The sequence below is a fragment of the Limanda limanda genome, chromosome 19, assembly GCF_963576545.1.
Source record: "Limanda limanda chromosome 19, fLimLim1.1, whole genome shotgun sequence".
In the NCBI taxonomy this organism is placed as follows: Eukaryota; Metazoa; Chordata; class Actinopteri; order Pleuronectiformes; family Pleuronectidae; genus Limanda; species Limanda limanda.
In genome coordinates, this window is record NC_083654.1 from 9,316,761 (window position 1) to 9,422,866 (window position 106,106).

At 42.4% G+C, this 106,106-nt stretch overlaps 7 protein-coding genes and 1 long non-coding RNA gene across 10 annotated transcripts; 2 read left to right on the plus strand and 6 right to left on the minus strand.

The window, feature by feature from the left end:
* Positions 1-22,552: 22,552 nt before the first annotated feature.
* On the minus strand, positions 22,553-23,515 carry LOC133026303 (serine/threonine-protein phosphatase 2A activator-like). The gene has a single exon (XM_061093179.1). The coding sequence runs from the start codon at positions 23,513-23,515 to the stop codon at positions 22,553-22,555; it is 963 nt and encodes a 320-aa protein (XP_060949162.1).
* A 5,181-nt stretch (positions 23,516-28,696) lies between these two features.
* On the minus strand, positions 28,697-30,266 carry LOC133026433 (nucleoporin NUP42-like). Its single transcript, XM_061093326.1, has 4 exons — positions 30,175-30,266; positions 28,976-29,064; positions 28,778-28,854; positions 28,697-28,729 (listed from the first exon to the last, which is right to left on the minus strand). The coding sequence occupies exons 1-4, from the start codon at positions 30,264-30,266 to the stop codon at positions 28,697-28,699; spliced, it is 291 nt and encodes a 96-aa protein (XP_060949309.1).
* Positions 30,267-30,481: 215 nt separating this feature from the next.
* On the plus strand, positions 30,482-33,395 carry LOC133025897 (uncharacterized). 2 transcript variants are annotated; one of them, XR_009683168.1, is made up of 4 exons: positions 30,482-30,841; positions 31,680-31,826; positions 32,576-32,893; positions 33,009-33,395. It is a non-coding gene; the product is annotated as an uncharacterized LOC133025897 (long non-coding RNA). The 2 variants fall into 2 exon arrangements; XR_009683167.1 differs by having other exon boundaries at positions 31,680-31,781.
* Positions 33,396-36,440: 3,045 nt separating this feature from the next.
* Positions 36,441-39,968, minus strand: nup42 (nucleoporin 42). Its single transcript, XM_061092688.1, has 8 exons — positions 39,680-39,968; positions 38,603-38,761; positions 38,296-38,476; positions 38,126-38,214; positions 37,928-38,004; positions 37,373-37,459; positions 37,172-37,274; positions 36,441-36,983 (listed from the first exon to the last, which is right to left on the minus strand). The coding sequence occupies exons 1-8, from the start codon at positions 39,867-39,869 to the stop codon at positions 36,466-36,468; spliced, it is 1,404 nt and encodes a 467-aa protein (XP_060948671.1). The 5' UTR covers positions 39,870-39,968; the 3' UTR covers positions 36,441-36,465.
* A 1,413-nt stretch (positions 39,969-41,381) lies between these two features.
* Positions 41,382-47,485, minus strand: LOC133026355 (gasdermin-E-like). Its single transcript, XM_061093244.1, has 10 exons — positions 47,331-47,485; positions 45,664-45,903; positions 45,349-45,541; positions 44,953-45,130; positions 44,440-44,557; positions 44,207-44,344; positions 43,360-43,481; positions 43,016-43,199; positions 42,828-42,898; positions 41,382-41,718 (listed from the first exon to the last, which is right to left on the minus strand). Exons 2-10 carry the CDS (start codon positions 45,872-45,874, stop codon positions 41,485-41,487), a joined length of 1,449 nt encoding a protein of 482 aa, XP_060949227.1. The 5' UTR covers positions 45,875-45,903; positions 47,331-47,485; the 3' UTR covers positions 41,382-41,484.
* A 3,900-nt stretch (positions 47,486-51,385) lies between these two features.
* LOC133025823 (oxysterol-binding protein-related protein 3-like) lies at positions 51,386-69,864 on the minus strand. The gene is made up of 22 exons (XM_061092583.1): positions 69,768-69,864; positions 63,737-63,928; positions 62,744-62,860; positions 61,985-62,038; positions 61,378-61,491; positions 61,081-61,233; positions 60,876-60,966; positions 60,218-60,321; positions 59,893-59,982; positions 59,284-59,443; positions 59,009-59,133; positions 58,781-58,912; positions 58,361-58,454; positions 57,217-57,452; positions 56,399-56,536; positions 55,384-55,447; positions 54,791-54,869; positions 54,476-54,620; positions 53,866-54,010; positions 53,620-53,746; positions 52,984-53,106; positions 51,386-52,073 (listed from the first exon to the last, which is right to left on the minus strand). Exons 2-22 carry the CDS (start codon positions 63,797-63,799, stop codon positions 51,977-51,979), a joined length of 2,451 nt encoding a protein of 816 aa, XP_060948566.1. The 5' UTR covers positions 63,800-63,928; positions 69,768-69,864; the 3' UTR covers positions 51,386-51,976.
* Positions 69,865-80,509: 10,645 nt separating this feature from the next.
* On the plus strand, positions 80,510-83,086 carry tril (TLR4 interactor with leucine-rich repeats). Its single transcript, XM_061093198.1, has one exon. The coding sequence runs from the start codon at positions 80,510-80,512 to the stop codon at positions 82,976-82,978; it is 2,469 nt and encodes an 822-aa protein (XP_060949181.1). The 3' UTR covers positions 82,979-83,086.
* Positions 83,087-84,409: 1,323 nt separating this feature from the next.
* creb5a (cAMP responsive element binding protein 5a) lies at positions 84,410-101,689 on the minus strand. Of its 2 annotated transcripts, none has more exons than XM_061093203.1 (11): positions 101,642-101,689; positions 99,375-99,441; positions 98,296-98,389; positions 96,360-96,469; positions 95,718-95,977; positions 92,119-92,245; positions 91,764-91,835; positions 87,021-87,368; positions 86,671-86,934; positions 86,472-86,580; positions 84,410-85,706 (listed from the first exon to the last, which is right to left on the minus strand). In XM_061093203.1, exons 2-11 carry the CDS (start codon positions 99,426-99,428, stop codon positions 85,579-85,581), a joined length of 1,566 nt encoding a protein of 521 aa, XP_060949186.1. In that variant the 5' UTR covers positions 99,429-99,441; positions 101,642-101,689; the 3' UTR covers positions 84,410-85,578. The 2 variants fall into 2 exon arrangements, with proteins under 2 accessions (XP_060949186.1, XP_060949185.1); XM_061093202.1 differs by lacking the exon at positions 101,642-101,689 and adding an exon at positions 101,266-101,324.
* Between the last annotated feature and the right edge of the window lie 4,417 nt (positions 101,690-106,106).

The following is a 106,106-nucleotide window of genomic DNA, read 5'->3' on the forward strand; positions in this document are numbered from 1 at the left end:
GACCATGTCAAAATCAATATCCATTGAAAAAGGAAGCAGTGGAAGGTATTAAACCAGTCTTTGAATCTCTTTTAAGGGCTGGGGTGATAGTTCCATGTGAAAAATCTCCTGTTCGAACACCTATTTTTCCTGTTAGGAAAATGAAGGAATCTGGACAACCACAAGGATGGAGATTTGTACAGGACTTGCAAGCAGTTAATGCTGCAGTACAGGCTCGTGCACCAAATGTTCCGAATCCTCATACTATTCTTTCACAGGTTCCATCTGAGAGTAAATGGTTTTCTGTGGTTGATCTGCAAACGCATTTTTCAGTATTCCCATTCACCCCGACAGTCAGTTCTGGTTTGCATTTTCTTTTGAAGGAAAAATGTACACATTTACACGCCTTTGTCAGGGGTATTGTGAGTCACCCACAATCTTTAATGCAGCATTAAGGGACAATCTGGAATCACTGGAACTACCAGCAGGTAGTGCCCTTTTGCAGTATGTGGATGATTTAATGATCTGTTCCCCCTCAAAGGAGACATGTATACAGGACACAGTGGCGTTACTCAAACATTTAGCGACAAATGGTCATAAAGTTAGTTTGTCTAAAATGCAATTTGTTTCGGAAAAAGTTACCTTTCTGGGTCATATAATCACATCAGAGGGTAAAACCCTCTCATCCAAACGAATTGAAGCTATTCAAACTATCCCAAAGCCAGAAACAAGTCATGAGTTTTTTAGGGATGACTTCGTATTGTCGGCAATGGATTCCACATTATGCTGAAATAGAGGCACCACTATCAGCAATTGTGTATGGAAAAGGTCTCACTGCAAATAACAGAGTCACCTGGACAACTGAAGCTGAGAAAGCTTTTGTTGATTTGAAGTTAGCTATGCAATCTCCTCCGACATTAGGACTACCAGACTGCACCAGGCGCTTTACACAGACTGTGGATGAAAGAGGCGGGTATATGACATCTGTGCTGCTGCAGGACCATGGGGGACGACTGAGACCGGTAGCTTATTTTTCCTCACGACTTGACTCTGTGGCAGCAGGACTCCCAACTTGTCTTAGGGCTGTAGCAGCTGCTGAGAAAGCTGTGATTGCATCACGTGATGTTGTGGGTTATGCTGATTTGACGTTACTGGTGCCACATGCTGTTTCAATGATTTTGCTTGAACAAAAAACTTCTCACCTTTCAACAGCTAGATGGCTCAGATATAATACAGTGTTACTTGAAATGCCAAACATCACTATTAAGAGGTGCACTGTTCTTAACCCCGCTACTCTCCTCCCTACACCAGGTGATGGAGAGCCACATGATTGTGTTGCAGTAATAACTGAAATTTGTTCTCCCAGACCAGATTTACAGGATGTACCGCTGGTGAATGCAGACATGGAGCTGTTTGTGGACGGCTCAGCATCAAGGGATCCAGCAACTAGTAGAAACCAAGTGGGTTTTGCAGTAACAACTTTGTATGATACAATCATAGCTGAACCACTCCCATCACAGTATTCTGCACAGGCTGCAGAATTAGTTGCATTGACTGAAGCATGCAAATATGCAAGAGACAAGAGTGTCAACATCTTCACTGATAGTAGATACGCATGGGGTGTGGCACATGATTTTGGCAGACTTTGGGCTAATAGAAAGTTTTTTAACCTCTACAGGTAAACCCATTACACACCATACCCTGGTTGCTGCTCTTCTTGATGCTGTGTTGCTACCTAAACTGATTGCAATCTGTAAATGTGAAGCGCATACTAGGGAACTTGACTCAGTTTCACGGGGAAATGCAAGTGCAGATATTGCTGCAAAGGCTGCAGCGAAACGTAGCCTGCCAGTTAATGATGCTTTTGTTTTGGATGTGCCCGTGACACCTAATGCTGATTTACAGGAGCTGCAAGCGAGGGCAACACCAGAGGAGAAGGTTGTTTGGAAGAAAGCAGGCTGTTCTGTTACTGACGGAATTTGGTGTGGGCCAGATGGAAAGCCTTGTTTACCTAAATATCTGTTTCCTTATTATGCTAAGTTGATACACGGTAAAGACCATGTGTCAAAGGGGGAAATGCAAGCAGATATACAGAAGTATTGGTTTACAAAAGGATTTTCAAACTACTCAAAAAAATTCTGTCAGAAATGTGTTATTTGTGCTACGAATAATATTGGTAGGGGTATTCAGACTGCACAAAGTGCACATCCAGCACCAAACGAACCATTTGATCATTTACAGATGGATTTTATTGAACTAACACCAAGCGAGGGAAAGAAGTACTGTCTTGTTGTGGTTGACATGTTTTCCAAATGGGTAGAGGCCTTTCCCTCATCGAAACAGGATTCTTCAGCAGTGGCAAAGGCACTTCTGGGGGAATTCATTCCTCGGTGGGGAATCCCAAGAAAGATATCCAGTGATAATGGTACTCCATTTGTAAGCGCAGCTTTAAAGAGTGTTGGTGAGTATTTGGGTATCGATATGCGACAACATTGTGCTTACCATCCTGCTAGTGGAGGAGCAGTGGAAAGAGAAAACGGCACATTGAAAAACAAACTGGTCAAATGCTGTGAGGAAACAGGGCTGACTTGGACAAAGGCATTACCTATTGTTTTAATGTACATGAGATCTAGAGTGAGAAGTAAGAATGGTTTGAGTCCTTATGAGATTCTCTTTTCACGTCCAATGGAGACAGGAATCGGTCCTGTTAAAAGGCAGCTTCCTCAGACCAGTCAATGTGAAGATGAAATGTTGCGATATTGTGTAAATCTTTCCTCTGTTCTCTTTGATATCCACAGGCAGGTGAAAGACGCCCTATCAAAATCCATAGACGGTGAACTGCATGATTTGAAACCAAGAGACTGGATTGTGGTGAAGGACCTGAGGAGGAAAAGCTGGAGAGCACGCCGGTGGAACGGGCCCTATCAAGTTCTTCTCACCACGCAGACGGCAGTGAAGGTCGCAGAGAGGGCAACCTGGGTACATGCAAGCCATTGCAAGAGGGTACCTGAGCCAGGAGAGGATTCTTCAGGACAGAACGTGCGTTGATGTCAGCAGGTGGTGTTTCCAGCCTTCGATTGTTTCATGCCCGCAAGGAAAGGGGTGTGGAAACCATTAGAGTTACAAGTCTCTAAAATTCAGTGACACACTGATTAAGAGGGTTGCAAGAGGAACACTGCTGATACTCAATGGCGCCGACGGACAAACAGTGGCATCTGATGGGGCGGGCTGTGCGCAGTTGGAAGGAAGGGAAGTGCTCCCTGTTCTTGCTGACTGTCATCTTCGTCCTACCACTGCTGCTGTGGAAAACAAGCCAAAACAACTCGAGCATAAAAGAAATAACCAAAAGAGAACTTTCGTTTGACCCCTATGATGAACAGATAAAACCTGAAAATAATGCATGGTATGAGACCATGAAGGTAATCGCTAGAAAAATCACTAATGAGAGCTGTTATGTCTGTGCACAACTTCCTCATGGTGTGGGTACTACTCTCCCACTTAAGACCATCCCACTAAACACCTCAGAGACATTAGGAGTACTGATAGCTTTCACTCAGGGGCTTTCACTAAAGAACAGGACTGTGCGAGACATGAATAGTAAACTTAAACTACTGAATATCAGTGTAGTTAATTATGGGGGTTCCACAGCTCGATTCTGGGACATGTCTTTGGTGGCAGATCAGGAAATTCACCAACCTGTGATGACAATAAACCCCACCGGACAGTTAGGCACTGTTTGTTTTACTAGACAATGTTTTATGGCTGAGGATCACTATCTGGGAACTTCACCATGTAAGCAAAAAGTTATAGCTACTTGTGGTTTGAGATGGGATCGGGAACCATCAGAAACATGTAGAGGTAACGTGCCATTTGTTGCTCAGTTAAATTTAACTAATACCATCAGTTTAAATAGACCAGGTCATGACAACCCGGTTGTTAGTATGCCTTCTAGTGATGGGTATGGGTCTCTGAGGGAACATGTGTGGGTGTGTGGGAAATATGTTTACCAGTCACTCCGACCGGGGTGGTGTGGGACTTGTTATATTGCCAGACTAGTACCTTCTGTTACCTTGTCACCTAACCTCACCCACTTCCATACAGATTATCCTCACTATTATGTGCCATCCAGACATAAGCGTTCCACAGTAAGAGTGTCTCCAGGAGGGTTCGGAGGGTTCTTACCTTGGTGGGGAACTGTGAACAACGCACACAAGATAGATGAGATTGCTATGGAACTGGAGAATCTAACAGCCCTAGTGGGGGAAGGTTTCTTATCTCTTTCTCCCAGTATTCAGGGTATCAGGAATGTGGCTTTGCAGAACAGAGTGGCTTTGGATTTAATGCTCGCAAGTCAAGGGGGTGTTTGCCACATAATCGGGACCGATTGCTGCACATACATACCTGACATTTCTGATAATATGACGCATATAGTTTCCCATTTGAATGATCTATTGTTCGAGGAGAAAAGCAAAGACTCTCAAATTCCTGAAGGATGGAATTGGGGAACATGGTTTACTCTAGAGGGTTGGAAAAATGTATTGTTGAAATTTTTGACGCCTATTCTGATTTCATTTTGTGTATTAGTGTTGTTTGCCTGTTTTATTGTTCCTTGTGTTAAGACTATGGTAACTTCCATCATTAAGTCTACGATTGGGCAATATGTTCAACTTCCTGAAACTAATCAATCCTGGACGCTTCCCTTTCAGGATGATGAGATGATTTAAAATTGTATAGAGGATGTTGAGCCTTAAGGTCTCAAAGGGGGGAGATTGTGGTGGGAATTTTAACATTTGGGCATTGATTGATGGAAGGAACTACTTTGATGTATAGAAAGATGAGCAAATGGATTCTCTTAGGTATCAGGGTGTTTCTCATGCAACTAATGTTATATGACTTCCTCACTTACAGGGTCACCTAACCATGACCTCACAGGAAAGGGGATGTGAGTGGGTTGTAAAACACTGATAACAGATTCTTGAAAACAGATGGTTCACTCAAGGAGCTTAAGACCGAGTAGAAGACAGGATACTAATCACCTATTTCTTAAGATCAAAGTGGTTAATTGATAACATGTGTTCCTCTCACAGGAGGAGCTTGTGAAGGTTTAAAACTGCTGTGTCTTCTGTATGTCATTGCTCAGTGTATGAAATCCTTGCCATGGTCTTGTACGTTGATGCCCATCTGTTGATGTAGAATTAAAACTCCAGAAAGAACAGTTTGCTGACTTGTGCTTGATTATTGGTAAAATTCCACGACAGATGTTAGTACCATATCAACCTACTAGAGCACTCCGATCCCAGAACTCAGGTTTACTTGTTGTCCCTAAAGTCTATAAAAGTTGAGTAGGAGCCAGAGCTTTTAGCCATCAAGCCCCACTCCTGTGGAATAATCTCTCACTTTCAGTTCGGGAAGCAGACACGCTCTGTTTGTTTAAGAGTAGACTCAAAGGGACTTCCGGTGGCCCGGCAACTAGAATGGCAGCATAGAAAGGAGCTCCTGCATCGACATAAATAATACCCCGTAATTCAAATTCTTAACACGGCTAAAGTGAGTTAAACTCAAAGAATGATGGATGGGGGTAAAAAGAAAAAGGAGGGAGCCAGGTATCAGAATCGAACTGACCGAGAAACCCGAAACAACGGCAATGCTAGCAGTAGCGAAACTCGCAGTGAAAATGGCGACGACACGGAGGATGGGACTGCACCTGCCACACTCAGCTCCCTGAGGAGAGTGGTGAGTGAGGTGGTAGCCGCCGGAATGCAGGATCTTAAATCAGAAATGAAAAAAGAACTGTCGCAAGTAAGAACAAGTCTTAAAGAAGACATGAAAATGCAACTGGACGAGCTGACCACCGAAATCAACCAACAAGTGAGTGCCGCTACTGGCAAAATAGAGGAGGTGGCGGAACGACTGGGAGAAATTGAGAAGAACTTGACAGGGAAGGAGAAATGGGACATTGGCGTTAAAGACACTCTTATCCAACTGCTTGACAATCAAAAGTCTCTCCAGGAGAAGATAACGGACTTGGAAGGGCGCACATGGCGTAACAACATAAGGATTTATGGCATCCCCGAAAACGCAGAGGGCTCTTCTATGCTACGGTATGTGGAACATATGATTCTGACTGAACTGGGGGACAACGTGGGCCTCCGCGGAGAGGGGAGTCTGGGAATCGAGAGAGCGCACAGGTCGCTCGGCCCACAGCCACCTGCGGGCGCGCCCCCGCGCTCTACAGTGCTACGGTTCCTACAGTTTAATATTAAGGAGAAAATCCTCCATGCTGCGTGGAAGAAACCCATCTGTGTTCAAGAAAAGCGAGTGTACTTTGACCACGATTACGCCGAGAATGTACAGCAGAGGAGGAAAGAGTACACTCCCATCAAAAAAGCGCTCAAAGAAAAAAGGATCCGCTTCCAAACTCCGCTGACGAGGATGCGCGTGCACTTCGATTCAGGCACGGTGACGTACAGCAACGCCGAGGATGCCGCGGAGGATTTAAAGAGACGTGGATTCACAGTGGGTCCGCTATCGTTAAGAAGATCCAAAGACATCACCGTGGAGTCCATCAACAAACTTCTACCGTGGAGTACGGCAGGGACTCAGCGAGCAGGGGACGCGCATAACCGTCAGGAGAGCGCACGCGAGAAGTTGAAGGTGTTTCGGAGGCCAGCCAGCCAGGATGCCATAATAATGGATGAGTAACTTTCTCCGCCCCTCCCTCATAGAGATATGTTAATCTATCTCCACCTGTAAGTTAATGGTTCTTAAGCAATCGATACCTTCATTTAATGTTACAATAAGCTAAAGAAGCTATAAACATAAAGCCACAGTAAAGACTCATGTGGAACCTGTGACCTCCCTTAAATATAAGTTAGTATAGCAATGGTTCGATGCAGCTGACCTTCATAATAGGCCACCACTTTTTTTCAGTGTTTCTATTTTCTCATATTTTATTTCCTAAGTACTGCTGAGGGGCCCCACTTAGTGGCATTCCCCCCTCAACCTAAAGAGGTTTCAAGAGAACCTCCGAACTGGAAGACCTGTTCTGTAAGTTTATCACATGTTCAGTGAATGTTATATCTTGTGTTGTTTGTGTTGTGAGGGCTTTGACTGAATTCCTAAAGGTACAAGAAAATATATTTATGGTGACTAATGTGAATGCAGTATTATAATATACAGTCTTGGAATGTGAATGGCATAAACAATCCCATCAAAAGGAGCAAAATAGTTGCAAAGTTGAAACGAGAAAAAATTAATATAGTTTTTCTGCAGGAAACGCATCTCTCTGCTATAGAACATGAGAAATTTAAGAAAATTGGATATAGAAATACCTTTTTCTCCTCACACAGGACAGGAAAGAAAAGGGGAGTAGCAATTCTTATTCCAAATTCTGTTTGTTTTGAATTGATCGCAGAACATAAAGACAAAGAGGGTAGATTTGTCCTAGTCAAGGGAAAAATAGAGCAGGAAGAAGTTACTTTGTGTAACGTGTATGCACCCCCTGGTAGCAACATCTCTTTCTTCAGGGAGGTATTTAACCTCATTGCTGCAGAAACATGTGGCACATGTATATGTGCAGGGGACTTTAATTTACTTCTTAATCCTAAATTGGACACAACAAATCGAGTGAGAAGAAAGAATCTCTTAGAAAAACAAATAAATAAAATTCTTCAAGATCTTGGACTAATCGATATTTGGAGACATTTACACAAACACGATAGTGATTTTACCTTTTACTCTGCAAGGCATAATATATACTCTAGAATCGATTATATCTTCATGTTTAGCAGAGATTTCCATAAGGTGAAATATTGCACAATTGGACAGAGAGATATTTCTGATCACTCAGGCTTAACTTTGAAACTTACTTTAGATAGAAATCCTAAAACTACTTTATGGAGGCTGAATTCTGGTTTATTAAATAGTAATTCATTTAAAACCGAAATGGCCAAGGAAGTAGAAACTTATTTAGAATATAATGATAATGGAGAAGTCAGTCCTGCAATTCTATGGGATGCAGCAAAAGCATTTCCTAGAGGAAAAATCATAGCTAAGTGTGCTAGGCTAAAAAAGATCAGAGATAAAAAGCTGTCAGACTTGCAGAAGAAATTAAAAAATCTTGAGCTACTTCATACTACTAACAACGACCCCTCTTTACGTGAGCAAATGAGGCCTGTTAAGCAGGAGATAGACAAAATTCTTAGTGAGGAAATTGAAAAAAAAATGAAATTCCTAAGACAGCGATATTATGAGGCAGGGCCTAAAGCGTCTAAAATACTTGCATGGAGAATTAGAAAACAGCAAGCAGAAAACTCAATTCACAAAATTAGGGATCCTATCACAAATAAGGTAGCTACTAAATTAGAGGAAATTCAGAGTGCATTCGAAAAATATTACAGATTACTATATACACAGCCAGACAAATCAGACAGACCTACAATTCAAACATTTCTCTCTTCTTTAGATCTCCCCTCAATAGGTAAAAATCAAAACGAGGAGTTAATTCGTGAAATCTCAACCGAGGAAATAGATAATGGAATCTCAAATCTTAGAGCCAATAAATCACCAGGCTGTGACGGATTTCCTCCGGAATGGTATAAGTGCATGAAAGAATTCTTGGTTCCTTTATTGAAGGCTTCCTTCAACTACACTCTCAGGGGTGGGGCTCTCCCGCCATCATGGAGCGAGGCATTTATTTCAGTAATACCAAAGGAGGGAAAAGACAAAATGGACTGCAAAGGGTATAGACCAATAAGTGTCTTAAACATAGACTATAAACTGTATGCAGCTATATTGGCTAAAAGATTAAACACAATAATGCCTTCCTTGATAGATGAGGACCAAACAGGTTTTATAAGTAATAGGCAAACACACGATAATATTAGAAGAGCCATAAACATTATTAATCAAATTTCAAAAGGAACATCAAGCGCAGTCCTTCTCAGCCTAGACGCCGAGAAGGCATTTGATTCGGTAGGATGGGATTTCTTATTTCAAGTTATGGAAAGATTTGGTTTTAGTGATTCATTTATACAATGCATAGGAATGCTGTACTCCTCCCCAACAGCGAGGATAAAAATTAATGGGAGCCTTTCGAATCAAATAATGCTACAACGAGGATGTAGGCAAGGTTGCCCATTAAGTCCACTACTTTTTAATTTTTTTATCGAGCCCCTTGCCCAGGTTATCAGAGAGGAGACCGCTCTGGTGGGTATAGATGTGGGAAGTGTAGAGAACAAAATTTTTCTATATGCGGACGACGTCCTTGTCACAATTAAAAATCCTGAATCTGGTATCCCATTGCTTATGAACATCCTGGGAACGTATGGGCAATACTCTGGTTATACACTGAACGTACAAAAAACCCAAGTCTTGACCTTCCGTTTTACGCCCTCAAAGCAATTGATGGGCAGGCACCAATTTAATTGGCACCAATCACAACTTAAATATCTTGGTGTCTCATTGACAAAAGACCTTTCACAACTATATGATGTTAATTATAGACAGATAAATAAGAAAATATATGATGATCTGGGCAGGTGGAGCTTGCTCCCCCTCGACCTCGGCAGTAGGATTCGGACAATCAAAATGAATATTCTCCCAAGACTATTATACTTATTTTCAGCACTTCCAATAGAGGTTCCTGCAAAACAATTCAGAGAGTGGGATAAACATTTTTCAAGATTTATTTGGAACAACAAACGACCAAGGGTGAGATACTCAACTTTACAACAGCCGGGGGAGAGGGGTAGCATGGCCCTCCCTTGTCTTAAAGATTACTATCTGTCAGCTCAGCTGAGGTATCTTGTATGTTGGTGTAACCCATCTTATGAGGCTAGGTGGAAAGATATTGAGCTATCTTTAATTGAAATACCTATCCAGTCAGTTCTGGGTTGCCCTGGCAGGTTTAAGGATGTTCACCAGCTACATAATCATTGTACTAGTTTCTCTCTGAAGATGTGGTCAGATGTAGTAAAGAAATATCAGCTCTGTAGAGAGATTGGAGTGTTGAGCTGGCCTGCGTTCCATCCACACTTCCCTCCAGCTTTACAGGACCATAGGTACAAACAATGGACTAAGCGAGGAATCACCTCCTTCTGTAGGATAATAAAGAACGGAAACCTAAAATCTTTTGAGGATTTGCGTAAATCTTATGAGTTGGGTGGAGAAGATTTTTATCGTTACTTACAGATCCGCCACTTTTTTCTGGAAACAATAAAGACCCCTAATTTAACTGAACCCTCGAAAATAATTCAAATTTTTATAGATGCTTATGATTCCAAAAGTATTAAAGGTATCACTGGAAAACTATACAAAAGCTTTACTTTATTGAATAAAAACTCAACAGATTATATTAGACAACGCTGGGAAAAAGAAGCTAATATAGTAATTCCAGAAGAAACGTGGCTTCAAATTTGGAAAAATCAATCCACTTCCACAAACTCTTATTTCTGGCGAGATTTCTGTTGGAAGAATTTGATGAGATTTTTTATTACCCCTAACCAGACATCAAAATTCAGCGGTACGCAGGTCTCCTGCTGGAGGGAGTGTGGTGGGATTTCTGCAGATTGTGTTCATGTCTTTTGGTCTTGTCCTGGTATTCTGCCTTTTTGGAGGGGAGTGAGAGAGTTAATTGTGGAAACTCTGGACATAATATTTGACTTTTCTTTTAGCTGTTTATATCTTGGAGAACTCCCTGAAGGTCTCAGTAAAGGAGACACATACCTAATGAAGATTTTCATGGTTGCAAGTAAAAAAGCAATTACTAAATGCTGGCTCCAGAAGAATCCTCCTACCATGAGACTCTTAACAAACATTATAAACTCCATCCAGGCGATGGAGAATTTGACTTTTGTGCTGCGGCTTCAAAAGGATAAAGGAGAGGAATACTGGAAAAAATGGGATCGCTACAAACATAAAGACTCCTGATTCTATCTCACTCCATTCCAATCAAAAGTGAGAAATATCTGTATTTTGTACTGCACCTATGCTTAACTTCTTTATACCTGCTTCCAAATGTGTGTACTGTCGTGTCCTAGCCCTCTTTTGTTTACTTGTTTGTTGTTTTATGCTCATATGTAAAACGAAAAATAAAGTATAAAAAAAAAAGAGTAGACTCAAAACCTTCCTTTTTGATAAAGCTTATAGTTAGAGCTAATTAGTGCGATGTTCCAAAATTGATAAAAAGGCAAAAACCCCTGATGATGCTAAGACGCACAGGGAATTTATGACACAAGACACACGGAGCTTCTCTTTCCTGCTTCTCCTTCCTTTTCTCCATACTTATCACATCAAGGTAATTCTTATCTGATCAGTACATGTTACTAACTTGACCCCTTTCCCGGAGTTTCTGTGCCTTAGCGCCCGCGGATGCAGGGCCACAGCTGTGGCCGCACCATGGATTATGATTGTGGATCGCGCGTCAGAGGTCGCAATGGTTGATCCAGTTCGGTGGATTCTGTATCGTGCCAGGTGATCGTAGTGATAATGGAGGATCCTTTGTCGCGTTGGCATCGGATGATGAGAGACCACGACCGAGGCGGCAGCTGACAATGGATTCTAACTGGCGGCGGTGGACAATGACTGTGGACTATAGTGGATCCCATCCTGATGCTGGATCGTGGTCTTGCTGGCTGCTGGCCAGAGACTGTGATTGCAGCGGGACTGCTTGACACATAGTATTGAAAAATGTTTACCCTCATGGATGCTGCTAAAAATCCTGATGATGTTTTCTTACACTTGACATCTATTGCACTTCTGTCCGTCCTGAGAGAGGGATCCCTCACATGTGGCTCTCTCTGAGGTTTCTACATATTTTTTACCTGTGAAAAGGGTTTTAGTAGTTTTTCCTTACTCTTGCTGAGGGTTAAGGACAGAGGATTTCACACAATGTTAAAGCCCTATGAGACGAATTGTTATTTGTGAATATGGGCTATACAAATAAAACTTGATTGATGATTGATTGATAAAGGGGAATAAGAGAGAGTCTGGAGGGATTTCAAACTTTTAACTATAGTCTGTGTCTGATTGAACTCTTAAGCAATAAAGATATGAACAGTTTTAGCTAGATATTATACTTCATACAAATGATTTCAATAACTGTTGCTGCTTAGTGTTAATAATGAATCTTTCACCTGTTCTCACTTCTCGTTCTGTATTAAAGCATAATTTCCTTAGCTGCGTTAGACATCAAACAGAGTTCCAGAAGCTGTCTCTTCTGCGTCAGGTTTGTTTTTAGATTTTTGTATGGCTTGCTGCAGCCGTGGTTTGACGTTTTTATATTAGTTGGATTATTTGTTTTGAGATTTTTGTATTGCGGTGATTCTTTTAATCACAGCTATGTTTGACGTTTTATTTTGTGTTAACACTGAGTATAGATATCTTTTTGATTTTAACTATTTGTAGTCTAGTTGGGTTTGTTTTTCTGCCTTGCCCTTTCTGCCCTTTGCCTTCCCCGTGTTGTCCACACCTATTAGGTGTGGAAAGAGGGATTTATTGATAATACACCACTATTCCCATAAATACACACACACTTTAATGTGTGGTCAGCTACACATCATGTCCTTTGAGCGTAAACGCACACACATTCACACGTAACAGTACGTCATACTTCTTTTCAATTTCAGATGATTCATGCTTAAGCTCTGATACAGGCTTCTCTGCTCCTCAACTTCAGATACACACACACATCTCCCGCTAGTTGATTGAACATTCTCATACTCCGTATCAAACAGGGAGTCTAATACACAGCAGATTAGAGGTAGGGGAGGCTTTCTCTCACAGTGCTTTCATGAATAACTTCATTATATTAAATTCTGAGATGTCTTCTCTCCTGTGAAATTATCAGTCTTAGTATGCTTTGAGGCCGGCACACTATGACCTCACTTCACTTCATTTCACACATATACTGAGCACACACACTCAGGCAACATGCTTATGACCTCTGGTAACCATAGCAATGGCGTGCACGTACAACGTCATCACGCAACGCCAGGAGGAGGACCCAACGCCAGGAAGGCAGGACCGTCTAGTCTCGACCAATCCCAATCCAAGAAGAACCTCTGTCATGCCCAGTATCGATATATAAGCTTTGTGCGCACTCTGACTAAGCGCCATTTTTCCTGTACAGGATCAGTGGACCATGCATGATCATTTGCTAGACACCGCAGTTTCCTGACCTGTGACCTCTGAATAAACCTGCTTAATTTTAACTTGAGAACAACGCCTCCTGCCTTTGATTTCCACCCGCAACACATGTCAAGGGGCAGGCCCACTCAACATTAGCCATCTTATAAAAAAAAAGGATTGCCCTTTCCCTGTCCTCTGCACTGTCTCCAAGATCCATAGTGAGACTCAGTGCTTTCCTGGTTGCATGCTGGCTCAAAATGTCTTCTTTAAATGTCCTTGCTGCTTCTTTGTAATTTGGTGGCAATTTTCCAATCGAAATATTTCATGTAATCTTCAAAATATGTAACCAACCAGAGATGCTTCTCTCCCCAAAGGGATCCAGATAAATTATCTCTGGAGCAGGCACATCTCCATGAGGTGGCATGGTATAGAGCTGCTGGCCCTTGCTGGCTCACTCTCCTGTCATCTCCTCAATGTACGCACAAACATATCTTGACTTCAGGAGGAGCTGGCCCTTTCTGTGCCTACCTCAGTCTCTCCCTCACCACTGCTCTGTGGTGGTTTTGGGTAAAAATAGGTAATTTTTGTTGTTAGGGTTAGTATGTTTTATATTGTGTAACATAATTACAAAAACACTGCAAAATGGTGGAAAATATTAAAATCAAATTTTTCCTTAAGATCAGTTTCCACCACATTTGTTTGTCTTATTGAAGACAGTATACTATAGATAGACACAAACAGGATGGTTGGTATAGAAAGAGCTCCTGTATTGTGTTCTTATACATTTATAGCATAATTGTTTATCCTACATACACACACAACACAGGGAAGTCAGGATGCTTTATACTTGTTAGACGACTCACACAGCCAAATGGGTCATGTAAAATATATAACTCCACATGCAATGTGCTTGCCAAAAGATATGTTTTAGTTCTGTAGGGCAGTACCTCATGCTTTCATCACTATGATCTTTATTTCTGAAAAAGGAAACTCCTCTCCACAAGTGATGCATTTCGCAGGTGGTCCAACCATGCCATTGCTGCATTCTGGTTGACATGCCTGTAAAAAACAGATAATTGTAAGACTCAATACAAGAAATATTTTACAGTCTGCATTTTAGGGAAGAACAGCAGTATTAAAGGGAGGAACTTACAGGGTCGAGATCCAGGTTCCTTTGGAGTGGTCGAATGAAAAGAACAGCATGACCAATCTGGTTTTGTGGATCTTTTAAATGTCTAACATGGTAGCCCTCATTGGGACAAGGGATGAGGATCAGATGGCGACTCCTTGTTGTTCCTGCAATCCGGAGCAACTCAAATCCACCCCCTTGTCTGAGTTTTGGATAGGCCGTTAAAATAATCTCTCTAAAATCATTTGGATTTGTTTGACTACCTGAAATGGTAACATAACGCAAATCACTCGTGTAACATAAAAGATCCTTCATGTTTTTAAGGTTATTGCATTTTATTTATTGTATAAAAAATTCACATACAGCGTCAAAATATACTGACAGCTAAAAGGGGTCGCCACCTTGTCGAGCTTCTCTCTCCATGTGTGTATGGAGCAAACAGTCTTGACACCTCGGCTAGGATCAAAAGAAGTGACAAGTCTTACAAATATAAGCTAACTAACAGTGTGGGATGGATTAAGCTCATAATGTGTTCGCTGCAGGAACTTACCGTCCAATGGGTGTCTTGGTGTCACAATACGGGACGGCGTGGATGCATTTGGCACGCTACCGGTACCCGCCGCTGCACAAAAAATACCAAAGCGACGATCATCACATGGATGGCTAATTAAGTGTCATACAATACATTGGCAAAAGTTGGATATAACTGTTAAACTGTTTACAGAAATAAACAAAAAAACTCACATTTCTCAAGCTGGTTAGCCACATCCCGCAGCAGGTCTGCATCAGGGGTATTCAACTAAACTTTAACGGGGTCCAGTTTGAGAATATTTCAAACAAATAGAAGAATATCCAAAACTGCTTACCACCACATACTGATCAAATAACACTTGTAATTATTAGAATTAATAACTTCTTATATTTCCAGTACTGTACTTTATTGTGCTATATATGCACTCTGGACTGCTTGAAAAAACAAGTTGTAGTGAAATGTCTGTAACATATTTTGGTCAAAATACCAAAAGGATCATTTAAAACAGCACCTTTTTACCCTGTCTAAAACAGCCCTCCTCAGATTGACCTGTTTTAAGTGCCAATAGTTACTCCCGCTTACCCGCGCTTCATTGAATTTCCTCACTTTGACGCGAACGGAGGCGTAGCTGAGGTGATCTGCGAGAAGGGCCCGACACAAGTCCAGAGTATATCGGGGGGAAAAAAAAAGAATGACGGGTAGGGCTGCAACTAACGACTATTCTGATAGTCGATTAGTCACCGATTATTGAAACGATTAATCGACTAATTGGATTATGAATGACACAAATTCTCAATTGCTATTATTTAGCAAGCAGCTTTTAAGTTTAGCTTGAGGTTGTTCAAGGCATGTGATGACTGAAAATAAAGACAATTAGATTGATACTTCATTAACAAAAATGTCTTTTAATAAACTTTGCTGCATATAAGGGTACTGTTGACACAAAAGCAAAGACAAATCAAGTTTTTGTCCATTTAAAACCAAGGACAGGCAAAGTGCTAATAAAAAATATTAATTTAAATTTAAGTTTCCCTTTTTACTGTGAACCAAGAACAGGCCAAGTGCTGGTACTAAAAATAAATTAAAAATCAAGTATCCATTTTTCATGTTAACAAAAAAGGACAGGGAAAATAACATTAATAAAAACATCAACAAACGAAACTACAGTCTTCTTCAGACTAAATCATTTTGATTAAAACAAGACGTTTGTCAGGCAATAGGATAATATTTCGCTTTTAAACTCGTTAAAAAAAAGTTTAAACCATATTTTTGTAATGGATGCTAGAATCCTGCGCGCAGGTATATACGTGTATATATAACATCTGACAGAGGCGAGTCCGCATCGTCTCCGTTACGAAGTCACACGTGACTCCTCCTCACATGCTTCCATGGAGAGCAGGTCCGCTGTACAGATATTGCAGGTAGTTTGTTCTGGGTTGTTACGGGTGAAGTTCTCCCGAACTCTTTACTTCCTGGTGCGCGACTGCGCGCGGAAGCCGACATTGGTCCATGTTTTGACGCTATTGCACATGCGCGACTTTCAGAGATAGGAAAGGAGCGAGATGGCTCACTCCTCAGCTGCTTCCATCAGCACCTCCGGTAAAACGCCGTTTAGTTCCGCTGCGCGGCACGAGAAACACGCGCTATGACGTCACCAACGAATCATCGACTAGTAAATTCGTCGGCGACTATTTTGGTCATCGATTTTTGTCGACGACGTCGACTAATCGTTGCACCCCTAATGACGGGTGTCCAAAGGTTGCGTCTTCGTCTTCTGTCTCTGAGAGGTTGCATAGTTGGCGGACAACTTCTTAAAGACTGGCCAACACTGCTGGGGGGACTTCCACTTCCATTTCAGCGCTGAGCTGAGCTAAGTTGTTCACCATCCATCCAGACGAAACTGAATATAGTCCTTGTGTGCATGGTTCTCTACATCGTTCGTTAATGACATTAAACCATTTGCGATGCCTCGTAAAAAAGACGACATTTATAAACCACTGGTGGATAGAATACATACCTAAAATGTAACTGGTTAAGTGGGCTGATATCAAACAGCTGCTGGACACCAGTCAGCATTGAAAGGCAGAAGTAGTTGAACTGGATTATCACTCTCCTGTGACCAATCCTGCATGAGGCTGAGGTTAGGCCCGGCCTTCTCATTAGCATAAGGACACTGAAATGTTGAAATAAATAAATAAATGTGGAAATATATTTAAGACATTTATTTAGACACTTCTGTTGTTATTAACATATTTATTTAATTCTGTATTAATTTATGTATTTCCTTTTTTTAAATGTATTTATTTATTTATGTATACATTTCTGTATTTATACTTAAGTCACGTATGGTCCTCCATACACCACGACTGAACTGATAGTTTTGGGGACTGTAGACATGCCAGATACCCATATGTAGTAGAAAATTAACTAAGCAAGGTTGAAAAAGTATTTTGTATTTGGACAGTAAGTGTTTGAAGCTTCTCAACAGACTTTTATGACTTGTATTTACATACAACAGATGTTTGATGACTTGAGCTGTTTTCTGGTGGGAACTGTTTATGACGTCAATACAGTGAGACCTTTTGCGACTTAATTACCCATCAAAGGAAGGAGTGTATGTCTTCTTATCACCTAAGGAAACACATGTGAATCAGCTGTTGTATTTAGATTCCTCTCCTTCCTCCACCTATGGGAACCTGTCTGGATTGGTTCAAAGAGACAGCCCTCAGCCCTCCTATATAAGACCCTTGTATTTGACTGTTCTTCATCTTCACTCTGAGACCCTTGCGGTTTCCCTGTGTTGATCCTTTCTGCAGAAAGCCCCTTATTGAATACACGTAGATAACTTTGTTGTTTCCAGCCTCTTGTATCTCCAGAATTCTACCACACATATTAACGTGCAGAAGCACTACAAAAGTGGAATTTTCATTGTATGTCCCCTTTAACTTAAGGCCGGCGCATGCTTCTGCAACGTGTGTAGCACGAAGAAGAGCCGTTTATTTTAGGGCTGTCAATAGATTAAAAAAAATTAACTAATTAATCTCACATTTTGAAATGCATTAATCTAGTTTAAGCGCGATTAAAAGTTTGTTTTTCTTCTAAAGACTAAATCTTATAAATTAACGAGTAATCACTTCAGACAGCCTGTATTTTACACAATGTTGAGTTTTCAAAGAGGCTCAGGCCTATAACACCTACCTATAAAGTGGCAGCCAGGTCGTTAAATATCATGTATGATAAATTGTGTAAAAAAAAAAAATTTAAAAACCAGCTGAAAATATTCCCAATGTCCTTGGAAACAATAACACTGCTTCTTTCTTCATTGAAACATCCGGATTAGTAAAAGGTAAAAAAAGAGGTGTATTTGAGACACCATTGGTACTGTCATTTTTAACATTGAACAATACACACAACAGCATAACAAGCGGCCTTGGTAAACTGAACTGACATTCAAATCTGTCATGTTAAAGTGCAAAAACTTAAAGTGCAAACAAACATGAAAATGAAAACAGGAAGATCTCTGCTACTTCAAAGGTCCCACCGTATGCACATTTTACCACAGTTGATAGGAATCCTTGGGGTCTTAATGAAATGTCTGTAACATATTTTGGTCAAACTACCACAAGTATCATTTAAAACAGCACCATTTTTACCCTGTCTAAAACAGCCCTCCTCAGATTGACCTGTTTTGAGTGTTGGAGACGAAGATACAATATTGCAACCATATTGTTTTGAACCAAAGTCAGGTGGACCTAAGCCTGGCTGCTAGAGCCCCAGCGCAGGCCCGCAGTGGGAGCAGTGGGGGCTAGAGCAGTTAGCTCCAGCTCCCACTGCCCATAGCCCATAACTCCGGTTAGCAGCCCGCAGACAAACATGCGCACACACACACACACACACAGTTCGAGGAAGATAAAAAAAAGTGCACATGAGAGGACGGAAAGAGTGGAGTTGCCTGCCTAGTTCAAGTAGCTTCTGCAACTTCTCCAGTTCAGCCAGCTCCGGTGAAAACAACATGAGATGTTGGTCTTGTGCTGAGCCAGAGTGGCAGCGAGCGGACCCTTGTTTCGCTGGATCCGTTTGATAACCTCCAAGGCAGAATTCCACTGGGTGGTAACATCTTGAAGTAGCGACTCTTCCTGCTGTCCTTGTTTGCTGTGCTTTCATTCAGACGGGAGTTATCATTTGACGGGCTGTGTTTGAAGTGTGTCGAGGAATTCCTCCGTACAGTTCTCCGCTGTATATCGCTGTACTTCCAACGCAAAATATCTAGTTTTCCATACATTGTCAATAAAATGAGCTGTGACACCCAGGTGATTGTCATTGCTGAGTGCTGACTGACGTCCAGTGGTCACCGGTGAGGGCGACGCTGGCAGCTTGCTCGAGGAGCTGAATTTTCTTCCGCACACCGGAAGTAAACAAAGTTACGTTAAAATATTTTATTGCATTAATCTCGGGCACAATAATCTCATAGATTAACGCGTTAATTTTGACAGCCCTAGTTTATTTACATCGCCACGGCGGCTCCTCATAGCCTTTTTCTGGCGGACAAATCCGCCAGTCAGTGACGGGTTATACTAGTGGTCATAGTTTTGGATCTCTTCTGCCAAGTGCTCTTCTATTTAATCCATATTCGTTCTTCTAAATCTTCCATGGTTTCCGCCGGTATTATCGGGCATGAACCGGAAATGCGACTCCGGAAATGATGTACTTAGCAGACCAATCACAGCCTTGCCGGCTACGTGACGCTTGCGGAGCTTTGCCGTCTAGTTAGAAAAATTGGGTGACGCACGTAAGAAGGGATACGTAAGCACGTAAGGGGCCCGGAAAGGCTCTTACGCTTGCGGGCCCCTGATAACACAGAAGCATGCGCCGGCCTTCTCAACCTCGACTCGTCAACAACAGGCCCGCGGCTCTGCTTTCCCACGCACTCATCTTCTCCTCCAGGGAAACAGCGTTGTGTCGACTTCAGCAAGTTATTTACCCCAAAAACAAAGTTACTCGTTCCGTCCAGGAAAACAAGTAACGGTTCATGTCTGCGGGACACAGACGCTTCATTCACGAGGCTGTGATTGGACGAGCCCATCAGGTGATGACGCGAGCTAGTGAAGTGAGGTTTTTCACAGTAAAACTTCACAACTGTCCTTTTCATCTTAAAGCAGCGGCTAAAACAGCTTTTAAATTGCACCTTTATATGGGATGAGTATGTGACCGAGGCCCAGTTTATACTTTCTGGTGTTACGTATAAGGACATACATGATTCTCGCTGTTCTGTGTTTGTACCCTCATAGTTGAATGCACTTGTTGTAAGTCGCTTTGGATAAAAGTGTTGAGTGTTTTAATGGAATACTGAGAAAGTTGAATAATAACAATAAGACAATTGAAGTTCAAATTATGAAGGAATTTCGGCTCTATATTGTGTCTTTTTTATATTTAAAATAATAATCCAACTGAGTAGAGATGTATGTTGTAGCCAAACAGGCAGCTGGCGTGTTTTGTCACTGTGCAGTCCATGGGGGATTAAATATTAAACTGAAACAGGAAATCAGTAAATCAATGAATGTTTCGTAGCAATTTTTAAAGTAGTGGTGAAAACAAAGCATTTATAATTCATGGCAAACAACTTAGTTTGCCATGGACATGTGAATATGGTGCTATATTTGCCAGTATTTTGGGAGGACAGATATTTTTATGGAAAGTCAGTAGAAGTTTGGAGCTTACAGGGCACAGACATATCATCCCCAGCATCATTTTTTCCTGTTGAGGGGATTGTTGGTAGATGTGCACTGTGCATTTAACCAACACAAGTGAAAAAGTAACTGTAATCATGCCACGCTGCACAGTGGTTGAGATTTAGGTTAGTGTTCGTAGGCAATTAGGATTGAAGAGGTGGTTTGTCATGTAAGGATTTCAATATTTTAACTATAGTCTGTTGCTGACAGAATTTTAACCAAATAAAGATAGGAGTAGTTTTAGCTAGATATTATGCCTTCATACAAATGATTTCAATAAACAGTTGCTGCGTGGTGTTAATAACAAATATTTTAATTGTTCTAAATTCTAACTTCTGATATTAAAGGCTTATTCCCTTGGATTCATTCAACATCACATACATTTTGAGCTGCTGTCTGATAAGTTCTGGAGGTCGGACATAGTATGTGCGTCACATTTTTGTTGCCTTGTTTTGGTTGAGTTGCTCCAAATGTCTGTACAACCAGAACGTACAGCCGATATAGCAGGAACATAATATATTTTCTCCAACAACCACTGTTTGGCCATCATGGGCTCAGCTGTGTCAAGGCCTGGGGAGTGGCTCCTTGTCACTTCCGTATTCCAAATGCCAGGAGGATGGCTTACGCCTGCGCACTTTTGAGGAGGAGGAACGAAGATCTACTGTTATAAAATGGACAGGCGCCGGATGTTTGTGGCTCTGATACAACTAGTGTGTTGGAAGCCTATTGTTTTTCTGATGATTAACCTGTTCATTGCTTCATAAATAAAGTATTGATTGAACAAACCGAGTTCGGCTCATCTTCTCTGAAAGGATAAACGAACACGCTTGACAGTCACTCCTGTCCAAGGAGTGACTGTGAGCCTCATTGTTTTGGATTAAAATAAAATGTTGAAATAAAAAATTATAGCATTGACCTTTGCTCATGGTATACAATGTAATACATTATAGCACACTAACTTACTTAAGGGAAACAATTAACAATTTCAGGTTTTATATTTATTTTTAATTGGTACCTCTTAAGGCTCTAGTATGCTTCTCCGTGTCCGGGACGCGGAGAGGGAACACTGCTACCATGGACTCTTTTGATTTATGCTTCTTGGACAACTTTTCACCGCCAGAACATTAGGTGGCGCAACGGAAGACGAGCTTAGAGAAGCCTACCTCTAGGTGCAAAGAAGAAGTCCACGGATGTTTACCTCCTCCGGTCTTCCCGGATTTCCTCACACAGTGAACCATGGCAACTAACAGAACTAAATAAGGTGACACCCAGCGGGTCAAAATGCTGATGTTATCGTTTCTTAGCGCAGCGGTTCCCTGGTCTTGTTTCTGAACTGCGTTGCTAATCCCACAGCTTGAAGCTACACGGAGGCAGCCTCTAGCTTCCCCCCAGCTTCCACACGCGGTCAGCAGGGACTCCCGATACTAACTACTACCCAGTGTTTGCTTCTAATCTGACGGTATTATAGAAACAGTGTCATTATAGAAGTGGAATTAAAGTCGTGACAGCGGGTTTGTGCGCTTTTACCACCGCAGATAGCATGGTGGCTAGCACGCCGTATATTATTACACGCCGTTTTAACCGTATGTGACCATACACACATGCCGTCAGTAAGCTAACGGACAACTCTGTTGGCTTAACACACACGTCACATTCATCGTAGAATTGAAGTTGTGTTTGGGATTATTGTGACATGGGGATGAAACAGGAAGTTTGAGGTCCGGAAATGATGTTGTTCCGAAATGCTGCCGTTAGCGGACCAATCACAGCAAAGGGCTGTCCCTCGGCTCTCCGAAATATCCACCGATAGTTAGAAAAATCAGAGGTTCACAAAAAGCTCTCCGAGGTACTCGGAGTGGACATTTCTCTGTCCATTTCTGTCCGTGTCAGTAAAAACGGAGAAGCTTATATCAGCCTTTAGGAGTACTGAAATGGCAGGCAGCAGCGTTTCCTATGCTGCCTGCAGATTCCTGTGAACAGCCTTTAACCGAAAATTTGCCCATAATGTCCTGCGACACGTACTGACACAAATCTCTTCTTTTCATGCAGTGTCAGTCATGGGTTCACCGGCTGGATGGAGAGCAGGGATCCGAACTTAAAGTGTTGGATCACAGGGAACTTCTCTAAACACTCAGCCTTGTACATTCTGATCAGACCCTGGTTGACTGTGGACCAGGTAGGAACAGCGCTGATGTTCCACAGCTGGTTGGAGTGTTCAGCAAATGGACCCGTCTTCATCTCGTTAATGAACTTGATACAGTCCAGAAAAATATATTCTTGCTGATGCTCGTTCACAACCCGCTCGTCGATGAAGTGACGGGGCTCCAGTGTCAAGTGATCAACGAACTGGGAGCTGCCCCATATGAAGGGCAGAAACTGGAAGTCATCCAGTCCCCACACACCTTGGCTTCCAGCTGGCTCCATTCTGTACGTCCTCTGCAGCTTCCTCATCACTGACAGGTACCTGTTAAAAACTCTAAAAACAATAGCGAGGCGATCATCCGCTCCGAGAGCTCCGACCTTAGAGAGGCAGCAGAGGAACGCAGCAAAAGCAGCTTCATGACCTGTTCCATAGTCTATCCTGGTGGGGTTCCCCACAGACTCTTTCAGATAGACGGCTATCTCTGGGGCTGCTGCACATTTGTCAGCGGGGATCAATGCTGACACCAAGGCCTCTGCTTCCTGGTCTAGTTTGCTGTACCAGATTCTGTAGGCCTTGTTACCAAAGCGGGACGGCTGATCAACAGGAGGGGTCTCGTTGATCCATCGGTCCAGAGTCTCCAAAAGATCTAATAACTTCTCCACCGTCTCAGACACTGTATATTCAGTTGTGAGCTTCTTTCCTTTCACACCTTCATTCAATGCCAAAACGAATCCCATATAATCAGCATATGCTTGTGATCGTTTCCATTTACTCATGTCAGGCACCACGCTGATTTCTTTCTTGGGCACCATAAAGGTGACTTCAGGTGCTTCATCCTCAGGTATGGATCCTTTTTGTTGCTCTGTTTCCGCCATGGCACCGCTTCTCACTCTTGTCTTTGTGGCAACTCGCTTTAACCCAGTTCTTACAACAATACCTTTGCTATCTTGACACATGTAAAACCTGCTGTTTGTGTCTGGTACACACATACTAATGAAAGCTTAAAAAGGGCTACTATTCTGCATTATGTATTATTTGTGCAATGCATTGCAGTACACTGATTAAAGGACGCTGCCTTTAATCAGTTTGACATAAAAGCAGCTTCCTTTAATCAGTATGACATGAAAGCAGCTTCCTTTAAACAGTGCGTGACCTAAGGTACTGCTGAGTAGAGGTAAGACCATACTGTTGGTCTTTTCAAGAGTGTGTTTAAAAAGTGGGAAAAAGAGGAGGTGAGGGAGGAGCAGAGATCTGTTTCTGTTTGGAGGAAAATAATCTATTCTACAGTCAATGGCACAAGGTGAAATGGCGCAGCAAGAAAATCAACTGGACAGAGAAAGATTCTGCTGTCTGATCTGTCTGAATCTACTGAAGGATCCAGTGACTACTGGCTGTGGACACAGCTACTGTTTGAGCTGTATTAACAACTACTGGGACAAAAGGGAGGAGAGAGGAAGCCACAGCTGCCCTCAGTGTAGACAGATCTTCACACCAAGGCCTGTCTTGTGGAAAAGCATCATGTCAGATGATTCACTGGGGCTGCTGAAGAAGACTGGACTCCAAGCTGCTCCTGCTGAACCTGAAGATGTGGCCTCGATCAGTGGCGTAGGGGAGGGGCCGCCAAGCGATGCCCTGTGTGGGGGGCCCCCCCGTCTTGGTCGCCCCTTAACGTTGCGAAAGGGCCCCCGCCACCTCTTTGCAACACCACTGCCTGTAATGTCTGCAGTGGGAGAAGCCAGAGAGCTCTCAAGTCCTGTTTGGCCTCTTGTGAAAAACGTTTTCTGTCGAGAGCACACTTCTTAAAATATTCACATGAAATCACAATGGATCCAAACACAGTATACAAACATCTGTTATTATCTGAGGGAAACAGAAAAGTAACATATATGGACAAAGCACAGTCTTACTCTTATCACCCAGACAGATTTACTTTTTACCATCAGGTCCTGAGTAGAGAGAGTCTAACTGGACCTTGTTACTGGGAGGTGGAGGTGGAGCCGAAGGAGATGGGAGTTCGTGTAGCAGTCACATACAAGAATATCAGCAGAGCAGGAGACTCAGAAAAATGTGTATTGGCGTGCAATGATAAATCTTGGGGTTTAGATTGTTTTAGAAACGGTTATATATTTTGTTACAACAGGATCACAACTCCAGTGTCAGGTCCTCAGTCCTCCAGAGTAGGAGTGTACCTGGATCACAGTGCAGGTGTTCTGTCCTTCTACAGTGTCTTTGTCACGGACACCATGACTCTCCTCCACCTAGTCCGGACCACATTCACTCAGCCTCTCTACGCTGGAGTTTGGATTATTGATGGTGGCACAGCTGAGTTCTGTAAACTCAAATAGACTCGAGTCATTAAAAGCAGTGATTTAGATTCTGTGTTTAAATCTTTAACTTCTTTTGTCTCCATGTTTGTTGATCGTGGATGACGTTTCTGCTCCGCACAGGGTCAGGTGTCAATCAAACACTTACCCTTCTTTATCACACATATTTAGTTCTCACTTTGTAAAGGCGAAAATCGAGAATTACACTGACATGAATGTGTTTGAAAGAACTAATGTTGCTGTTGTTTTCTAAATCAATGTAGAAATCCTGTTCTGTATTGATCCTGATCATCATCAATGAGCTGATTATTTGTTCTTTGTGTGAGATGGAGGTGAAACAAACTGATTGTGTGTCCATGGAATCACAGAACAAGAGTCACTGAACAGACTTTACTGATGAAATGAACTCAGAGCGTCCGCATGTACAACAGCAGATGTATAAAAGCAATACAAATCTAATGTGTGAAGAAGCTTAAGTTGAAATAAAGAATAAATCCAGTCTGTTCTTTTGTCTTCATTCCAGGATCTCATTCAAAGAAGATGGAGACAAATTGAAACTCCTGTGAGAGAATAACTGATGCAGTTTTCCACTTGAAACTCCACAAACCTCAGTTTTCACGATCAGTCTCTGTCTTTGTAGCTTTTCTGAACTCTAAAACAACTTGATCGCAGAGAAATTAGCAAAGTTTTCTTCTACTCTGTGATTTTGAAAAACCTAGATGTTTGTGATCTAAGTGGATGAAGAGAGTTTGTCACACAGATTTAAAGAAGTGGAGAAATTATGGTTTGGTGAAGTTTCAGAGTGAAGACGTTGAGTTGAGTCCGGACACACATGCCACATATTGGAGATATTGTGATGTTGTGGACTTGAGGTCGATCCGTTTATCGTGCTGTTGATTTTCACGAGGATGACAAGTTTGTTGTGATGCTTCAGTGTTTCTCATCGTCAACGCACGGACAGACGGTGCTGGATCGTACAGTTTGAATCAAGACTTGATCAAAACTTCTTGACACCGAATTTGTCCGAGGTTTAATCCACAAAACAAACTTTTCTGCTTGCAGAGGTTTCGTAATTTATGTAGCGTTAAAACCTTCGCTATTTACAAGTAGCTCAGAGACCTTTTCCTCACATCATCTGTGCGAAAACTCTCGACCTCGGCTCGAGGACACAACCTCCCTGGGGGAATCCAGGTAAACTGACCCTGGCTTAGTGACTCAGGTGAAGAGGTGTGGTTGCTAATAATAATAATAATAATAATGATCCTTACAATTTCAATAGGGCCTCCCACTGTCGGTGTTGGGGCCCTAATAAGAATAATCCTTAGAATTTCAATAGGGCCTCCCACCGCCGGTGATTGGGCCCTTATAAATGAAAGTGGGAACATTTCAGAGTTGACATACAACTGAGAAAAAAAGATGAAACACTGTATAATATCTTACAGCTGCAGCAACAGCTCCCCAGGGCTGAGGGACAATGAGTCTCAATTTCAACCACAGTTTGGTTTTTAATTAAATCCCCTCACTTAAGGCCGGCGCATGCTTCTGCGTTTTCACGGGCCCGGAGACGCAAGAGCCCCGCCGGGCCCCTCACGGCCCTTCCTACGTCCTTACGTGCGTCGGCCAATTTTTCTAACTAGACGGCAAAGCCCCGCCAGCGTCACCCGCCCGCAAGGGCTGTGATTGGTCTGCTAACTACATCATTTCCGGAGTCGCATTTCCAGTTCATGCCCGGAAACCACAGAAGATTTAGAAGAACGAATATGGACCAAATAGAAGAGCACTTGGCAGAAGAGATCCGACACTATGACCACTAGTATAACCCGTCACTAACCGGCGGATTTTTCCGCCAGAAAAAGGCTCTGAGGAGCCGCCGTGGCGATGTTAATAAATCGCTCTTCTTCGTGCCACACGCGAAGAAGAGCCGACTGCGACAAAAAACATTACTCCGCCTAGTGTTCTGGCGGGGAATTGCATGGGAACCCGCGCAACGGTTGGAAAACCATGAATGACAACGAGTCCTGCGTTACAGCTGCGTGCCTGCGGGCCCCTGAATTCAGAATGTGGGGGGAAAAAAAGACATGGGGGCCATAAACAAAATGTGTGTATTTATTTGTATAAACGACACATTGCCACATCTTTTCAATCTTTGCATTGCAATAAAGAGCAAAGTAATGTCAAGGATGTTGCAGCCACTGGCTCTGGATCAGGAGGTAAGACCCCAACTGGGCCCCAAGATGTTAGGGACACACACCCAGGTTTGAGCAGCCTGTGGCGGGCCTGCCTTAATAGAGGGTGTCTTGTGAATAAAAGGCCGAAATACCCAATGACGCTAAGGTGCACAACTGATGCTATGACCATAACATCTGCTGGTTATTGCTTATCTACTGGAGGTACGCAAATTCACTTGTATGGAAAGAACATTCACTATCCTGTTCCATGTTCTAAAATCTGTATTTTCTAATACATGTCATAGTCATAGTTGCATTGTCGTTGCTTGGTCACCACTGCAAGGCAATGCAAAAATGCAACTGAAAAATTAAAACTATTAACTACACTCACACCCGGTCTCTTGTAGGTTGATGTATTTGCACAGACATTGCTTCATCGCTTTCCTTCTCCTCTGCTCATGCGGCAGGTTCTGCACACACAGATAAAATGAATGTAATGGATGTGATGTAACGTGATTTTCTGTCCAGCCTCTATGTGCCACTAAGGTCCACTTAAGTTCAAATGATCCAGACCTTGCCCTGGTCTGCTCTCAAACACAGTGCATACACACGTGGACAATATTTTTGGTACCCTTCAGTTAAAGAAAGAAAAACCCACAATGGTCACTGAAATAACTTGAAACTGACAAAAGTAATAATACATAAAAATTTAATAGAAATTAACTCATGAAAATCAGACTGTGTGGCTCAACAGAATCATTTAAAAAAACAAACTATTGAAAATGGCCTGTCCCAAACCCTCCACTCATTTTTCCAAAGGCGCTGCCGCTTCCTGCTGCAGCGGACGATTCTGTCAAAAATAACATTCAGACAAGACAATGATGAGCTTGTTTTATGATTTGTATTCTATAAATGCAAATCATAATGGGCTGGGCATCATACAATTATGAAAATATTTTCCTAAACGTGAAACAACTTTTATATAATTATTCACCTTTGCTACCAAAGTCAGAAGTCAGGACGCTGAAGGTGCCTGAGCCGCTGGGTTGTTTAACTCTGCAAGCTGCAGGGAAAGTAAATAGACATCATATCAAAACATATTCTGTGAGTGTACGTTCGTTTGTGTGTGTGTGTGTGTGTGTGTGTGTGTGTGTGTGTGTGTGTGTCTCTCACCAAAGCAGTGCTTTTTTTTTCTTTGGAAATATCTGCTATTTATTATTTAACGTTTCTACAAACGCTAGATTAATAAAAGGTTGTGTGACAAAAATAATGAAACACAAGCCTCTTGCTAACGATACAGACCCGGCCGAAGAAATAACAAGAGTGTGGCTCGGGCCACAGTTTTGTGTCTGAATCTGATGAGCTGTGTGAAAACTAAACGAGCCAGACTGGCATTCTATATTTTGTGTCCCAGCCCGACCCCGAGGTTTTACAGGCACGTACTGTAAAATCATAAATGTAATAAATCGAGTAAAAAGCCGAACCTGACTGAGCCTGAATATCACTGTGTCAGCGCCTCAGCGGTGATTTTTGTGGACTGTTACACCCCTTAAATACACATTAGCTATTGAAGCACTGTCTTGACTTTCTTAGTAGCCTGCGGAACAATATCAGGAACGACATTAATGAGTAACACTTCACTTACGTAGCTCTGCAGATCCCCCAAAGCTCTTCGAGAGTAATACTCCCACCTGAGCTCTTCTTGAGAGAAATCAGTGAAACCTGAAGAAAATACAAAATCGAATTTCTCATTTATTGATATGATAAACACGTTACGCACTACTGGAGTTGGGCTCACAAATTACATCAGAAATCATGTGATGAACTTATATTCGGTACTGACCAGATAAAGGTGCTTTGGAGTTAGAATAACACGAGAGCCACCACTGGTGCGAGTTCTCCCAGATCTCCATGTCCATCTTAATGACTTCCCTGGGTGATCATGACACAGGCATCACATTAAATTAACTTCTAACAGCAGACGGACATTCAGTTAAACACAGGTAGACTTACAGTTTTTTGTCATCATCTTCATCACCAGCGTTTCTTCCTCCTCCTCCTACCCTGTTAGGATTCACCCAAACTCTGTTCCCAAACCCTGAAAAGCATGAATACCAAAGTTAAACAATGTCAATGAAGTGGTAAACCACTGCAGTTATTCTTTTTCTTCATATTGTAACTGCAGCACTTCTATCTGCCCACTGGTAGCATGGCTGTCCTCCTCTGTGTCTCTGTTTTAACAGCCACAACAGTGCTTTTGAGTGTGTGTTCGGTGTGTTCTCATCAGAATTGAGGATTAAGGATAGAGAATGCCACGTGTTGTACAAACTGTAAGTTCTCCTAATATATCTTTGATATTTTGACATGCTTTTATAAAAGTAGCCTGACCTACATTATATTTGGAAGTTGATCAACAGCAGACACTCGTGTTAAAATATCTTAGAATTTCTTGACTCTCACTGTGTTTAGCTGTCCGGTGCTTTTGGTCTCTTGCAATGAGGTTATGTCGTCATCGGCATCAGTTTGTTGAATATTAGCATGATAATGCAAAACTATTCTAGTTTTCATTGTATCTATTTGACACTTGTACGATCAAGCGAGGATTTGTTCCCCAAATCTGTGACATTCTTTGCCTACCTCTACAAGTATGTATTTTACATTGTGTCTCGTTTTTTATAGTCAATAAGTGTTTTGCGGCAAAACCAAGTTTCCAGGTTATAAGGTCTTATGTGGTTTAGGACAGGTTTGATATTCGTTTGTGTGGAAACTTTGAATATTCTGGCTGTTTATCAGCACCAATTTTTTATTTTCACTTGATGTTTCAGTTGAAATTTAAGTCTTGCTAGCTCGCTAACGATAGGAAACAGAAACACATCTGAGTGGTTCCATTGGAAAGTAAACAAAGCAGCGCCATGTTAAAGGGATGAGGAACAGGAAGTGTTTCCACACAGCAGATCTGCTATAGAAACACTTCACTGGCAGAAGAAATAATTGTAACTCATTTTATAGTTAGTTTTACCTCTGGCTCCTCCTCCAGCTCCTCCTCCTCCTCCTTCTCCTCCCTTCGGATGTTCATTCAAACAGTTATGGCCGTAACGACAGCGGCCCTGCAGGAAATATTTGCAAATCGGCATTTTCACTTAGTTTTGTTTCTGTTAAACTCGGTGGCTTTTCTCTATGGGCCCGGGTTTCCAGTTTAACTGACGATCATTGTGGTATTGTTCAATGTTATTCACAACAGTTGATTGACATGTAGGCTAAGCCAATAGGAAGCCCCTATGTTGGTATGTTGTGGACCAATAGGATGAGGCAATGAATGTGGGGGGCGGGGTCAGACACGGAAGTGAGGACCCGAATATGGATAGATGTCAACATTAGCACACAGTCTGTCTCACGCACATTATTGAGCGAACTTGACATGGTGTCAGAAGTGCTGTGTAGCTAAAGCAGGACATATAAAGGTCTACTACCGTAGCGACGTAGGTAAAAGTTCGGAAGAAGTGTTCGGTGAAGTTAGATGAGTGATAACCCGCAGGACCTGAAAGCAGCTAACCTTAGCATGGCGGCTAACACTCCCAGCGCTACGTTTAACATCCAGCCGCCGGAGCCCTTCGACTTTTCCAAGCCGAACGACTGGACCAAATGGATTCGGAGAATTGAGAGATTCCGTCAGGCAAGCAATCTGTCTGCAAGCTCCGAAGACAACCAGGTTTAAAACTTGATATACTGCATGGGAGACGAAGCAAATGACGTATTGAGAGGCTTAAAACTGTAGATGCAAACCAAGATGAATACACAAACGTGAGAGACGGATTTGAGTCTTTCTTCATTGTTAGAAAGAACATTGTATATGAGCGCGCACGTTTTAACATGCGCAGGCAGGAGACAGATGAAACAGTCGACGTGTTTGTAACTGCCCTTCATGCATTAGCAGAGCACTGCAACTATTGGACTTTGCATGCCGAGCAGGATAGTAGTGGGACTGGCTGATGCAAGGCATCAGCCAGTCCCACTACTGCAAATGCAAATGGAGAAGGAGTTAAACCTGGAAAATTCCATTTACATGGCAAGACAATCAGAGGAGATAAAAAAAAGCTACAAAACACACTGAGTGATGCCAGTAGTGTAATTAGCTCATAATTGTTATAGTTCACCACATTTACATCTATCTGTAGAGTATAATCTTTCTGCTGAATCTATGTATATCTGTATGTCCATTGTCTGAGTCCAGTTGCTAATTTATTCTCCCAATTATATTCTCTGGCTGCAACATATACAGTAGTTGCATATCCTACCTCAGTAACTTAGGAAAGATGCAATTCAATTTAAATGCAATGTAATATATTCAACGGCCGATATCATTGGTAATAACTGTACCCTACCCTACTAGTTTTATTGTCAACATTTTTTGTTGTGAAAGGGCTATTAAAATGTATTAACAATAACATTCATGTTTAAAAAAACTGTAGGCTGCCTGTCATTGTAATAACTGCTGTGTAATGTGTTTAGCATCAAACTGATAATTTTCTCTTCTTTTTTTGATGTAGAGAAAGCATGCAAATCATAAAACAAAATACGAGGAGCTGACGTCACTGAAAAGAAAACGGACTTTGGAAAATGGGACTTCCATCCTCAAACAGACCACATTGGTGAATGCCAGATCCATCTCTCAAAGCTCAATAGACAAAGCTGAGGTGAAGTTTGTTGTCAGAGGGCTCCAGCCATTTTCTACTGTGGAAAATCAAGTCTTTAGAGACTCACCGATCTACAGCCTAATGCTAAATTCATCTCAAGGGCCACCCTGCGTTCGAGAATTGAGGGTGTCGCCAAGAAAATGAAAATATTAGTATATGAGGGCTGTGGATTACAGCCATCAGGTGGACAGTGATCTATAAAGCAACATTGCATTCAGGTGTACATGCGCGCAGTTTTATAAATCTGATTTTTCTTTTGCGTACGCCATTTCTGGCTTTTGTGCGTACGTACACTTTTAGTAAGAATCCTGCGAACTGTTTTATAAATGAGACCCCTGGCCTGTAGACATTTGAGAGGTTCCCATACCTGTGATGTATGGCCACCGCACTCAATGACATCCATTTAGAATATGGAATCAGGAACAAAACTGTGAGAACAACTGTGGAAGACCTCAGGCATATGTAATGATCCCTAAGGGAAAATTATTTATCCACTTTTGACCTATCATTACAAATCCTGTTCAGCTTTCACCAACCTATATACTACTGCACTCTAGTAGTGGTAAAAATATTTTATTTCCCCAATAACTGAACCACAATAGGAACCGGTAGACAACCCCAGAATTGGCTACTTGATTTACTTTAAAACCTTAGCCTCAAACCTTATAGATTAGTAAGCTATTGATTATTTGGATAAAATATTTATGCACCATGGTAAAACAAAGTGATGTTTTGTTTTTTCCTAACAGATTCAATCCAGTTGAACTCACGTTCCTAACTGAGTATGTCACCACCATGAGCCCAGTCGCCCAGGCCTTCAACATTCTTCAGGCCGAAACGAAAGTCCAGATGGGATGGCTGCTTCCGACTATTATCCTGTTGAGTACAAAACTAGAGAAAGCCACGTTCCATGTAAAGCACTGCAAGCCGTTGGTTAAAGACTTGCAAGTGGGAATAAACAACCGCTTTTGGCCACATGTCAACAGACCCTGAATTGGTTGCCGCTGCTATTCTCCTCCCTAAATTTAGAACTGCATGGACAAAAGATGATGCTACAATCAGAATGGGTAAGAGAAATTAAGATAATAAATGTTATTAGAAAATAATATGTGAATGTACATGAAATTAGGTTAATGGTATTTCAGCTGTACTAATTCTATTTTCACCCTCCCTGTATTTCAGGAATGGATTACGTCAAGGAGCAGATGACAGATCCTTCCTTGTCAGGAGAAGCCGACAGATCCAGCTCATCTGATGAGGGAGACTTCTTCTCTTCCCTGAAGAGCTCTCACGTTACTCGAGACAGCTCCAAGCAACTAGATGGATACCTGGCCCTTACAGCAGATCAGATGGATGTACTGAAGACGTTCCCTTCTGTCTGCAAGTTGTCTGTTAAGCTGAACACACCTCTGCCTGCCTCTGCAGCCTGTAAACAACTGTTTAGCTTTGCAGGACTCGTCTTCAGCCCTCGAAGAGCTCAGCTGGATTCGTGCAATTTTGAGAATCAACTTCTGCTTAAGATGAACCACAAGTTTGTTGACTTTTAATAAAGCACTATGACAAATTAAACCCTGGTGTCCCAATTTTGGGCATGTCATTATAGGCATTTCACCATGCAACTACACAACCCAAACCTCTACAAAAAAATACAAAAAATTAAATAAAAAATCTGGAACTGGATTCGAAACAACGAGCCGAAGCTCTATTAGCTTCTGGCCTGATGACAATGTCATTACGCCACCGAGCCGCTGACATCCACATCGCGCGTCAGATAAACGTTTCGTTCTTTACTTTGTCAGCTGTATAACACCAAATGTGCTTTAAGGTAACGCCCATGGTATCTGGTGATAGTTCGAACACAGAATAAACGCTGCATACTTAATACCAGGCTTCACAAAGTGATGCTTATCGTTCATAGGAGACACAGGGAGTTATGAAGAATAAACACGCGTGGCCAGCTCCACCCTAAGTGCTTTTGTTTGACGCTAGTGATCACACACACACACAGACACACACGCTTGTCCAACAAATCCACCATTTATGTATGACAAAGTGATAAACTTTGAGAGTAATGTCACACTGTATTAATATTTTGTGTATATAAAATAAAATAAAGCTTTTTTTCACAAACAACCATTAATACCAATTTCAAATGACAAAAGAAAGTGGTCTGCAGATTTATAAAATAATTTCTGTGTGCAAATACACGACCTGCATTTAAAAACAGGAGTTCTTCCTTTAAGCGTAGTAGCTTACAGTTTCTTAACCTTCAATGGCAGTATTTAAAGGAATATTAATTATATGAAATTTCTTTTAAATGCAATTAGCTCAGTTACAATGATTGATGAGGACAATAAGCAGTTGCGGTGATATTATGCAGCGCTTTCCTTCTCTGCTCATGCGGCAGGTTCTTCACACACAGATAAAATGGATGTGATGTAACGTGATTTTCTGTCCAGCCTCTCAGTGCCACTTAGGTCCACTTAAGTTCAAGTTAACCCGGCCTCGCTCTGGTCTGCTCTCAAACACAGTGCATATATTCTCTGCTCTGACAATGTTTACTCAACACAGCGTGTTATTACTGTGAGAGGAGGAACACGGTGCCCTGGTCCTGATTGGAACCCATGAACGCACAGCACAGAAACCAGCTCCTTACCCTTCCAGGTGAAATATGTGCCACTCGGTCACCCATGCGGCAAGCCACTCAAATAGGCATAAATCAGGAGCCTTGGATCAATGCCCTGTTTCCCATAGGCGAACCGCTGTGGCCCAACACAATCAATTCTACCCCGGGAGTCATTGTTTCAATTACTAAGCCTGGTTTCTCTGTTGCAACAGTAAGGAGGGTCGACTGGAATCAGCCCCCCCCCCCCAAACATTAATACCCGGCACTGAATTTGAGTCAGCTCATTTCCGTTCAGTGAATTCGAATCAGCTCATTTCCATTCTGCAGAGAGAGAGAAGCGGTGAATGGAGCATCTGTTGCTGTCATCAGCTCTAGCAATGAACACGATGTGCATTTAAACAGTGTGTGTCATAAAGAATAAGTGCTGATCAGGTGGGAGGAATTTCAATAGCTGCAGGCAGGGGTTATAATTCAAAGGATTGATCCACTCCCAGCTCGACATACATACACAGCTGCAGGACATGGTCTAAATAGGGAATAAACAAGACAGACGGCCCTGTTTCCCCCTATGGAAATGTGTGTTAAACGTGTAAGAGCACAATATACGCCGTGTGTCTGGTGAATGTGACTGGAGTCAGGTCAGAGTCTATTGAATTACAGTCTATTTTGTGATTTTACAGGAAGGTGGGGCAGGTAGGGGGAGAAGGAGAGGAAGGAGACGTGTGTACAGTGCATGAAAGGTGTGTGTGTGTGCTCGTTTTTGTTACCTCATCATTTTCCAGCACTGGCCTTGTCAGGACCAGTGGACCTCATGAGGACCAGAGCCTGGTCTTAAAGAGACAAATCATCGGTTGTGAGGTCCTGGTTACGTTTAGGGTTAGACAAGAACTGATCTTGGTTGAGGTTAAGGATAAGGTTTTGATTATGCTGTCCAATATTAATAGTATTAATAGCTTTATTTACACAACACCTTTTAAAAGAGAAGTTTCCAAGTGCTTCTGAAACAATAACATATTGATACTAATTATAATAATTTCATAATTTTCAATTAAGTGAAGCAAATTATATAGAACATTGAAATTCAAAGACAGCTGATAAAATAATACAAATTTTAAAAGTTATATTTTAATATGATTAAAAGATGTAAACACTGACTTTGTCAGAATCAGTAGACCTCATGGGGACCAAATGTCTGTTTGTGGGTTAAGATTTGGTTTTAGGGTTATAATAAGGCCTAGGTTAGAGTAAGGCAATAGGATAAGGGGCTAGGGAATGCAATATGCCAATGAATGTCCTCACAGAGATAGAAGTAAAAGTTGTCTGTTTGTGTGTGTGTGTTTCAACTCAAATGTCATTGCTCCCCTCCTGTGAGTACCCAGCAGTCCCCAGGAGGTAGGTAGATAAACAATTCTCACTATTTAACACAACAGGTCAGATGAGAAAAAACATAATCATTTCTTTAATATGATTGAATTGCCTTAATGCACTCCAGAGAAAGTAAAAGATTCCCAGTAAAACCATCTGTTTAGCTGTGTGCGTGTGCACGCAGGCATCTAAAGGCTCATCCCTCACTTTTAATATGTGCTCTGATCAGTGCAGCCTGAGAACACATTACATAAACGCAGGCAGATTTGATGCTGCATCAGTCTGTCATTAGATCTGCTGCTTATTTACTGTTGGGGGAACAAAAATTCACAAACACTCCTGTTAATCACTATAGGTGGATGCAAGATTTATATATGTTTTACTGCAATGAGTCTCTATTTGAATCCTTCATTAATACATTCAATTATTTATGTGTTATCTGCTCACAAGGGGCTGGGATGTTACTGAAGGAGGTATTAGGATGTCGCGCACACACACACACACACACACACACACACACACACACACACACACACACACACACACACACACACACACACACACACACACACACACACACACACACACACACACACACACACACACACACACACACACACACACACACACACACACATTCCCCACATATCATACAACCAACATGTCAACTGGAGGAGGCTTCAAAGGAATCTGACCGAGCGTGAACCTTTTAGCCTTGAACTCATTCAGTTCCTCTGGAGTCAGATTGCCCTCAGGTGAAAACAGACTGTCCGGCGCAGCGCCAGCAGGCCTGGCCCCTGCTGCAGGTGGAGCAGCGGCTGTCCCAAACCCTCCATTCATTTGTCCAAAAGCGCTGCCACTTCCGGCTGCAGCGGACGATTCTGTCCCAAAACCGCTCCCGAATGCTCCTCCAGTATTTGCTGTGGAGGAGAAGCTGAACCCAGAGGCGGAGCCAAATCCTGAAGCGGCTGCCGGTTTGTCGGTGTTCGGAGCCGCGAAAGAGAATGTTGAAGCTGACGGAGCAGAAGAAGAGCCAAATCCTGAGGTTGGTTGAGCTGCTATGGCACTACTGAATCCCGCTGAGGCTGATGGTGCAGCCGAGGAAGCTACTCCACCACCTGCGGCAGCAAAGCTTAAACTGCCGGCCTGCGATGGAGCCCCAAAGCCTACGTCATCAGAGATTAAAAAAAAATAACGTTCAGACAAGACCTTGATGAGCTTGTTTTATGATTTGTATTCTATAAATGCAAATCATAAATGCATTCAAGGGCTGGGCTTCATACAATTGTGAAAATATTTTCCTAAACGTGAAACATCTTTTATATAATTTTAAAAAGCAATGCTTAATCTTCACCTTTGCCTCCAAAGTCAGATGTTGAGGATCCAAATCCCGTCGCTGTCGATGAACCAAAGCCACTTGAAGGTGCCTGAGCCGCTGGGTTGTTTAACTCTGCAAGCTGCAAGGGAAGTAAATAAACATCTTAGCAAAACATATTCTGTGAGTGTTCTTGCACATGTACGTACGCGCGCGCGTGTGTGTGTGTGTGTGTCTCACCAAAGCAGTGCGTGTGGCTGGATTCATAACCTTCAGTTCCTGGACTCTGCTTCTCCACTGGTTGAGCAACTGATTGACGCCATTCAGCTAAACACATAAAACATGTTTGTTAGACTTAACACATTTTGAAATATCTGCTACTTATTATCTAAAGTTTCTACAAACACTAGATTAATAAAAGGTTGTGTGACAAAAATAATGAAACACAAGCCTCTTGCTAACGATACAGACCCGGCCGAAGAATTAACAAGAGTGTGGCTCGGGCCACAGTTTTGTATCTGAATCCGAAGAGCTGTTTGAAAACTAACCGAGCCAGACAGGCATTCTATATTTTGTGTCCACGCCCGACGCCGAGGTTTGACATGCACGTACAGTGTAATAAATCGAGTAGAAAGCCCAACCTGACCGGATCCTGAATATCACTATGTCAGCGGTGATTTTTGTGGACTGTTACACCCCTTAAATTCACATTAGCTATTGAAGCACTGTCTTGACTTTCTTAGTGGTCTGCGGAACAATATCTGGAACGACATTAATGAGTAACACTTCACTTACGTAGCTCTGCAGATCCCCCGAGGCTCTTGTGGAGTAATACTCCAACCTGAGCTCTTCTTGAGAGAGATCGGTGAAACCTGGAGAAAATACAAAATCAAATTTCTCGTTGATTGATATGATAAACACGTCACGCACTACTGGAGTTGGGCTCACAAATGACATCAGAAATCATGTGATGAACTTATATTCGGTACTGACCAGATAAAGGTGCTTTGGAGTTAGAATAACACGAGAGGCACCACTGGTGCGAGTTCTCCCAGATCTCCATGTCCATCTGAATGACTTCCCTGGGTGATCATGACACAGGCATCACATTAAATTAACTTCTAACGGCAGACGGACATTCAGTTAAACACAAGTAGACTTACAGTTTTTTGTCATCATCTTCATCACCAGCGTTTCCTCCTCCTCCTCCTCCTCCCCTGTTAAAGGTGGTAGGACTATCGAGAGCAGAGAATCTGTTTTGAGAGAAGCTGAATTCTGCGCTCTTCACATTATCTCTTCTCCCTCCACCTCCTTGGCCCCAGTCAGTCCCCCCTCCTCCTCCTCCTCCTCTGCCCCAGTCATTTCCTCCTCCTCCTCCTCCTCCTCCTCCTCTACCCCAGTCAGTCCCCCCTCCTCCTCCTCCTCCTCCTTTGCCCCAGTCCTTCCCCCCTCCCCCTCCTCCTCCTCTGCCCCAGTCATTCCCCCCGCCTCTTCCTCCTCCTTTGCCCCAGTCCGCTCCTCCACGTCCTCCTCGGCCCCAGTCGTCGCCTCCTTGAGACGAGAAGGATGAAGGCTGGATGTAACTTCCTTTTTGCTGGTCAGGATTCACCCAAACTCTGTTCCCAAACCCTGAAAAGCACAAATACCAAAGTTAAACCATCTTAATGAAGTGGTAAACCCCTGCAGTTAATTCTTATCCTCCATATTGTAACTGCAGCACTTCTATCTGCCCACTGGTAGCATGGCTGTCCTCCTCTGTGTCTCTGTTTTAACAGCCACAAGAGGGCTTTTGAGTGTGTGTTCGGTGTGTTCTCATCAGAATTGAGGATTAAGGATAGAGAATGCCGCGTGTTGTACAAACTGTAAGTTCTCCTAATATATCTTTGATATTTTGACATGCTTTAATAAAAGTAGCCTGACCTACATTATATTTGGAAGTTGATCAACAGCAGACACTTGTGTTAAAATATCTTAGAATTTCTTGACTCTCACTGTGTTTAGCTGCCCTGTGCTTTTGGTCTCTTGCAATGAGGTTATGTCTTCATCTGCATCCGTTTGTTGTTTATTGGCGTGTTAACGCAAAACTATTCTGGTTTTTATTGTATCTATTTGACACTTGTACGATCAAGTGAGGATTTGTTCCCCAAATCTATGACATTCTTTGCCTACATCTCCTAGTATGTATTTTACATTGTGTCTCGTTTTTTATAGTCAATAAATGTCTTGCTGCAAAACCAAGTTTCCAGTTCAGGTCTGATGTGGTTTAGGACAGTTGTGATGTTCGTTTGTGTGGAAACTTTGAATATTCTGGCTGTTTATCAGCATCATTTTTTATTTTCACTTGATGTTTCAGTTGAAATTTAGGTCTTGCTAGCTCGCTAACGATAGGAAACAGAAACACATCGGAGTGGCTCCAAACGAAAGTAAACAAAGCAGCGCCATGTTGAATGGATGAGGAACAGGAAGTGTTTCCACACAGCAGATCTGCTATAGAAAAACTACACTGGCAGAAGAAGTCATTTAAACTCATTTTATCGTTAGTTTTACCTCCACCTCCACCGCCTCCTCTGGGCTGTTGCTGACCAGAGGAGCGGCTGTAGTTGTTGTTGAATCCTCCTCCTCCTCCTCCTCCTCCTCCAGTTCCTCCTCCTCCTCTACCTCCTCCCTTCGGGTGTTCATTCCAACAGTTATCGCCGTAACGACAGCGACCCTGGAGGAAAAAGTTGCAAACCGTCATTTTCGCTAAGTGTTGATTGTGTTAAACTCGGTGGATTCTTTCCCTCGGAGACCGGAGGCGCCTCTCCCGCTCCGCCAGTGTTATTGTGCGACTGGATGCATGAGAAGAAGGAGCAGGAGGCACACACGAGTGTCGCAGCAGATTGACGTCACGGCTGGGGCAGCAACAACAGCGACGTCACGCGGCAGTTAATAGCCACACACACACACACACGCACACACACGCACCGCACCCCCCCCCCCCCCCCCCCCCCCACACACACACACACACACACACACACACACACACACACACGCACGCACACACACACACACACACACACACACACACACGTGCTTGTAAATACACTAAAACAAAAAATACAACAAAATTCCGTGGTTATTGCTTTATGTTTGTTGGCAGGGTGAGTGAGTCCGGTAGTATTAACCTAACCACAATCCCCATCTCACAAACCACCTAACCCAATCTAACCTTAACCTTCATTTTGTGATTACAATTAGAAAAAATTCTAACAAATGTATCACCTGTGAGTTGGAGTGTGGAAAGATTTGTTACATTTCAGTTTTTGTTGGAAATGTGGCTAAAACGTTGTCAACTGGTAACCCAGAGACTGACACTTGTTAAAAGATAATAAAAACGTTCAATTGTTAAACATTTTAATATATTTTATTTCCCATTTATGAACGACAAAGTGATAAACTTTGAGAGTTATGCCACAGACAAAAGCTTGAGTGCAAAGAATAAAATAAAATATACGAATATCAAAATGTATTGATATTTTGTGTATATAAAATAAAATAAAGCTTTTTTCACAAACAACCATAAATAACAATTTCAAATGACAAAAGAAAGTGGTCTGCAGATTTATAAAATAATTTCTGTGTGCAAATACACAACATGCATTTAAAAACAGGGTTTCTTCCTTTAAGCGGAGTAGCTCACAGTTTCTTAACCTTCAATGGCAGTATTTAAAGGAATATTAATTATATTAAATTTCTTTTAAATGCAATTAGCTCAGTTACAATGATTGATGAGGAAAATAAGCAGTTGCGGCGATATTATGCAGCCTCATCAAAAAAAGCAAATCCGTTCATGACACCGTCCAAATTTCGGGCGTCAATTTCGTGTACCGTTGGCTTCAAAAAACTTCAAATCTATGAAATGTTACGCTTGACTGAAGAAATCCAAACCGCTTTAAGCTTAATCACTGAGAATTTCATTTTCAGTTGATCCAAAAGCTGCAGAGATCACTGGGTTTTCTCAACCTATTGATGAATAAGACACATTTCCATTGTGAACAAAAGATTGACAAATAAAAACAGTTAAACTGGATTCATACAGAACAAAAAGTATTTGTAGATAAACGTCTTATTAATCTCAAGAGCCTGATCAAGTAGAAAACATGTTTCATGTTATATTTATGTATATAAAACAATGTAAACGCTTGCTCTAATAAGTAATACAAATATATATTTTTTTATATATTAATAAAAACAGCATCAGCAATGATATAAAGATGTTACGCAATAAACTATAGTGAGGTTACGTTCAATAAACTTTACAAAGAAAGAAAGGAATGGACAGAATATAGTCCAAGAACAAGAGAAACAGGGCACTACTTCAGCCCATTGAACAGCAGGGACAATCCATGTATGCTCAGGCAGAGGAGCAGAGGGAGGACTCCCGCTTTGTCTTCTCTCTCCGTCCACAGGCTCTCAGCGTTTCTCTTCAGCGTCAGGTTGGTGGAGCTGAGCAGCTGCTCGGCCAGTTGGAAAGCTTGGTTGTCCTGCAGCGGGACGGGAAGACACTGGATGGAGAGAGGCCCGCTGCGCTCCCTCACACTGTGCATCTGGTGAAATAAAGATTAACAGCTCTTTGATGCAAAGGCACAATTTTAAGAAAAAGAAGAAGAAGACTACTACTAGTACTTATACTACTACTACTACAGGGCAAGTTGGACATTACAGTCAGCAGAGTTCGCAGGCTAGCAACATTTTTCACTAACTTCTTGATAATTATTCTTAAAAGTGAAGGTACATAATATGCAATTAAATAAACTGAAATATAAAAAAATTGAGATATGTACATTAAAGACATCTTTCACTACAAACAGAATATTATGGGTGGGACAGTAGAAAATGTGAAGCTATAGCCAGCAGCTATTTAACTTAGCATAAAGAATGTAAAAAGGTGAAAACAGCTAGTCTGGCTGGAGCTTTGAGATACAATAATATGATTTGTTTGTCTGCTTTAGATGTGCCACTGCAGGTGGATTTAATTATTTTTCGACTAGGCTAGCTGTTTTCAGCTGTGTCCAGTCTTGATGCTATGCTAACTAGCTGTGTCTATTATGAGTAGAATCATAGTAAATGTTGCTTTTAATTTTCAATTTAGGATAGAATAATGGGAAAAGGGAAGCTAAAGCCAGCAGCAAGTCAGCTTGAGTTAGCCTAACAACTGGAAAGCCGCTCGGCTCGTCTCCAAGAAATCCCACAAAAGCTTTTTTTGTTTAAATTAAACAATTGGGATACGGTATGATACATTTATAAGCTTTTGAGGTACTGCTACAGTTGGAAGAATTATTGTTTTCAAATGGAGCCAGGTTATCTGTTTATTCTTTTATGCTAAGCTAAGCTAAATGGCTGCATATTTACTGCACAGACATAAGAGGGATAACAACCTTCTCACCAAACCCTCAACAAGAAAAAAAAACAACCATATTCCCCCAAACAAATATCCAATGTTCCCCAAAGTAAAAAAGCATATTTGGCAAAATACTAAATGTTACCTTAAAAATAAATGCAAATAATAAATCGGACAGGACGTTCTTATTTCATTGTTTCCAATGGATAATTTAACTTTTAAAATTTTCTTCAATAACTTGCTAAAAACAGTTTTTGCTCTGATTCCTGTATACATTTTAAAGATGTGCAAAATTAAAAAAAAAAGTTAACGAACCAGTTTGTCCAAGGCCCAGAGAAAATCTGCACGACTCTCACTCAGGAGTCTCAGCGTTTCATCCGACAACTCTGCAGGAACAATCCACACGATCACATTATAGTGCAGACATTTTTTTTTATTACCTTTAATCGCTCCTTTAATGGCGATTTTTTTTACATCCCCCAAGGTTGGGAGTTACGGCTCACCTTCCATAGCACTGACCAACAGGTGAGCTGCGTGCAGGTGAGCAGCATTGGCAGAATGGCTGCACTCTGGGTGGTTGTCTGAGTTGAGCTGCTCCATTTTGCAGGACAATGATTCTCCCTGACTCTCGAGCAGCTCCTCTTGCTCGGCCGTATCGAGGGTTTCACCGCCGTACAACTCCTCCAGCTAACAGACAGAGTATAAGGACGATAGAGAAAACAGATAATGTTCAGACAGAGGAACTGTAGTATATAAGAGGAAATACTCCAGCCTCAGTGTCCAGGGAGTAATTAACTGTGGTTTTAGTAGTATTTCACTTTCAAGTTTATTCCTCTGCCTCACTCACCACACACTGCAGATATGACAGCGCAGCTCTGTCCTTCATTGTCTCTTGGAGCTTCTTGATCATGGCATGCCGAGTTAACTGGGGGAGCTCTGCCAGGGGAGACAGGTCCACCTCCTGTGATCCTGTAAGACACCAGAAAACACGGCATCAGGTCATTAGCTGAAGCTACACAGACACAATATTCAGTGGTTATGAGCCTCAGCCATCTTCCTTCAGTATGATGGATGCACTTCACTGGATGGTTCAGAGGACAACCTCCCTGACAACCATTTGAAATGCTCTTTAGGTCTTAACACTTAACTCCAACATATACTATAACCATCCGTATAAGCCATGTCTATTACTTTTATCTTATTTCATTTATACCATGATCACATGGTGTGGAGCACAAACAGGACATACAATTACAAAACAATGGCACACGGCACGTCTGAACAAATGTTACTATGACAAAGGAAGGACATTCTGCAAACAAGCACCCAGTGTTTAGGCTTGACTGCTTGGTATTAAATAATTAATTTAAACATAGATGCTGATTCGATAAAACTTTGGCGAATACTTTTGTCTCTAACTCATAATGTCTACATTCTTACATTCAAACAAAATGTGATGTTTATCTCCCAGGTTGTCATTAAAAAGAGTCGAATGAACCTTCGGGATTCTGGTGAAATTCTTGAAAGTTACAGAGAAAACAATTCATAGAAACCACAATAGGATCTGTGTATTGTAGGAAAAGGGAACCCACTTCAATTCTATCACTCTATGATCACTTCCTCAAAAAATGGGGAGCGTTAAATAACCGTCACTTCAGGTTAATGACTGGATATTTTTGTGAATGGACACAAACCGTTTCTCCATGCACTTGAGGCGGGTACAGGACAGGTACTGCCATCCACCGTATCAGTGAAGGGATCATAGGATGGGCAGGACATAACAGGCGAGTCTCCCTCAAAGCCTCCGATTGTGCCAGGTTGCAGGCATATTTCTGAAAATACACACAGCATCATAGATAAACACAGGGAGGAGGAAACATTAGGTGTGGTAAATGACACACACACACACACACACACACACACTTACCGTAGTGTCCATTTTTCTTAATCTTTAGTTCCAGGATGCTGTACGCAATTACTGTGTCAGAGGGGATCTTCAAAGAAACATTGCTGTCCTTCTCAACGTGGTTGCTGTCCTGCGAACACTTATTCACAAAAACACATACAAAGCTTTGATTTATAGAGTTGGATATTGTTTGCAATATTCTTGGATTGAAGCTCTAATAATTGCACATCTTTTTTTTTTAACAGTTTTACCAGGTAGTAATTAATGGATCTTGAGATTTAAGGGAACTGTTTGGACTTAACGGAAGTATGAGCTCTACTGAGTGCCATTCTTGCTGCTTATGAAACTAGGTGAGGTGAGACTGACGACCATCCCCACCAACATGCAATGGGTTCTTGCCTGACCCATAACTTCCACATGTTTCGTGGTAATCCCTTGAATTGTTTTTATGCAATCTTGCTCACAAACAAACCAACAGGGGTGAAAACATAACCTCCTTGGCAGAGATATGAAGTCAACCCCATCCACACCCACCTTAACAAAGCTCCCCAACATTCCCACCAGGCCGAGTGCTGCCTGGAAGATGTACTTCTCGTTTTTTGACTGGGTGATAGTGCAGGATTCGGTGGTGAAGATCCGCTCCTTCACTATGGCGAGCACCTCTGACTGCTTCTTCAGCTGCTGCATCAGCACGTGCTGCATGTCCACCAGCCTGGAGGAAAGGAGAACACGTCCTAATTTACAACAGCTACGTGCATGTAGAAAGATTTACACGAAAAAGGCGTATTTGAAAGAGATATTCAATCTTATGAATTGGTGCAGTAGATGAAACCGCTAATGTCTGTAGTCGAGGTATGAGGAGGAAAATGTCTGATGTCACACTACATTTTCACACTGTTCATCTTAAAAGAATTAAAGTCGTGAAAGCACCTGTTGCTGGAGTCACATAGGAGTTTCTTCACATCCAGTTCCTGTTTCTTCAGCTTGCCAAAACATGATTGGAGCTCGCAGGTGCCCCGTCCCTCTAGTGTCCCACCGACAGGGCCCACCTTGGTTTCCAGCTTCCCAGAGAGTTGGTCTCCAAACGTCCCCTCGTAGGTCAACAACTCTTTCTCAAACACCCCTGATGACACAGAAATGATTCACCCTTAAAGAAAAATTCAATACAACAAAATTATATATTGTATCCATACAAATGAACATTTCTTTAAAAACACAAACAGCCTCTCACTCACACCTACATACCAGGAATGAGCTCCCTGTCGCCCAGCAGCAAGTTGCTGAGGGTGAAATTTGTCGGCTGGTACTTGGGCCTTTGCCAGAACCAGATGCGGTTGCGCTTGACAACGAGCGCCATGGGAACCAGCTTGCATGAGTTGTTCACTCGAGACACGTGGATGAGGCTTCCGTCTGGGTCAATTTGATGGACAAAGTTGGCAGTGGCCTTGGAAAACATAGCTAAGGCAAACGTGAAACTGCAGACGGCTGGAAGGGAAGAGACACAAATTAATCCTCTGGAAGGCACCAAGAGCAAAGAGAGGAGCTCTGATGTAGATTTACCAAAGCACTTAACCCCCAGAGGTAGTTTCCCGTTATTCTCCCTGTTTCCCCTCTCAAGAAGTTTGATAAGTCCCAAACCCCTGTGTGGGTGTGTGTGAGTACCATGTAACCCAAAACCTCTCTGTGTGCTGCAGCCAACAGTAGGCAGTGACTCACGAGGCCTTGAGGAAGTCCCCTGCATGTTGTTAACATATTAGATTGACCTCAAATAGACACACACACAAAAAAACACACACACACACACGAGACAGACACACATACACACACACAACAAACAGACACACACACCACAGCGTTCTAACTCCCTCGGGTCAGCTTTCATAGCATAAATATTTAAAGTAATCAGGCGTAAATGAGGATTTGTGCTGTGAGGGAAGAGAGGGACAATGAAGGGAAGAACCGCCGTTGGTTTTGAGGAACGTTGGAGTTCATGAAAGAATTCAACATTGGCAGAGAGACAGAAAAAGAATCCAGTTAGAGGAAATAAATGTAAAACAGGAGAGAATTTAGGCCACGGGAGGTTTTATAACCCGAAAGAGATCAAGAACGCCACCAGGTTTTCATTCTGATCAACGTCTGCCAATTCGCCTCGTGCTGAGTCATTTGGACTGAATGATGAAAGGTTGTCGTATGTCAGTGGGAACCTTTCTCTCAACTCAAATACACTGTTTCTAAATACTTCATCTTGGTTTTGTTTAGTGTGATCCGGACCAAGGAAGAAGAAAAATACAAAATTCTACGAGTTAGTATTTAACATGTGAGTACATTTTTTGGACTAAACACAAAGCAACATACATGTGATTAAAGGTGGCATTTATAAGGATTTCACTAAGTCTGGGGTAAGTGAGAGCAAATGTAGAGTAATACTAGTTTATGCTTATGTAATAATAGTTTCTATACCTCCAATGCATTATCATCATATAGGTAACACTTTTGGAAAAGTATGAGCTATGTATTCAAATAACGGAACCAAAGTTGCTCCCACACACAACAACACAACACGTGTGCCAGAGCACGCATTTCCCGGCAGCCTAAGCTTCCAACGTGGTTGTCACAAACCCGAAACGATGGCGAGCCGCCCTCTGCGCGTTCTTGCAAGGTGAGCTCATCCGCGCGCGAGCCTTAAGGACGTATGAGAGTTATTATGCCTTGGATTTAAAGACATAAAGAGGAGAACACTTATTTTTGAGCGCAAATTCAAAACAAACGCACCACGGTCTTTTATACTATCTATCATACCCGACCACACTCGATTAGGATACGTTTCTTTTCCCCTCCTCTAGTTTTCTGTCTCAGCAAACGCAGATACAATGTCTCAGTTCCTGCCTTATTTAAGAAAAACTGTCGCTTACCTCAATTAAGCTGAAAGACAGCTCTGCAATGACTGTGATGCGTTTAGGGACTTCGTCCGTCCAGCTGTCAGCGATGGAATGGCACCTTGGTTGCTATGCGTAAAAGCTGTTCCACCGCGGACAGGAATCGAGCTCTGGGTCTTATCGTGCCACCTCAGTCTCCGTGTTAGTCAGAAAACCTTAAGGTTGTAAGCTGAGAGCGATGAGGACTGTGGAGGATTCGGTGGCAGCGGTCAGATGTTAGTGCTCAGTGGTGGGATTGTGCTCTTATTCACGTGTCCCTCCTCCCACTCTCATTGGATTCTTAATCATGATCATATGAACTTATGTAAGTGCGTGTGCGCGCGTGTTTCAGGACATGAGCAGACTTGTCTTTTTGATTTCCCCCAAAATAATTCAAACTTGAAATATCTGCAGGTGATTCCCCCCCCACATCCTGTCTAATGTAGAGCAGCGCCTTTGAAGTTCAGTGATGTGTTAAATCCTTCATCATAAAAATCACCGAACTACACCCTTTTGACCAAAAACCGATATTTAAAAACATATCTGGCCATCACACATATTAAAGCCCAAAACTACCATTATGAAACGACTTTAAAATTCACCAAATCCAGATTTTATATGGATCTGCACCAAATTGCACACACTCAATAAGTATCACCCAGATTTTTTTCATTAAGAGCCATGACTAATCTTATGCTTAAAAAAGTGTAATTTTTGCATTAACCTTTAAAAAATAACGAATACAGAGGAAATAACCTCCTTATTGGAGGTAATGACCCAATTATCTTTGTGAGTGTAGCAGGTGCCTATAGTTCATATATGTGGGTTTGAATATTTGAAGTAAAATACAGAGGACCAGGCTTGGGAGAATGTAAACATTTGAGTGGGAGGGGGGGGGGGGGGGCACTTTGCTTATCAGTGGTGATAAGGAACATTTTAAGGGCTGTCAGGGAGTTGTCACTCAGATATGTAGATGGGGACCCTCTGTTACCCAGAGGTATGGATGCACCACGATTCTCTAACACGAGAAGTACTCCTAACTCCTGAGGATACCATGACCTGGATAACTGATAATCTACCATGTGGACAAGTGTCCCTCTGTTGGCCGTCAGGTAAGAGGTATTCACAAGTTTTCCTTAAGCAGAAGTAATGATTCCACAACATATGAGCTCAACGGTGGAAAATAAAAGCCCTCGTTACATAGAATGACCCCAGTCAGAGAGCTTTTGCCCCTGTTTATTTATTTGTTTGTTTGGCAGCAAGATTACACAAAAACTGAGTAAATGCAATTATACATTTTTATTGTATAAGCTGTTAAAGGGACTCTTACCTTTGTTGCATTTTTACACTTTTTTTGGATAAGGTTAAATTGGTATTAATAAGGTAATGACACTCTAAAATGCAAGACAGACCCACCAGGAGTAAAAACAAACAATTATTTCACTCTCATAATATTTAGTGAAAACTTCAACCAATAAAATTCTTCGGACCGAAGGACCTTATTGGCCGACAGACCTGTCTGTTTGCTGCATGGACATGCAGGTTTTCCGTCTGCTTCTTGTGGCGCATTCGGGCCCGCGTCATCAAGGCATGTGAATGTAAATGTATATAACTTACCGAATCCATTGCTTTGGTAAACAAAAACTCACGTGCGTGCGCGGAGGCAGTAGGTCGTAAGTCTGCTTGTAAATAAAGTTTCTTCAAAAAAACACCGCGGATGGGAACGAGGGGGTGGGGCATTGGAGGAAGGCGGGATGATTTGAATGTGCTGTAATTCTCAAATGCAACAAAGGTAAGAGTCCCTTTAATGATCACCGTTTTGTATATAAATCCTAATCTGCTTAATAGGAAGTGTAATAAACAGTAAAACAATACCTGATGAATTATACTGAAGCAGTACAAAGTAGCAGCAGCGGCAGACCTAGGATTTTTTAAATCAGGAGCCATAAAAGGGCCACAATTTACACAGAGGGGCCAATTATATGTCCATCATCTGTGCAAAATTCCTGATTCAGTAAGGTGCATATAAATATTCAAGTCATTCCTTGCTGTTGGCTCTATCGCTTCCAGCCAAGTCACACATCACTGAACATATATTTTTGAAATGGTTCCTTGCTCAAGAACATTGTGTTCTTCAAGAAAGCTTGGAAAATAAAAATTCTAAATACATTGTATAATATTTTGTTAGTATTTGCTATTGTGACTAGTTTCTTTAAGACTACTGACAGCGCTCCTTGTAAAGGACAAGCAGCCGACCTGACAAACATTTGAATAAATGTGGAATATGTGAATGTGAAATGGAAATTGCTCACACATTCACCTGTTACCACATTGACTTCTCAGAAATGCAGTTATAGTTGTGACCATCAGGACAAAGTCTGTGGCCTGTATGTCAATTAAAGACACATGAACATATGACCTAATAGAGCCAGGTGTGAAACCACTGACCCTGCAGTTAGAGGACATGGTGTTCTACCCACTGAGCCACATCTGCTCGGTGAACCTGACTAGGTTACCTACTACCGCTGTCCAATAACATGCATATTGACATCATCCCAGTTTTATAACATAAACTAAGGTTAAACACAACGTTGCCTCACTGCAGTGATGTAGAAAGTGTAGTTCCATGTGACACCTACTGTTGAATCCCAGCTGCAAGGTGCACCAAAGAGGAGGAAGGACTTAGTTGTTTGTGATTCAGTCCAAATCTAAAGCGTCATTTTTTTTAATGCGGAATATCCCCCATGTGAGTAACATTTCATAATTATTATCATGAAGTTATAATTGATATAATCATATTGTATAAGTAGGATTTTTTGCTGTAGCAGCTGCAAATTCTGTGGTTCAATCGAACATTTCAGTATCATCAAATTGTATCTTTGCAATGTTTGAACTTGGAAACTACCTTGTAGCATTAGCTGTGTAGTAACAACTATAAAGTAAATACATTTCAATTCAGACACAACTTTTAATAACTAGACAGTTACTGGAAACATGTCAATATTTGTTTGCTGCTCAAGAGTAACCCTCAGTCATGGTACAGTACTTTAAAACATAGTTTAGTAGCTGCAGCTTTTCGACAGAAAATCCTTGAATAAAGAATTCAGCACTGGAATTGTGAAATTTAACATCTTGGTTAACCAGTATGGTGACCGTGCAGCTTTTGTGGAACGGGACCCTTCTCATGTGTAACGGCACGGTCATAAACTCCATGCGAAGCTAAGCTGCGATTTGGCTCGCCACAGGAAGCAAATGTTTTATTTGCCTCCTTGCTCGCACAGATTGGAAGTGAAGGTTCACCACTTAAACATTTGTGTATATACGTGTATAATCAAGTTCAAAGAAGAACCGCACAAAAAAGATGTCCAGGGTAAAGACATTTATCAAAAAAGTCACCATTTCGTTTTTCAAATGACGTCCTTCAATCATACGTACACACATTTGTAGGCGAATGAGGACTGTGTGCAACAGACAAAGACAACTGGAACGGCACTCAGTAGAGTGTATACCTCCAGGCCACAGCAAATTCAATCAAGCTGCACCAAATTATACATGTAAACATATATCCTCTAAATAAGCCAGATTTTTAAAATGTATTATCCCCTGGGACATTGGTGAACTTTATATATTATTTAAGACTGCCTATCTTGCAATGTTAAAGAATGTGATAAAAACATTCCTGAGACGAACCCTTTGTCCAGTTCCACACCAAAAGCTAACAAGTTCTTTCTTGGCACATGTCTCATCCTTATATAAGTTTCAAGGAAATTGGTTCTGTAGTTTTTCCTGTTATCCTAGACACGTGACTGAGGAAATGAGAACGTACACTCTTTACTCTTGTAATAAGAGCAGATGCTTTTGGACAGGAATCATTCTCGATGGTGCCACACAAGAGCTTGAGCAGATTTTCAACACACCTATTTTGTTTGACCTGTGTTTAGGTGAAAATAATTATTACACTGTGTGAGGAATGTGTAACAAGCTGAAGCTCATCCTGACCCAAAACCGAGTTAAAAAAAGAAGAAAGTGTAAAAAGTAATAACAAACATAACTTGGCTGTCCATTGAACAGTTTATTTTCCACTTTTAACATGAAGTATTATTGCTTTTGTCACATCAGTACAAAACTGTATCCCCAGTCCTGACAGTCAAGACTGATTTCTACAAGGCAGCACTCTGAAATCAGGCTGAAGTCCCTCTATGAGAATTCAAAGCTGAAATACAAACCTGTTCCTTTCCTCTGAAGTCCACAAACTGTACACTGCGATCATCTAAAGTCTCTAAATAAAAGTGTTTTTGCATAACTGCTAAAGCAGCTGATTTGAGTGCAGCCCTGCAATAAAAGGCACTTTGGTAAATGCTGAGATGCAACAGACGATAATGATATGAATATATAGTCTAAACAGACACTGTGTAAATTACAGTCATGATGATAAGAGGGGAAGGTGAAATGTGAAACACAAGTTCTACAAGCTCTGCTCTGCCCTGAAACTGGAAGCAGGAAGTCCATCTTAGGTTGGGTTACTATGACATGGATTAATTCATGTTGACCAAGTCAGGACAGTTGAAGGCAGGTTTCAGTTCAGTTTTACACTTCCCTCTCTGTGATAAGTTGTAGTGGAGACGATTGATTGTATCCAGAGGTTACCACAACACAGGAAAGTCAATTTTGCTGAAGCCAGGGTCTCTACGCTGCTCCCAGTACGAGTTGCTGCTCACCCACAGGTCGTCCTTAGACTTCCTGTCAACACAGCAAGAAAATCAACCTGATCAACACATTTTCAAATGTTGTTTTAATGCATGATTTTCATTCCCATCCTCCTCCTGAACTACTCTTGTTGCTCTATGTAATGTGAGTGGGTACGATCTCCTGTGGAAAGCGTGGAACTGACTGATGTTCATAATCATTGGTCATGGTAATGATAATAGTATTAGCTATTATAAAAAAATATTGGTGGCTACAAGATGATAAGTATAACTACACTTTTTAGTCCCTCTCTCTTTTTTTCTTCTTATTTATGCATTCACTGTTCTTTTTTTTTGTTGTTTTCAAGATTTTCATTATTTCTTCTTATAATAGCACAGTGGTTATATTATCAATACCAAATATGTATGTTGCTGCAGGCAGCGCTGTTGCTCATGAAAATTTACATAGTGTTGCTTTGAAAGAATTTATCAGATTCTAGAATAATATTAAATGGTAAAATGTTTGCCTTTATGAAGCACAATTCTTGTATTTCACACACACACGCACACACACACACACACAATGTTCTACACAATGCACAGTTACACACCACTGATACTAATTTTACCTACATATTATTTTATACATAAATATTGATATTAACTTGCACATCTAAAAAGATATTATCAACATTTTTGTGTCTTTAAATGTACATAATAGCCTCTTGGCTAATCCAGACAAGAATCTATTGCACAGAAAATCTTCATGACTTTCTGTGTCGACTTCACTTGCATAGAACAGACATTTAAAAACATTAAGGACAGTAAGGGAGGATCGTATTTAGTGTTTTCTTGGTGTAACATACATGTGATGATGAGCAGAGCATCTGTTAGGTTCACACATGCACACACTGTGTCTGACTGCACACACAGACTCATGCACAAACAAGAAACGAGCAGCATACTTGAAAAAGCGCGGCTGGTGTGTCATGTTGTTGTCCTGCAGCACTTTCCTCCTCTCTCTCTGGAGCTGCTCTATCCTCTGTTTCTGCTCCTCAGCCGCTTCTGGGTTCCCCTCCTCCAGCAGCCTGGACGAAAGAGACAGAGTGACGATGAGGAACAGGAGAAATTTGGTCTTATCAGAGCATCACCATAATTTACAAAACCATTTCACCAAATGCAAAAACAGGAAATCTCTCTGTCTTATTGATAGTAGCAGCTGTTCTCCCTCTCCCCGTCACAATATATTTACCATGTCAGGAAATTCATATTTAAAGCACATTCATCCAATTCCCTACCAATTCCCATGAATTCATCACATCCTTGTCACTTTGTCAAGTCTGCTGTAATGGCCAAAAAAATGCCTCACAATTAAAAATAAAACAAACCGATATGAAATCCAAATGTTTACGTCCTAAACACTTTTTATGTAAAAAAGTTGACAGTTTTGGTAGCTTTAAATCAATTAACGCTACAGGGTCATCTGCACAGGTCATTAGAATAATACGATAACAGTAACAAAAGTAATTTAGTATTAAGTTTCAATAAAGGTTAGAGATAATGTTTGTGGATGGACAAACAGAATTGTAGACAGTGCCAACCTCTGGTCCGGCCTGAGGCGTGTGTCTGTAGGGGGCAGCAGAGGTCTCAGGGTGGAGACCAACTCATTCAGCTCCACTGCAAACTGGGTAAAGCCATAGTACTGCTCCTGGTCCACGGGCATGGGGTCTACATGCACACACACACACAAATTAGCAGCTGTCATGTCAACTGTAGTTGTGTTTTTCGATTGAACTGCTGTCGTGTAAAAGCTGCTTGACTGACAGTTCCAGGGACCAATCACTCACTTGCTCTCCAGATGCATGTGGCAGAAGGGGGGTCTCCTTTAAACACAGACTCGTGCCATTTTCCAAAAAGGGAGTGTACTACTTTTCCATTTGAGTCAGTAACCACGGCCTCTATCTCGTTCACTGTGGAGCTCCATGATCTTGCCTGAAAAAGTAAAAATTCTTCGTGAAAGATGAAACTAAATGTGAAAGATTTTAAAACAACAATGTAAAAAAATTATTGATGATTTCGGCGTGTGTCACTGTCACTGAGGATTACAGTTGTAATGTGCAATAGTTTTTATTTCTCTTGTTTATTTGTTTTTCTATTTTTGGCCAGCAGAGGGTGCTGTGTGCCTAGATAATATAAGGTCTGTTTGAGTGGGCAGCACTGAATAAAAAGTGAAGTACTTTTATTTTTTATTTTTTACAAAAGACTGAAGTATGTGCTCAGAGAATGACGATGCTAAAAATCAAGTGTCTAATACCAGGCTCATGTGACTGATCAGAACAAACAAACTAGGTTTAGTTCGTCTCTACAATAGCACAACAGTAGAAATTCTCTGAAGTTAAGATTGGAAGAACAGAACACCAGACATGCACGGTTATATACATATTTGTGTTTCCTAACCTTGACAAATGTGACTTTACACTGGCAAGCGTCACTGTTGATATTTTTGATTGCCATCTCTCCGTAGTGTTCTATCCAGCGCTGGCCGCTCAGGATGTTGTGGATGCAGGACGTCACTTTGTTCCATTCATAGTGGTCCCCAAAGCTGCAGAAATCACACATAACATGTACTTAACCACTAAAAAAAAAGTATGTTTCGTTCCTAGTACTGTGCATGGTGATCTGGACTCTTATGTTGAAAGCACATGAGTGTATACACATATAAGCACATGCAAACACAACCACAGAAAGCAAGTAAAGGAGTAAAGGACTTACGCAGGTAGTGTGACATGTGTGGTTCCCATGGGAACAATTTCCATGGATTTACCCCAGAATTTGTTTTTCCATCGGACATCTGAACGAGAATGGAAGACAAATTAGCAGGTGACCTCTTGTAACAATGGAAATCATCATACTATCTTAATTTAGATCCTCAATAGGTTTTTTTTTGGTCTCTTCAGCAAACGTCAGTGTCTTTTTATAAACCGGCGTCTTTATTCATGTGCACAATCAGGAATGCAAACAAGGCAACAGGCTGTAGTTTATCTGACAATCATTGGTTACTCAGTTGTTTCTGAACACACAGTCTCTGAATTAACAAATGAGGTCTCATGAATATAATCTGCACAGAGATTTTGCTATAAACTAAAAATGTTGTTTGATGATACTGGAATTATCACACAATGGAAAATTACAGATAACACCAAGGCCACATTTTAATTAAGGTTCCTTAAATCTTGCACAACACCAGTTGTAACTCTAGCATGTAAAGAACACTCAGAAACAAAAGGTGCGGCGCCACTGGGGCATTTTCCATATAATCCAAGCCCAGCAGAGGGAAAATGGGTTGTTAATCCAGAAATGCTCACCTTGCCAAAAGGTGAAGTTCCTTGAAGCACAGTGACATGCTGAAACTGGCGGGTGATGACTCACCTGGGAAACACAGAGAAGAGATACAAGATGAGATAAAGGCACCTCATCCGAAACAATACACACTGTAGCTCATGAAGCTGTATTCATCAATCAGTGAAGGCTGGGAAAGGTTACATTTTTCAACAGCCTTAAACCATTAATACAAACAATTTAAGAGATCAGTATAATTAATGTAAATAAACACGACCACCGCAGAGACGACTGGCAAGTCAGTGCAGGATTTGTAGGATTGGATTTAGTTGCAAGTCTTGTCAGTTGCTTTAAAGCATAAAACAGGAACAGGGCGCTGGTCTTCATGGATAGGTCAGACGTTTGAAAACCTATGGTGTGACGATTAAATTGAGAATAACAGACCAGTGTTTCAAATGACTAAAGCTGCTTTCAGACATGCAATGAAGTCCAGACATTTCCCTGAAGTTGTCCAGAGTATGTGCAAATGTCTAAGTCAGTTGCCCTGAACATCTTCTGTAACTCTTCTTGCCCGCCTCCTATTGAAATGTCCGGAAAATTGGCCCATGTGCGAGTACAGCAGGAAGAGAACACAAATACAAACACAAATATCTCAGGATGAAAAAGAGGTGCCATACACAAATAAGTTGCAGACCAAGATGTCAACTTCGGATTTGACGATAAGGGATTACACTGGTGTTGATGTGCTGTAAACAAAAACACTGTGCAGTATATAAACGTCATGTCGTCCCTCCTGCATGCTTGCCTGAATATCACGGTAATTTTCCCGTTGTGAACTATTTCACACGCATAATCTCCTGCTGTGTTCTTCATATGTGAAAGGCAAGCTCCTGAAATTGTCTGGCCCCAATTTTTGAAGTTAATGTCTGGAAAATCCTCAATTTTCTTATTGAAAGCTTGTGTTTCTTCGTATGCCCATGCAGTAAATGATGTGTTGTGTGAGTGTGGGTGTGTGTGTGTGATGTAAACTGTGACCTCTACCTGTTCAGCTATGAACCTGAAGCCCTTATCAGGTCTGTCACACTCGTACGTCTCTCCCAGGACGGGGTTAAAGGGTTTGCTTCCTGCTCGATGGAAGCTGGATGCATAAGCAGATATTGCAAAAGTAGCAACATACACCTGTATAGAAAATCAGAGAGGAACGGTGAGGGTCTGACACCAATATAGAAGCATGTAAATGTGTTTGTTAACGAGAAGGCATAAGTTATACTACATCTCTGTAGTGTGAACAGTATTTATAAAGTATGTAGAAGCGTGATACTTGTGAATATGATATTTTTGTGTGTTTAGCCGACGGTCTATCTTTTGGACTATAAACTATAAATACTCTGGACCAAAAAAGCACAGAAACAAAAAAAGATTAGTGAAAATGTATTTTGTTGATTTATTAAAACCTTAAACAGAAGCGCACAAGAAGCAAAAAGACACACATCAGAGTATCATTTAAAAAGATGCCTGAGGAAGAGCAGTGACCTCAATAAACATTTCTAATCTATAGTTTGCTCCAGGCACTGTCATTGTTTTGTTTTTTACCTATGCGCTTCTGCTGACGTGGAGATCAGAGGCCTGAATAAATATCTTTACCTTTTGCAAGCTCCAACCTTATAATGTTCTTTGTGGTATCATAAGAGTTTCTGATATTGCTCATGAGACTGGTTTATGCATGGTAGATGCATAATGACATGTATGCAAAATAACTCAAGTTTTTAGCTAGAATTTGTACATGTTTACAAGGCTCCATCTTCCCTCTGCAGATTTATAGATGCAGCTTTATCATGCTTGTTTTCTTTTCCCCTCACCATCCGTTGGTAAGGGTCCTGCGTCTGGTTGGCGGTGTCCAGCAGCTCGCTGTACTCCAGCTCCTCACACAGCCTCTGCAGGGTGTTGAGCGGCTCGTTGAGCTGCACTGGCATGGCCACCTTGGACAGGTCCTTCCCGATGTTGTTCCTCAGGATGTTCCACAGGCTCACGCTGCTGGCGGAACACGGGGAGGGCAACCTGGTGCGCCGGCGATTCAGGTTCACCACGCTGCTGACTGCAGGAGGGAAATGTCGAGGGAGAGACAATGAGACGAGAAGAAGAAGGAAGACCTGTTTTAACAACAACGAGTGAGACAGAAAAATGTGAGAGATGCCATGAGAGGTGATGCTTATATGTGCAAAATGTCTAATATTTGATGTTGTAAAGTCTCTGATGTCCAACACTGAGGTGAAGAAGATGAGGATCGAGAGAAGCAGTACAAAAAATGTGTCACTCATTACTCTGACGTAAGCCTCGAAAAAAAACGCAAAACTTTAGTTTGTCTGATTGTTTACAGACAAACTAGTTGACGAATTGGCACGAAACTCTAAGGAGAGATGTGGTATGGGTCAGAAAATAATCCATGACAATGTTGTGTGGATCCGGATCAGAGGGCGGATCAAGGACCTTTCTTTAACATAACTTTTCTCTACCATGACATATTAAAATATTTAGTGGGGTTGGTATCAATGAGTGTGTTCATCCTAAAAATTTGTATCTAGTGAATTTAAATGTGGTGTCATAAGGGAATGGAGGTTTGCACTCTTCTGAGTGATATTCTAGTTGAATGAGGAGATATAGAGGAAACAACATCTGCAGCAGTGAATTAATGATGCATGTCCGCAGATGTTTCGTCACATACTGCACGGAGTTTGTAAACGAGTCTGGAAGTTGGCAGTAGTAGTGTTTAGCACATTCCATCAGCAAGAGAGTTATTTCTCTGATTCCAGATATTCATAATTTATACTGTGTTAAACTCTGAGAAAGCACAATAGGACCCACAGAGGCACAGAGGCTCATTTGCAGTCGCATTCAAGCGCACAGGGGAGGGCCAGTCCTGCCCCTTTATGACAGAATGAGGTCCCCTTATTTCACTCTGTTGTACTCAAGCACACATACACAACTTGCTACTGTATTATATACCAGAATTGTGTCTCTCACTGCCTCCCTCGTTGCTGTAGGTATCCATGGAGACACTGTCACTGACATCACTGATGTACGAGTCATCGTCGGACGCCTGGAGATAAAAGAAAATCAATGGTGAAGGTCAGAAAGCTTCCAAAGTGCAGGATCAAAAGACAAAAAAAAACAACAACACATAAAACCCTGACTTTCCAGTCAATAGAAAAAAAATAAAGGCACTTTACTGTACATTTCTAGATGCAGGTATTTGAGTTTAGTTAAGACCCAGTTGTAGGACTAAAGAATATGTCACCTTGTTGTCTCATTACCTTTTTTCCCCCAATTTCTCACATTTCATAGACTCATTCAATAAAAAGATCCCTGCATTTAGATGTTAACATGAAGTATCGGAGGGGGAGGAGGTACAAAATAGAATCTGACCTCATTTTCGGAGGAGGAAGAGGAGAGAAGGTACTCCTGAGCATCATAGAACTCGGATATCGACTCAGGGATAGATGCTTTGCTCTCATTGGACGCCTGGTGGACCAAGGAGTGGGAGCCGCCTGGACATTCCTGTTTAAATGATGAGAAAACCAGTTATGTGGTCAAATTTGTTATTGTGGTGGGAATTTTGCAGATTTGAGAGTTCTGAATCATGGAGTCACTCACTGAGGTATAAGCAGACTTTAAGCCCATGACCTGCACTGGCTGAGGGGGCTGCATGTCGATGGTGTGCCTCAGTCTGTCTTTTTCTGCTACCAAGGTACTGAAGGCTGATTTCAGTGTGGTGTGGACTGGAGTGAAGCAAATGCCAGGGACAGAAACAAAAACTTATATAGAGTTGTCATGGAAACTATCTCACCATATAGAAGCAAAAAAAAGCATTTATTTAGAAGTAAATAGATAATCTGAGCAATATTGTGGTGACTTAGGCAAGGACTCACGGTTGTTTGCCAGCCTGCAGAAGTCCACTTGGAGACGGGACGCATCTATAGGAGAGTCTGGAGATTCAGGACAGGCCTCTTGGGTATTTGACTCAGTGGTGGACAGATTAGGGTTGGAGGCATGAAGACGAGGGGAATTAGAGGAGATACAGCTCGGGATCTGGGGGACAAACACAGAAAAAAGGTGAAGTGAAAACCATTATTTTGCTTTTATTCTCACACTATAATGCTTGTTGATATCAAATAGAGGGGTGCTCACAGTGCATTCCTCTGCCATGGGTAATGCCCTCACTATTTCAAATGAGTGTTTCCTGTTATCTGCCCACACTGTGGCGTCAGATATGTTCTAATAGTTTGGATGGAATGCAGTTCTACCTCTGACACGAGAACTTGTCTTTCACCCTTTTACTGCAATAGATTGAGTGAATTCTGTTGGAAACACCAACATTTTACAGGATCTTTCATAACCCATACTGCAACCTTCCATTAAGTTTAGTGGCAATCAGTCGATTAGTTTTGTGTGTAATCCTGTTAATTAACAGACAGACAAAGAAAGTGAAAACATAATCTCTTTGGCTAGAGATAATAATAATGAAAATGGACATGTACCTGTAGTGTGGCTTTTGTTTCTTTGCCACTGTTTTTGGATCGCCACCTCCTCGGCCTCTTCTCCTTTTTTGGGATGTCATAGGTACATGCCTATGGTGCCACCAAAAATGTATTAGGGGGTAGGAAAAAATTTGAATTCCAAAACTGACACAAGCACTCAAAAATATTGGATTAAGTAAAATCAACATTTTGCGTATTACTCGACCGTTCTGTTACACCAACAAAGTTGGCAAATACATTTTCATTGGGAATCAGCTTTAACTAATACAAAGAATGTGTCCACATTTCAAATCATGGTCAACTTCATGTGAGTGTCTTTGTTTACTTGTAGTGCGCTGATGGCTGGAGCTGAGTATGTGCGGTGGATGACCTCCATGCTCTTCAGCAGCAGGTTGAGTTCAAGCAGGTACGATTCGCAGTCCTCCAAGTCTGAGAGAGAAGAGGATTATTATCAGATTAAAGTTGGGGGTGAATGCAGGCACAGTGATAGGAGAATAAAATAGAAATTTAACGTTTGCTGGATCAAGAAAAACTCAGGAGACAATAATACCTCTTTTACACCTGCCCAAAAAAGTTGATTAACTCCTTTTCTATTTCTAGTTTTCCCCTGATGAGTCCTGTTCGATGTCACAAAGCTCTCTAACCTTGCAGACTTAACGGTGCTGCATCTTGCACAATACGTTGTTGCCAAGATGTAAAAAGGAATAAGTACATGAATGTTCAACGCTAATAACATGCCAACGCCAAGAAGTCCAATGTGCGTCAAGATTGCGCCGGAAAGAGTGCAGCATAAGCGTTTAAGTTGCTTAAATAAAAACCAGAAGAAATTAGCGCGTTAACCAAGGTATCATGTCACTGCAAACCGGAGCTGGACCCGTGTCTAATGTCCTTTGACCCTGGAGTGAAAACCCAGATGTTAGTGGGGGGTTTTGACCAGTTTAAAGGCAAGAAAGAAAAAAGACAAAACAACAAAAGCAACCAACCTTTGCAGCACCTATTCATGTCCTCTGAGTAATGGAGCCAAGAGCTGATCTTAGCCTGGTGGACTGACGCCTGCTTGGTAAGAGTAGCTCTCTGTTTGAGTGAGAAAGAGAGATGGATGACGATAAATTCACATACCAAGTGCATCAAATTTAAGAGTGCCGGGGAAAAAAGTGTTTCCTACAAACAAGCACTGCAACAACTTACTTTTCTCAGAGAGTCACTGAGGGAGGGGGAGGACGAGGCGCCGGGGTGGAAGAGATGCTTCTCATGGGGATACATGGCAATCTCGTTCTGCCGATACACGCGGTGATGACGGAGTTTTGACACCCACTCCTCAAACAGCTCCGGAGACTTCACCTGGGTGCCATAAAGTCTAATTAGGAGCGCCCACTTGGAGAGAAGTGCAGTGAGTGTGTTTGTACATAGCAGACGCAGGAAATATAAGGAAAAACATGAGTAGGTGTTGAAACAAATAGACTTTGCTCATAAACAGTACAATACCTTTAGGTGATAGATGTTATCCTCTGTGTCCAGGTCAATGCACATGGCTTTTTTCTTTATTGACATGACAGACAGGCCGACATCTATGCAGCCATGAAGCTTTCCCTTCTTCAGCTGTGCAAAAACAACTTTGTTAGCATGTGTCTTTGCAAGAATGATTTTTTCACCCCATCATTACTCAAGAGCACGGTCTTTCAATAAGAGAGGGACTTATTGATTTCCTGCCAAAATTTGTAATGATCTTGGATTTTTTTCTGTCAGAATTCTCCAACCAATGGAATGCCAGGTGTGTTGTTGACCAACGAAATAGTCCCATCCTCGTTGTCCCATACGGGCGGTTACAAGAATCTCAAAGAAGTAAAGAGAACAACACATCCGAACGCGAAAAGAGCTGACGCTGGAGCGCAGGCACTCTGTCTAAGCAACAAAATAACTGAGCGAAACACACAGTTTGAGTACAAGTGCAGTGCATTGAGTGACATAATCGCAAGATCTGAATGTGAAATCAATAATTCCTCTCAAACTGAGAGGCCGCGTTCTTGAATAAAGATAGGAAAATAAAAATCAAAGATCGACAAACAGATTATGCTCTTGAGGTGATACCTACATCAGTTCCACGCTTTGCATACTTCAAGATGCCTTTCTCCAACACAAAGTATCTCTAGGTGGGAAGAAAACAAACTCAGTCAGCATTTAGTCACAAGCTGTCCAGTTGTTGCCTTCCTGGAATAACAGATTTATTGCACTCTTTGGTTATACAATAAGACACCAGTAAAAATAAAGGTTCGTAGACATTGTGCAGTTTTGCACCAATAACTCGACATTCCCTTGACCTTACCTTTTAAATTTCAAAACAGCAGCAATGAAGCAGGTGATATAATAACCATAGTTTACAAGCACAGTTTGCTCACTTTTGTTTTACAATGAAAAAGACTACATTTTGTGAGGCAGAAGTTTCCAGGTATGCATGAGCACACTCAAAGGAAGATGAGTGAAGGTTACAGTATAATAATACAAAAGTATGAAAAGAAGGAAACAAAGAGGATTATAATGGTGAAGGGGAGGACATGCAGAGATAGCTTGGAGGTATAAAAAGACAGCAGGATAGAATTCTAGGCAACACACAGGCACTGCACATGCAATTTGACCCAGGCGTTACACAACTACAAATGATGAACACAGTGCAGGATATTCAAAAAAGTATATAAGCAACCTCAGAATGTGAGCAAACTCCAGCTCATTGTCTGACACAAACTGTTAAAAAGCTGAGTGACAATAAGTTCATTATGAGATGGTTCCAGGGTGAAAGTGTTGTTATGTAGCATGTTGCTGTCTGGGGTTATAAGTGGACAGGTCAGGTACTGACCTTATGCCATCCCTTCATGGGCCACTTCCTCCTCTTGAGCAGGAAACCCTCCTGCCTGGCGGGCTCCTGCACGCTGGCAGGAACCCCTCTGAGCCCCTCCACAATCTCCCAGCTGTCCTGGAGAGAGATATACAAGGGTATTCATTACTGCATGGGTTAGACAGACAAATAACAAGGTTATATCATAGCCTAACACCTGTAACCAGTAAAAAATATTGTCATCATCACAGGCACCACTTAGAGGAGACATATGATGCTTCTTTCTTCTAATGTTTTATAGTTTTATTTGTGTATGCAAAAGGACTGCCAAGTTAAACAGCCATCGTCATATCACTTCACCATCGTGATATCACAATGCCAGACATTTGCATAATGCATGCCCAGCGGCTAGTCTGGCATGCGCCCTAACAAAGCTAGGTAAAGAGAGATCAGGGGCCCACATTTCCTACATGCGCTGGAAGTGACAGACCAATCACAACAGAGTAGACCAGCTGACCAATCAGAGCAGACTGGGCTTTATCAGAGCAGCGCTAAGTGTTTCAGATATAGGCTGAAAACAGGGGCAACAGCTATGGACAGTACGAGGAAAGTGATGTATTTTTTAAAAATAAGAGCATGTAAACCTTTTCAGGTAATAACACAAATTAAAATGATGAGCCTGAAAGTTAGTATGTCTCCTTTAGGTGCAATACTGTGGTTACTGCAATATCAGTTGTTGTTTTTTAACTTGAAGCTCTTTATAAAGGGTGTGGTTTGCTCTTCTATTACCTGTTAAGTGTCACAGAAAGAAACTCTTAATAATTTAATGAATTTCAAATGTTTGATCAATACCACAAACATAAATTAATAATATCTAACCTGTTTTATTTCCAAAGGGATACTGCATTACAGTGAATTTAGTTGATATGAAGCGAGAGGAAAAAACAATACTGAAATGAAAAGTACTTTTATTAACACAAAAATAAATCGACACATGTAGAACCACAAACTCACCTGGTTGCTGTCCTGTTTGGAGGAGCTGCTGCTGTCACTGTGAGTGGGTGATGGCGACGTCATCTTTTTGCGACTTCACCTCCTTCTACCCACTGTTGTTGTGTTTCTGTGGAAACCGCAGTAACGCAGATCACAGCGGAGCCACCAGGAGCATCACCCTGACCTTTGAAGGCCACGCCACAACAGTCAGCACTGTGGAGAAAGGTTAAAACACAGTGATGTTAGGGGAGCACATTTAAAAAAAAGAACAGAAGCAGCACACAGGAACTGACAAATAAAAACAGTGAGGCATCACTTACTCACTGTGTCTGTCCACACCCTAACTGTGGATATAAAAAACCCCAAAGTCCAATGCAGCCTTGTTTTAAGGAAGCAGGACACAAATATCCAAAATAAAAATACATGAGAGGCCATTAAGCCTTTATCATGAACACAGGAACATTTCAGGATTCAGGCTACAGTTCACACTGGAACATACAGAGTATCATACAAAACAAGACAATCAGTGAAATATCATCATAAAAGGTATGACTCCAGTGGCTGCTTCCATATGTATGGACCAGATGGAACTACCACCGGTTTGTGTGGAACTAGTAAATTAATACATCTAAGACAACAAAAAAAGTTAACTTTAACTAACCTAAACCGCTGGCTCACTTTATCACCAGATAATTCCTCCCCAGCCTCCTCCTTTCTTACATTTGAGGTTAAAATGTCTTTCATGTCTAAGAGCTTTCTTAAATGCCTCTACATAATCACAAAGCTGTAGTGTTATACAAGGTGAGAAGGGAGTTTTACATTCTCCATGTGATGTAGCATTGATGATCTACCCCTACTTGTACTTTATGCATTTGGCCGATATGTTGCGCCTATATGTGTTTTACAGCCACTCCCTGTGTGCGCTGATACTCTTTAAGACTGAAGTCAAAGTGGCTGTGTGGACGTGTACTGGTCATGTGAGCCAGGCACATCCCTGTCAGGTGGACTAACGCACTAAGGGAATGCCTGTGGTCTTTGTCTGTGCCCACATGCATGCAAATGTGTGTAAACTGTTGATTGTTAAGCATGCCGATATATGCATCTGGTGCAAACATTCTGGTGGTTTAGGTTTGTGTGTTCCCAGGGGCTCCGCTTACAGTCATTACCGAGTCCTGAACATGAGTCATCAACAGGAAAGAATGTGCTCCGTGCCTCGATACCCCAGACACACCATAACACACACAGCTAGCTACCGGCAACACGCGGCTAAAAGCAGACAGGAGCAGTTGGATGATTTCACATACTTGCTTACTTTGCGGCTCTGGAGAGACTAAAAGGACAGACAACGTTTTCTTGAATAAGTTTCAAATGATAAACTCGAGGAGATCGAATTGTCTCATCAAGCTGTTGTTCTCAAGCGGTGACCTGCCTACAGTGCTGTGCTGTCTGAAGCTTTATAGATAAAAATCAAGTTCAGGAATTCATTACGCATCACTCCTGCATAGTTACGTCTGTGTGAACACATCTGTGTTTAACGTAGACTTTAAATGACAAAAGGCTCATCCCGCCATAAAACATTCAGGATTGGCACATTATAAGAGCTCAGGGCCTCAATGGAAAATTTCCAGGCTTGGCTGAACTCTTCCAAGAATACACCCATGATTATACACACAATAAGTGGTGAGTAAGGGCAGCAGCACCATGCGCCGCTTTACATAACATGTTCAGCAAACTTTGCAACAGAACATTTCCTCAGAGCACAGCCTCAAACATGATCTGAGCACAGATGCACACATTTCTGTTTCAAGGGTCACTACTTTGTGTGTCTCACTGGCTTAACAGCTTGTGTGGAAGCTGTGTGTTAATCTGTAATACATCCTGCCATGGATGTGCCGTGAAAACTGCAGATGAAACTGTGAGGAGAGTCCCCGAACATCCCACCGAGTGCCCTACTTACCTCGACTGAGTGATTACTGTAAAATCGTACACCGCTGAGCCTCCTGCACTGTAAGACTAGAAGTGGCAGGGGTTTTGCCTTGGGTCTTACGTAATGAGAGTCAATCATTAATAGTACAACACCAGTGTGTCTTTTCTTTGAATACACTGGGGGGAGAATTTTTCTTCCACTTGTCTCATTCATAGCAACCAAAGTGTCAAGCCTTCTGGAAAGGCCCACCACTCAAACAACTTACAAAATAAAGCTTTGCTGCAACAAACACACAAGCAAGTGCTTGTTCTAAACCTGCCTGTTTTGCCTGTTTACTTGGCTGTGGCTAACGCTGGTTGCAGCTTTCTTTCCGAAACTGTAAAAGTGAGATGCAGTTATTGAGTTGCAGCAAGTAAAAACTGGCTGCAGGACTCAGTCCCTAGAACCCTGAAGTCGTGGCTCCGCTGTTGTACAAACGGCTGTCCATTTGTTTATTAAAGTTCGATGAAGCTCCACTTTGTATGCAGAAAACCCTAACTGGAGAATCAGTTGTCGTGAATGCGCCCATTGTAGTGACCACACGGTTGGCGTGATTGACAATGTCACTTATATTGATGAATTCCAGTCGATACTGTTACAGAGCTCTGATCGCCTGTTGATTCAGAGTTTATTAACATTGAATGTATCCTGTGTCTAAACCACACCAATTCGACACTGCACTTCCTGTGGCTCATTAAATATACACACGCCAAGCAACACCTATTCAACATCCAGTTTACTATTTGAGTTGAGGAAGGCTACAGGCAACACATTAAGTTCATATTTACAGAAGCCCCCATGGCTTTCATGAAGGTAACCCTCGGCCGTTGTTTCCGCGACAGTCTCTTAGGGCAACATGGCAACACTGACTGGGCACACAAGTGCTGACTTAACAGCAAGTCCATCTGCTTTCTGACTATACACATTCTTGCAGCCACAGGACTGCAGTCAACCTGACTGTCCACCCAGTTGTACATCGTTCCCGTTATTATGTTACTGGCAGACTGGGATGGCGAAAAGGTCCCCGCAGATGGCCCATCTGTGACTCTCCCTACAATAAAGGAACAGACTCTTCTGGTAAAGCTTCTTCACCGATTTATGGGGTTAAAGCTGTGCATGATCCACTGATTATCAGGCCGAGAGCCTGCATTAAATAGAAGCACATCTGGCAACATGATCTGGTTATTTCATACAACTTAACTCAAATTTGATAACAAAATTGTGTGATGGATCATATGGATTTGGATTGGTTGGTGGCAGGAGCTTATCTGACCTCTGACCTCATCTCCGACAGAGTGTAGCTGTTAATAGCACTGACTTGTTTGAAGATATTTATACAATTTCATCTGAAAGTTGTGCAGTGCCTGTATTTCCTGTATGCAGGCAGAGTAAAACTAATGTGAGCATCAGGGAGGGATAAAAGAGGTAAAAGCTGTCTCAATATGACATTCAACTGTCAGTTATTTTGAAGTGCACTCAAAGTGAAAACAGAAGACTAGAGGCTTGAAAACCAGCATGCCCATAGATTCCTGACCGAGGCATTTTTTGAAAAGCTGCATCACAAAAGATGTATTTCTGTCTCTTTCGTGCTGAGACAAGGGACACTTTGTGTAACTGCTCAATCACGTGTTGCTATGGATACAAAAAAACGAAGGCAAGAATATATTTTAGATTGTTTATTCTTTATGGAAAATCTGAGGGCATAAAACATGCTACTATTTATAGAATCTGTGCCGGCAGAAATGTGATTTCACATGAGTGTCTGTATCGACCAGCCAGTCTGACTGGAAGTAAGGCATCTTCAAACCTTATGAAACCATAAGATATAACAGGCCTGCTGTTCCCAGAGTGGCCACTTGGAGTATTAGTCAAGGCTGGAGTGCTCTGTATTTACCAGCTTTTAAGTGGGTGTTGTGTAAAAGGGTAGAGTGACATAAAGATAACTCGCTGAGTCACGTTGGCCACGTTGGATGTTTATGCTCAGAAATGTGGTAGCAGATAGACATATTTTGGCTGGACAGTGATCAGTCCAGGGACTTTAAACTTATGCCTGTGGCACTATCCTCTTTTGCTCACTAGAGTGCAAGTGGTGGAGAGATTTGAACAGTGCCCTGTGGAGCTTGTATTGATTTCTCTACATCTTGTAAAGGGCACTTCAACAGAGCAGAATACCAACACATTGGTGGCTGGATAGCTGGACGGTCTCCTCTTGCTACTGTTCTGCCTACTTCTGCAACTAAACTTGCATTTATCCTCAATTAGTTTCAATTGTCAAGTTGAAAAAAAACCTATACACGCATACTTTACCTTCATTACAGCTTTATGGACACAAGCCTCACCCTAAAAAAACAAGTTTTTTCACAGTCACAGTTTTGTTTACAGTAGCCTGGGTACAGGAATGACAATGTGAACCCACAGGCAATCATGTGACAGGGAATGGCACAGTGATAGTGTTTGCCTCACCACTCATGCGTACTCTGATCCTGTCTGGTCTAAGAGGTGCTACTTACAGCACAACAAAACGTGACAAGCACAAAGCACTGAACCAATCATTTATATTCCGTGAATTAATGAATGAGAGCAATGATTCGTTTCATAATTGATTAATCTTCCAAATAGTTCCATGATGACAAACTGTTTGGTGCATTGAATCTCCATTGTACTTCCAGCCCCCAAAGCTATGCCTTCAAATGCTTTGTTTTGTTCAACCTATAGACCAATACCCAAAGGTATTTAAATTACATCTAGGGCCCAACTGATATATCAGTCTGCCTATAAAAATCCGTCATTTTGAGCCTATACGTAATCACCATCGTCGTTGTGTTTGATGGACCAATCTGAAAACTTATATTTTACAGCATAAATAATGCAGAAGAATGTGCACATATGTTTTAATATATATTGGTTTTTATTTTCTTGTGTTAAATTATAAAATGCTCAATCACATTTCTTTGTCACAATGGTTTGATGATGACATATTAGGAATCATTGCCAATTTTAAAAAGAATACACACACACACATATATATATAGTATGTGTGTGTATACGTTTTTAGTTAGTTACAATAGTCCACCAATTATTATTATTATTACAATTGTAAGGGGATGAATTGAGTTTGTATGTCGTAAAGCAGTTTTATAATCACTAATAATAATAAAACATATATACAAAATATTAAGTTTGTAGTAAAACTGTTAAATATAAAAGCCTCAATGACATTTAATTGTCATTACGGTTTCATGACAACATCTTAGGAATGATTGCCTATATCAATTTCAGAAAGATCAGTATCGGCTCCAAAATAATCTATTGGGTCTGTTTCTATTTACATTTATAGAAAACTACTGAAATATGAATTGTTGCCTGTTTGTGTGGATTTACGTCTCAGTTCATGTTATCCTCCTAGGACACCGTTCTGTGTTTAAATAAAATGCAAACCACAGCCATTACTACAAGTCACTCAGCAGACAGCAGCTTTGGGTGAGTTAAATCAAACCGGACGAGCAAGATCACATCTTGAACTTAATCTCCATGTGTAATTTGAACCCACTGAATAAGGGGTGAATACGTTTGTGCCATGTCAGCGCAGGAACCAGGAATCGAACAGTGTCTGATGGGGACAAACTCCACGTAGAGAGAAACACAGGTGTGTGCGCAGCCCTGGTATTCAATGTTGAACATGTACAGTAAAAAAAGCATGTGCACGCACGCGCGCGCACACACACACACACACACACACACACACACACACACACACACACACACACACACACACACACACACACACACACACACACACACACACACACACACACACACACACACACACACACACACACACACACACACACACACACACACTAACAGAGCCACTACATACACACACACAAACACTAACACTAACAGAGCCACTAAATGTCAGGAGGAAGTCCATTAACTATTCTATCGAGAGCGGTGTCTCATTTCAACGCTCACAGACACACACCAGCCGGCGCCGAATCCACCCGGAAGTGAGGCATTAACAGCACAACGAACACGGGTGCAAACTCACACAAGACGCGGGTGTTAGAGAAGGTAAAAGCTTACGGTTCCGTGGCGACGGCTACAGCATCTTGTCCCCGGCAGAGGAGACACACACGGCGGCTGAAGGACTTCAGGATCCTCGCTCCACTGACCCAGCGACGCGCTGCGAACGGGGGAGTGGCTTGCTCGGTGGGCGGAAAGTGAGTGGCGCTAGTCACAGCCAATCGTGATCGAGGGTTTAGCGAAAGAGGCGGGGCTGGCATGTAGAGGCGGGCCTTCGGGGACTCGCACCTTCAAAAATAGATGAAGGTGTGAGTCGTAAGTTCCATCGAAAAGTGACGCAAAGTTACGTGAATACAGATTTAGGGAGGTATTGTTTTCATGTGTTACTGTGTGAGCTGAACTAAAGTGGTACTTATGCTCACAAGTGTAGTATAGCCCGTGAGTGCTTCAAAGGAAGAGAAAGTCCAATGATCAACTTTCAGAATATGTAACTGAAAAAAAATAGGGATGTAACTAAATAACTTATATCCCCCCACGTAATTGTCTGTCATTTTATTTACTATTATAACAATTTAGTAAATAAAGGGTCCCTTAACTATTGCCTAAAGCCTCTGGAATAGTTTCAAATCAAATCGCTGCTGTTGTTGGTTTGAACAAAACTCAAACATATGCAGTGTATTATACTGGAAGGGACGGTGGATTTGAGGTGGGAATCACCAAACACGTCAACAAATCACAAAACACCACAACACATAAGAAAACACAACAAATCACAAAACACGTGGCGTAAACTTTTTTTGACGGAAGTTTACAAAATTTGCCATTATGTTCTCTTGGTTCCTTTTTAGTTTTTTTTATCTGCTGTTGTGATTTGCCCTTCAGGGCCACCGTGCCAAGACAAAGCAGGTAACTTGTTGCTGTAACCAGGGAATGGTTGATCGCCATTCTGGCATAGAGACCCACAATTCGGCAATTGTCTCTTTTGTTATTCAGCTATTTTATTATTTTGATGTTAATACCAGGGATGTGTTATAAGAAGCACATGGTGTATAAACCAGTGGGAAAAAGTATGTCTTAATAATCTGTCTGGTCTTGTTGCTTCACAACATGGCGCAAAGTCTTGTGCCTTCTCCCAGTAACCCTGGTTGCAAAAGATGTCTTTACCCACAAGTGCTGATTGCTGTCTGAAACGATGACTAAGTGCAAGAAGTTGTGTGATTGCAACAAGGCGGAACAAGCATGTGGGTGAGCCATGAGCATGTGTTTGTGTGTTTCCACTCAACGTCTGTCTTTCCCTGAAAAAGTAATTCTCCTTGTGTATTCTTACCTTGTCGTTCAATGCACCTCTATTATCCTTGCAGCGTTCCAATCCACCTTCATGCTTCGGATTTGTTTACCCAATAAAGCAAATTTCCTCCTTTGCATGGGCATGAGGTTGTCACTTCCTGTCTGGGCTTATTTCTATGGCAACAGAGGGAAGGGAAAACATAAGAATGAGAGGGGGAAAAACGTCTCTGGAAAGGAAGAGTCAGAGCCGGGGTGTGTCCAGAAACCAAGAACCAAGAAAACTAATGGCAGTGTTTTGAAGGAATGTTGGTCCACTGCGTCAGGACTGACTAAAACAAACTGAACATTGACTGCTGACGTATGATCGTCTGATAATGGAAGTGGAACAAAGAGGAAAAGCAGATTGTTATTGATTTCACAAAACAGATCTGTTCATTGGACTTAATGTACTTGCCTCATTGCCTGCACAAGGGGAACACACCCTTTCATACCTGCCAACAGAGATGCACAATCGGAAACACGCCTGTCTACATGTATATGGATACAGTGAGGTGGAAAAACTAAAAACAACATTCACTGTACACTGAGGCTGACTTTCAAATATTTTATATTAATAGCACACCTTAAATCTTATTTTAGATGATTTTAAATGATACTTTGAGAAAGTCCCAAGCAAAACAAGGACATCAAAGACGATCCATACACTGTTATGTCTTTGTATGACAGCCGAGTTATTTATATCCCTTATCATCTTTCTGTCACTCACAGCACACACACACACACACACACACACACACAGTACATACAGTGTGAGCAGATTGTGTGACAGTGTCCTCTATAGGTTAGAAGTGGTTTCAGCACACTGAGCGGCTTGCTGCAAATTCAAAGAGTGTTGCTGTCAGCCAGGTAATGTGGACCTTTGTTTAACAGAGGCTTTTTTATTATTATTTTGCGCTGCATCATAAAGTCTGTAATTTACTTACATACACGCACGGCATAATCAGACTTTAACTGCAAGGAAGGAATAATCAATGGGGACAACACCCTTCTAATAGTGGAGCTATTTTAGTCTTAAGTGCCCTTAAGAGTGCAGGACTCTGAAGGTCTCTGATGTGTAACTGTAACTGAACCTGACCTATGATCCTGGGCTGGATTGACCCACTAGGGGGCGCTTTTTCCGAAAGTTATCATGGCCCATTCTCACCCTTCTTTTCTCTTTCACTCTGAATTATGTACGTTTTAGTTAGTGTTTTGACATTTGCATTTGTAAATCTGACTAAACACAATTTTATTTTATTACAATATGTGCTGGAATAACAAAGGCCCCAAAAGCAAAAGGGGGGATTCCTAAAGTGCTAGATCCTCTGGTCATCATTCATTTCTGTACATATGTCCCTGACAATCCATCCAGTAGTTCTGCAAATATTTCAATTTGAACCCAAATGGACCCACTGACTTATTGGTATTGTCATCCATAGAGCCATTTGCAATTCATGAATTACTACAGTTAATGGCACAGAATCAACCTGGAGGGGTATGGGTCCCTGTGGGGTCTGGGGCTGAGGTGCGGTTGACTGCTTTGGTAATATAGTGAAAGTAGGTAACAAAAAAATTAAGTTTCTCAGATAGGGACCAGCACTCAATTACAATAATACTATACTTCTGCCTCCATATGCTATAAAGCTGTGTGTCTGCAGAGGGCGACATTGCACGGAAGCAAAGCGGGGTGAGGGACTGAGTTGACAGCTGCAGATCAGATGTCTCAGCAGCTCTCCATGACTGACGACTTTTTTCTTCTAATGACCCACATTTCTGTTCTCTTGTTTGCGACTCTGTGTGCATTGTGCTAGAGTGAGCGATGCTAATCCACAAATAATGAGCATATGTGCATTTGTGAGCTCACTTTCATGTTTTTGTGCAGCCTTGCACAGCCTATCACAGGGAGTTTGTGTTCCTGAGCATGAGTGCTATCTTCAGTGCAGCCCAGTGATCTTTAGATCTTAAGGCCTTACATTCTCTATGTGTCATTATGTGATTGAGGCTGATTATGTGCAAGCGGAGTTTCTATCAGACACAGTAGATCAAAGCATTGCCCTCATACACACGTACACACACATGCTATCCTTTACACTAATGTCCTTATTCGTCTATCTCCCCCTCCCGGCTCTCCACCCTTTCAACTGGGCAACAGCATACTCTCAAATTTTTTCCAGATGTCAAGTACCTCCCCTCCACGTTTTCCTCGCTCTGTTTCCTCCAGTCTTGACCCTCACATGGTCCACAGCAACCCCCAAACTTCTTCGTTCCTCCCTCACCCCACTCCCACCCTCCTGACTTGTTCGACATATTGGTCTCAGAGACAAAACGTGACCCCTTGAGGTCGGGGCAAGAGAGGCTGCAGCGCTCCCAAAGCAGAAAGGAATGTTTCGGAAATGCATTTCCCACATTGCGCGATGGGTTTGTGTTGTGGTAATTAGCCGTTTGGTCCATGGGGCATTTTCACAGTGCCAGCTGTTTGTGGCGTGCGCTTAAGCTCTGATTTCACTGTGATTGTTGCAATCTTTTTCACCATAGAGCAGTCTTTCAGTTTCTGCAAATGGCCTCTGTCGCCTCCACACTTTTTCCTCCCTCTTGCCCTCCTTCCCCCCCTCCTGAGATGGGAACCAGCTGGGCGAGTGGAGCAGGGGAGCACTGGGAATGTGGAGGGTTGCAGGCATGGGGCCCAGGTGTTCCCTGCGCTTATTTTTTCTCACTCAGTTCTATTCATTTAGGTGCTTCAAAACTGTGGCAGCACCTCCTGCATGACATACAGTGGCAGAGAGTGTCTTCTATCTCTGCTCACAGCGGCATGTCAGTGCAGCTGCACACATATGTTGCACGGAGGGGATAGAGTCTCTTTCCTCATCCAGCTCTAAGTGTATAAACACACTCACTCATGCACTCACAAACATACAGACACACACACACACACACACACACAGCTAATGTCTGCAAGCATGGGCTAGGTCCATGATTCCCAGCTCTAGCTAAAGCACTTAATGATCCCAGCAGCTGTTGCTCATGTAAACTACCACCCCCCCAAAACACACAAAGACACACACACACACACACACGCACACACACAATCCCACCTCCTAATTCCGTCTTTCCTTCCTTTTGCTTTGCCCCCATGCCTTCATCACAGCACATTGATTCATACAGAATACATCAAGTAGCTCACACATACACATATGCATGATAAGTAACATGCTAAATTACATTACAGTACAGTACTGCATGAACAAATGTATCCACGCACAATTTCCAGCCCTGTTGCGCACACACAGGGACAGTCTGTTATTTGTTTGATGTATTTCCTGTTGATAAGAGCGCTTGCAGATGGGGGGCTAATCTGAGCAAATCTGCCGCACATCTTTATTCATTACAGCCCATCCTTTTACACCGATTACTATGATAAGCCCCAGATACATGCTAGTTTCCTGCAGTGTTGTATTACCAGGATATGTCGCACAAGGATCGTCTATGTGAAGCACGTTACAGGGCCCGCAGGGAATTGTGAAGCCGAAGCGATCCCTGCACTCTGAGGTGCAATGGGATGCACATGTTCCCACAAGCACAACTTCCTGCAAGTTTGTGACTCTGTGTGAGGCTCATTAGTCCCTATACTCTGCGAGGCATGTTGTGTTTGCATTTTTGTATGTCTGCATGTGTGGTAAACATGATTAATGACGTCGTAAAGAGTGTCAGCCCCTGTGTCGTATGTGCTTTTGTAGTCCTGTGTGTAATTGTGTACATGTATGTTACATGCTAAAATTCTATTTGGGGGCATTATCTGACATGGCATGGTAACTTGGGGAATTTTAACCTTGCTCTTTATTTTGAAAGAGATTCATTCATCAATTGAAGTGTTTGAAAATCAATGCATAAGATTAATACCACTGTATTTTCTGTACTATAAATATGAACTGGCAGTCAGTTAGCTTAGCTTGCATAAATCCTGGGTACAGAGGAAAACAGCAAGCCTCACTCTTTGCAGCACATTCGAAGTTCACAAACAGGTTTAATCTTGTTTGTTTAATCTGTACAAAAAGTACTGCATTCAAAAATATCAACAATGGAATGTACCTCATCATAAAAAATATTCTCAGTCATTCACAATATATTTAATTTTAATGTATTAATCTAAGCAGCAGCATCATATGTGTATGAGCTGGGTTAGGGTTAGGGACTCGTGAAAACACTGCCTTAGGGGGCTAGTACCTCATGTGCAGTGTATCACAATTTAGAGTTTCCACTGAACTTAACTCCGGTCTGCATGTCTTTGGACTGTGTACCTGGAGAAAACCCACACAAACACTGGGAGCACATGCATCTTGTCTTTCCCAGACTTTCCTCCTTGCACCTTTATGATCTGTGTTATCAATAAAGGCCATAGTGCCCAAAAATATCTTCCACATTTAATACATGTGGAAATACTCAAAGCCCAATATCTCCTTTTGAACTGTATAAAGTGTCGTAAAGAATATAAACGTATGTCACAAAATGGAAATAATACATGTGTTCAGCTGCTTTCTGTGTACAGTTTATGGAGAGAGAATACTTGAATATGGCAGGACCTTCTTATGTTGCAGCATCAGCTCATTTACACACACACACACACACACACAGACACACACACACACACACACACACACACACACACACACACACACACACACACACACACACACACACACACACACACACACACACTTTTGTCAGTCACAGGAAACAGGCACACTCAGGTGCAGGCAGATATACAAGCCTTTCTGTCTCTCTCCCTCTCCTTCCCCTGATGGAGTTGGGTTTCCCATGCACACACAACACACACATTCGCACACTTGCCTGCTCTCACTCTGCTGAGTGACTGAAATGTCATATGGCCAGTTCATTGGACAGTGAGAGGCCCTGAGAGCAGAGAGGGGTGATGAAAAGATGGGCTTGTGAAACCAGACTGCAGCCTTCATTGTGAGCAGGCACAGTGGCAGACTGCTCTTTGCGAGGTCCTCATCACTGCCTTTTGTGCCAAAGTCTTTGTGAATCTGGGTCAAGTCCAGGACGCCTTTTCCCCTCACACACAACAGCGTCGACATCGGTGTAACACTGCACTCCTCTCCTCCCTGGCTCCTATGATCTCTCCTCAGATGGTTTTACTTTGTCTCACAATGTCTCCATATTTCACATATATATTTGTCCATTTCACACTGGACTCCTTCGCCTTATACATTAAACTTCATCTCAGGTCGTTTCTGATGCTGCAGTGAAAGCCGATCTACGCTGAAGAAATCTTTTTGAGTATGCCTTCTCAACTCTGACACAGACCAGGCGACTGCCATTAAAACAACTGGACTGGTCCCACTGTGTCTGGGGCCAGATCTCTGAGTGTTTTCTCAATGTGTGTGTTCCGCAGATAGAGAGAGGGGGCGGGGGGGATTCGAAAGATTGGAGGTGGGGTGTGTGGGGGTGTGTGTTCAGAAATACTATAGAGACATAGTAAGACGGGAAATGACCTCCCAGAGGGGGGGGGGAGAGAGAGAGAGAGAGAGACAGAGAGAGAGAGAGAGAGAGAGAGAGAGAGAGAGAGAGACACACACAGAGACAGAGAGAGAGAGAAAGAGGGGGCTTCCCAAGGGTTGTATTTCTGTCTGCCCTTCTTTTTTCTCAGAGATCCACTCATACAGAGCTGTAATGCAGTGACTATGATGTCTACCAGCAGATATGCATGTGAATGAGGCCAATCGGGGAGCGCCTTTCTTTTGCTTTTGTGCTCTGCGCAGGAAATGCACTGAGCTACAGCAGTTGGGCATTAGAGCAACTCTGGTAACCATTGTATCACTTAAAATCTCCAGGGTGATTGGGAATGTCTTTGAGCATTTCTGTGTGTGTGTGTGTGTGTTTGTGGGAGAATTTATCTGTGTCTCCATTCAAGGCTGCATCCTTCAGGGGACACAGTCGACCCATTTACCTCCAAGAAGGAGGAGAAAAGAGAAGACCCTCTCCTTCATGTGCCATGTAGACCATGAAGGCCGAACAGAAATGAGAATGTCTGGTGTACAGAGGCTTTCCGTGATCTGCGTCAACAGCCACTCCTGCTCTTATTGCTGTTGCCGAGCAACAGAGCGAAAGTTAAGGCCAATTTATGCCTCTCCGTTTTTTCTATTACGGACAGATAAGACCGTCCTATCCGTCGTGAAACGCCCTCTCCGAGTGCTTCGGACAGCTTTTCGGACACGTCTGATTTTTCTAACTATCCGTCTTCATGTTGGAGACCAGACGGACCGCTCTTGGCTGTGATTGGTCCGCGAACGACATCATTTCCGTATGACGTCATTTCCGTATTTCCGGACCTCAAACTTCCTGTTTACTTGTAGCAACAAACACGAACACAACTATGATTCTACGATTAATGTGACGTGTGTGTTAAGCCAGCGGAGTTGTCCGGCTGACGGTGGCTCGTTAGAGCACTGAGGGCATGTGTGCACGGTCACATACGGTTATAACGAGCTTTCAAAACGGCGCTAGCAGGCTAGGCTAGCCACCATGCTAACTGCGGTGGTAACAGTGCAAGAACCCGCCGTCACGACTTTAATTCCACTTCTATCATGACACTGTTTCTATAATACCGTCAGGTTAGAAGCAAACACTGGATAGTAGTTGTTAGTGCCGGGAGTCCCTGCTGACTGTGTGTGGAAGCTGGGGGGGAGCTAGCTCCGGGTAGCTTCTAGCTACATGTAGCCTCAAGCAGATTCAAGCTGTGGAATCAGCAACACAGTTCGGAAACAAGACCGGGGAACCACTGTGCTAAGAAACGATTACATCAGCATTTTGACCCGCTGGGTGTCACTTTATTTAGTTCTGTTAGTTGCCATGGTTCAGTGTGTGGGAGGCAAGCTAACATGTAAACAGAGACACGTGGACTTCTTCTTCCCAAATGGGGTAGGCTTCTCTGAGCTCGTCTTCCGTTGCGCCACCTATGGGTTTGGCGATGAATTTTTTCCGACGGACTGTGTCGGAGAAGTAAAAATCAAAAAGACTCTTTGCCCCCCGCTGAGACCTCTCCGAGAAACGGACACGTAGTAGTATATAAGAGCCTTTAGACACGCTCAAAAAGTTTTAATCCCCCTTGGTTAGATGTGTACTATTAGCGGTTCAGTTGAATTGAAGTGTGCTATGTCTCATAGCTTGCCGGCACCAATACCTCGTTGAAAATGCTTCGTCACGTTGCTCAGGAATGGAAGGACGAATTTGAAGGGAGAATTCAAACATTAAAATGCAGCCTCTTAAGGATGCAGCCCCCGAGTTGATGCATGCTTATCTGACTGCATATTCCTCCCATGGTTGCCAAACCTCAATAGACATGAATATGATGCAGTTGAGTGTGAGACAAGTCAGAAAGTGAACAGAGAAGCTTGAGTAATGAATATTTAAAAAAAAATGGATAGACAAAGGATGAACAGTTGAAATATTTAGCTAAAAGTGTGAATAGATGGTTGAAACATACATCTGCCACAAATTTGCAAACGTAATCCAAAAGTAATTGCACTGACGATTCAATTGCATGGACGAAAAATAATCCAATTATATAAATTATGGAAAACCTGACGGGTGGTGTGGATGTATAGACTGTACACCAGACCGTTTAGGAACCACTGATTCACACTCTGTGTTAGAGGGCCACTCTATACCTCATGTGCTCTAAATGTGCAGATGTCTTGGCAGGAACTCTAAATGCTTCTCAGACTGGACTGTAACAGGAACATTCATGTACAATAGCCCAGCTCCATTCTTCAGTCTAACCCTGTGTTTAACTCCCCCCCCCTCTCTTTCATGTTGGAGATCTTTAACTCAGATTTGGCACCTCTCCTCGTGGGTCTCAACGCACACTTCACGACTCGAATTCCTCTTCCACAAATGTGAACCATCTGTGCTCCTTATGGAGTCCTGCAACACGGCTAGGGCGCCTTAATGAGAGAAATGGTTAATTTCAGTTAAGCATGCGTAATGGTTGCGTTCCTACTGTACAGAGTGCAGTGCATGCTGGGCTGTTGATGTGTGGATGTGCTTTCTGTGTGTGCAGTGTCTCCACCGGGCAGACAGGATGTCCTCTGGGTTGCAGGATATATATATAGCTGTTCTCCTTTATGAATCCTTTTTCACACACTATCAAAACCAGTGACGAGATGAACTGAAGCGTTTTGTTGAGCGTACTCTACGAGTGACTGCTTTGCTCTGTGCGCACCCGCTCCTGTGAGGGAATCTGGGACTTTGGGGTTCCCTTGGGATTCCGTGGGAAGGAAAACAGTCCTGTCTGCTTTGTCCATACCAGGGATCTGATCCAGATCTCAGACCCCTGGCGGCTGCGGGGGCGCGCACAAAACTCGGTCAGAGGGTTTCTCAATCTCCTTCTCCCCCCCCCCCCCTCTCTCACTGTGGACTCTAGTGTGTATGTGTGAACTTGTTTTTTTGACCTCTTTAAAAACTTTCCCTGCATAAACACTGAACTTGTCAGGACCCTCCTCGACCGGGGTTAGGCATGAATTGGTCACGAATTGGTTTAAGGGGTAAGATGTAAATCAGAATCAGAATCAGAATCAGAAGTATTTTATTGCCAAGTACGTTCACACATACAAGGAATTTGCTCTGGTTATTGGTGCAAACAATGAACATAGAAACATAAAAACGCAATAAATACAACTTGCATAGGAGAGCAATAAAAAATGGGAAACCAGTATATATTTACTCACTGTTTGCTTCTTATTTACTCACTTTTTACCAATATTTATACAAAGTAACATTTATTTTGAGATAAACATTTCTGAATAAAAATATATAAAAAATATAAAAAGTGAAGTAAAAAGTTAAATGCAAAACAGTTAACAGTGCTAGGTTAAGGTTAGGATGTAGCATGGTTAAGTTTATGGATAATGTTTTCATTAGGCTCACCACAATGAGAGATACGTAAACGTGTGTATGTGTGTGTGTGTGCCGGGAGGGTGGGGGTGGTGGTGTGTGTGTGTGTTTAATTACTTGCGTGCACGCGCAAAAGTTGGGATCTCGTGCGTTAAAGCTTGGGCACATCTGCTTTTGGCTGGGTCGCAAAGTTGCAGAGGAGGGACTATACTTTGTGTGTGTGTGTGTGTGTGTGTGTGTGTGTGTGTGTGTGTGTGTGTGTGTGTGTGTGTGTGTGTGTGTGTGTGTGTGTGTGCGTGCGATCTCGCTCTGCACTGTAATGCGCTGCAGATTACCACTTTGGGGGACGGACTCTTTACTGGGGAGCTGAGTGTTTCCTCAGACAACATTACAGCGCTGCGGAAATTAATTCGCTCTACATAACATGATGCTGATCAGTGATGGAGCCGCGCGTCTGATCAATACATCATCGGTCTCTCACCTTTTCCGATCAACAAGTGGATTATGGTGTCCGGCTTGAGAGAGGAGAGGGGCGACTGCACCTGAAGAGCATGGAGAGACTGGGAATGGATACCGGTCCTTTACTGGCAGGGATATGTTTTTTCCTGCTGTCGCTCCATGGCTTCACATCCTCCTCGGCGGCGGCGAGCTTCTGTCCGGAGCGCTGCGAGTGCCAGCAGCCGCAGCACCTCATGTGCACCAACCGCGGGCTGCGCAGCGTGCCCAAAGCAGGCGCGCGTGCGCCCGAGGAGGTGCTGATCTTTAGCCTCGGGGGAAACTTCATCACCAACATCTCTGCCTTCGACTTCACACGGTACAGTGACCTGGCGAGGTTAAACCTGCAGTTCAATCAAATCCAAACGATTCACCCGAAGGCGTTTGAGAAACTCTCCAAGCTAGAGGAGCTGTATTTGGGACATAATCTCTTATCAAGTGTACCTGCCGGGATTTTACAGCCCCTAAAGAAATTAACCATCCTCTATGGGAATAATAATGAGATTAAGAACATTACACCGGAGCTCTTTGGCAATTTGGAGAGTCTCGTTAAATTGCGCCTGGATGGCAACTCAATAGAAGCACTGCAGGACTCTGTTTTTAAAAGTTTGACCAGTCTGCATTATCTCCATCTGGAATCCAACCAGCTGCAGCACATTCACAGAAACGCTTTCTCCAAACTCACCAACCTGCGCTTTCTAAACCTGGCACGCAACAAGCAGTCAGCCGTGCGTAATGCCCTCACTTTTTCCCAACTCAAAGCCCTGACAACGCTGCTGCTGTCTGAGAATGAAATCCAATACGTTGGAAACCACGTCTTCCAGAACCTGAAAAGGCTGTCCAAGCTGTCCCTGAGCAACAACAGGATCTCTCGACTGGACGGCGGGTCTCTGGAGGGGCTGTCGAGCCTCAGAGAGCTCCTGATTGATGGCAACGAGCTGGAGGAAATCCCCGCCGGTCTCCTGGACCCTCTGGAGCGCATCGAGGAGCTCGACTTCAGCCGCAACCGGATCTCCAGCGTGGACCCTTTGTCTTTTTCTCAACTCCAACACCTAAAGGTGCTGAAGCTGAAGAACAACTTCCTCACCAGTCTGTCTGGTGACATTTTCGCCCTCAACAACGTGCTTTACGACCTGGATCTCCATGGCAACAACTGGACTTGCGACTGTCGCCTGGAGGAGTTGAAGAGATGGATGACTGCTGCACACTCTCAGGGCAAACTGTTGACTGTCTTTGTGCAGTGTCATCACCCTGTAACTCTTAGGGGGAAATATCTGGACTATGTGAACAGCTCCCAGCTGGAGCCCCTCGGAAACTGGACCAACTTGTGCATGAGCCAAGGTGGGCCTGAGGAGAGCCGGGGAGGGGGTGTAGGGGGAAAAATGGAGGGGAAAGAGATTACAGATACAATGAAGCAGGAAGAGAGGGGTGGAGGAGGTCAGCTGGAGGAGACAGAAGGTGTACATTTAAGACAGGGGACCAGGGATGGGGTGATAGTGCCAAAAGAAGCTGAAAAATGGAAAAGAGGGGGACAGGAAGAGGTGGGGATCCAGGGAGACCAGGGGGGTCCGGAGGTGGCAGAAACCTCCTCCTCACTGCAGAGAAAAAAACCAAAGGAGTCACCCGGTCCAAGGTCACAACCTGCTGGAGAGGCAGCTGGGAAACGTGCCAAAGGGAGACGAAGGTCCAACGTCATTTCCAGAACCGATCCACCGGCCATTTCCACACCAGCTCACAGGAACGACTCTGATTCAAACACCACAACCTCTCCTGAGCAGTCAGGAGAGAAGTTTGATCTTCTGAGGTCCGATCAGAAGGAGGCTCTGCCTGTCATCACCGATCCATGTGTGTTCAACCGCCATTTTATCACTAACGTCTCAGTGGATCATGTGACATCCAGTACTGTCAGTGTGTTCTGGACCACAAGGGACCATCACCCCTACACACCGGGAGCTGGGCCGGGCCTGGAAGAAATCCACTATCGCATTCTGTTTGACCGGTTCGGTGCTACAGATCGTTTCCCCCGTTATGTTTACGCCCGCGGCACAGCTCGCTCTGTAACCCTCCGAGAACTCATCTCCGATTGGACCTACATCGTCTGCGTGGAAGGAGTAGTCAGCGGATCTGTCTGCCAGGTCGCCCCTCGGGACCACTGCGCAGGGCTGGTCACTCTCCCCAAGGCGCTGGCACGTGACGGCACGCTGACCTCTGACCTCCAGCTGGTGACAGTGGCGACGCTAGCCGGGAACGGCGTTCTACTGCTGGTCATCGGTGGGGTCTGGCTGGGGCGGTGCTTGAAGAGGAGGTTGCAAAAGAGGAAGTCGGCCGTGCATGTGCGCCACATGTACTCCACCAGGCGACCGTTCCGTCCCACTGTGGCCTCTGCCTCCGTGTCCGCCGACTTCACCTGCTACCAGAGCAGTCGTCCAGCCCGACTCGCCCCACTGGAGGAGGGGGATCTCATTGAGTTCCCTTGTGACCGCTTCATGGACAGCAGCGGCGCTCGCAGGGACAGTGACATGCAGAGATTCTCTGACTAGATCAATGAAAACTCTGTTGCAATATGTAAATTGGTCTGTGCCACAATCTTGAGTGTTTAAAATGCAGAAAATATAATTCCTCTCAGCCGACGCAGTATGTGTGCTTGTGGCTATGAACAAACCAATCAGTAATCCCACCATTTTGAATTTGGGTTTCTCACTGGAACCACAAGACAACCGCTAAACAGTTGAACTCATGAGGGCCTTCTCAGACCCCAGAGGAAGTCCAATCCCTCCGACTTCCTCATCCTGCTGTGTGCCTTTTTGTCCTCTCTCACTTCCTCACACCTGTGGCTTTTCCTGAATGTGTTTTTGAGTGTAAGTGTGTGCGCGTGAATGATGGGACCACTGATTTCAACTATGGTGCTAATGTTGAGTTCATAGACAACGTAATGTCTCATATTTCTACAGTATGTAATGATGGCTGCTGGTTGGCAGGAGAAAAAAAACACTTTGGTTTTGTATCACATCTATCATGTTTTATACTTTTATATGAAAGTTTGTATCGTTGTGCTTTATATGAAGAAGTAAAATTCCCAACAATGTGATTGATTTTGTCATTTGAGTGTTAATGAATGATTCAATGCTATAACATTCTGTTTGCATGGCTTTCAAATATCTAATCCACTGATTACAAGGGGATTATATTTCCTGAAATAGAGGAATATATAGAGCACCCTCTCTATTTATACATTCATAAAAATAATACAGTCATAAGGATTATTTACATCAACCTCTTGAACTTCAGGTTGTGTTGAGCTCCCTTTATTTTTGCTATTAAGGTAATGTTAAGTGTTAATGTTAATAAGATTTTCTTCCTGTGCAGCTGATATTTAGGACGTCCGAGGGAAACTAGTGTGTGAGGGATACACTGAACTGTGTGTGTGTGTGCGTGTGTGTGTGTGTGTGTGTGTGTGTGTGTGTGTGTGTGTGTGTGTGTGCATCCATGCTTTTGTATGCGTGTCAAGATGAGATCTGGCAATAATTAAGCAGTCCCTTTTGTTTGAGTAGACGGGGTGGAGTGCCTCCCACACTTAGTTCAAACCACACAACACACTCACAAGGACACACTCTCACAAGGACACACGCACGCACAGACACAAACTTATTTTCATATCATCAGAGAGCCAAGATCTTAAAACATCTATGTATTCCAGATTGTATTCTGCAACACAGGTTTTTTTTACTTTAATTTGGGAGACTTTTCTTTTACTCATCTTTTTAAATAAATAAGCAAAAGCCCACTTAAAAACAGGATGTAATCTAGTTGCTGACCAATACAGTTATCATGGTCAGCCACCAGCTAATAAAACCAGTCACTAGATGGCAGAGTAGACCATACTGTTTGTCCAGAATCACACTGATGATCTCATAAATCACAGTTTACTGTGTTTATCTTGTAAAATGACCCACAACAAAATACCAGAATAAATGTTTTTATTTTAGCATTAGATTTACAGCGATTGTCAACATCTTTGCAGTGCAAAAAAGTGTAAATTAAATTACTGTGTCAGGGCTTGAGACATGAAGTGTTGCTTCGAGGCATTTAGTATATCTCAAGGCAGTTGTTAAGTCGTGTTTTAAATGGCTTTCCATGACAGGCGTGGGTTTGATTTGACATCTTAAAATACACATTTATTCTTTGTCTTCCCATTAGTTATATATATATAAAAATACATAGTTTTGACAGAATGGCATAAGGTGTGCACTTGCAGCTGCTCGGTTTAAGATATAAACTAATACATAGGCTTTGTTTTTTAAATTAGTGCAAGGTTAGAGCGAGAGAAGACTGAAATTATGCTTTATGCTATGATGATAAATGTGTGTGTATGTGTGCGTGTGTGTGTGTGCGTGCGTGCGTGCGTGCGTGCATGTGTGTGTGTGTGTGTGTGTGTGTGCGCATAGTCAGTGGGCAGCAGGCAATGTCAGATTGCTGTGAACAGAAACAGGCATTTTCTGAACAAACACAGGATGCAGTCACCACGAAGCATCACAGTTTTCAACAAGGCTTTCAGAAAAGGGCATTTTTTTCCTCTGCCAAGGACATTATGCTTTCGTCCAAATCGGTAAGTTGGTTGGTTGGTTTACGTAAAATAATGCCAAAACTGCTGAACGGATAACCACGAAACTTTGTGGAAGGATGTGGTATGGGACAGGGAAGAACCCTTTAATATTTGGTGCGGATCCAGGAATTATTTTCTCACTTTCTGTGATATTTTCTGTGATTGCCCTGTGAATAATTCATGACACTACATAACAAAAATCAGGCATTTTAAGGGATTGATTTCTATAAGTATGATCACCTTGATTGCACTTAAGGGGACTGTTGGGCCTTGGCGGAGATATGCGCTTGACTGAGTGCCCCTCTAGTTGCACACGTAATGGAAATTAAATCTCTCAGAATGTGTTTCTGAAGCAGAAAACCAGAAACAAATTAGAGTAATGTTGAATAAAAATCCCTCAGTGTTCACATGGATTTATAAATTCACCATCCAGTTCAGTATTTCATCTGCAACGTAAAGAGATCCACAGTCGGGCGAGACTTTCATGACAGAACCATATTTCAGTCCAATCGTACCCCCTCCTCTATATGACGAGCACTAGTGTCCGGGCTGGGAGTCGGGGCTTGTGTCGCTCGCAGCTGTCGAGGAGGTGGAGATGCTGTTGTGTTGGATGGCCAGCGCATGAGACGCTGCAGGGCCGACAGGAGTGGGACTTCCTCCTGCAGCTGGACACAGAGACAGCTGTCAATCAAAGTCACTGACCTTGTGTGGACTGCCCGCTCTGTGAGGTACGGGGCCCTGACCGCACGTGGTTTATAATACCAGCCACCGGATGAATGAAAACAGTTTACAGATTAAAGAAAAATATCTCTTTTATTTTTAACAATTGAATACTGTACATACACGTAAAAAAAAGACAACAGTAGAAATATATGGATACAACTCATGCCAACTTTGCATCCGTCGTTGTTCTCTAAAGCTCAACGCTTGAATCGTAATGGCTGTTTTCCATTAAAGCCACAAGGTGCAGTTATTTCAATTTTTTAAGGTCAGTTACAGGTTCCGTTATTGTTGAACATTAACTTTAGCCTGGCTGGAGTGCAAGATGGGCATGGTCTGCATTTTGCTGCGTGCTAACTTCATGCGAGTGCAACAAGAGCTCTGCACTCCAGGGTATTTTAAACACCGTCAAGAGCTGCTTTGAAAAACGAAAAATATTCTCATTTGAATGAGAGTTCAGAGTGCAGTGCCTCTTCCTGATTGGTTCTCCACAGGAATAAAAGTGCATGGACGGATGCACTCATGGGGATAAAAGCAGAGTTTTCACTCTCAAGTGCTGTTTAGTTGAAATGTTAGGTCCCTGTGTGTGTAGAGGGTCGGTTTGGTATAACAAGACTGGATTATACCCTCAGCGGTGGATGGAGATGATTGGTTTCAGGCGTCTGGTGATATTTCTAGCGACGGGCACAGGGTAAGGGGGATTTACTCACTGGGGTACCCCTGTGATTCTCTCTGCCGGGTGGTGACAGGACATTCCTTGTGGGTGACCAGAATCTGCTTGAGCTGACCCACCTCTGACCTCAACGACGTCACCTCGTTCTGGAAACACAGAGAAACACTCAGTATCCTTGAAGTGTGGATTGTGTGTGTGTGTGTGTGTGTGTGTGTGTACTTGACTGTGTGCCCCACCTGTAGCTGCAGGTTTGTGTGCGTCAGCTCCTCAGCTTTCTTCTCCAGCGACGACACCCACACCTTCCTCTTCTGTCGGCAGCGGGTGGCCGCAGCCCGATTGCGCTCTAGAAACTTCTGCCTGCGCTCGTCGGGGTCCTGCTCTGCCGACCTCCGGCGACGGTTGCTGCCTCCTCCTTCTCGTGCCCCTCCACCCCCTTGCTGCATGTCATGCTGGGAATGAGAATGGTGCGAAGGGTGCATCTGCTGTCCCTCTGGTGATAACTGCAAACAAAACAAAAACAAGACCGGTTACCTCACTGTGCTTGAGGGCAGAAACCCCGGGGTCATGTAGATGTAAAGCACCGTACCTGTGCTGAAACAGGCCGCGGAGGCTCAGGCGGTGATGCCTGGTGAAGGTGAGAAGGCGGTGATTGTTGAGCCTGAGTGTGCAGTGCGTTCCCTGAATGGTGGAGCTGGTGGTTGAGCGGGTTTCCCTGCAGGTGATGCGGAGGAGGGCCGTGGCACCGCTGCGGGTAAGGGAGGGTTGGAGCTGGAAGCTGTGGATGATGAGGATGATGGTGGTGTCGTAGCGGAGGGGCCTGGTGGCACTGTGACATCATGTCCATCGCATGACCCATGGATGTTCCCGGGTTGTGGATGGAAACCATTCCTGGGTGGTGCTGTTGGAAATGATGACCCAGTGCCTGTTTGGATCTCTGAGTTTGGATGAAAAGATTAGAAAACATGAATCGATGTATACACACTTTTCTTACACAAATATACATATATATATATATATATATACACATCAGAGAGAGATGTGACACAAATATTTATTAAGATTCACAAAATCCAGATCATTCATTTCACCTATTCACAGATATTAGCACTCAACACATACCAGATCTTCATTATAGCTTGAGAGAAAAAAGAAAGACCCCCAATATCACAATGTTAAATAAAATCCTGGATCCACCCCCAAAATTGAATGGCTTCTTCCTCGATCCATATCACATCCTTCCACCAGGTTTTGTGGAAATCAATCCAGTAGTTTCTGTGTAATGCTGCCAACTCACAAACAAACAAATGTTGAATACAACCTCACCTCTGTGGCATTTAGACACTAGATAAGTCATGTTCCATTGAAACACGGCCTATTACAGTCGGTACATTTGAGCTGGTACATCGACACCACACTGGAAGAGTTTGTGATTCTATGGAAACATTTTCAGATGTCTCTCATGGTTGGTGGGGGGGGGGGGGTTTCACCTCCAGGAACCAGTTAAATTAGCAACAGCAGATCTAACCTATCAACCTACAAACCACTTCAGGTCAAGCAGCCAAGTCTTAGAGGTAAGAATCCCCACAGCTATTCCTCTACCTGTAAATAACTCCTATCGGCAATAATCTCCCACGTGGTCCGTCGCCACCATCTCTCCTAATCCTCGACAACACAACCCGTGAAGACGACCGTAAATAAGACGGGCAACGTGTTCCGTCCTCAGCTCGATATTTTCACACTTTATCATTCCGGCGTATCATCTGACTAAACAGACTGTAAGAGCTAAATTAAACCTCGTCTCACTTTTCTCCTACGCTCAGCAGAGGAGGAGAGCAAGAGAGAGGAGGGAGAGGTCATGTTTGGAGCATGACATCACCCCTCTCCCCACCCCTCCTCCCAGGCAATATTGCTATCTGCTCCCTGTTACACAATATTTCTTTAAGAGAAGAAGCTGGGTTTTTTTCCCCTCTCTCTCTCTCTCTCTCGCTCTCTTCCTCTTTCTTTCTCTCTCTCTCCACCATTCAGTGATAAAAAAAAAAGGGAGCACATTTAGCGGCTGCCAAGGATGAGGTCACTGAGCTGTCTGTGCCAGCGTTACCAGCCAGCCAGCCAGGCTGCCAGTCAAACACACGCACACACACACACACAAACACACACACACACACACACACACACACACACACACACACACACACACACACACACACACACACACACACACACACACACACACACACACACACACACACACACACACACACACGCGCACACACACTGAAGAGGACGGGACACAAGTAATTCTTCTCTGTTTACTACATAGAAACACCCTGACACTGGGGCTGGTGATTACATCATGGATCGCCTTGGCCTGGATGACACACCACGCTGATATTTCTGTCTGGAGGGATCAGTGAATGAAGACATGAAACTGTACACTGTACACTGAGCCACTCGTCAAATGTTTACTTTACTCGACTTGAGACGAGTGTGGAGTTACTGTACAACAGGGGTTAATACATCCAATACGTTGCTTTTTAAGGAAGACAACGTCTCCTCTCATACTGTGACAATGCAGAACATCAAATGAAACTTAATTACTATAGAATCTGAAGAATGTGTGTGTGTTGTGTGTGGTCCAGATATTTCTGTTGTTGTGGGGACTTAAATCTGTTTACAAGGTCACATTATGGGGACGAAAAAGTCACACAAAAAGTTTAGGTAAAGTTTAAGTTAAGGTAAGGGTTATGGTTCAGTGAGTAACGTCTACAGGAAATCAATATCAATCAATTTCATGTCCTTGAATGTCACGGAGACCAGACTGTGTGTGTGTGTGTGTGTGTGTATGAGAGTGTGTGTGTGTGTGTGTGTGTGTGTGTGTGTGTGTGTGTGTGTGTGTGTGTGTGTGTGTGTGTGTGTGTGTGTGTGTGTGTGTGTGTGTAAAAGAGATGAAGAGAGGTTCAGATTTGAACCTAGGACCTGAGAGGCTTTGAAAGCTGAAACCACTTTTCATTTGCCACGCTATAGACAAGCTCTGCACATTAAGTCATAACCTCTGATAGTATTTGTGTGTGTGTGTGTGTGTGTCTGTGTGTGTGTGTGAGTAGACAATGTATAACTCATGTTGTGGGGACCTAACATGTTTACATTGTCACATTATGGCAACTTGTCTTCCTAATGAGGACCAAATGCAAGTACCCATGATATAAACTATGAAATATAATAATTACTGACAATACATTAAAGTGAACACATGTTTGTAGGTGAGTTAGAGATAATGGTTTGTGGTAAGTATAGATAAGGTTCAAGTAATTCTCCATCCATTGAATTTAAGTCAACCTAAAGTCCTCTGAAGTCGGGGAGACTCTACTGTGTGTGTGTGTGGAGGGACAACGCGTGTGTGTATGGTTGCAGGGTGATTTCACAGTTTTCCCTGTGAAGTTGCTTTTGATAGCCCACATATATTTAACAATTTATACTACATGCCCCTGGAAAGAGGATATGTACTATTAAAGAGGGCAGAGATAGAGAGCATGTTGACACAAGGAAAATATAACAACCTAAGAGTCAGAGAGGGCATGTGGATGGTGACGTCCTGTCCTGTGTGTGTGTGTGTGTGTTTGTGTGTTAAAGTGTTGAATCATGGTTTCCTGTATATCCTGATTAAAAAGGAATAAATCAACTTCACCTTCGTCATAAGGAGTGTATGATTCAGCATATTTCATAATTTTGGTTCTTGAAGCAAACACGACATTGCTGAGTTAATGTTTCAAAACTCTTAAATGCTTTTTCAAACCTTTTCACTTAAGTGTTGGTTGAACAGATTTTCAGTATCAGGCAAACTACAGGAGACTCAGTGATTAAAGCAAAAATGAAAGTCTTGTCATCGAATTTGATTTCTGGACAAGTCATACTCCCCATATATATTTTTATAAACAAGGACTGAGTAGCCCGACTTAATGACGTGTTTAAGGTGTCCAGTTTATTTGTTTTCGGGTTTCTTGCCATATTTGCCATATTTGAATACTGGTCCTTTTTTTCCACTGTGCGTCACTTCCCATTTGGGAGACAGCTCAGAACAAGGTGTACAAGCACTTAGTCTTTGTCGCCGGCTGAACAAGTATAATTAGAAAGATTCAAGCCCCATTCCACTACTGTTTTATAATGTAGCCACTTTTCTGCCATTTTTTGGGCATGTGTTTGCTTAAACATACTGGCTGTTGGATTTGTTTGCAGCACAAACGAAAAAGATTTGCCATTGTTCTCGAGTTCACCTTTGCCAGGCCCAAGTGCGCCCATGCAATCTAAACTAAATCACTGACAAATCAGTGAGACCTCGTTCTTCTTGCTCTTTGCTTATTTGCTGATTTTATTAATACATATCCTCTCTGGTATACATTTAACAGAAATCTTTCAGAGACAATGTTCCCGGCCAATTATGCCAGCACACTGCGTCATAATATTGGGATGTGTATAGAGGAGAGAAGAATGACAGCATAGAGTTCAAGGTTTACTTTGACATTTCAGTAAATACACTGATTTTCTTTCTAGCAGAGAGTTAGATGAGAAAATCAGGACCACCATATCTGAAACCACAGCTTGTAGCCAGTTAGCTTAGCTTAGCATAACGATTTAAACAGGGGGGTAACATCTACAATGGATCTGTCCAAAGATATAATATTATCTTTCATTGGTTTAATCTGTAAAAAAATTGTAACTCACTGTTTTGCGGAGGGTTGTATGCTATGTCTGGGCCCAACAGCAAAGTCTTCTTTTTTTTACATTTATTACACTTACACATACACAAATTACACAAACTAAATCTTAATCACCTAACAAATAAAATGAATGAGCTTTAAAGGTTCATTGAAGTCTAGACTGTCCCATTTCAACGGATCCTTCAAATGTGGCAAATGCTTCCTCAATTCCATCCCTGAGAAACGAAAAGCCTCTGTTGAACAAACGCTCTCATTTCAGTTCGGCCTTCATGGTCTACACGGCCCACAAGGACCTCCTCCTTCATGGGCTTGGTAGACCGTGTCCTTTGAAAGCGGCCTATAAATTGGAACACAGCTATAGGCTGATTTTGTTGCTGCTGCACAGAGCTAAACTCACCGTTTCAACCCTTTTTCTAACCCTCCAGACCCGTAAGAAAGCACAAATATTCCTTTATGTAGCTTGAAAACCACATTCATGAACCACTAGCGGTCTAGCCGTTACACCTAATATTGCCATAAATGGTTATTACTCCCACAGCAAAGCACAGCGCTATCACCAGGGAAGAAAGAATATTCCACAGAGATAGAAAGAGAATATGACTGGTGGTCAGTACCTGAGGCGAGGAGCAGGAGGGGTTGTGTACGGGACCTGGTATCCCCATTAGGCAAGACATCTGCTTCTCTATCTGAATAAAAGAAGAAATTGACACAAAAATAACCTTTCAACCGTGACAAGAGAAAGCATCAGCACCAACACGTACACGCTTCCCCTCAAGGTCACATCCATCTGGAGTTTGACACTTTTCATTAATTCATCCAAAAGAGTGAAGTGAATTCTTCTGTCGGCCATGAATATTTCTAACTCGGGGGATCTTGACCACTTTGGCCACTTTACCTGCATGTATAAATGATAATGCATGCAAGTGTGTGTGTGAGTGTGTGTGTGTGGATAACCTGTATTATACTTACAGGCATGTGCTGCGCAGACGCTCCCTGCATGGCGGGATCAGGCAGCGTGCCAGGTAAGGAGGCCGGCAACGGTTGCCTGTGTCTGTTCCGCATGTAAAGGAGGGAGGACAGCGGCCCGGGAACTGGGCTGTGTGCAGAGAGAAGGAGGGACGGGTCACAAAGTGAAACCTTAATTAGATGTCTTAATAGAAAATGAGTTTCAGATAGATCCATCCATCCATTATCTATACAGCTTAACCTTTGAGGGTCACAGGCGGGAGCTGGAGCAAATCCAAGATGACATTGGACGAGAGGCGTGGTAAACCCTCTACAGGTATCGCAGGGTCAACACACAGAGACAAACAACCATACATGCTCACATTCAAACCTAATGTTAATTTAGAGCATCCAATTAAATTGCGGGAGGAGGCAGGAGAATACCCATGCAGAGATAAATGAAACCAGGAGGCGAACCTGGGGAGGCGACGGTGCTACCCACAACACTACTACTCATGTTAACTATGACTCAAAGGAGAAAATCAACAAGAGCCATCTGCCATTATTTATTTTATTTCAAAGGGTTGGTTCACCTAAATAATAAAAAAAAGAATCTTAACCTCACGCTTACCTTACCAAACATGAGTCTAGTTCTGGTTAATGTTTTCAGTTTTGAAATATCTGTTCCTTGGATTTTTACCTTCACCCCAAAACAATGAAGGTGAATGGAAAAATTACATTATAAAACAATAAGGTGTATTTTCAGAAACAACCCTGTGTTTTTAAATTGATAACCTATCACAGACCTTTACTGTGAAGAGTTATCCTGTGAAGGATAACACATTGTTATTGGAAAAAGATGATTCTATTGAATTATAGGCTAAATATGTTATTTTTAAATGTTGCAACACAAGTCTAATTCTTTTCATTGTCATTCTACAATGACAAAAACTGTTTTGCCATATTTGCAGGCTAAATTTCATATAATTTAAACAGTTGAACTTGTGTTTTTTTTTCCTGTTCTAATTAAAATTCCTTCTTACCAATGTAATAAAGCCTTCTCAAAGTAATCTTGGTAGATAAAATGTTTCCTCTTGTGCTCTTCTTTGGTCTGATTAAGTGTTTAACATTGTCTATATGCAGATGAATGAGTGTATATGCTGATTAAAAATCATTTGATCTTAACCCAGTTGAGAAAAAAAATGGCAAATTTCCCCAAAATGTGGGCACATACAAATGAAACTACAGTTGAAATCCACTGGAAGTGAGCGGGTAAATATGCTGTAACCTGGATGAGCCAACACTTCTGGATGATCTGGTCGATCAAAAATGTGAAACCAAAAAAGAGTGATCGCACGTGAGTAAAAGGCGTAAACAGAGGTTTCGAGGTGAGGTGATGACAATGGAAACTATGACGAGTCGAGAAAAATGAAAGAAAACGGAGGAAAGAAAAAAAAGTGGCAGCTTGGGAGGGAGGAGAGAAGCTCAGGGATCACAGCGGGGAATGCAGAAACCCAGGGTGCCATGTGCTGACCTAACCGCTCTGGCTTCCGGCCAATCAGACAGCGTGGGCCTCCGTGGCCGTGCTGAGGTCATCGGCAATGATGTCATCACTGAATCTGGGCTATGTGGCCCCCGTTTAACGCACAACATGGTTCAGACAAACCAAAACAACATTTCCTAATGTAACCACAACAGTTCTACCGGGCCAACCGCCAGACACTCAGAGACGGGTTGCTATGGAAACCGGTGATAAACACGAGGAGAAACAGTCAGACACACAATCCACGGTTCATTTAGTAACACATTGCTGGTTTCACTGACTAACGCTGTGTCTGGAATCAGCTGGTACTGATTTATTGTCAGCTCTCCCTCTCTCTCTCTCTCTCCCTCTCTCTCTCTCTCTCTCTCTCTCTCTCTCTCTCTCTCTCTCTCTCTCTCTCTCTCTCTCTCTCTCTCTCTCTCTCTCTCTCTCTCTCTCTCTCTCTCTCTCTCTCTCTCTCTCTCTCTCTCTCTCTCTCTCTCTCTCTCTCTCTCTCTCTCTCTCTCTCTCTCTCTCTCTCTTCACTGTCCTGCCTGGTCCTGGACAGATGTGCGGACGTTATCATGTCACCGTGACAGAGGCTTGGTTTCTCTGCTCGATCTGTTGCAAGCATTAATGAGTAATAGGTTCGTAGAGAGGAGATAAGAAGGTGTACGATTTTAGATAAGAGAAGAAAAGTTCCAAATTCCTTCTTAGCCTCCAAACTATAAAGAATAATCTCATAAATATCGGGCACTCTGGTGGGATTTTAAGGGTTGACAATCTCATTGCAACTACCCCATTTTGAATCTCTCTTGAGGTCTGTGTTATATTTCACTACGGTTGTATGTCAATACCCTTTATTCTCAAAACATCAATTACAATGCAAAAATATGAGAGGAAAAACAACAACAACATAAACGCTGTTAAAAAAACTGTTAACATGGAACCAAAGAATTTAATTTATTCACTGGAGACACATCATTACAAAAACTAAAAAAGCCCACTATACTATACAATATAATATAATATAATATAATATAATATAATATAATATAATATAATATAATATAATATAATATAATATAATATAATATAATATAATATAATATAATATAATATAATATAAATGGGAAAATACAGTAACACACTTCAAATTTGAACACATCTATAAATTATAAAATTGGCTTATCCTTCAACTTAAAATTGCCAAATATATAAATTAGTTTATTTACTGTCATGTAATATAATGTATGTATTTATGTAATTTAATGTTATATAAATTAGCATATCATTTTAATATAGATTAGTTAATTAATTCTTCATTTAAAAATTTAATTGTCACAGCCTGTGGCTAAAGAATTTAGAATTTTTAGTCTTATAGAGTTTTATTTGAAAAAAGTTATTAATTCATGTGACATTTTAATTTAATAATGCGAAATTGTTGCAATCTTTCAAATTTGACATGGCGATATCAAACAAAAAACTGTTTCTCATTAAAATACAGGCCAAGATTGAAATTGCTGTCATAATTTACACTTAACCCATTAAATTTACTATGTAATCTAATATTCAGATGGCTGAGTGTCAACTGCCGTTCACAAATCCTAAAGACTGAGCTGTTGGGAAGAGGGGGAGCAGCTGCTGGGAGCTGATCAGATGAAAGACAGGAACTCCTCTAATCTGTCTCCTGAACTGGGAGATAACCAGGGAGCCGTGGAAGCTGCCCAGACATTGACAGACTCGGAGTGTAAAAAAAATACAAAACCCTAACCATTGGGTGTAGGAGCAGGTGGTGTCGTTATTCGGTGGTTTCTCCATCTCTTTTGCTATTACTTTGTTCTCTCAGTAAATTTACATTAGATTTTTTTCAACCTGCTGTTTCCCTCATTTCATTAGTGCAGTGATAAATTATGCAGGGGGAAATGCCACCGGACAGAATGAGTTATAATATGTCAGAAACAGGAAGGGCGAGACAGGGTGAAGGAGAGGAGGGAAGGGTGAGAAAACCAAATAGGAAAAAAGGGAATATGTATGTATGTGAAGCATTGCTGCATGAATGAATCAATATTAAGGCGTGTGAGTGTGCACCGATACTCACCCTGAGTGTGTGAGCGTGGAAGGAGCCTGGGTGATGACCGATCCGGCCTGGGAGGAGGACAGCGTTTGCTGGGCAGCCAGGTTGCAGCTGGGGCCCATCATGGGGCCATGACACTGTGGACGTTGCAGAGCGTGGGGGTGGGGATGGTGCAGCGGTGGCTGGGGATGTGGGTGCTGAGGCTGGGGATGCGTGTGCTGGAGCTGAAGCTGGGGTTTGAGCTGGTGCTGGCTCATACAGGACGGCCCATTATTGGTAAGCGTCTGCGGGGGAGAGGCGGGTGTGACAAACAGCTGGGACCACTTTTGAACTCAGACGGCAATATCTGCTTTCACTGTGAGTGTGTTTTGTGATCTGAGGTACATGCATGTGTAAATGTTTTGTAGGTGTGTTTGATGTCTAGCTATTTCATTTACAGGGCAGAATGTGATCATCGGGTGTGTGTTTCCTCGCAGGAGGTCAGATATCTGCAAACGCCTAATTGGGTCCGACTGATTTTATCTCCCTCACACTCGAGTGTCAACCAAAAAAAAAATTTTTAAGACTTCAGAAGCAAACACCAGTAACAAGTCTGTCTTTAAATTTTCCTTTTTATGTGAATTTCTTGTAATTTTACTTATATACTATGTTTTCTTGTGAATTCACCTGTTTGCTCTTTTCCTCTTCTTGTGCTTGAAGGAACTCTTCCTCTATCTCCTTGAACAGTCCAACCTCTTCACAGTTCTGCAAAAATCGTGTTGGCGTTGGCGTCTGGTCTAGAGTCATCGCGTATGAATAAACACACAAAAAGGAGAACGATTAAAAAAAAAAGAAAAAAGGAGACATTCATGTATTAGCTTATTTGCCAGAGGATAAACGAGTCTCCTCTCTGTCGCACTCTGTCTCTGCCTGAGATAACATCAGTCTGACTCTATGAGCCATCTAAACATGCAGGGGTCAAAGGTCAGCCAGGCTCTTTGTTTTGACATAAGATTTCCTGCAGGAGATGTGACAAGCTGCAGGACAGACACACACACACACACACACACACACACACACACACACACACACACACACACACCCACACCCACACATGCACACAGAGCGCAGAGGTCAGATGTCAGGCTGATGTTTATGTGCAGACAGACAGCTGTTTCTATGGTTACAGCCAGTGTCACATGACAGTGGTCTGGTAGTGGGTGCATCATGGCGGTCCAAGGCCGGAGAGTGAAGCCACTCATCATGCTGCTTTGTGCATCCTATATTAGCTGTGTGGACGCTTTTACATTAACAACCTTAAAGCTGTGAAGCATTTCTAGAGCTGTCTAGTAGATCACTGATTTTGCCATTAATTAATCGCATTTTTGTCATGTTTTTTTTTTTAATTATTCAATGTTATATTCAGTATTGCATTGTTTGAGGTTTTTTTCTATCGCGAAAGGCACCTACAACACAACTGGACACAAAATCTTTGCACTCCCATAACAGATTCTTGTTGGGTCAGCAGATTATGCCTTTAAAGTAGAGAAGGAAGATGCAGAATGTATAAAAATCTCTAAAAGAAGCAGTTCTGTTATAAAAGATATATCTTAACACTTTCTAGATGAAATCATACGCTGATTAATCAGTTATTTGATCAACAAAAATGTATTGTTTCTGAAATTATTATTCGGTAAGTGAACACGACAAACAATTTCTGGTTCTTGCACCTCAAATGTCAGTATTTGCTGCCTTTCTTTGTTGCATATGAAAAATACAATTTAACATCTTTAGATTTTGAACAAGAAAATCTATCTGAACACATAAATTGGCCTTTTTGTAATTTTTTACTTTTTTTCTGAGAGTTATTCAAGGAAGTGCAGAGCAAATTATTTAGTTATAAAAGTAATTGGTTTACAGTGATTTACTCATGTTGGTGAATTTGATACTGATAAATAATTTGTCTATCTAGCAGTAAATTAACATAATCCACAATCCCCGGTGTACATGATAACAAATTGGGTTAAGTGCTATAGGCTAAATTAAGGTTCCCTGTGAGTAAATACATGGTCACATCCATGCAATTCTCACAGTAGATTGTCCCTCACTTTTACCCGATATCCAAATAGAGATTCAAATATTCAAGACGACTTGTGCTGACCCACGTGCACTGAACCCCTCCCCACTACTCTGAATCCAAGTGGGCTGTCGCTAATGGCACTATCACTATGTTTGGTCTAATCTGATGGGGTACAGTGTTCACGCTGCAACATGAGCAGCTCCATGTCACAGCGCAGCCTATCTGAAGGGAAGGAAGATTGTGTGGAGCTTATCTGATTTCATACTGGATAACGTCGCACCATCATTTGCTCATCGAGCACTGATCCTGAGAAGGGGTCACCACATGCACGCAAACGCACACACACACACACACACACACGCAGTGATACAACAGCTGAACTGAGTGACCTGGAGTATATCTGAGCAAAAAAAGATGGGGAGGAGGGAAAGATTAAGAGTATTTATGGGCATATAAAGGGACCAAGCTGCAAATTAAAAAGCAAACTGTCCCCTCAACATGATCGGTGGATGTCGGAGGAAACTCAAGTGCTGTGCGTCTCACCTGTAAAGGCGGTGTCTGCTTTGATGGCGGGGAACTTGAGGGTCATCTCATGCTTGCGACTGTGGATGATCAGGTGCTCCTCTGACTGGAAGCGCTGCAGCACACCGACAGAGTGAGAAAGAGGTGAAGAGATGCGTGCAGCTGTTCGACATGACACACACAGGAGGGGACCGTTTGGTTAAATCAGCCCCTTGGCCTGTCTTATCAGTCATAATGGTCAACTGCTGTATATAGACATTTTATCTTTGACAATAATGATAATAGTAATAATAATAATAATGAAATAATGATACACATCATAATCAATTATTAACAGCAGCTCTGAAAAGGTCGGGTTAGGGTTAGTGTTGTGAAGGTGGACAGTTCAGTCCAGTCTCTGATTAGTTTGGGGAGAACGTTCTAACTTACTGTTATTCTGATAACATAATTCTGAATGACACACTAGCCTTAAGAGTATGTGTACATATTGAACGTTCATATTACAAATAAAACATTTAATCTAAAATCCTGAACAATCCAATATTTATTCCCCTCCATTCAAATCCACTCTATTTTTTTTCCCAAGCACAGACACAAAGGCTGCACAGTTTTTTTTTACTTTCTTTAACATTGTGAGATAATTTTTTCCACCATTTTCCCAGAGAATAATTCATGCGGTAGGAAACTATATGAGTGTGTGAAATTTGTTGCAGCTTGAGTGAATCTAAGAGGTTGAGCATTGGTGCTGGTGATTCTGGATTTTACTACCATTCTAATAATATAATAATTAATCACAGTTTTAGGAGTATGGTAAACACACATATTGTGTGATTTTATGACAAATCACATCTTAAATCTTGGATAATCCTATGATTATGAACTTGTAAATCCACTCTCCTTTTTTTCCCAGCAAACAGACACCAAGCCTGCACAGTTGACCTCATATAATACTCAGTTTCCATAATTAATAAGCATGTGAAATAATCCTGTCTACAACATCTAATTGTTTAATTTATAAGATTTATAATTATTATTTTGCTTTGGGATTTGTGGCCTCTTTAGCGAAGGGGTTCCTCACACACACAGTACACACGACTAACCTGAGAGCAGCCCGGGGCGCCGCACACATAAGGCCTGTCCTGTTTTTCATTCATGTCATCCACAAACCTACAAAGCAGAAGAAGAGAAAACTTAACCTGCGGCACCAACACACTGCCTCATGTCCAACCTATTATTAATTATATTTCTATTTACACAGACAGTTCCCACCACCAGTATCTGTGTATGACAGTTCTTCTCCAAACATGACATATTGTCGTGGAAGCATTGTTGAAGAGGTGTGTAATGACATAGAGGCCACAGAGGATGGATATCACAAATCTCTGCTAGTACAAATACTGTACTACAGAGAAACACGTTGTGTTGATAGACTAGGATAAAAAAAAATATCAACACAAACGCAGAATAGAGCATAATAACAAAACCCGCTTGCACCTCAATACTAACCCAGGTTTGACCCAGCCTGCTCTCCATGATGAGGAGATATTAAACCAGTGATGGGGCGGAGGGGTAATTATGACAAAGTGCAACTGCTACTGGCCCCTTCATTTTCCACTGAGAGCAAAGGAAGCAGCCTCCCTGACCCCAGGCATTCCTCCGAGCCGCATGTCACCAGAAGATTCACACACTCCCAGAGATGACACAGAGGCCATCAGGTCGGACCTCCTCAAAAAGCAGAAGAAGAAGAAGAAGAAGAAGAAGAAGAAGAAGAAGAAGAAGAAGAAGAAGAAGAAGAAGAAGAAGAAGAAGAAGAAGAAGAAGAAGAAGAAGAAGAAGAAGAAGAACTGTCTCTTAAGAAGAAGAAGAAGAAGACGAAGAAGAAGAAGAAGAAGAGGAGGAGGAAGAAGAAGTGTCTCTTAGGTGGAGATTATGAGTTATGCATTGGATATATATGCGCAGGTAAAAGCGCTCTAAAACTTTTGGGTCTACATGAGCCGAGAGCAGGTCCTGATGTTATGGGAAACAGTGAGAGCTAAAGAAAGCAGCGTGGAAAGACAGGCCAAAAGTACATGCTTCCATAAGAAATGGAAAGTGTGTGTATGTGTGTGTATGTGTGTGTGTGGGTTACATTAGGGTGATGGAGAGGGGAATGGAAAGGGCAAGTGGCAGTGAGAGAGCGACAGAGAGAGAGAGAGAGAGAGGGAGAGAGAGAGAGAAAGAGAGAGAGAGAGAGAGGGAGAGAGGAGGATGACACAATGAATGGAGGAGAAATGGAATGAGGGAGGGAGGTGGCAGAGGGAGGGCAGCGCTGTTAGGCCTGCTCTCCTGACAGGTTTGAACCTGCCTCAGCCCCCATTTTCCAACCCCGGGCAAGGTGACTTCATAAGTGTGCGTGCGTGCATGTGTGCGCACATGTGTGTGTGTTAGTGTGAGTGTGGGCATAAAGGTTTGTGTGTTACAAGACAGGATAGGTAAATATAAAGGCATGATAAATATAATGGCATGATAACTCAGTTAAAACACAGGTTATCATTGTTTAATACTTTTTATGTAACTAAAATGGAGTGTGTATCACTTCTTGTAATCATTAAACATAATGTGATATTTCACATAAACCAACATTTAACACTATTAAAGATAATCATAACTATCCTCAACTGTTTTTCCCTCTTGATCTGGCAGCTTTTGTACCACACGAGCAGACTCAGCACATTTCTCCCAAAACCTTCTGTCACAGTGGTTACATCGATGCACAGTGACGTCACCCCTATAATACATAAATCCAACAGACACGCTGCCCATTGAAGACGGATTAACAAGCACCGATAATACATTTAAAAAAAAACCACTTATATTTCCCGCCTCTTCCTCGCGATCGCGACAGCAAACGCACGATGAATGACACGACAGAACTTTTTCTTTTAAAAAAATAAAACCCCTCTCAGCTCGCGGATGGAGACACAACATCCAGAAAGTTTCGAAGCGACTCACTGCTCCTCAAAGTTCCTCATGCTTCGGCGGACGAACGTCGCATCCTCCGGGCCACTCCGGGCAGCACGACCCGGTGAGGGGGTCCCCGTTATCTCCGGCTCCGTGAAGTCAACCTGCCCCCCACCTCCACCACCACCCCCCAACCCCCCTTTCACAAACACCGGCACCCAGCTGTATACGAGCCCGCTGCTGTCACACCCCCCCAAAATAGACACCAGCGCTCAACGCGATGGAAAAAGAAAACACACAAACTTATAACTGAGCGAGTAAAATATACAACAAAAAAAAAGACATGAATAAGAAACGTGTTGGTTCGCTGTGTCGGTGCCGGTGAGTGTAAAGTGTGTTTCCCTGAGTGGGGGGTGCGATCGCTTACCGACGAGTGGCGCGGGACGAGCGGCGCTCCGGAGGAACCACGTTGGACTGGAGCGAGATTACAATACGTTCTATTTACAGAAGCATTACCTCATCCTCCCGGTGACGTCACGTGGGATTCCTGAACTTCTAAATCATTGCGGTCCCGTACGGAGAGAGGGGGGAGGGGGGCGGGGTTACGGCGCCCGGCCTGTAGGGGGACGGGACGGGAGCCGCCGGTGGAGTCACAAGCACCGGGGGCAACGTGACGGGACACCGGGGCCGGACCGGGTGGGGGTGTGTGTGTGGGGGGGGGTGAGTTTTATTTTCACCCTCTCCTCACTTTGTGTCTGAACGGGACGTCCCGGCGGCTGGATCGAGTGCATGCTTCTAAATGAGTAACAGCTTCTTTCAAAAACTTCTCTCAGGATTATGCTGCTGGTTGGTCTCTTACTGTGATAATATCTATTTTTTTCATATTTTAAGTTATACATTTTCACGCCTGTTTGTATATCGTTTTAAAATTCAGGCAAGGTTAGGGCACTGGCTTTGTGTGTGTGTGTGTGTGTGTGTGTGTGTGTGTGTGTGTGTGTGTGTGTGTGTGTGTGTGTGTGTGTGTGTGTGAGATCTGTAAACAGATTTGCTGTGAGAAGTTCAGATAATATAAGATAAGTTAAGATATAATTGTATTGATCCAACACTGGGGTAACTCACTTGTCAGAGTGAGGTGGATAAGAGAATAAACAAGGCAATAGAATAAATAAATAAAAATATTAACAGATAATACAGAATATGTACATAATATGCACACTTCAGTGCTATTAGACTTGAGTAAAGTGTGAGGACATTTTAGAACATAGGACAACATGGTGAATATCCCTTGTAAGTTTGAAGTTCTTCTGCACAATTGAAGTTACAAACTATACTTGGAAACAGGTGAGAACTGGTTTATTATTGTGTCACACTCTCTATTGTTTGTTAAAGGTTAACATATTGTATTACGGTCATCACAAAATATATTGTATTAATAAAAGTAATGACTTTACGTATAAAGCCCTTTCAGCGGTCAAAAAGTGCTTCACAAAGAAGACAAATAAAAACAAGAATGTCATTTCAATCAAATACAGCAAATTATAGAATATCTAAAATCAATGACAGCAGAAAAAACAATCAAGCTCATTTAGCTAATTGCAAGAAACAATCAAGTAAAAGCCATTCAGTAAAGTGTTTAAAAGCTTTGAATTGTATATAAGGACGTGTCCAGCGCGTACCCCACTTACTTTTCATTATAGTGTAAAGGCTGTTGTATCCCCTTTAAGGATTTCAGTCAATTAGCTCAACAGATTTATTGTTTCCAAAACCAAAAACATAAAGACTGTTAGGAGATCTGACATGATATATGCAATGAAATTCCATTGGCCACACAAACCCCATGCCGGAGAGACTCATTCCCACCTCCACTGAGCTGAGCCATGGAGTCACATCTCAGCCATGTTTGGTCAAAGCTTTCCGGTGCTCCAGGCCGGGCAGGAGCCGAACAGAGTAGGGGCTATGGTTTTGTTGTGGTCGAAGAGCAACACGGGACTGAACCGTACTGACTCATCATCCACCAATCGCCTAGAGTATGCAAATCCAGGTCTCCGTGGCAACAGAGAAGAAACAGGAAGTTGTGATGATGTCACTCTGTGTTTTGAGCTCTTCCCCCGCATGGATGTGATTCACCGAGTTTTGTTTTCAGTGAGGATAAGGGATGTTTTACAGCATGTGTGTGTGTGTGTGTGTGTGAGTGTGTGTGTGTGTGCGTGTGTGTGTGCGTGTGTGCCTGGGAAGAGTGCAGTCATACTGAGGAGTGTGTGACGGCAGCCAGGAAGTCTCTGGCTGCTGCCCTGGAGCAGACAATGCCACTGAGATTACAACTGCCTCCATAACTCAGTGGCAACACTAGCCATTACCATCTGGCATCTTCACCTCCGCTCGGCTCTTAGCAGTCAGAGCGGGAGCTTTGAGAGAGCTGCCCACTTGGAGCTTGATGTCACCTTGTCTATAAGAAAAAAAAGGTCAAAGGTCAGTCAAACTTACTGACCTCCAAAGCCCATGTCACATTATCTGCGCACTGTGGCTACATCACTCCTCTGGCTCAGTTGTGCTGTGATACACCGCGGTTTCCGACTATTTCTATCCGTGAATTGTGGAGTATAACGCGGGACTAATGTGCGGACTTAAAAAATAAATGGAAACAGATACTGCCAACAGCATCCAAGTATACAAGTTGGAGTCATCCGCTTATGTAATGGTTAGAGTTAAATTTACATCAAACTCTGCCCTCACATGCAGATCCACTCAGGAGCAGACCACCGGTGGGTTCGGATGTTTGTTATGATTTTGTTTGGTCCACGCGATGTGCAGCATGTGTAAACCCGGAGTTGTGCTTCGGTCATCCCACTGATTGGGGCTGTTTGTTCGCTGCAAATAAAAGGCTGATAACCAGCAAATCCACGCGAGTTTGGTATCTCTCTCCAAAACTGCTACACTGAGCGCCACCCACAGACCTCAGATCAGATGATGTCATGCACCATAAACTCTCTCTGTATCTGTCCCCTTTCTCCCTTTGCGTTCCACAACACGTGCTAGCACTTCTCATTTACGTAATGGTGTTGGAACTGCGTCACTGTCACAGGTCCGATGCACCATGTGTGTGTAATGAGCGTGTTTATGTTGAGTGTGTGCCTACACATTTGTGTGTAAGAGAGAACATCTGTGTTCGGCCGATGAAGTCACCGAATCTCAGCTCTGTACATGTGCGAGAGGCCGTGCATGCTGGTGATGTCATGTTGTTTGTGGGAGTGTGTGTAGCAGTGAATGAGTGAGTTTTTGAGATATTGTGTGTGTGTGTTGCTGTGTTTCATACAGTTTGGTGGACAGAGGGCGGTGAGAGAGAGAGAGACAGAGGGAGAGAGAGAGAGAGAGAGAGAGAGAGAGAGAGAGAGAGAGAGAGAGAGAGAGAGAGAGAGAGAGAGAGAGAGAGAGAGAGAGAGAGAGGGAGAGAGGGAGAGAGAGAGAGAAGGAGAGAGAGAGAGAGAGAGAGAGAGAGAGAGAGAGAGAGAGAGAGAGAGAGAGAGAGAGAGAAAGAGAGAGAGTGTATGCTCCCAGGTCCTAAGGTTGTTTGCAGAAGTCTGTAGCCAGATGTTTATGACGGGCCGTTTTAACGCTCGATTAACAGGTCCAACACAGGCCAGCCGTCCCTGGTTAGCCAACCCTAGTGATTTAAGGACACACACACGCACACACACACACACACAACAAAGTGCGCTCCTCACCACTGAGTCATTACGGGGTAGTATTAATCATTAAACATCATGCATGTAATAGACTCTTATGGCAATTTGTTATAGGCAACTGTTATAATCTAAATATTCATGAACACAGAAACCTCCATTTAAAAATTAGTGTGAAATTCATTCTGGGTTATTTTGCCAGTGACTGAAAACAAACAATTGAAAATGATACACAAACCATGATTGATATTCATCATATAAACACAAACAAATAATTAAGTCAGTTCCATTAAAACAAAAGGGTAACGTAAGGGGAAAGTATTTATTTAGCACATTTCATACACAGATGCTACCCAAAGTGACTACACTACAATTTTGAAAAGAAATTGAGCAGAATTCATCTTTCCTAGGCAGAAGTAATATTTTGAAAACGTGTGATACAGCCACTATTTACCGAACATCAAAAGTTCAAACCAGATGCTATTCTGTGACTATGATGATATTTTTTACAGTGGTCACCCAGCACTTATAGATCCTACTCCAGACTTCTGTCCACATCGACAGACAACAAAATGACTGCTAAGGCCTATTAATTTCGAAGCTCTTAAGTACTATAGGGACTCTAATTATGTGTTTTATTAAAGACTAGTGCTTAAAGTTAAGCCTCAGTAGTAGATCAAATGCATAGAATATTACAAGTCACAGGTCATCTACAGTAAATGATTTCCAGTTCTATAAAACGTTACAGACTTTCTATTTCTTTGATTTAACTTTGAGGGTAACAAATTCATTCATATTAGATTTTATTAGCTATTCTTCCATATCATTTTTTCATTACAATTTTAATGACATGTCTTAACTCTGCAGATAATATATTTTTATAAGCGTTCATAAGCCACGTTCATAGCATAAGCCATCACAGTCTGATGGGTTTCTTTGCTTTTAATTCAATAGGTTTTTATATATTTGCATTATAATAGATTATAGATCTAATTATTATATATTTCACTATATTCATATTACTTAGGCAAAAAGTGGACACTATACAAGAAATCTGACAACAAATGAAAAACTGGTCAAATATATGAATACGATGTACATATCATATTTATAGATGCATTTGACTTATTTTATTCGTCCCTCTTTTATCATGTTATTCATCTCTTGTTTTCTATTAGCAAACATATATATAGTATATGAGAAAGTGAATAG

What these genes read in the sequence shown, in the direction of transcription:
- LOC133026303 (XM_061093179.1), bottom strand. Translation starts at nt 23,515, where the DNA reads ATGGCGGAAACAGAGCAACAAAAAGGATCCATACCTGAGGATGAAGCA.
- LOC133026433 (XM_061093326.1), bottom strand. Translation starts at nt 30,266, where the DNA reads ATGCCGATTTGCAAATATTTCCTGCAGGGCCGCTGTCGTTACGGCCAT. An exon ending in CTCCAAAGCACCTTTATCTG is followed by an intron (nt 28,855 to 28,975) that starts GTCAGTACCGAA and finishes TATTTTCTTCAG; the next exon opens with GTTTCACTGATTTCTCTCAA. An exon ending in TGGGGGATCTGCAGAGCTAC is followed by an intron (nt 28,730 to 28,777) that starts GTAAGTGAAGTG and finishes ATTGTTCCGCAG; the next exon opens with GCTACTAAGAAAGTCAAGAC.
- nup42 (XM_061092688.1), bottom strand. Translation starts at nt 39,869, where the DNA reads ATGACGGTTTGCAACTTTTTCCTCCAGGGTCGCTGTCGTTACGGCGAT. An exon ending in GAAGATGATGACAAAAAACT is followed by an intron (nt 38,215 to 38,295) that starts GTAAGTCTACTT and finishes ATGATCACCCAG; the next exon opens with GGAAGTCATTCAGATGGACA. An exon ending in CAGCCACACGCACTGCTTTG is followed by an intron (nt 37,275 to 37,372) that starts GTGAGACACACA and finishes CTTCCCTTGCAG; the next exon opens with CTTGCAGAGTTAAACAACCC.
- LOC133026355 (XM_061093244.1), bottom strand. Translation starts at nt 45,874, where the DNA reads ATGTTTTCCAAGGCCACTGCCAACTTTGTCCATCAAATTGACCCAGAC. An exon ending in CGACAGGGAGCTCATTCCTG is followed by an intron (nt 45,542 to 45,663) that starts GTATGTAGGTGT and finishes CTGTGTCATCAG; the next exon opens with GGGTGTTTGAGAAAGAGTTG. An exon ending in CTCAAGTGCATGGAGAAACG is followed by an intron (nt 43,482 to 44,206) that starts GTTTGTGTCCAT and finishes GGTGTCTTACAG; the next exon opens with GATCACAGGAGGTGGACCTG.
- LOC133025823 (XM_061092583.1), bottom strand. Translation starts at nt 63,799, where the DNA reads ATGACGTCGCCATCACCCACTCACAGTGACAGCAGCAGCTCCTCCAAA. An exon ending in AAACAAAAGCCACACTACAG is followed by an intron (nt 59,444 to 59,892) that starts GTACATGTCCAT and finishes TTTGTCCCCCAG; the next exon opens with ATCCCGAGCTGTATCTCCTC. An exon ending in CACATGCATCTGGAGAGCAA is followed by an intron (nt 53,747 to 53,865) that starts GTGAGTGATTGG and finishes GTGTGCATGTAG; the next exon opens with ACCCCATGCCCGTGGACCAG.
- tril (XM_061093198.1), top strand. Translation starts at nt 80,510, where the DNA reads ATGGATACCGGTCCTTTACTGGCAGGGATATGTTTTTTCCTGCTGTCG.
- creb5a (XM_061093202.1), bottom strand. Translation starts at nt 101,285, where the DNA reads ATGAGGAACTTTGAGGAGCA. An exon ending in TCCACGCTCACACACTCAGG is followed by an intron (nt 92,246 to 95,717) that starts GTGAGTATCGGT and finishes CTCTGCACACAG; the next exon opens with CCCAGTTCCCGGGCCGCTGT. An exon ending in ACACAAACCTGCAGCTACAG is followed by an intron (nt 86,581 to 86,670) that starts GTGGGGCACACA and finishes CTGTGTTTCCAG; the next exon opens with AACGAGGTGACGTCGTTGAG.